We start from the raw sequence: 143313 nt of genomic DNA on the forward strand, positions 1-143313 counted from the left end.
TAGTGTTTTGATTATGGGCTGGAGATGGAGAACCTGCCACCAGAAATTCATAGAATAATAGAATCATAGAATTGGAGGAATCATAGAATTGGGAGGAAACCCCAAAGGGCATTTGGGAAGGAAGGATCAAAGCTCTGTGGTAGAGCAGCTATTTTGCATGCAGAAAGGTCTAAGTTCATCTCCAGAGAGCTGATGCCAGTCAGTGTCTATCTTATAATGAAAGTACTTTTTTGTTAAATAATTGAAGGATGGAGGGATTTTGAGGCTGATTTGAACTAGTAGCCATTTGAGTCTACTTATCCTCAGCCTACCAGGTAAATTCCCAGCCTCCCATCATTTGGGGTAATGTAAGATCATGTGTATATTTGTGTGTGTTTTACCTTTCATTGTCTAAAAGCTGATTGTTGGAAGATCCCAGAGAAGAAGAAGAAGGTCTTCATGCAGTGCATAGCTAAAACAATGAAAGGTGCTCCCACGGAAGGCAATATTGACCACCAAGCTAGATGGCTTTAAGGCAGGATTAGACAAATTCATGGAGGTGGAAACTCCCAGAGCTACAAACCACAATGGCTGTGCGATGTCTCAAAGTTTTAGGCAGTAATGGTTCTTAATACCAGTTGCTGTATCTTGCCATTGTGAGGACAGAATGCTGGACTAGACCGGCCATTGATCTGACTGAGCAAGCTCTTCTCAGAATCATAAAATCTTAGAGTTGGAAGGGAGCCAAGGGTCACCACATCCAACCCCATGTTTGTATGTTCTTAAATGACCTGGAACACAGTCATTGTCAAGGACTGAGCAGAGGAGGAATGGTGGAGGCCACCTCCCCAGGCTGACCCTTCCAGAGAAGAAGGATTGGTTTGAGGAAGGGGTTGGTTTGAGGAAGATCACTACTCAGAGGCAGATGAAGGGGAAAGTTGGGAAATAATGGGAGAGAAGGAGAAGGAAGAGGAAGCACCATGAGGGCGACAGCTGATGGACACAGTGTATTTAGAAAGCGTTCCAAAAAACCCCTCCCAGAACACAGTGGGCCTTGAAAGTAGGAGAGCAAAGAGCTCAAAGGTAAAAGGCACTTTGCAGCATCCATAGCGATGACTCATGAGGAAGTGGGAGAGATGGAGGGTGTGGAGTTTCACTCGGAGCAACACCATTACTCCAAGATGGTCCATTTCTAAGCCTCTCTCTGTGAATATTGAATAAAAAGCATTGCTAAGAACTTTCCTTTTCTTATCAGTTCCTGGCAACCTACCGTGGGGGTTTGCGTCATCTGATGCCTGACAGTCATAAGGACAGAAGAAGACCCCTTCAAATCCTGAAGTAATCACCAGCTAGTCCACTACTGAACAGTGACCTACGGTGACTCCATTCAGATGTCTTCAGGAAGCATGCAAGCAGAGATTGGAAGTGAGCAACACTGCTGCTGAATTTTTTCTAACTGGAGAGGTCAGTGGTTGAACCTTGGGCATTCTGCTTACAGAACAGTTCCTATGTATTGCTTCTATACCATATATGTGAATGGTCCAATGACATGGTTGGTCCACCTACCCCTGAATCATCTACCTACATCATCTTGGAGTAGCCCTTCAATAACTCAAGCAGCAGTGCATTTTCCCCAACCCCCCTGGATCATTCAATGCCATCGATTGGGGTGGGGTATGATGTACATCAAAAGCAGGGGCTGCTCACACACATTGAGCCTCCCCTCAACTCAATTTAAGGCAAAGATAAAACAAGACTTTAGGAGACGGTTTGCCATTTTATTAGTTGCCGTGCAAGCAGGTAGATTGTACAATAAAAGAAGAATTAGAAATGTAGACGAGAAAGAAAAGAGAAAGAGTCACACACATAGAGAGTGCCATGATGGCATCATGGGAAATGCCTTGTTAGAGATGGCTCCTAGGAGAACATCCAGGCGAGTCAAAGAGTACAGAACAAGAAGAGGAGAGGAAGACACAACTTGAGGATTAAGGACATTCCAGAGAAATATAAAGTCTGAATGTCAGGAATCAAGCAGTAGCCCTTGAAGTCAGTACTCATGGTGGTGGGATTATTCGATGGACTATAAACTGTAGATTCCCTGTAAACATTGCGAGCTTCCCTTGGGGTTCTTCAGCATTTACATTGCTTAGGATAGCAGCATTTGCAGCCACAGCAGGAGGACCCACAGCACCCGGAACCACAGCAGGGAGAACAGCAGCAGCAGGGGGAGCAGCAACACTGCTTGCAACAACAGGGCGAGCAGCAACACTGCTTGCAACAGCCACAGCTGCAGCAGGGGGAACAGCAGCACTGCTTGCAGCAGCAAGGGGAGCAGCCACACTGGCAACAGCCGGACATCTTGAGGAAGAGAAGGAAGCTTGAGCTGTAGGAAATCAAGGGATCACCAGTTAACTAAGCGCCACATTGTTTGATGTGTTAAAGACATCTTTTACTTGTCTTTTTATTAAGCACTGCATATTTCACATACCTTTTCTCCTACTCATGAGGGAGCTGAAATTATTTGCCTACATTACGCAAATATTTGCGTGTCGTATAAAACATGGGAGAAATGTCTGCCTGTTGAGTGTTGAAATGGAGCATTCTGTCCAACCAAGAATTCAATATTGTTTTTACCTTTACACTAAATCCTGGGCCATTTCCCTCTTTATCTAAGAGGAAACTCAGATGTGTGCCCCAGTATAAAAGCAAAAGGGCTTCACAAGCAGTCTTGATTCTCTCACAGATTGATATATATGACATGTTCCCTGGTTATTTCCATGTGTCACCTTTTTATGTTGTAGGTATCAGTAATTTTGATGTATACTTGAAATTTATCATGGGTGTTATGTACCTCCTCAGATGATACAAGAAGAAATTTACCATATTTTTCGCCCTATAGGACGCACTTTTTCCCCTCCAAAAATGAAGGGGAAATCTGGGTGCGTCCTATGGGGTGAATGCAGGCTTTTGCTGAAGCTTGGAACACATCCAGGCTTCAGGAACACATCCACAGGCTAGGAAGCCCTGTGGGAGGTCCCGCAAGGATGTCTAGGCTGCGGAAAGCAGCTTGCTTCCCGGAGGGCCGGGCGCGCTGGAACACCTCCGCAGCGTGGGGAGCCCTGCAGTAGTCCCCCGCAGGGCTCGCCACGCTGCGGATAGCAGCCTGCCGCCCGGCAGGCGGGGCGCCCTGAAGCAGAGCGCCCCTCGCGCCAGGCAGACATCGGCCAGCCCCACAAGCTCGGGGGACAGCAGAGAGGCGCAGCGCCGCCATCCCGCTGTTCCTCGACCTGGTTCGGTTTCCCCGACCTGCTTTTTTTTGGGGGGGGGGGAAATGAAGGATTCCCCCCCTTTATTTCCCCCCCAAAAAACTAGGTGCGTCCTATGGGACGGAGGGTCCTATGGGATGAAAAATACGGTATATCTCTAGGGAAGTCACTACTGCCATAAGGACTCCATTCAACCGCCCAGAGGCAGGGGAACTGCTCAGTCCTCAAAAATACAACTTATGAAAATGTAGCATCCATCACGCAGATATGTTGAAGAGATAATTAGATGATCCCATCAGGTAAAACCCAAAGAACCTACAAGGAGTCTGTTATTCAACCCACTTTTCATCTATGTATTAAAACATGCCAGTTGAGATGCTGAATCTGAAATGCTAACAGAATCCAAACTGTGAGACTGTTGGCTCCTCTGTGCATTTGATTCAGATGCATTTCACAAGAGATTTCACAAAATCTGAAACACTAACAAAATCCAGTTTTGAGACTGTCAAGAGATTGAATCACTGGAGTACCTGCTCTTAATTTTAATTTCCCTGCAATGAAGAAAATAAGAAGAATGTTTAAATATTTGGAAACAAGCTTACCTTTGTTGACTATAGGTATCGGTGTATGGATACTGGATCCAGAGAGTGAATGAAGAAATCCAGAACTGTGGTCCTTTTATATGGCTCTGTGAACCCTTCCACAAGCCATGAGACTCTACTCATGAATGAGAAGCTCTACATTAAACCTTGACGTTGGCCTCCATCACACATTATTAGCTGGTGCGTGATCTGTGACTGTATTCACAACCTGTGACTGTATTCACAAAGGGGCATTTATGGGATTGGTTTTAAAACAATTATGCTATGATGAACGGAAATAATGAGAGCTTCTCATTGAGATCCAGCACTTTTCTTTTTAGCCAGGAAAAATCCTCCAGATCTTCTGATTCTACATCCTGCCTCAAGCTCAAAGCACCTGACTTTTGTATTCACGGGTCCTGGAATTTTATCCTCATAACACATATTTATCAGCAGTGAGCACAACTTAATAGCACGTGCCATCTTTTATTTTTCTTTAAAAAGTAGCTGAGCAGCACAGTGAATGGTAGCAGTTGCACATGTTTTTATTTAATATGTAGCTTTAACAAATGTTCATTACGGTAAAAAATTAATTACTAGACAGATACAAAACAGAACACCTCAGCCTTATTTTCACCTGACATCTGAACCATGCAAAAGCAATTGGCTTGCATCCAGCTGAGGTCTACTTAGAGTAGGCAAACCTAAGTCAGCCATGTCTATGGACTTTAATGGGCTTGCTCGGAATAAGACTTGCAATGGCTGCTACACAGTGACCTTAAAACAACTATCATTCTAAATCATTGTTTTATTAACATCACTTTATACATGTTGCGAGGTTGTACTAAGGAAGAATGGCCTAAATGTTGTGTCCACTGCTAAACAATCTGAAAACTAAATCCCTTTGGCACCAGATATTTGAGAGAAGCCCATATGATACCTGTTCATCTTAACATATTTGATTTCAAGCAATCCCATAAGTGCCCCCTTTGGACAGAAGGGAGAATTAGTGTTATTACTGCAGAATAGCCTTAATCACCTGACTTTTAAAAGGAAGGATGTGGACACAGTCAAGGATCACGCACCAGATGATTGTGTGGCAGAGGCCCATATTAAGGTTTAATGAAGACCTTGTCATCATTGCGTGGTTCATAACTGCTTGCGGAAGGGTTCACAGAGGTGTATATAAAGGCCCCCCATTCAGGAGTTCTTCACTCATTCACTGGATCCAACATCCACACCAATTCTGTCAACTGAAAAAAGGTATGTTCACTCCAATAATCTCTTCATTCTTTCAGTTCCTGGAGAGGTATGGTCTTGAGGATGTAGTCTATCAGCTCTGGTTTTTCAATGCAACTTGCTCACTATTTATCTTACTCTTGGTGACAAATCTTGGCCTCCTGCCACATGGGGAGTTGTGCATGGACAAAAGCTTAATTTCTTAGATGCTAATTCAAATTCAGAATTTACTTCTCTCTTGGAAATGAGGGATTCAAGATCTCAAAACGGTCTCCTAGATACAAAACATGTCTTAACTCATTCACAGAGAAGCTAGGATCTTGCCTTCAGGCTTCAATTCTCTCAGCATTTTAGGACTAGAAATTTTCCTACTATCATCTTGCACAGGATCTAAAATGGGGGGCGGGACGGGGGGTTTCTGACCAAACATACATTTCCTATTGATCTACAGCTATAATGGTTGAATATAATTCATCTGTCAAACATGTGTGTTCATGAGGAGACCAGCATGGTCTGTGGTTTCCAGTGGAGAAGGAAGTGGTTCCTGAACAATCTGTTGTGCAATTCCTGAAATGGCACAGCAGACCTGACCTGAGCAAGAATCAAGGATCAATGCTCTAGATAAGCAGAAGAGTAGAGATGTATAGCCAAGACAATACTGCATCCCAGCAGAACTGTTAGAATATTGCTAACCAAAATGTACTTTAAGGATCACTCAGAGGGAAAGCTTGATGTGGAAATTATGTCTTTTCTGGTTTCCTGAATGTAGATCGTGTGTCTACAGTGTTTTTAATATGGATGATGACATTGTACTTGCTTAATGGGAAATCCCTTGAATCCTTTCAGCTCCGCCTTCCCTCTCCACTGCTAAGATGTCCTGCTGCTCCAATTGTTGCTGCTCTCCCTGCTGCTGCAAGTGCTGCTGCTGCCCCTGCTGCTGCTGCTGCACTCCTTGCTGTTGCTGCACTCCTTGCTGCTGCTGCTCTTCCCCCTGCTGCTGCAACTCTTGCGGCTGTGGTTCCTGTGGCTGTGGCTGTGGATCTTGCGGCTGTGGTTCCTGTTGCTGCTATCCTAAGCAAGGCTGCTGCTGAAGAAGTGAAGTGTTGAGAGCTGCTGCCTCCTCCATGCTGGCGGAGTCCTTGGATTCATCTGTTCCTTTGTCTTAAGTTCATTCCTGCCTCCTTCTACAACCCTGGATTCTTCTCATCTCCTTCTTACTTTGCTTTGTTTTCCTTCAAGGAGGCCTGCCAGTTGTCTTCTCTTTATCACCTTGGCTGTCCAGGGAGTCACTCTCCTTTCATCTCCTTGAATAACTCCTCTGTGAAAAGAAAACCTTTCCTGGTGGCAATTAATAAAAATTCTATAGCATGGTACATAGCCTTGTTGTGTTCATTTGCCCTGAGATGCAGAATGTGGCAAAGATCCCAAAACAGGTGATCTGCTTTGCATTCTCCAAGAATCTCCAGCTGAAAAACTCCCAGCCTAGAAAAGATCACTGGCTCAGCTCCTGGGGAGCATATCTCCATCTCACATACAATATTGGAAAGGGGGCCATATCTCATTGGGAGAGCACATGCATGGCACTCTGTCAGGGCTGGTTCAGCTGCGGTTCAGCACTGAGACTCAGTGAGGGTCAGTAAAGTTAATTCTCAATTTGAGATATGAAACACAAACAAGAGATCTCATTAAAGATATTTATTTAAAGGTTTTAAACAATAAAATCACCAAACACATAAAATACCATCACCAAAATACAACAAACAAAGAAAAACAGAAAAGAGCAAAAAGATTAACATATAATAGAAAACATACAACAAAATCAGATATCCAAAAACCATATTTCCATAACCTTTGGACTTCCTCACATCTCCCATTCCTGCGTTCCCAATTATAAAATTATAAGCAGCAATTTATCACCTAGTTTCAACTCTTATTTTGTAATTTTTAAATATTATGTCTCCGACTTTAGATATTTTTATCAAATACTTAAATACTTAATTTAGACATAATGTTATTCCAAAATTCATCTTTTTCTTAGATCTCACTTATTCTCATGTTTCCTTCAACTAAATTGCTGATGCCGTGTTGTTTACAATGTTTTTGTAAATAGTCCTTAAACTTTTTCCAGTCCTCTTCCACTGCCTCTTCTCCCAAGTCTCGAATTCTGCCAGTCATTTCTGCCAGTTCCATGTAGTCTATCAGTTGCGTCTGCCATTCTTCCAGAGTGGGCAAATCTTGGGTCTTCCAATATTTTGCGATGAGTATTCTTGCTGCTGTTGTTGCATACATAAAGAAAGTTTGGTCCTTCTTTAACACCCTCTGGCCCACAATACCCAAAAGGAAGGCCTCTGGTTTCTTAGAGAAGGTATACTTAAATACCTTTTTCAATTCATTATAGATCATTTCCCAGAAAGCCTTAACCCTAGGGCAAGTCCACCAGAGGTGAAAGAATGTTCCTTCAGTTCCCTTACATTTCCAACATTTATTGTCAGGCAAGTGGTATATTTTTGCAAGCTTGACTGGGGTCATGTACCACCTATAAATCATTTTCATAATATTTTCTTTCAAGGCATTACATGCCGTGAACTTCACACCGGTGGTCCATAACCTTTCCCAGTCAGCAAACATAATATTGTACCCAATGTCCTGTGCCCATTTTATCATAGCTGATTTAACCGTTTCATCTTGTGTATTCCATTTTAACAGCAAGTTGTACATTTTTGAAAGTACCTTAGTCTTAGGTTCTAACAGTTCTGTTTCTAGTTTCGATTTTTCCACCTGGAAACCTATCTTTTTGTCCAAATTAAAGACCTCCTTAATCTGAGCATAATGTAACCAATCTCGCACTTTATCCTTTAATTTCTCCAAACTCTGCAATCTCCAAGTATCTCCATCTTTTTCTAGTATTTCCCAATATTTCGGCCATTTGGCCTCCATATTGAGTCTTTTCCGGGCCTTAGCTTCCATTGGTGACAACCACCTTGGGGTCTTGTTTTCTAGTAAGTCTTTGTATTTTATCCAGACATTAAACACTGCTTTCCTGACAATATGGTTCTTGAAAGCCTTATGGATTTTAACCTTGTCATACCACAAATATGCATGCCATCCCAAAGCATTGTTAAATCCTTCCAAATCCAAAACATCAGTGTTCTCAAGAAGCAGCCAATCTTTCAACCAGCAGAAAGCTGCTGATTCATAATACAACCTTAAGTCTGGCAGGGCAAACCCCCCTCTTTCCTTAGCATCGGTTAAAATTTTAAACTTTATTCTGGGCTTTTTGCCCTGCCAGACAAATTTAGAGATGTCTCTCTGCCACCTCCTGAAACACTCCACCTTGTCCACAATCTGTAGGGTCTGAAACAAAAACAGAATTTTTGGCAATACATTCATCTTTATAGCAGCAATTCGGCCCAACAAGGAAAGTTTCAATCTTGATCAGCTTTCTAGACACAAACAAGAGATCTCCACTGGCAGGACTAGCCTGATGAAACAGTTGCCAGAACTGTGGATCTGAGCCTCCTATACCTCTTCCCCAGGCATCTGCCTTCCCGATAGTCACAAACGGCATGTGAGGAGGGGTTCTTTGCACCTTTCGTTCTGCTGCATGTAACGCCCTCCTCATTCTTGGAGACGGGGGAGGAGGAGAGGAGAAAATAGTGGAACTGGCAGGTTGCTGTGGATCTGTCACAGCCTCAGCCCCTCCTCCTTCTCAGCTGCCTTACTCTAACATAAAACTGTTGCATGCTCAGCCTCCAGCCTGTCTGTCCCCCTTCTTTCTCTGAACTGTCCTGTATCCCACCATCACTGTCCTGGCTCAGAGGCTTCCACCTCTGATGTTCCCCTGGTGGGGGGTCCTTCCCCACTGGCTGTAGCCTCCCACCATTCCTCCTTATCTGCCTCCCACTAGGAAGTGAACTATACTCTAAGTTCATCAACACTGGGGTGCTAAATGAATCCATACCTCAGTGGGGTATCCTAGCTTTCTTTGCAGCAATTATGAGACCCTTGGCAAAAAAGAGAGCTTTTGATAGACCTCCTTGGGACCTTAACTCACTCTGTCCATCACAGCTGTGAGTCTAGGATTGTCCGTTGATTCACTAATATCTCAATTTTTTGAATAGGTGCTGTCATAACCTTGTTGTCTAGTATGAGAAACAAGATTCAATATGGCATTCTCTGAGTGAGTGAAGAACTACCAGGTGGTAGACTTCTTATGCAGCTCTGCGACTGCTCACCCTAGTAGTGAGGCATTACTCAAGAATGCTCATGTCTCCATTAAAACACGGCATGGGCTTCCACTACAACATCATCTGGTTTATGATCCTTGGCTGTGCACACCCCCTTCATTAGAGCTGTTTCTTTGTAGTTAACCCTGTAATTCTCACTCCCTAGCCACTGATTTCTTTAGATGCCTCCAACTTTCCTTTCTTGTTGGTATTGTTTGCATTTCTGCCTTAAATATTTCAGCTTTAAGCAACTCCCATCCCTCCTGGACTATCTTCTCTTTGAGTTTTCCTGACCATGGGATCTCACTCAGCAGTTACTTAAGCTTTTTGTAATCAGCACTTAAATCCAGAGTACGTATCCAAATACATCCAGATTTCCCACGTCTCTGTATCATGAAACCCAAGAGGACATGACCACTTCCTTCCAAGGTCCCCAGTACTTCTAATTCAGTGATGAATTCCTGCCAATTGGTAAGGACCAGGTCCAACATAGATGATCCCCTTATTACTTCTTTCTCCTTCTGGGCAATGAAATGATCACTATAAAGGTACAAAGGAATATGTTGGGAATTATATTCTTGGGAGTGTGTGAGTTTCAATAGGTATCCAAAAGGCTCCTCTCATCCCAATTTAAGGGAAAGATACACCGAACTATAAGAGATGCTTTTTCCATTTTATTTGTTGCCGTGAAAGCAGGTAGATTCTACAACAGCAGAAGGTTCAGAAATGTAGCAGAGATAGCAAAGAGATAGAAAAGAGAAAGAGTCACAGACATTTCAAATGCCTTCCTTGTTAGAGATGGCTCCTGGGCGAATGACTGAGTGAATCAGGAAGATGAGTGCAAGGAGTCGACCAGCAGCCTTGAAGCCAGATCTCCTGGTGGTGGAATTATTCCTTGGGCTGTATGTTGTAGACTCCCTGTTTGCATTCAGAGCTTTCCTTGGGGTTCTTCAGCATTTGCATTGCTTAGGATAGCAGCATTTGCAGCCACAGCAGGAAGACCCACAGCACCCGGAACCACAGCAGGGGGAAGAGCAGCAGCAGGGGGAGCAGCAACACTGCTTGCAACAACAGGGGGAGCAGCAACACTGCTTGCAACAGCCACAGCCACAGCAGGGGGAACAGCAGCACTGCTTGCAGCAGCAAGGGGAGCAGCCACACTGGCAACAGCAGGACATCTTGAGGAAGAGAAGGAAGCTTGAGCTGCAGGAAATCAAGGGATCACCAGTTAACAAAGAGCTAAATCGTCAGATGTGTTAAACACAAATTTTACTGGTGCTTTGCATTAGGAAATGCCTATTTCACATTGTTTTCCTCCTACTCGCGACACAGCTGAAATAATTTCCCTATATTCAACAAAGATTTGCTTGCTGTATAAAGCATGGGAGAAACATCTGCCTGATGAATGCTGAAATGAACCAATTTGCCCAACCAAGAATTCAATAGTGATTCTGCCTTCATTGTAAATCCAGGACCATTTTGCTTTCTGTGTTAAGGGGAATTCAGAGTTTTCCTCAAGTATAAAATAAATAAGAGCCAGAGGAAATCCAGATTCTATCATAGCTGGATGCATATTACACATGGGCTGGTTATATCTATGTCTTACATTTTTTATGCTGCTGACATAAATTATTATATATATCTATGTCTCTAAAATGCATGGAATATTCTTCAGTGGATATGAGAAACAGTTGACATCTCCAGCGAAGTCATTACTTAATAGTTCCCCTGAGAACTCCGGTTAACACCCCCAAGACAGCTTAAATGGTCAGTCCTCAGAACTAAAAATTGCAAATCCATGAAACAGATATGGTGAAGAGATAATTCGATGGTACCATCTACTTTGGCCTTTGCCGTGCCAATGAACCTATAAAAGGTCCGCTATAGAAAATACTTTAGCTCTTTGAAATAAAATATGCCAGTTGAGATGCTGAAATCTGAAACACTAAAAAAAATCCAGTTTTGAGACTGATAGCTCCTGTGCAAGTTGCGTTCAGAATGATTTTTCAAGACCAGAGCCACTGGAGTACCTGCTTATAATTTTCGTTTCCCTCCAATGAAAACAACAAGAAGAATGTTTAAATATTTGGAAACAAGCTTACCTTTGTTGACTATAGGAATTGGTGTGTGGATATTGGATCCAGAGAGTGAATGAAGAACTCCAGGATTGTGATCCTTTTATATGGTTCTGTGATTTCTTCCACAATCCATGAGGCACTAATCATGAATGAGAAGCTCTACATTAAACCTTGACGTTGGCCTCCACCACACATTATTAACTGGTGCGTGATCTGTGACTGTATTCACAACCCCTATTATTTATCTATATAAATACAGAAGAAATTAAAACTGAATTCTGGAAACACTGTAATTCTCAGGCCAGATGAAGGGGCAGTTATGGGATTGGTTTTAAAACAATTATGCTATGATGAACAAAGATAATGAGAGCTTCTCATTGAGATCCTGCACTGTTTTTTTAGCCAGGAAAAATTCTCCAGATCTTCTGACTGTATTTCCTGCCTCAAGCTCAAAGCACCTGACGATTGTATTCCCACGTCTTGGAATTTGATCCTCATAACACATATTTATCAGCAATGAGCAGAAGTCAATAGCATGTGCCATTTATTATTTATTATTTTTTAAAAGTAGCTGAGCAGGACGGTGAATGATAGAATGATAGAAGTTCCACATGTTTTTATTTAATATGTAGCTTTAACAAATGTTCATTACAGTAAAAAATAATTGATAGATGAACACTTGGGCTCCACAGCCTAATTTTCACCTGACATCTGAACCATGCAAAAGCAATTGGCTTGCATCCAGCTGAGGTCTACTTAGAGTAGGCAAACCTAAGTTAGCCATTTCTATGGACTTTAATGGGCCTGCTCTGAGTGTGACTAGCAGTGGTTTCAATCCAGTGTCCTTAAAATATCTATCATCCTAAATCATTGTCTTATTAACATCACTTTATGCATGCTGCAGGTTGTACTAAGGAAGAATGGCCTAAATGTTGTGTCCACAGCTAAACAATCTGAAAACTAAAACCCTTAGGCACCAGATATTTCAGAGAAGCCCATATGATGCCTGTTCATCCGAACATATTTGATTTCAAGCAATCCCATAAGTGCCCCCTTTGGACAGAAGGGAGAATTAGAGTGTTACTATTGTAGAATAGCCTTCATCACCTGACTTCAGAAAGGAAGAATGTGGACACAGTCAAGGATCACACACCAGATGATTGTGTGGTAGAGGCCCATATTAAGGTTTAATGAAGACCTTGTCATCATTGTGTGGTTCATAATTGCTTGCGGAAGGGTTCACAGAGGTGTATATAAAGGCCCACCATTCAGGTGTTCTTCACTCATTCACTGGATCCAACATCCACACCAATTCTGACAACTGAAAAAAGGTATGTTCACTCCAATAATCTCTTCATTCTTTCAGTTCCTGGAGAGGTATGGTCTTGAGGATGTAGTCTATCAGCTCTGGTTTTTCAATGCAACTTGCTCACTATTTATCTTACTCTTGGTGACAAATCTTGGCCTCCTGCCACATGGGGAGTTGTGCATGGACAAAAGCTTAATTTCTTAGATGCTAATTCAAATTCAGAATTTACTTCTCTCTTGGAAATGAGGGATTCAAGATCTCAAAACGGTCTCCTAGATACAAAACATGTCTTTACTCATTCACAGAGAAGCTAGGATCTTGCTTTCAGGCTTCAATTCTCTCAGCATTTTAGGACTAGAAATTTTCCTACTATCATCTTGCACAGGATCTAAAATGGGGGGCGGGGCGGGGGGTTTCTGACCAAACATACATTTCATATTGATCTACAGCTATAATGGTTGAATATAATTCATCTGTCAAACATGTGTGTTCATGAGGAGACCAGCATGGCCTGCGGCTCCCGGTGGAGAAGGAAGTGGTTCCTGAACAATCTGTTGTGCAATTCCTGAAATGGCACAGCAGACCTGACCTGCGCAAGAATCAAGGATCAATGCTCTAGATAAGCAGAAGAGTAGAGATGTATAGCCAAGACAATACTGCATCCCAGCAGAACTGATAGAATATTGCTAACCAAAATGTACTTTAAGGATCACTCAGAGGGAAAGCATGATGTGGAAATTATGTCTTTTCTGGTCTCCTGAATGTAGATCGTGTGTCTACAGTGTTTTTAATATGGATGACGACATTGTACTTGCTTAATGGGAAATCCCTTGAATCCTTTCAGCTCCGCCTTCCCTCTCCACCGCTAAGATGTCCTGCTGCTCCAATTGTTGCTGCTCTCCCTGCTGCTGCAAGTGCTGCTGCTGCCCCTGCTGCTGCTGCAGTCCTTGCTGTTGCTGCACTCCTTGCTGCTGCTGCTCTTCCCCCTGCTGCTGCAACTCTTGCGGCTGTGGTTCCTGTGGCTGTGGCTGTGGATCTTGCGGCTGTGGTTCCTGTTGCTGCTATCCTAAGCAAGGCTGCTGCTGAAGAAGTTCAGTGAAGTGTTGAGAGCTGCTGCCTCCTCCATGCTGGCGGACTCCTTGGATTCATCTGTTCCTTTGTCTTAAGTTTATTCCTGCCTCCTTCTACAACCCTTGATTCTTCTCATCTCCTTCTTACTTTGCTTTGTTTTCCTTCAAGGAGGCATGCCAGTTGTCTTCCCTTTATTACCTTAGTTGTCTAGGGAGTCACTCTCCTTTCATCTCCTTGAATAACTCCTCTGTGAAAAGAAAACCTTTCCCGGTGGCAATTAATAAAAATTCTAAAGCATGGTACATAGCCTTGTTGTGTTCATTTGCCCTGAGATTCAGAATGTGGCAAAGATCCCCAAACAGGTGATCTGCTTTGCATTCTCCAAGAATCTCCAGCTGAAGAGCTCCCAGCCTAGAAAAGATCACTGGCTAAGCTCCTGGGGAGTACATCTCCGTCTCACGTACAATATTGGAAAGGGGGCCATATCTCATTGTGAGAGCACATTCATGGCACTCTGTCAGGGATGGTTCAGCTGCGGTTCAGCACTGAGACTCAGAGAGGATCAGTAAAGTTAATTCTCAATTCGAGATATGAAACACAAACAATAGATCTCCACTGGCAGGACTAGCCTGTTGAAACAGTTGCCAGAACTGAGGATCTGAGCCTCCTTTGCCTCTTCCCCAGGCATCTGCTTTCCGGACAGTCACAAACTCATTTGAGGAGGGGTTCTCTGCACCTTTCGTTCTGCTGCATGTAACACCCTCCTCATTCTTGGAGACAGGGGAGGAGGAGAGAGGAAAATAGTGGAACTGGCAGGTTGCTGTGGATCTGTCACAGGCTCAGCCTCCTCCTCCTTCTCAGCTGCCTTACTCTAACATAAAACTGTTGCTTGCTCTGCATCCAGCCTGTCTGTCCCCCTTCTTTCTCTGAACTGTCCTGTATCCCACCATCATTGTCCTGGCTCAGAAGCTTCCACCTCTGATGTTCCCCTGGTGGTGGTGGTGGTGGTGGGGTGTTTCCCACTGGCTGTAGCCTTGCACCATTCCTCCTCATCTAGCCAGGCCCTGATACACATGTAACATCCGAAGATTACAAGCCGTTATCTGTCTTTGAGCAAATGGATGTAATGAGGATGGGGAGAAGCAATTCCCTTTGTGGTGGTATTTGCATGAGGCTCTCTCCTGCAAACCTCATTGATTGGATGCTTATGAAAGGGAAGAGATTATACTCTGAAGTGCATCATTTTGAGTGCTACAGGACCGCCTCTCCTGGTATGCCCCACAGAGGACCTTAAGGTCCATGAATAATCATAGTTTAGAGGTCCCGGGCCCTAGGGAAGTCAGATTATCCTCCACCAGGGCCAGGGCCTTCTCAGTAATGGCTCTGACCTGGTGGAACGCTATGTCCCATGAGACCAGGGCTATGCAGGATTTAACCTCCTTCTGCAGGGCCTGTAAGACAGAGCTACAGTATCCAGCTGGCTTTCAATTTGAACTTAGCCTGACCTTTTATTCCCCTTCCTTCTCTCCCCTCCCTTTTTTCCACTCTGGGATCCCACAGCTAATTCTCCCCTGGTGTCCCCACTGGCCCAAATTGTTGCATCAATTAAGTGTTTTAAATTTGTTGTTATCCGCCCTGAGCCCTGTTTTCTGAATCGGGAAGGGCGGGGTATAAATTAAAATTTATTATCATTATTATTTATTACTTGTGGATCCAGGCTAATGTATTTCTATAACACTGAAGATAGCAACTGATCTGACCACCCCTCCTCCTCCAAGATCTCCTCTCTTAGCCCATGGATTTATTCACCCATATATATGAATTCTGCCTCCCACTAGGAAGTGAACTATACTCTAAGTTCATCAACACTGGGGTGCTAAATGAATCCATACCTCAGTGGGATATCCTAGCTTTCTTTGCAGCAATTATGAGACCCTTGGCAAAAAAAGAGCTTTTGATAGACCTCCTTGGGACCTTAACTCACTCTGTCCATCACAGCTGTGAGTCTAGGATTGTCCTTTGATTCACTAATATCTCAATTTTTTGCATAGGTGCTGTCATAACCCTGTTGTCTAGTATGAGAAACCAAATACTGTATGGCATTCTCTGAGTGAGTGAAGAACTACCAGGTGGTAGACTTCTTATGCAGCTCTGCGACTGCTCCCAATAGTAGTGAGCCATTACTCAAGAAAGCTCATGTCTCCATTAAAAGACGGCATTGGCTTCCAATACAACATCATCTGGTGTATGATCCTTGACTGTGCACACCCCCTTCATTAGAGCTGTTTCTTTGTAGTTAACCCTGTAATTCTCACTCCCTAGCCACTGATTTCTTTAGATGCCTCCAACTTTTCTTTCTTGTTGGTATTGTTTGCATTTGTGCCTTCAATGTTTCACCTTTAAGCAACTCCCATCCCTCCTGGACTCCCTTCTCTTTGAGTTTTCCTGACCATGGGATCTCACTCAGCAGTTACTTAAGCTTTTTGAAATCAGCACTTAAATCCACAGTACGTATCCAAATACATCCAGATTTCCCACGTCTCTGTATCATGAAACCCAAGAGGACATGACCACTTCCTTCCAAGGTCCCCAGTACTTCTAATTCAGTGATGAATTCCTGCCAATTGGTAAGGACCAGGTCCAACATAGATGATCCCCTTATTACTTCTTTCTCCTTCTGGGCAATGAAATGATCACTATGAAGGTACAAAGGAATTTGTTGGGAAGTATATTCTTGGGAGTGTGTGAGTTTCAACAGGTATCCAAAAGGCTCCTCTCATCCCAATTTAAGGGAAAGATACACCGAACTATAAGAGATGCTTTTTCCATTTTATTTGTCCCCATGAAAGCAGGTAGATTCTACAACAGCAGAAGGTTCAGAAATGTAGCAGAGATAGAAAAGAGATAGAAAAGAGAAAGAGTCACAGACATTTCAAATGCCTTCCTTGTTAGAGATGGCTCCTGGGCGAATGGCCGAGTGAATCAGGAAGATGAGTGCAAGGAGTCGACCAGCAGCCTTGAAGCCAGATCTCCTGGTGGTGGAATTATTCCTTGGGCTGTATGCTGTAGACTCCCTGTTTGCATTCAGAGCTCCCCTTGGGGTTTTTCAGCATTTGCATTGCTTGGGATAGCAGCATTTGCAACCACAGCAGGAAGACCCGCAGCACCCGGAACCACAGCAGGGGGAAGAGCAGCAGCAGGGGGAGCAGCAACACTGCTTGCAACAACAGGGGGAGCAGCAACACTGCTTGCAACAGCCGCAGCCGCAGCAGGGGGAACAGCAGCACTGCTTGCAGCAACAAGGGGAGCAGCCACACTGGCAACAGCAGGACATCTTGAGGCAGAGAAGGAAGCTTGAGCTGCAGGAAATGAAGGGATCACCAGTTAACAAAGAGCTAAATCGTCAGATGTGTTAAACACAAATTTTACTGGTGCTTTGCATTAGGAGATGCCTATTTCACATTGTTTTCATGCTACTCGCGACACAGCTGAAATAATTTCCCTACATTCAACAAAGATTTGCTTGCTGTATAAAGCATGGGAGAAACATCTGCCTGATCAATGCTGAAATGGATCAATTTGTCCAAGCAAGAATTCAATAGTGATTCTGCCTTCATTGTAAATCCAGGACCATTTTGCTTTCTGTGTTAAGGGGAATTCATCGTTTTCCTCAAGTAAAAAATAAACAAGAGCCTAGAGGAAATCCAGATTCTATCATAGCTGGATGGATATTACACATGGGATGGTTATATCTATGTTTTACATTTTTTTTGCTGCTGACATAAATTATTTTATATATCTATGTATCAAAAATGCATGGAATATTCTTCAGTTGATATGATATCTCCAGGGAAGTCACTACTTAATAGTTGCCCTGAGGACTCCAGTTAACAGCCCAAAGACAGCTTAAATGGTCAGTCCTCAGAACTGAAAATTGCAAATCCATGAAAAAATACGAAGAGATAATTCGATGGTACCATTTAATTTAAAAGGTCCGTTATAGAAAATACTTTAGCTCTTTGAAATAAAATATGCCAGTTGAGATGCTGAAATCTGAAACACTAAAAAAAACCCCAGTTTTGAGACTGATAGCTCCTGTGCACGTTCCGTTCAGAATGATTTTGCAAGACCAGAGCCACTGGATTACCTGCTCAGAATTTTCGTTTCCCTGCAATGAAGAAAACAAGAAGAATGATTAAATATTTGGAAACAAGCTTACCTTTGTTGACTATAGGAATTGGTGTGTGGATATTGGATCCAGAGAGTGAATGAAGAACTCCAGGATTGTGGTCCTTTTATATGGTTCTGTAAATTCTTCCACAATCCATGAGGCACTAATCATGAATGAGAAGCTCTACATTAAACCTTGACGTTGGCCTCCACCACACATTATTAACTGGTGCGTGATCTGTGACTGTATTCACAACCCCTATTATTTATCTATATAAATACAGAAGAAATTAAAACTGAATTCTGGAAACACTGTAATTCTCAGGCCAGATGAAGGGGCAGTTATGGGATTGGTTTTAAAACAATTATGCTATGATGAACAAAGATAATGAGAGCTTCTCATTGAGATCCTGCACTGGTTTTTTAGCCAGGAAAAATTCTCCAGATCTTCTGATTCCATTTCCTGCCTCAAGCTCAAAGCACCTGACAATTGTGTTTGTGGGTCCTGGAATTTGATCCACATAACACATATTTATAGGCAATGAGCAGAAGTCAGTAGCATGTGCCATTTATTATTTATTATTTTTTAAAAGTAGCTGAGCAGGACGGTGAATGATAGAAGTTTCACATGTTTTTATTTAATATGTAGCTTTATCAAATCTTCATTACAGTAAAAAAATAATTGATTTGCGAACACTTGGGCTCCGCAGCCTAATTTTCACCTGACATCTGAACCATGCAAAAGCAATTGGCTTGCATCCAGCTGAGGTCGACTTAGAGTAGGCAAACCTAAGTTAGCCATTTCTATGGACTTTAATGGGCCTGCTCTGAGTGTGACTAGCAGTGGTTTCAGTCCAGTGTCCTTAAAATATCTATCATCCTAAATCATTGTCTTATTAACATCACTTTATACATGCTGCAGGTTGTACTAAGGAAGAATGGCTTAAATGTTGTGTCCACAGCTAAACAATCTGAAAACTAAAACCCTTAGGGACCAGATATTTCAGATAAGCCCATATGATGCCTGTTCATGTAAACATATTTGATTTCAAGCAATCCCATAAGTGCCCCCCTTTGGACAGAAGGGAGAATTAGAGTGTTACTACTGTAGAATAGCCTTCATCACCTGACTTCAGAAAGGAAGAATGTGGACACAGTCAAGGATCACGCACCAGATGATTGTGTGGTAGAGGCCCATATTAAGGTTTAATGAAGACCTTGTCATCATTGCGTGGTTCATAATTGCTTGTGGAAGGGTTCACAGAGGTGTATATAAAGGCCCACCATTCAGGAGTTCTTCACTCATTCACTGGATCCAACATCCACACCAATTCTGACAACTGAAAAAGGTATGTTCTGTGCCACTATCTCTTCATTCTTTTGATTCCCTAGATTTCAGGAGATCTTGAGGTCTTGAGGATGTAGTCTAGCAGCTCTGGTTTTTCAATGCAACTTGCTCACTATTTATCTTACTCTTGGTGACAAATCTTGGCCTTCTGCCACGTGGGGAGTTGTGCATGGACAAAAGCGTGATTTCTTAGATTCTAATTCAAATCCAGAACTTACATCTCTCTTGGACACAAGGGATTCAAGATCTCAAAATGGTCTCCTGGATACAAAACATGTCTTTACTCATTCACAGAGAAGCTAGGATTTTGCCTTCAGTCCTCAATTCTCTCAGCATTTTAGGACTAGAAATTTGCCTACTATCGTCTTGCACAGGATCTAAAATGGGGGGGCGGGGCGGGGGGTTTCTGACCAAACATACATTTCATATTGATCTACAGCTATAATGGTTGAATATAATTCATCTGTCAAACGTGTGTTCATGAGGAGAGCAGCATGGCCTGCGGCTCCCGGTGGAGAAGGAAGTGGTTCCTGAACAATCTGTTGTGCAATTCCTGAAATGGCACAGCACACCTGACCTGCGCAAGAATCAAGGATACATGCTCTAGATAAGCAGAAGGGTAGAGATGCATAGCCAAGACAATACTGCATCCCAGCAGAACTGTTAGAATATTGCTAACCAAAAGGTACTTTAAGGATCACTCAGAGGGAAAGCATGATGTGGAAATTATGTCTTTTCTGGTTTCCTGAATGTAGATCGTGTGTCTACAGTGTTTTTAATATGGATGACGACATTGTACTTGCTTAATGGGAAATCCCTTGAATCCTTTCAGCTCCGCCTTCCCTCTCCGCCGCTAAGATGTCCTGCTGCTCCAATTGTTGCTGCTCTCCCTGCTGCTGCAAGTGCTGCTGCTGCCCCTGCTGCTGCTGCTGCAGTCCTTGCTGTTGCTGCACTCCTTGCTGCTGCTGCTCTTCCCCCTGCTGCTGCAACTCTTGCGGCTGTGGTTCCTGTGGCTGTGGCTGTGGATCTTGCGGCTGTGGTTCCTGTTGCTGCTATCCTAAGCAAGGCTGCTGCTGAAGAAGTTCAGAGAAGTGTTGAGAGATGCTGCCTCCTCCATGCTGGCGGATTCATTGGATTCATCTGTTCCATTGTCTTAAGTTTATTCCTGCCTCCTTCTCCAACATTGGATTCTTCTCATCTCCTTCTTACTTTGCTTTGTTTTCCTTCAAGGAGGCATGCTGCCAGTTGTCTTCTCTTTATCACCTTAGTTGTCTAGGGAGTCACTCTCCTTTCATCTCCTTGAATAACTCCTCTGTGAAAAGAAAACCTTTCCCGGTGGCAATTAATAAAAATTCTAAAGCATGGCACAGAGTCTTGTTCTGTTCCTTTGTCTTGAGATGCAGAATGTGGCAAAGATCCCCAATCAGGTGATCTGCTTTGCATTCTCCAAGAATTTCCAGCTGAAGAACTCCCAGCCTAGAAAGGATCACTGGCTAAGCTCCTGGGGAGCATATCTCCATCTCACATACAATATTGGAAAGGGGGCCATATCTCATTGTGAGAGCACATGCATGGCACTCTGTCAGGACTGGTTCAGCTGCGGTTCAGCACAGAGACTCAGAGAGGGTCAGTAAAGTTAATTCTCAATTCGAGATATGAAACACAAACAAGAGGTCTCCACTGGCAGCACTAGCCTGATGGAACAGTTGCCAGAACTGAGGATCTGAGCCTCCTATGCCTCTTCCCCAGGCATCTGCCTTCCCGACAGTCACAAACTCATTTGAGGAGAGGTTCTCTGCACCCTTTGTTCTGCTGCATGTAACACCCTTCTCATTCTTGGAGACAGGGGAGGAGGAGAGGGGGAAATAGTGGAACTGGCAGGTTGCTGTGGATCTGTCACAGGCTCAGCCTCCTCCTCCTCCTCAGCTGCCTTACTCTAACTTAAAACTGTGGCTAGCTCAACCTCCAGCCTGTCTGTCCCCCTTCTTTCTCTGAACTGTCCTGTATCCCACCATCATTGTCCTGGCTCAGAAGCTTCCACCTCTGATGTTCCCCTGGTGGTGGTGGTGGGGGGTGTTTCCCACTGGCTGTAGCCTTGCACCATTCCTCCTCATCTAGCCAGGCCCTGATACACATGTAACATCCGAGGATTACAAGCCGTTATCTCTCCTTGAGCAAATGGATGTAATGAGGATGGGGAGAAGCAATTCCCTTTGTGGTGGTATTTGCATGAGGCTCTCTCCTGCAAACCTCATTGATTGGATGCTTATGAAAGGGAAGAGATTATACTCTGAAGTGCATCATTTTGAGTGCTACAGGACCGCCTCTCCTGGTATGCCCCACAGAGGACCTTAAGGTCCATGAATAATCATAGTTTAGAGGTCCTGGGCCCTAGGGAAGTCAGATTATCCTCCACCAGGGCCAGGGCCTTCTCAGTAATGGCTCTGACCTGGTGGAACGCTATGTCCCATGAGACCAGGGCTATGCAGGATTTAACCTCCTTCTGCAGGGCCTGTAAGACAGAGCTACAGTATCCAGCTGGCTTTCAATTTGAACTTAGCCTGACCTTTTATTCCCCTTCCTTCCCTCCCTTTCCCTTTTTTCCACTCTGGGATCCCACAGCTAATTCTCCCCTGGTGTCCCCACTGGCCCAAATTGTTGCATCAATTAAGTGTTTTAAATTTGTTGTTATCCGCCCTGAGCCCTGTTTTCTGAATCGGGAAGGGCGGGGTATAAATTAAAATTTATGGACTTCCGGGTTGGTGCCATCGCCGAATGGCGGACTCCCTCCGAGCTCCGGAGGGAGTCTGCTCGGCAGGGGCTGGGTCCTACCGCGCCGGCGACGCGGGGACCCTCAAAAACCACGGGCACGGAGCCCGTGGACATGGGGGCTCGGCTGGTACCGTCAGCGCCCTCCCGACTCGTGAAGGAGCCTTTTTAAAGGCTACGGATTGGGTGCCGGGGAGCGGCGTGGTACTGTGAGTCTATCGCTTCCCCTGCCGAGCGCAGCCGCATGCCATTCGTCGGAGAGCGCTGGCTTCTTCCATTTGAAATTCGGACACTTAACAACAACCCGTGAGTAATTGGGTAACCGGGCATAAAAGGAGAAAAAAAAGGAATTTTTTTCGGATTCGGCACGAGCGGGGGGGATCTAAAAAGGAAGTCAGTCCCCTCCCTGATTGTAAACATGCTAAAACAAGGACTGAGAAACCAAGATCGATTCAGAAGTTTATTGCTGACAAAAAATATCAATTCCACGATGGGATACTACAAGAATTGTGCTGGACGAGAAAAGTCGAGGGTGAGAGGGAAAAGGCAACCCCCTCCTGGGAACCGGGGCGATTCGGAGAACCTGGCGGAGAGAGATGGAGAGTTTGACAGCTGTCAAAGTAGCTGTCAAATCTTGAGAATACAAAGAGGACTTTGTTACAAGTATTTTGCTGGTTAATTTTGATACAATTGGATATAAATATGGATACAAAATGTCGGGGGGAAAAAGAAACAACAACTTGACTTTTGGGTTAGAGGACACAAAGTTACTGCAACCCCCCTAGAGGGGCTTTGGGACATTACAAGTGGCGTATGTGGAAAACTACTCTGGGATGTGTACTGGTCTTAGCTCCTGGGAAAGTAGCAAAACTGAAATATTGTTTTGTCTACAGAGGTGACAACACAATAGAATCTTTCTATTGAAGTAAGGTAGGAACTGGACGTAAGTTTTTGTTCCTGAATAACAAACCTCTGTAGAGATACTAGATTTCAGAATAAGAATGGTTTTGCAGCTGAACAAGACAGAAACCTGAGAAAGTAAGAAACAAAAGAGTAAAGGACCAACTACGCCACGGAAAAAACAATGGGAGGAGCAACAATGACCAAGGGAAATTAAAGGCCTCTATTAGACTGGATTTTTGAAATTAAACATTATCAAAACAAGCAAATTTAAAGAAAACCGGCAAGATGGATTGAGAAAAATTTGGCTGTGGACTTGAGACCTCCAGGCCGACAACATACAGACTGATGGACATGGGGAATCCAAACCGGGGAAGGGAGGGGGAATTCTAGAATCCAAAGGCTATGTAACCAACTTTTGGAATCTTTTTCTATCTTCTATCTTTTATCTTTCTATATAACTTTGGTATTTTGATTTAACATGTTTTGGAAAAAAAGGGGGAATTCGTGGAAGGAAACGGGGTAGATCTTGGGGGAAAAATCTTTGTTCTATTTTGTTAAAGTTGAGGAGTGATGTTAGATTGTAATTTAAATTGGCTAATAGGTACAACATATTAGGTTTAAATTGGGAATGAGAACTTGTGGAACCAACGTAGGGAAAGGGGAATACGGTCGGGAGGGGAAGGGGGGAGTCCCAGAAAGAAGGCTATGAAAATAAGGGTTTAAAATTGGTCTTTCTTTTTCTTTCTTTTCTTTATCTTTTCTATTTTTTCTATTCTGTTATTATTGGAAATTTTAATAAATATGATTATAAAAAAAATATAAATTAAAATTTATTATCATTATTATTTATTACTTGTGGATCCAGGCTAATGTATTTCTATAACATTGAAGATAGCAACTGATCTGACCACCCCTCCTCCTCCAAGATCTCCTCTCTTAGCCCATGGATTTATTCACCCATATATATGAATTCTGCCTCCCACTAGGAAGTGAACTATACTCTAAGTTCATCAACACTGGGGTGCTAAATGAATCCATACCTCAGTGGGATATCCTAGCTTTCTTTGCAGCAATTATGAGACCCTTGGCAAAAAAAGAGCTTTTGATAGACCTCCTTGGGACCTTAACTCACTCTGTCCATCACAGCTGTGAGTCTAGGATTGTCCTTTGATTCACTAATATCTCAATTTTTTGAATAAGTGCTGTCATAACCTTGTTGTCTGGTATGAGAAACCAAATATGGCATTTTCTGAGTGAGTGAAGAACTACCAGGTGGTAGACTTCTTATGCAGCTCTGCGACTGCTCCCCCTAATAGTGAGCCATTACTCAAGAATGCTCATGTCTCCATTAAAACACGGCATTGGCTTCCACTACAACATCATCTGGTGTATGATCCTTGGCTGTGCATACCCCCTTCATTAGCGCTGTTTCTTTGTAGCTAACCCTGTAATTCTCACTCCCTAGCCACTGATTTCTTTAGATGCCTCCAACTTTTCTTTCTTGTTGGTATTGTTTGCATTTCTGCCTTCCATATTTCACCTTTAAGCAACTCCCATCCCTCCTGGACTCCCTTCTCTTTGAGTTTTTCTGACCATGGGATCTCACTCAGCAGTTACTTAAGCTTTTTGAAATCAGCACTTAAATCCAGAGTAAGTATCCAAATACATCCAGATTTCCCACGTCTCTGTATCATGAAATCCAAGAAGACATGACCACTTCCTTCCAAGGTCCCCAGTACTTCTAATTCAGTGATGAATTCCTGCCAATTGGTAAGGACCAGGTCCCCTTATTACTTCTTTCACCTTCTGGGCAATGAAATGATTAGTGTGGAAACCTAGGAATTTGTTGGGAATTATATTCTTGGGAGTGTGTGAGTTTCAACAGGTATCCAAAAGGCTCCTCTCATCCCAATTCAAGGGAAAGATACACCGAACTATAAGAGATGCTTTTTCCATTTTATTTGTCCCCATGAAAGCAGGTAGATTCTACAACAGCAGAAGCTTCAGAAATGTAGCAGAGATAGAAAAGAGAAAGAGTCACAGACATTTCAAATGCCTTCCTTGTTAGAGATGGCTCCTGGGCAAATGGCCGAGTGAAACAGGAAGATGAGTGCAAGGAGTCAACCAGCAGCCTTGAAGCCAGAGCTCCTGGTGGTGGAATTATTCCTTGGACTGTATGCTATAGACTCCCAATTTGCATTCAGAGCTTTCCTTGGGGTTCTTCAGCATTTGCATTGCTTGGGATAGCAGCATTTGCAACCACAGCAGGAAGACCCACAGCACCCGGAACCACAGCAGGGGGAAGAGCAGCAGCAGGGGGAGCAGCAACACTGCTTGCAACAACAGGGGGAGCAGCAACACTGCTTGCAACAGCCGCAGCCGCAGCAGGGGGAACAGCAGCACTGCTTGCAGCAGCAAGGGGAGCAGCCACACTGGCAACAGCAGGACATCTTGAGGAAGAGAAGGAAGCTTGAGCTGCAGGAAATCAAGGGATCACCAGTTAACAAAGAGCTAAATCGTCAGATGTGTTAAACACAAATTTTACTGGTGCTTTGCATTAGGAGATGCCTATTTTACATTGTTTTCCTCCTACTCGTGACACAGCTGAAATAATTTCCCTATATTCAACAAAGATTTGCTTGCTGTATACAGCATGTGAGAAACATCTGCCTGATGAATGCTGAAATGGACCGATTTGTCCAACCAAAAATTCAATAGTGATTCTGCCTTCATTGTAAATCCAGGAACATTTTGCTTTCTGTGTTAAGGGGAATTCAGAGTTTTCCTCAAATATAAAATAAATAAAAGCCTAGAGGAAATCCAGATTCTATCATAGCAGGATGCATATTACACATGCGCTGGTTATATCTATGTCTTATATTTTTTATGCTGCTGACATAAATTATTATATATATATCTATGTCTCTAAAATGCATGGAATATTCTTCAGTGGATATGAGAAACAGTTGACACCTCCAGGGAAGTCATTACTTGATAGTTCCCCTGAGAACTCCGGTTAACAGCCCCAAGACAGCTTAAATGGTCAGTCCTCAGAACTAAAAATTGCAAATCAATGAAACAGATATGGTGAAGAGATAATTCGATGGTACCATCTACTTTGGCCTTTGCCGTGCCAATGAACCTATAAAAAGTCCGTTATAGAAAATATTTTAGCTCTTTGAAATAAAATATGCCAGTTGAGATGCTGAAATCTGAAAAACTAAAAAAAATCCAGTTTTGAGACTGATAGCTCCTGTGCACGTTCCGTTCAGAATGATTTTGCAAGACCAGAGCCACTGGAGTACCTGCTCAGAATTTTCGTTTCCCTACAATGAAGAAAACAAGAAGAATGATTAAATATTTGGAAACAAGCTTACCTTTGTTGACTATAGGAATTGGTGTGTGGATATTGGATCCAGAGAGTGAATGAAGAACTCCAGGATTGTGGTCCTTTTATATGGTTCTGTGAATTCTTCCACAATCCATGAGGCACTAATCATGAATGAGAAGCTCTACATTAAACCTTGACATTGGCCTCCACCACACATTATTAAGTGGTGCGTGATCTGTGACTGTATTCACAACCCCTATTATTTATCTATATAAATACAGAAGAAATTAAAACTGAATTCTGGAAACACTGTAATTCTCAGGCCAGATGAAGGGGCAGTTATGGGATTGGTTTTAAAACAATTATGCTATGATGAACGGAAATAATGAGAGCTTCTCACTGAGATCCTGCACTGTTTTTTTAGCCAGGAAAAATTCTCCAGATCTTCTGACTGTATTTCCTGCCTCAAGCTCAAAGCACCTGACAATTGCATTTCCACGTCTTGGAATTTGATCCTCATAACACATATTTATCAGCAATGAGCAGAAGTCAATAGCATGTGCCATTTATTATTTATTATTTTTTAAAAGTAGTTGAGCAGGACGGTGAATGATAGAAGTTCCACGTGTTTTTATTTAATATGTAGCTTTAACAAATGTTCATTACATTAAAAAATAATTGATAGATGAACACTCGGGCTCCACAGCCTAATTTTCACCTGACATCTGAACCATGCAAAAGCAATTGGCTTGCATCCAGCTGAGGTCTACTTAGAGTAGGCAAACCTAAGTTAGCCATGTCTATGGACTTTAATGGGCCTGCTCTGAGTGTGACTAGCAGTGGTTTCAATCCAGTGTCCTTAAAATATCTATCATCCTAAATCATTGCCTTCTTAACATCACTTTATACATGCTGCAGGTTGTACTAAGGAAGAATGGCCTAAATGTTTTGTCCACAGCTAAACAATCTGAAAACTAAAACCCTTAGGCACCAGATATTTCACAGAAGCCCATATGATGCCTGTTCATCTGAACATATTTGATTTCAAGCAATCCCATAAGTGCCCCCTTTGGACAGAAGGGAGAATTAGAGTGTTACTACTGCAGCATAGCCTTCATCACCTGACTTCAGAAAGGAAGGATGTGGACACAGTCAAGGATCACGCACCAGATGATTGCATGGTAGAGGCCCATATTAAGGTTTAATGAAGACCTTGTCATCATTGCGTGGTTCATAACTGCTTGCGGAAGGATTCACAGAGGTGTATATAAAGGCCCACCATTCAGGAGTTCTTCACTCACTCACTGGATCCAACATCCACACCAATTCTGACAACTGAAAAAAGGTAAGTTCCTCCAATAATCTCTTCATTCTTTCAGTTCCTGGAGAGGTATGGTCTTGAGGATGTAGTCTATCAGCTCTGGTTTTTCAATGCAACTTGCTCACTATTTATCTTACTCTTGGTGACAATTCTTGGCCTCCTGCCATGTGGGGAGTTGTGCATGGACAAAAGCGTGATTTCCTAGATTCTAATTCAAATTCAGAACTTACATCTCCCTTGGACACAAGGGATTCAAGATCTCAAAAAGGTCTTCTGGATACAAAACATGTCTTACCTCATTCACAGAGAAGCTAGGATCTTGCCTTCAGGCTTAAATTCTCTCAGCATTTTAAGACTAGAAATTTGCCTACAATCATCTTGCACAGGATCTAAAATGGGGGGGGGGGTCGGGGGGTTTCTGACCAAACATACATTTCATATTGATCTACAGCTATAATGGTTGAATATAATTCATCTGTCAAACATGTGTGTTCATGAGGAGAGCAGCATGGCCTGCGGCTCCCGGTGGAGAAGGAAGTGGTTCCTGAACAATCTGTTGTGCAATTTCTGAAATGGCACAGCAGACCTGACCTGAGCAAGAATCAAGGATCAATGCTCTAGATAAGCAGAAGGGTAGAGATGTATAGCCAAGACAATACTGCATCCCAGCAGAACTGTTAGAATATTGCTAACCAAAATGTACTTTAAGGATCACTCAGAGGGAAAGCATGATGTGGAAATTATGTCTTTTCTGGTCTCCTGAATGTAGATAGTGTGTCTACAGTGTTTTTAATATGGATGACGACATTGTACTTGCTTAATGGGAAATCCCTTGAATCCTTTCAGCTCCGCCTTCCCTCTCCACCGCTAAGATGTCCTGCTGCTCCAATTGTTGCTGCTCTCCCTGCTGCTGCAAGTGCTGCTGCTGCCCCTGCTGCTGCTGCACTCCTTGCTGTTGCTGCTCTCCTTGCTGCTGCTGCTCTTCCCCCTGCTGCTGCAACTCTTGCGGCTGTGGTTCCTGTGGCTGTGGCTGTGGATCTTGCGGCTGTGGTTCCTGTTGCTGCTATCCTAAGCAAGGCTGCTGCTGAAGAAGTTCAGTGAAGTGTTGAGAGCTGCTGCCTCCTCCATGCTGGCGGACTCCTTGGATTCATCTGTTCCTTTGTCTTAAGTTTATTCCTGCCTCCTTCTACAACCCTTGATTCTTCTCATCTCCTTCTTACTTTGCTTTGTTTTCCTTCAAGGAGGCATGCCAGTTGTCTTCCCTTTATTACCTTAGTTGTCTAGGGAGTCACTCTCCTTTCATCTCCTTGAATAACTCCTCTGTGAAAAGAAAACCTTTCCCGGTGGCAATTAATAAAAATTCTAAAGCATGGTACATAGCCTTGTTGTGTTCATTTGCCCTGAGATTCAGAATGTGGCAAAGATCCCCAAACAGGTGATCTGCTTTGCATTCTCCAAGAATCTCCAGCTGAAGAGCTCCCAGCCTAGAAAAGATCACTGGCTAAGCTCCTGGGGAGTACATCTCCGTCTCACGTACAATATTGGAAAGGGGGCCATATCTCATTGGGAGAGCACATGCATGGCATCCTGTCAGGGCTGGTTCAGCTGCGGTTCAGCACTGAGACTCAGAGAGGGTCAGTAAAGTTAATTCTCAATTCGAGATATGAAACACAAACAAGAGGTCTCCACTGGCAGGACTAGCCTGATGAAACAGTTGCCAGAAATGAGGATCTGAGCCTCCTATGCCTCTTCCCCAGGCATCTGCCTTTCAGACAGTCACAAACTCATTTGAGGAGGGGTTCTCTGCACCTTTCGTTCTGCTGCATGTAACACCCTCCTCATTCTTGGAAACAGGGGAGGAGGAGAGGGGAAAATAGTTGAACTGGCAGGCTGCTTTGGATCTGTCACAGCCTCAGCCCCTCCTCCTCCTCAGCTGCCTTACTCTAACTTAAAACTGTGGCTAGCTCAACCTCCAGCCTGTCTGTCCCCCTTCTTTCTTTGAACTGTCCTGTATCCCACCATCATTGTCCTGGCTCAGAAGCTTCCACCTCTGATGTTCCCCTGGTGGTGGGGGTGGGGGTGTTTCCCACTGGCTGTAGCCTTGCACCATTCCTCCTCATCTAGCCAGGCCCTGATACACATGTAACATCCGAGGATTACAAGCCGTTATCTGTCATTGAGCAAATGGATGTAATGAGGATGGGGAGAAGCAATTCCCTTTGTGGTGGTATTTGCATGAGGCTCTCTCCTGCAAACCTCATTGATTGGATGCTTATGAAAGGGAAGAGATTATACTCTGAAGTGCATCATTTTGAGTGCTACAGGACCGCCTCTCCTGGTATGCCCCACACAGGACCTTAAGGTCCATGAATAATCATAGTTTAGAGGTCCCAGGCCCTAGGGAAGTCAGATTATCCTCCACCAGGGCCAGGGCCTTCTCAGTAATGGCTCTGACCTGGTGGAACGCTATGTCCCATGAGACCAGGGCTATGCAGGATTTAACCTCCTTCTGCAGGGCCTGTAAGACAGAGCTACAATATCCAGCTGGCTTTCAATTTGAACTTAGCCTGACCTTTTATTCTTGGGAGTGTGTGAGTTTCAACAGGTATCCAAAAGGCTCCTCTCATCCCAATTCAAGGGAAAGATACACCGAACTATAAGAGATGCTTTTTCCATTTTATTTGTCCCCATGAAAGCAGGTAGATTCTACAACAGCAGAAGCTTCAGAAATGTAGCAGAGATAGAAAAGAGATAGAAAAGAGAAAGAGTCACAGACATTTCAAATGCCTTCCTTGTTAGAGATGGCTCCTGAGCGAATGACTGAGTGAATCAGGAAGATGAGTGCAAGGAGTCAACCAGCAGCCTTGAAGCCAGAGCTCCTGGTGGTGGAATTATTCCTTGGACTGTATGCTGTAGACTCCCTGTTTGCATTCAGAGCTCCCCTTGGGGTTCTTCAGCATTTGCATTGCTTGGGATAGCAGCATTTGCAACCACAGCAGGAAGACCCGCAGCACCCGGAACCACAGCAGGGGGAAGAACAGCAGCAGGGGGAGCAGCAACACTGCTTGCAACAACAGGGGGAGCAGCAACACTGCTTGCAACAGCTGCAGCCGCAGCAGGGGGAACAGCAGCACTGCTTGCAGCAGCAAGGGGAGCAGCCACACTGGCAACAGCAGGACATCTTGAGGAAGAGAAGGAAGCTTGAGCTGCAGGAAATCAAGGGATCACCAGTTAACAAATAGCTAAATCGTCAGATGTGTTAAACACAAATTTTACTGGTGCTTTGCATTAGGAGATGCCTATTTCACATTGTTTTCATGCTACTCGCGACACAGCTGAAATAATTTCCCTATATTCAACAAAGATTTGACACATATTTATCAGCAATGAGCAGAAGTCAATAGCATGGGCCATTTATTATTTATTATTTTTTAAAAGTAGCTGAGCAGGACGGTGAATGATAGAAGTTCCACGTGTTTTTATTTAATATAGCTTTAACAAATGTTCATTACATTAAAAAATAATTGATAGATGAACACTTGGGCTCCACAGCCTAATTTTTACCTGACATCTGAACCATGCAAAAGCAATTGGCTTGCATCCAGCTGAGGTCTACTTAGAGTAGGCAAACCTAAGTTAGCCATTTCTATGGACTTTAATGGGCCTGCTCTGAGTGTGACTAGCAGTGGTTTCAATCCAGTGTCCTTAAAATATCTATCATCCTAAATCATTGTCTTATTAACATCACTTTATACATGCTGCAGGTTATACTAAGGAAGAATGGCCTAAATGTTGTGTCCACAGGTAAACAATCTGAAAACTAAAACCCTTAGGGACCAGATCTTTCAGAGAAGCCCATATGATGCCAGTTCATGTAAACATATTTGATTTCAAACAATCCCATAAATGCCCCCTTTGGACAGAAGGGAGCATTAGAGTGTTACTACTGTAGAATAGCCTTCATCACCTGACTTCAGAAAGGAAGAATGTGGACACAGTCAAGGATCACGCACCAGATGATTGTGTGGTAGAGGCCCATATTAAGGTTTAATGAAGACCTTGTCATCATTGCGTGGTTCATAACTGCTTGCGGAAGGGTTCACAGAGGTGTATATAAAGGCCCCCCATTCAGGAGTTCTTCACTCACTCACTGGATCCAACATCCACACCAATTCTGACAACTGAAAAAAGGTACGTTCCTCCAATTATCTCTTCACTCTTTCAGTTCCAGGAGAGGTATGGTCTTGAGAATGTAGTCTAGCAGCTCTGGTTTTTCAATGCAACTTGCTCACTGTTTATCTTACTCTTGGTGACAAATCTTGGCCTCCTGCCACATGGGGAGTTGTGCATGGACAAAAGCTTGATTTCTTAGATGCTAATTCAAATTCAGAATTTACTTCTCTCTTGGAAATGAGGGATTCAAGATCTCAAAACGGTCTCCTAGATACAAAACATGTCTTTACTCATTCACAGAGAAGCTAGGATCTCGCTTTCAAGCCTCAATTCTCTCAGCATTTTAGGACTAGAAATTTGCCTACAATCATCTTGCACAGGATCTAAAATGGGGGGTGGGACAGGGGTTTTTCTGACCAATCACACATTTCATATTGATCTACAACTATAATAGTTGAATATAATTCACCTGTCAAACATGTGTGTTCATGAGGAAAGCAGCACGGCCTGCGGCTCCCGATGGAGAAGGAGGTGGTTCCTGAACAATCTGTTGTGCAATTCCTGAAATGGCACAGCACACCTGACCTGAGCAAGAATCAAGGATAAATGCACTAGATAAGCAGAAGGGTAGAGATGCATAGCCAAGACAACAGTGCATCCCATTTTCTAACCAAAATGTACTTTTAGGATCACTCAGAGGGAAACATGATGTGAAAATTATGTCTTTTCTGGCAGAGCATCTGTCTACAGTGTTTTAACATGCCTGAGGATGTTGTTTGCTTAATGGGAAATCCCTTGAATCCTTTCAGCTCCGCCTTTCCTTTCCACCGCTAAGATGTCCTGCTGCTCCAATTGTTGCTGCTCTCCCTGCTGCTGCAAGTGCTGCTGCTGCCCCTGCTGCTGCTGCAGTCCTTGCTGCTGCTGCACTCCTTGCTGCTGCTGCTCTTCCCCCTGCTGCTGCAACTCTTGCGGCTGTGGTTCCTGTGGCTGTGGATCTTGTGGCTGTGGTTCCTGTTGCTGCTATCCTAAGCAAGGCTGCTGCTGAAGAAGTTCAGTGAAGTGTTGAGAGCTGCTGCCTCCTCCATGTTGGCAGACTCCTTGGATTCATCTGTTCCATTGTCTTAAGTTTATTCCTGCCTCCTTCTACAACCCTGGATTCTTCTCATCTCCTTCTTACTTTGCTTTGTTTTCCTTCAAGGAGGCATGCTGCCAGTTATCTTCTCTTTATCACCTTGGTTGTCCAGGGAGTCACTCTCCTTTCATCTCCTTGAATAACTCCTCTGTGAAAAGAAAACCTTTCCCGGTGGCAATTAATAAACATTCTAAAGCATGGTACAGAGCCTTGTTGTGTTCATTTGCCCTAAGATGCAGCATGTGGCATAGATGCCTGTACAGGTGATCTGCTTTGCATTCTCCAAGAATCTCCTGCTTAAGGGCTCCCAGCCTCAAAAGCATCACTAGCTCAGCTCACGTACAATATTGGAAAGGGGGCCATATCTCATTGTGAGAGCACATGCATGGCATCCTGTCAGGGCTGGTTCAGCTGCGGTTCAGCACCACTAAAGTGGCATATTCATGACTAAGTACCAATGGATATGTCTTTCAAGCACAGCACCTCTAATCATCTCCTTTGGCTATATCCACACCTTTCATTAAAATGACAAATGAGTTGGAAAGAAGTCCTCACCAGAGAAGAATAGCAACCAAGCTGATGGAATGCAGTGAGATGGCAAAGCTGACTGGAAAACCCAGAAACCAAGAGGATAAAAGCTTTATAAAAGAATGGGGAAAATGTCTAAGTTATTTAGGAGACCAATGTAAACAGATGGAAACAAAAGCAGGATTCTGGCTCACTGATAGTGTAAAAAAAATATTAAGGACAATATGGTTTGATATAAAAATGGGAGTATGGATGCAGTTGTAGACGCTCAAAACAAGACTCCATGGAGGGATGTCTTGATATTTAGAGAATCTCCTTATACAGAGATGTTCTTATTAAAGTAAAGGTAAAGGGACCCCTGTCCATTAGGTCCAGTCGTGACCAGCTCTGGGGTTGCGGCGCTTATCTCACTTTATTGGCCGAGGGAGCTGGCGTACAGCTTCCGGGTCATGTGGCCAGCATGACTAAGCCGCTTCTGGAGAACCAGAGCAGCACACGGAAACGCCGTTTACCTTCCCGCTGGAGTGGTACCTATTTTAGTACTTGCACTTTGACGTGCTTTTGAACTGCTAGGTTGGCAGGAGCAGGGACTGAGCAACGGGAGCTCACCCCGTCGTGGGGATTCAAACCGCCGACCTTCTGATCGGCAAGTCCTAGGCTCTGTGGTTAACCCACAGCGCCACCTGTGTCCCGCATGTTCTTATTAGTTTGTGTTTATTTGTACTTTGGTTTTATAAACCAATAAAAATGATTTATATAAAAAAATAAGTATAACAACATTTAAAGCAAGAGGAATATGTATAAAAAATCTGACTCAGCTTCACCCTACTAAAAGATGAGCAGAATTTTAAGGTCTAATAGTATAGGTGAGTGAAAAAAATATTTGCCTAAAAAGCAAATAGTGATGGTGACAGGGATGCCTCCTTGGGGAGAGCATTTGACATAGGGAGAGCCACCACTGGGAAGGCCTATTCGTATGTCTCCACCCTCCACAGCTAGCTCAGGGTGGGGGTACATGGAGAAGGATGTCAGGTGATGGATGCAGGGTCTGGTTTCAGTCATGTGGGCAGAGGCACTCCTTGAGATACTTGAGTCCTTTATTGCATGGTTGCCAGGAGCACATTTCTGGAGCAGGTCAGCTATAAATGGCACAGCGTAAGTAAAGTTAAACTCTTTATTGGACGAAACAAGGAAGTTGTGGTTGGTTCACAGCAGATCTTGTGATTCCTTGTAGATCTGCCACCTCTCCATATGGCAGGCATGCTGTCAGGAATGAGCCAGCTCAAAGTGAGGGTGTAGTGAGTGGGACTATCTACCCCCCCCAACCATTCCTCCAAGACAGCGGCAGGACTTGGCCAGGAAGGGGGAGAGATCACTAGTTGTTGCAAATCACAAGCCGAACAGTAAACCCGCTACCACCTCCTATCCTGGACCACCCTTGAATGGGGTTCAAGGAGTCACTTTACCATGACGCAGACAGAAATTCAACAGGTAGGTGTCCAAACGGTAAGGCACCAGTTTAGCTTCCCCTAACAAGGCACAGAGTACAAAAGACAAAAAGTCCTTTTCCAAGTTTATTGAAAAAGCCACTCAAAAAGTTGCACATTTCTTAGAAGGTTACAAACAAAAAATTTAAAACATTGTAAAATATAACTATCTAAAACCATACTCACACAGCAACAATAGTTCAAAACACAGTGAGTAGTTAAGAGCCCTTTCACTGGTCAAACACCCCCAGGCAAAGTACTAGGGCAAGATATTCTGCCCTTTGCATCTGAATTCCCAAATCCTTTATCCTTGAAAACCCATGTGGAGGATAGGTTAGGGACCAATCATTTCTTTAGGTTAATTACCAATGGCTGTATGATGAGACTATATCTCCTGATTGCCAGGAGACCAGCACAGCTGAACTTTGTTTGGACTCAGAGACATTACGATCAAAAGGCTCTTCCTCCATTCCCAGGCCTCTCTTACACATAGGTAAAGGTAAAGGGACCCCTGACCATTAGGTCTAGTCGTGGCCAACTCTGGGGTTGCGGCGCTCATCTCGCTTTATTGGCTGAGGGAGCTGGTGTACAGCTTCTGGGTCATGTGGCCAGCATGACTAAGCTGCTTCTGGCGAACCAGAGCAGCGCACGGAAACGCCGTTTACCTTCCCACCGGAGTGGTACCTATTTATCTACTTGCACTTTAACATGCTTTCGAACTGCTAGGTTGGCAGGAGCAGGGACCAAGCAATGGGAGCTCACCCCGTTGCGGGGATTCAAACCGCCAACCTTCTGATCGGCAAGTCCTAGGCTCTGTGGTTTAACCCATAGCGCCACTCCGTGTCCCCTCTTACACATACCAGCTCCTAAATTGTAAATTACTTGATAGCCTCCTGTGCCTTTTTTACAACCCATTCCACACTCAGGCCCCCAGCTGTGCCATGGTCTGGAAAATCAAATAACACTTCATCCTGCCTAGAGTCAAGTGGTAATTGACTCACATTTCTAGAGACAGGGAGCTTTACATTTAAAGAGACCAAACACCCATTCCACAGAAGGCCACTATTTTATCTCTCCCACCATGCTTCACTCCTGCGTGAACCAGCGTTTGACATACTAAGATTTCCCAACTTCACTACAGAGGGTTTGCAGCCAACTGCAGAAAGCAGCCAAGAAGAGGGAGGCTTTGATGTTAGGCAGGCAGGGGAGAGCCGGCAGCTGCAGAAATCGGCTCTTCCTGACCTTGACAGGCGAGCGGATAAGACAGTAGCTGAGAGCAGGCTAGAACACTGCCAAAGCACACTGGAAGCTCAAATTGGGGGCGAATAGACAAGGAGACAGTTTATCGGGAAAGGAAGCAGTTGGCACTAATCCATTCTCTCCAAGGAGTCGGCGAGTGGGAGGGCTTCTAGATAGGAAGCAAAACAAAAGACACAAGGGGCGTTATTTCAATATATTATTTAGATACCGGAAGGAATCTTCAGAAGGGCCATCATGAATAATGATACCAGAGGCTTTGTTAGCATCATCCAGAGCTATCTGTTGGTTTTTGCAATAAGCCATTCTTTTTTAATTACCGTATTTTTTGCACCATAACACTTACTTTTTTCCTCCTAGAAAGTAAGGGGAAATATCTGTGCATGTTATGGAGGGAATGCCTACGGGTGGCATGCCTATGGATTTTTCTCCTCTAAAAACTACGTGTGTGTTATGGTCGGGTGCGTGTTATAGAGCGAAAAACAAGGTATCTACCCTCACTGTGTTCTCAAGCTGGGAACCTGGACTCCTGACAGAATGACCCTTCTATAAGTTCTTTGCATTAGTTGGCAAAGGAAGGAGCCGATAACGGAAGAACAACAACAGCTCCCCATGGCCGCGTCGGTGGGTGCAATTGGAGGACAGAACCTGATTGCAAATCCTTATCAGGTACTTTGGCAGCAAAATCAGGAGTTGAAGCTGCCACTAACCAGGTTGGAAGGAGTGGGAGGGGGGCAGTCCAGGCAGCTGATGGAGGTATATGGAAGGCCGACGTCCAAGAGCCTCATACCCCCCGCCCCCGATTTTCAGGAAAGCCTTCAGAGATGTGGCCTTCAAAACAGCCTGCTTCTATTTCCTAAGCCTCCAAGGGGCTGAATTCCACGGTGGTAAGGACAGGGTGTCATTCCTCATTAGCCTAGTAGAAGAAGAAGAAGAGGAGTTTGGATTTGATATCCCACTTTATCACTACCCGAAGGAGTCTCAAAGCGGCTAACATTCTCCTTCCCCTTCCTCCCCACAACAAACACTCTGTGAGGTGAGTGGGGCTGAGAGACTTCAGAGAAGTGTGACTAGCCCAAGGTCACCCAGTAGCTGCATGTGGAGGAGCGGAGATGCGAACCCGGTTCACCAGATTACGAGTCTACTGCTCTTAATCACTGCACCACACTGGCTCTCAGTAGAGGCAGGGGCTCAGCACTTTGTGACTCCCTGAGGTTAAGCAATGATGGAGCACTTGCCAATTAGGATGCTTTCATAAAAATGATGGGCAGTATTTATCTAGATCCTTTACCGGAAGAGGCGCTTGCCGAGAAGCTCATGAGCCTCAGACAGGGAAACCAGACTGTGGCAGAGTAGTGGGCCGATTATCAGATGTACTTCCGGCAACTGGGATGGGAGAGAAAATCGATGCTTGCATTATACAAGGTGGGTCTGAATGAGCAGATTCGGGATGAACTGGCTGGGATGCCCCTACAGACTGCGTTGCAAGGAGATAGGAAAACCTCCTTGCAGCAAGGACTGAGATTACAGGAGCACGCCATGGTATGTCGAGGAAAGGGAAGAGGACATGATCACTTCCTTCCAAGGTCCCCAGTACTTCCAATTCAAAGATCAATTCCTGCCTATTAGTGAGGACCAGGTCCAATGTAGATGATCTCCTAGCTGCTTCCTTCACCTTCTGGGCAATGAAATGATCAGTGAAGCAACGGAGGAATTTGTTGGGAATTATAGTCTTGGGAGTGTGTGAGTTTCAACAGGGATCCAAAAGCCTCCTCTCACCCCAATTTAAGGGAAAGATACACCAAAATATAAGTGATGCTTTATCATTTTATTTGTTGCCATGCAAGCAGGTAGATTCTACAACAGCAGAAGGTTTAGAAATGTAGCAGCGAGAGAAAAGAGAAAGAGTCACACACATTGAGAGTATCATGAAGGCACCATTTCAAATGCCTTGTTGGAGATGGCTCCTAGGAGAATAGCTGGACGATGAGTGCAAGGAGTCAACCAGTAGCCCTTGAAGTCAGTACTCATGGTGGTGGGATTATTCCTTGGGCTGTATGCTGTAGACTCCCAGTTTGCATTCAGAGCTCCCCTTGGGGTTCTTCAGCATTTGCATTGCTTGGGATAGCAGCATTTGCAACCACAGCAGGAAGACCCGCAGCACCCGGAACCACAGCAGGGGGAAGAGCAGCAGCAAGGGGAGCAGCAACACTGCTTGCAACAACAGGGGGAGCAGCAACACTGCTTGCAACAGCTGCAGCAGGGGGAACAGCAGCACTGCTTGCAGCAACAAGGGGAGCAGCCACACTGGCAACAGCCGGACATCTTGAGGAAGAGAAGGAAGCTTGAGCTGCAGGAAATCAAGGGATCACCAGTTAAGCAAGTGCTACATCATCAGATGTGTTGAAGACACATTTTACTGGTGCTTTGCATTAAGAGCTGACTATTTCACATTGTTTTCCTCCTACTCGTGACACAGCTGAAATAATTTCCCTATGTATATAGCAAAGATTCGCTTGTTCTATAAAGCATTGGGGAAACATCTGCCTGCTGTATACATGAAATATATCATGGGTGAAATATTCCACCTCAGCTGATATGAGAAGAAGTTTACATCTTTAGGGAAGTCACTACAGTGGTACCTTGGTTTACAACCTTAATCCATCCCGGACGTCCGGTTGTAAACTAAAACAGGTTGTAACCCAAGGCACGCTTTTGCCAATGAGGCCTCCCCCCTCCAAAATGTGGTTGTAATAAAAAAAGGGTTGTAATCCAAAAAAGGGACACACACTTCCGGGTTTTACATGGTTGTAATCCAAAACGGTTGTAATCCAAAACGGTTGCAAACCAAGGTACCACTCTACTGCCATAAGGAGTCCATTAAACACCCCAGAGGCAGGGAAAATGGTCAGTCTGCAAAAGCACAACTTATGAAAATGTAGCGTCCATCACGCAGATATGGTGAAGAGATAATTACATGATCCCATCAGGTAAAACCCAAAGAACCTACAAGGAGTCTGTTATTCAAACCACTTTTCATCTATGTCTTAAAATATGGCAGTTGAGATGCTGAAATCTGAAACACTAACATAATCCCATTTTGAGACAGTTGACTATTCTTTGAATTTGATTCAGATGCATTTCGCAAGACCAGAGCTGGAGTACCTGCTCAGAATATTCGTTTCCCTGCAATGAAGGAAACAAGAAGAATGAATAAATATTTGGAGACAAGCTTACCTTTGTTGACTATAGGAATTGGTGTGTGGATGTTGGATCCAGAGAGTGAATGAAGAACTCCAGGATTGTGGTCCTTTTATATGGCTCTGTGAACCCTTCCGCAAGCCATAAGGCTCTACTCATGAATGAGAAGCTCTACATTAAACCTTGACGTTGGCCTCCACCACACATTATTAGCTGGTGCGTGATCTGTGACTGTATTCACAACCCCTATTATTTATCTATATATATAAACACAGAGGAAATTAAAAGTGCACTCTGGGAACACTGTAATTCTCAGCCTGGATTAAAGGGTGAATGGTAGCAGTTGCACATGTTTTTATTTAATATGTAGCTTTAACAAATGTTCATTACAGCAAAAAAATAATTGCTAGACGAATGCAAAACATTTGGGCTATATCTAATGATTGTCTTCCAGCTTTCAATCACCCAGAAAGAACATTACAGCCTAATTTGCACCAGACATCTGAGCAATTGGCTTGTATCCAGATGAGTTCTACTTAGAGAAGGCACACTGAAATTAACAAACCTATGTTAGCCATTTCTATGGACTTTAATGGACCTGCTCTGAGTGTGACTAGCAGTGGTTTCAATCCAGGGTCCTTAAAACAAGTATCATCCTGAATAACTGATTCATTAAAATAACTTTATACATGCTGCATGCTGTGCTAAGAAAGAGTGGCCTAAATGTTGTGTCCACAGGTAAACAGTCTGAATACTAAATCCCTTAGGCACCAGATCTTGGAGAGAAGCCCATATGATGCCTGTTCATCCGAACGTATTTGATTTCAAGCAATCCAATAAGTGCCCCCTTTGGACAGAAGGGAGAATTAGAGTGTTACTACTGCAGAATAGCCTTAATCACCTGACTTTAAAAAGGAAGGATGTGGACACAGTCAAGAATCATGCACCTGATGATTGTGTGGTAGAGGACTTTTAATGAAGACCTTGTCATCATTGCGTGGTTCATAATTGCTTGCGGAAGGGTTCACAGAGGTGTATATAAAGGCCCCCCATTCAGGAGTTCTTCACTCACTCACTGGATCCAACATCCACACGAATTCTCAGAACTGAAAAAGGTATGTTCTGTGCCACTATCTCTTCATTCTTTTGGTTCCCTAGATTTCCAGAGAGCTTGAGATCTTGAGGATGTAGTCTAGCAGCTCTGGTTTTGCAATGGTACTGGCTCACTATATTTCTTATTCTTGGTGGCCAATCTTTGTCTCCTGCCACATGGGGAGGTGTGCATGGAGAAAAGCGTGATTTCTTAGATGGTAATTCTAATTCAAAATTTACTTCTCTCTTGGGCATGAGGAATGCAAGATCTCAATCAGGTCTTCTGGATACACCATTTCTTATAGAACATGTCTTTATACATTCACAGAGAAGCTAGGATCTTGCCTTCAGGCCTCAGGTTTGGCAGAATTTTAGGACTAGAATGTTTGCCTACTATTGTCTTGCACAGGATCTAAAATAGGTTTGGGTTTTTTCTGACCAAGGACACATTTCAAATTGATCTACAGCTATAATGGTTAAATGTAATTCACCTGTCAGACATGTATGTTTTGAGGAAACCAGCATGGCCTGTGGCTCCTGATGGAGAAGGAGGTGGTTCCTGATCAATCTGTTGTGCAGTTCCTGAAATGGCACAGCACACCTGACCTAAGCAAGAGTCAAGGATCAATGCTCTAGATAAGCAGAAGGGTAGTGATGCATAGGTAAGACAACAGTGCATCCCATTTTGCTAACCAAAATGTAGTTTTAGGATCACTCAGAGGGAAACATGATGTGAAAATCATGTCTTTTCTGGTCTCCTGAATGCAGAGCATATGTCTACAGTGTTTTAATATGCCTGAGGACGTTGTGTTTACTTAATGGGAAATCCCTTGAATTCTTTCAGCTCTGCCTTCCTTCTCCACCGCTAAGATGTCCTGCTGCTCCAATTGTTGCTGCTCTCCCTGCTGCTGCAAGTGCTGCTGCTGCCCCTGCTGCTGCTGCTGCACTCCTTCCTGTTGCTGCACTCCTTGCTGCTGCTGCACTCCTTGCTGCTGCTCTTCCCCCTGCTGCTGCAACTCTTGCGGCTGTGGTTCCTGTTGCTGCTATCCTAAGCAAGGCTGTTGCTGAAGAACTTCAGTGAAGTGTTGAGAGCTGCTGCCTCCTCCATGCTGGTGGAGTCCTTGGATTAATCCGTTTCTGTGCCTTAAGTTTATTCCTGCCTCCTTCTACAACCCTGGATTCTTCTCATCTTCTTCTTACTTTGCTTTGTTTTCCTTCAAGGAGGCATGCCAGTTGCCTTCTCTTTATCATCATGGTGGTGCTGGGTGTCATTCTCTTTTCATCTCTTTGAATAACTCCACTGTGGAGAAAATAATCTATGTATACAGCAGTTAATAAAATTTCTAAAGCATAGTACAGAGTCTTGTGTTCCTTTGCCTTGAGATGGGGAATGTGTCATAGATCACTGCGTAAGTCATCTGCTTTGCAAGCATCTCCTGATGAAGGGCTGCTGGACTAGAAAGGATCAGAAGCTGAGCTCTTGAGGAGGACATCTCCATCTCACATACAATATTGAGAAATGGGCCATAGCTCATTGGAAGGGCCCATGTATGACACACATAACATCTCAGGTTCACTAGCTGTTATCTCTCCTTGAATAAATGGATGTAGGAAAAACCAGGAGTAGCAAGACCCATTGCCTGAGATCTGGCGTTGGATCACTAAAACCTGATTTAATTGATGTATAGTAGGGATTTCTTGATAGGCACAATCTGCAGGAGGCTCTGTCTTGCAAACCACTCTTTAGTGGTGCCTCACTTTGTGGGGAACTTCAGGTGAATTGAAGCAAGAGCCCTCTGTCACAGAGCCTTGGAAGAAAAATGCTAGATCAGACAAAAATGGGGATCCTTAGATCTAACGTATGGTAATAGTAGTGTGAGGGACATGGCTGAATTGAATGCCTGGGAAGTGTCTGACTCTGGAGATGAAGGAATGCTAGTACAGAGGGAGCCACAGTCTGACTCTTGAGATGAGGGACTGCAGTCACAGACACAGCAGGAGTGGGTTAATTCAGCCCCCCTTCACCAAGAGTTCCCAGACTCAGATAGAGCAGCAGACTTGGAAAGCTCGCAGTCAGAGGGAGGGGAGGAGATAGATGACATTGAGGAGCTTGCGATGCAATTGGGAGGTAGGCAATGTTTAGAGGGATCTTCGTTTGATAGCGGGGGGGGGGGAGTTCACCCACCTTCTCCCCAAAGCAGAGGAGCTGAAGGGTTAAAATGCAACAGAAGTACAAGAGAGGAAGGCCTGGACTTTGGCACCCTTCATTCTGAGAAAGGGGCGGAGACTCAGAGTGACCAACTCATAGCTAAGAGCAGCAGGCTCAGAGCCATGCTCTGGATGTTAGTTGTAAATAAAGGTACCTTCCAGAGACTCATTAATTCTTACTGGAGCTTGCTTGCCTGCCTGATATCATTACAAGTAGTAGCAGTAGCAGTAGCAGTAGCAGTAGCAGTAGCAGTAGCAGTAGCAGTAGCAGTAGCAGTAGCAGCAGCAGTATTAATAAATGTTTACAATGATTTTATTTATTAAGAGGGAGAGAGTCCATGGCACAGGAATCCAATGCCAGATGTTCTGAGGCAGGCTGAGGAATCAATAAGCTTTCAGTTCTAAGAGAACTGGGGATTTGAGACTGGCGATTAGGCCACCAGGATATTACAGGATTCCAACTCCCATCAGACATTGCCAGAATGGCCAGTGATAAAGGATGGTGGGAATTGTAGTCCAGAAACATCTGGAGGGGCCACACATTCCTCATCTGTGTCTAAGGTGCTGGACTGACTGAGCAACTCATGTGTTGTCTATTCATCCCTATGGATGCTATTTTGGCTAGGGGGTGAGGATTACAAGGTTAACTACAAAGAAACAGCTCTAATGAAGGGTGTGTGCACAGTCAACACCAGATGATGTTGTAGTTGTCTTCTTCTCTGGAAGGGTCAGGCTGGGGAGGCGGTCTCCACCATTCCTCCCCTGCTCAGTTGCTGACACTCTGTCACAGAATGTTGAAGGACAAAATAGATCAGACTTAGGTAGGGGGGTGGGTCTATCTAGTTCAGCAGCTGGTGTCCCACAGTGTCCAAACAGATGTTTCCTGGAAACCCCCAAAAGGAAGATTTCTGAGGGGTGTTGTTTGTGAGTGTGTAGAAGCGTGCCGTTATCCTTTTTATTGGTGCCGTGAGAAACAATCCAAATGAATATGAGTGTATTTGCAAGCTTTTATTTAGTCCACAATCATTACTTAATTTCATTTTTTATTGAAACATTGTGTTTCTATTTAAATGTACTGAAGTCATTTGCATAATTAACTGCTTTAGTTTTGGCCATAGCAGACAGATGAAGAACGAAATAACAGAAGCTGAACTGTAGAAGAACGTAAACAGTGACTGTGACTAACTATTCATGTGGCAAATATATCTGTCTCCATACATCATTAGATACAACCTAGTTGCAGCAGTAATAATACATTTTTTTTGGCAGTGATGAATATATTTATTAAGAGAAAACAAGCACATGAGCAGAGAAATCCAAAGCCAGATGTTCTGAGCAGGCTGAGGAATCAATGCTTCAGTTCTGAAAGAAATTCATAGGCTTGGGATTGGGAATTGGGCCACCAGGGTATTGTAGGATTCCAACTCCCATCAGACCTTGCCAGAATGGCCAGGAATAAAGGATGGCGAGAATTGTAGTCCAGAAACATCTGTAGGGGCCACACATTCCTCATCTGTGCCTAAGGTCCTGGACTGACCGAGCAACTCATGTTGTCTATCCATCCCTATGAGTGCCATTTTGGCTAGGGGGTGAGGATTATAAGGTTAACTACAAAGAAACAGCTCTAATGAAGGGTGTGCGCACAGTCAAGGATCATACACCAGATGATGTTGTAGTGGAAGCCAATGCCGTGTTCTAATGGAGACATGAGCATTCTTGAGTAATGGCTCACTACTAGGGGGAGCAGTCGCAGAGCTGCACAAGAAGGTCCACCACCTGGTAGTTGTTCACTGACTCAGAGAATGCCATATCGTATCTGGTTTCTCATACTAGACTACAAGGTTAGCTGTATGACAGCGTTTATGCAAATAATTGAGATATTAGTGAATCGAAGGACAATCCCAGACTCACAGCTGTGATGGACAGAGTGAGTCAAGGTCCCAAGGAGGTCTATCAAAAGCTCTTCTTTTGCCAAGGGTCACATAATTGCTGCAAAGAAAGCTAGGATATCCCCCTGAGGTATGGATTCATTTAGCACCCCAGTGTTGATGAACTTTGAGTATAGTCCAGTTCCTAGTGGGAGGCAGAATTCATATACATGGGTGAATAAATCCATGGGCTAAGAAAGGAGATCTTGGAGGAGGAGGGGTGATTAAATCAGTTGCTATCTTCAATGTTATCAAAATACATTAGCCTGGATTCACAAGTAGCACTCAAATTGATGCACTCAAAATGATGAAAAGTATAATCTCTTCCCTTTCATAGCCATTCAATCAATGAGGTTTTCAGGAGAGAGCCTCATGCAAATACCACCTATCAGGAAATCCCTACTACACACCAATTTAATCAGGTTTTTAGTGTTCTGTTTTTAAAACTCCTTCCTTCGACACACCAGACAGGTGCCTCTGATGGGGAACTGTCCTAGACTTCAGACAAAGGGAATTGCTTCTTCCCATCCTCATTACATCCATTTGCTCAAGGAGAAATAAGAATCACTATCCTGTAATATGACATATGGTATATACAGTTGTTCATGGTTTTTTATATTAATCTTGCTGTAAAAATGCGTGAGATTACGATATTGTATTTATTTGCATTACCTACAGCCTGTTCTACTAATGAAGCCTAGGATGGCGAAACAAGGCTAATATTCTGGAAATCCTTGTCCTAGACTCTGTGAAAGGATTCTGTGGAACTGTAACAACCCTTCATGTGGATTATTGGACTCTATGAACAGACAGGTGGAATAGACACTTATACATGTATGGGCCTTATGCATGAACTGACCAGAGAATGAACTGATCCACTGGGTCTTCTGCTTTTTTCGTTGAACTTTATGAGACTTTCCTTGGAATCTACAGTTTGATACAATGAATAGTATAACTTATTTATTCAAAAGTACAGCCGGTTACGTCTTGTGTGTTTATCAAGGAGAGATACTGGCTAGGGATCCTCGGATGTTACATGTGTATCAGGGCCTGGCTAGATAAGGAGGAATGGTGGGAGGCTACAGCCAGTGGGAAACACCCCCCACCACCACCAGGGGAACATCAGAGCTGGAAGCCTCTGAGCCAGGACAATGATGGTGGGATACAGGACAGTTCAGAGAAAGAAGGGGGACAGACAGGCTAGAGGCTGAACAAGCCACAGTTTTAAGTTAGAGTAAGGCAGCTGAGGAGGAGGAGGAGGAGGCTGAGCCTGTGACAGATCCACAGCAACCTGCCAGTTCCACTATTTCCCCCTCTCCTCCTCCCCTGTCTCCAAGAATGAGGAGGGTGTTACATGCAGCAGAACGAAAGGTGCAGAGAACCCCTCCTCAAATGAGTTTGTGACTATCGGGAAGGCAGATGCCTGGGGAAGAGGCATAGAAGGCTCAGATCCTCAGTTCTGGCAACTGTTTCATCAGGCTAGTCCTGCCAGTGGAGACCTCTTGTTTGTGTTTCATATCTCGAATTGAGAATTAACTTTACTGACCCTCTCTGAGTCTCTGTGCTGAACCGCAGCTGAACCAGCCCTGACAGGATGCCATGCATGTGCTCTCACAATGAGATATGGCCCCCTTTCCAATATTGTACGTGAGATGGAGATGTGCTCCCCAGGAGCTGAGCTAGTGATGCTTTTGAGGCTGGGAGCTCTTCAGCTGGAGATTCTTGGAGAATGCGAAGCAGATCACCTGTTTTGGGATCTTTGCCACATTCTGCATCTCAGGGCAAATGAACACAACAAGGCTCTGTACCATGCTTTAGAATTTTTATTAATTGCCACCGGGAAAGGTTTTCTTTTCACAGAGGAGTTATTCAAGGAGATGAAAGGAGAGTGACGCCCTAGACAACTAAGGTGATAAAGAGTAGACAACTGGCATGCCTCCTTGAAGGAAAACAAAGCAAAGTAAGAAGGAGATGAGAAGAATCCAAGGTTGGAGAAGGAGGCAGGAATAAACTTAAGACAAAGGAACAGATGAATCCAAGGGGTCCACCAGCATGGAGGAGGCAGCATCTCTCAACACTTCACTGAACTTCTTCAGCAGCAGCCTTGCTTAGGATAGCAGCAACAGGAACCACAGCCGCAAGATCCACAGCCACAGCCACAGGAACCACAGCCGCAAGAGTTGCAGCAGCAGGGGGAAGAGCAGCAGCAGCAAGGAGAGCAGCAGCAGCAAGGAGTGCAGCAGCAGCAGGGGCAGCAGCAGCACTTGCAGCAGCAGGGAGAGCAGCAACAACTGGAGCAGCAGGACATCTTAGCGGTGGAGAGAGAAGGCGGAGCTGAAAGGATTCAAGGGATTTCCCATTAAGCAAACAACGTCCTCAGGCATGTTAAAACACTGTAGACAGATGCTCTGCATTCAGGTGACCCAAAAAGACATGATTTCCACATCATGCTTTCCCTCTAAGTGATCCTAAAAGTACATTTTGGTTAGCAATATTCTAACTGTTCTGCTGGGATGCAGTATTGTCTTGGCTATACATCTCTACCCTTCTGCTTATCTAGAGCATTTATCCTTGATTCTTGCTCAGGTCAGGTCTGCTGTGCCATTTCAGGAATTGCACAACAGATTGTTCAGGAACCACCTCCTTCTCCACCGGGAGCCGCAGGCCATGCTGGTTTCCTCATGAACACACATGTTTGACAGGTGAATTATATTCAACCATTATAGTTGTAGATCAATATGAAATGTGTGACTGGTCAGAAAAACCCCTGTCCCACCCCCCATTTTAGATCCTGTGCAAGATGATTTGCACAGTAGGCAAATTTCTAGTCCTAAAATGCTCAGAGAATTGACGCTTGAAAGCAATTTCCTAGCTTCTCTGTGAATGAGTTAAGACATGTTTTGTATCCAGGAGACCGTTTTGAGATCTTGAATCCCTCATTTCCAAGAGAGAAGTAAATTCTGAATTTGAATTAGCATCTAAGAAATCAAGCTTTTGTCCATGTACAACTCCCCATGTGGCAGGAGGCCAAGATTTGTCACCAAGAGTAAGATAAATAGTGAGCAAGTGGTACTGAAAAACCAGAGCTGCTAGACTACATCCTCAAGACCATATCTTTCCTGGAACTGAAAAAATGAAGAGATAATTGGAGTGAACATACCTTTTTCAGTTGTCAGAATTGGTGTGGATGTTGGATCCAGTGAATGAGTGAAGAACACCTGAATGGTGGGCCTTTATATACACCTCTGTGAACCCTTCCGCAAGCAGTTATGAACCACGCAATGATGACAAGGTCTTCATTAAACCTTAATATGGGCCTCTACCACACAATCATCTGGTGCGTGATCCTTGACTGTGTCCACATCCTTCCTTTCTAAAGTCAGGTGATGAAGGCTATTCTACATTTAGTAACACTCTAATTCTCCCTTCTGTCCAAAGGGGGCATTTATGGGATTGCTTGAAATCAAATATGTTCAGATGAACAGGCATCATATGGGCTTCTCTGAAAGATCTGGTGCCTAAGGGTTTTAGTTTTCAGATTGTTTAAGCTGTGCACACAACATTTAGGCCATTCTTCCTTAGTACAACCTGCAGCATGTATAAAGTGATGTTAATAAGACAATGATTTAGGATGATAGATACTTTAAGGACACTGGATTGAAACCACTGCTAGTCACACTCAGAGCAGGCCCATTAAAGTCCATAGACATGGCTAACTTAGGTTTGCCTACTCTAAGTAGACCTCAGCTGGATGCAAGCCAATTGCTTTTGCATGGTTCAGATGTCAGATGAAAATTAGGCTGTGGAGCCCAAGTGTTCATCTATCAATTATTTTTTAATGTAATGAACATTTGTTAAAGATACATATTAAATAAAAACACGTGGAACTTCTATCATTCACCGTCCTGCTCCACTACTTTTAAAAAATAATAAATAATAAATGGCACATGCTATTGACTTCTGCTCATTGCTGATAAATATGTGTTATGAGGATCAAATTCCAAGACGTGGGAATACAATCGTCAGGTGCTTTGAGCTTGAGGCAGGAAATACAGTCATAAGATCTGGAGAATTTTTCCTGGCTAAAAAACCAGTGCAGGATCTCAATGAGAAGCTCTCATTATCTTTGTTCATCATAGCATAATTGTTTTAAAACAAATCCCATAACTGCCCCTTCATCTGGCCTGAGAATTACAGTGTTTCCAGAATGCAGTTTAAATTTTTTCTGTATTTATATAGATAAATAATAGGGGTTGTGAATACAGTCACAGATCACGCACCAGCTAATAATGTGTGGTGGAGGCCAACGTCAAGGTTTAATGTAGAGCTTCTCATTCATGATTAGTGCCTCATGGATTGTGGAAGAATTCACAGAACCATATAAAAGGACCACAATCCTGGAGTTCTTCATTCACTCTCTGGATCCAATATCCACACACCAATTCCTATAGTCAACAAAGGTAAGCTTGTTTCCAAATATTTAATCATTCTTCTTGTTTTTTTCATTGGAGGGAAACGAAAATTCTGAGCAGGTACTCCAGTGGCTCTGGTCTTGCAAAATCATTCTGAACGGAACGTGCACAGGAGCTATCAGTCTCAAAACTGGATTTTTTTTAGTGTTTCAGATTTCAGCATCTCAACTGGCATATTTTATTTCATAAAGCTAAAGTGTTTTCTATAACGGCCTTTTTATAGGTTCATTGGCACGGCAAAGGCCAAAGTAGATGGTACCATCGAATTATCTCTTCGAATCTGTTTCATGGATATGCAATTTTTAGTTCTGAGGACTGACCATTTAAGCCGTCTTGGGGCTGTTAACTGGAGTTCTCAGGGGAACTATTAAGTAATGACTTCCCTGCAGATGTCAACTTTTTCTCATATCAACTGAATAATATTTCATGCATTTTGATACATATATATATATATATAATTGATGTCAGCAGCATAAAAAATGTAAGACATAGATATAACCAGCCCATGTGTAATATGCATCCAGCTATGATAGAATCTGGATTTCCTCTAGGCTCTTATTTATTTTATACTTGAGGAAAACTCTGAATTCCCCTTAACACAGAAAGCAAAATGGTCCTGGATTTACAATGAAGGCAGAATCACTATTGAATTCTTGTTTGGACAAATCGGTCCATTTCAGCATTGATCCGGCAGATGTTTCTCCCATGCTTTATAGAGCAAGCAAATCTTTGTTTAATATAGGGAAATTAATTCAGCTGTGTCATGAGTAGGAGGAAAATGATGTGAAATAGGCAACTCTTAATGCAAAACACCACTAAAATGTTTCTTTAACACATCTCACGATGTGGTGCTTAGTTAACTGGTGATCCCTTGATTTCCTGCAGCTCAAGCTTCCTTCTCTTCCTCAAGATGTCCGGCTGTTGCCAGTGTGGCTGCTCCCCTTGTTGCTGCAAGCAGTGTTGCTGTTCCCCCTGCTGCGGCTGCGGCTGTTGCAAGCAGTGTTGCTGCTCCCCCTGTTGTTGCAAGCAGTGTTGCTGCTCCCCCTGCTGCTGCTGTTCCCCATGCTGTGATTCAGGGTGCTGCGGGTCTTCCTGCTGTGGTTGCAAATGCTGCTATCCCAAGCAATGCAAATGCTGAAGAACCCCAAGGGGAGCCCTGAATGCAAACAGGGAGTCTACAACATACAGTCCAAGGAATAATTCCACCACCAGGAGCTCTGGCTTCAAGGCTGCTGGTTGACTCCTTGCACTTATCGTCCAGCTATTCTCCTAGGAGCTATCTCCAACACGGCATTTGACATGGTTCCTTCATGACACTCTCAATGTGTTTGACTCTTTCTCTTTTCTCTCGCTGCTACATTTCTAAACCTTCTGCTGTTGTTGAATCTACCTGCTTGCATGGCAACAAATAAAAAGATAAAGCATCACTTATATTTTGGTGTATCTTTCCCTTAAATTGGGGTGAGAGGAGGCTGTTGGATACCTGTTGAAACTCACACACTCCCAAGAATATAATTCCCAACCAATTCCTTCGTTGCTTCACTGATCATTTCATTGCCCAGATGGTGAAGGAAGCAGCTAGGAGATCATCTACATTGAACCTGGTCCTCACTAATAGGCAGGAATTGATCTTTGAATTGGAAGTACTGGGGATCTTGGAAGGAAGTGATCATGTCCTCTTCCCTTTCCTCGGCATACCATGGCATGCTCCTGTAATCTCAGTCCTTGCTGCAAGCAGGTTTTCCTATCTCCTTTCAGCGCAGTCTGTAGGGGCATCCCAGCCAGTTCATCCAGAATCTGCTCATTCAGACCCGCTTTGTATAATGCAAGCAGGGATTTTCTCTCCCATCCCAGTTGTTGGATGTACATTTGACAATCAGCCCACTACTCTGCCACAGTCTGGTTTCCCTGTCTGAGGCTCATGAGCTTCTGGGCAAGCGCCGCTTCCGGTAAAGGATCCAGATAAATACTGCCCATCATTTTTATGAAGGCATCCAAATTGCCTAGCGCTCCATCATTGCTTAACATGAGGGAGTCACCAAGTGCCGAGCCCCTGCCTCTACTGAGAGCCAGTGTGGTGTAGTGATTAAGAGCAGTAGTCTTGTAATCTGGTGAACCGGGTTCGTGTCTCTGCTCCTCCACATGCAGCTACTGGGTGACCTTGGGCTAGTCACACTTCTTTGAGGTCTCTCAGCCCCACTCACCTCACAGACTGTTTGTTGTGGGAGAGGAAGGGAAAGGAGAATGTTAGCCGCTTTGAGACTCCTCCGGTTAGTGATAAAGCGGGATATCAAATCCAAACTCCTCTTCTTCTTCTTCAACTAAGCTAATGAGGAATGGTACCCTGTCCTTATCATCGTGGAATTCAGCCCCTCGGAGGCTTAAGAAATACAGGCAGGCTGTTTTGAAGGCCACATCTCAGAAGGCTTTCCTGAAAATTGGCTGGGGGGGGGGTTTACGAGGCTCTTGGACGTCGGCCTCCCATATACCTCCATCAGCTGCCTGGACTGCCCCCCTCCCACTCCTTCCAACCTGGTTAGCGGCAGCTTCAACTCCTGATTTTGCTGCCAAAGTACCTGATAAGGATCTGCAGGTGGGTTCTGTCTTTCAATTGCACCCACCGACACGGCCATGGGGAGCTGCTGTTGTTCTTCCATTATCAGCTCTTTCCTCTGCCAACTAAAGCAAAGAACTTAGAGAAGGGTCATTCTGTCAGAAGGCCAGGTTCCCAGCGTAGATAATGAAAGGAGGGTTTATTGCAAAAACCAACAGATAGCTCTGGATGGCTCTAACAAAGCCTCCGGTATCATTATTCATGATGGCCCTTCTGAAGATTCCTTCCGGTATCTAAATAATATATTGAAACGATGCCCCTTGTGTCTTTTTTTTTTTTTTTTTTTTTTTGCTTCCTATCTAGAAGCCCTCCCACTCGCCGACTCCTCGGAGAGATTGGATTAGTGCCAACCGCTTCCTTTTCTGATAAACTGTCTCCTTGTCTGTCCGTGCCCATTTGAGCTTCCAGCGTGCTTTGGCCATGTTCTAGCCTGCTCTCAGCTACTGTCTTATCAGCTCGCCCGTCAAGGTCAGGAAGAGCCGATTTCTGCAGCTGCCGGCTCTCCCCTGCCTGCCTAACATAAAAGCCTCCCTCTTCTTGGCTGCTTTCTGCAGTTGGCTGCAAACCCTCTGTAGTGAAGTTGGGAAATCTTAGTATGTCAAACGCTGGTTCATGCAGGAGTGAGGCATGGTGGGAGAGATAAAATTGTGGCCTTCTATGGAATGGGTGTTTTGTCTCTTTAAATGTAAAGCTCCCTGTCTCTAGAAAGGTGAGTCAATTACCACTTGACTCTAGGCAGGATGAAGTGTTATTTGATTTTCCAGACCCTGGTACAGCTGGGGGCCTGAGTGTGGATTGGGTTGTAAAAAAGGCACAGGAGGCTATCAAGTAATTTACAATTTAGGAGCTGGTATGTGTAAGAGGGGAGCTGGTATGTGTAAGAGGGGACATGGTGCTATGGGTTAAACCACAGAGACTAGGACTTGTCGATCAGAAGGTCAGCGGTTCGAATCCCCGCAATGGGGTGAACTCTCGTTGCTCAGTCCCAGCTCCTGCCAACCTAGCAGTTTGAAAGCACGTCAAAGTGCAAGTAGATAAATAGGTACCACTCCGGTGGGAAGGTAAACGGTGTTTCCGTGCGTTGCTCTGGTTCACCAGAAGTAGCTTAGTCATGCTTGCCACATGACGGGGAAGCTGTATTGGTCCCTCAGCCAATAAAGCGAGATGACTGCCGCAACCCCAGAGTCAGTAACGACTAGACCTAATGGTCAGGGGTCCCTTTACCTTTACCTATGTGTAAGAGAGGCCTGGGAACGGAGGAAAAGCCTTTTGATCTTAAGGTCTCTGAGTCTAAAAAAAGTTCAGCTGTGCTGGTCCCCTGGCAATCAGGAGATATAGTCTCATCATACAGCCATTGGTAATTAACCTGAATAAATGATTGGTTCCTAACCTGTCCTCCACATGGGTTTTCAAGGACAAAGGATTTGGGAATTCAGATGCAAAGGGCAGAACATCATGCCCTGGTACTTCGCCTGGGGGCGTTTGACCAGTGAAAGGACTCTTGACTACTGCTGTGTTTTAAAATATTGTTGCTGTGTGAGTATGGTTTAGCTAGTTATATTTTACAATGTTTTTATTTTTTTGTTTGTAACCTTCTAAGAAATGTGCAACTTTTTGAGTGGCTTTTTCAATAAACTTGGAAAAGGATTCTTCTGTCTTTTGTACTCTGTGCCTTTGCGCAGGGAAGCTAAACTGGTGCCTTACCGTTTGGACACCTACCTGTCGAATTTCTGTTTGCGTCATGGTAAAGTGACTCATTGAACCCCATTCAAGGGTGGTCCAGGATAGGAGGTGGTGGCGGGTTTACTGTTCAGCTTGTGATTTGCAACAACTAGCGATCTCTCCCCCTTCCTGGCCAAGTCCTGCCGGTGTCTTATGGAATGGTGGTGGTGGGGGGTTAGATAGTCCCACTCACTACACCCTCACTTTGAGCTGGCTCATTCCTGACAGCATGCCTGCCATATGGAGAGAATGCAAATCTACAAGGAATGACGAGATCTGCTGTGAACCAACCACAACTTCTTTGTTTCGTCCAATACAGAGTTTAACTTTACTTACGCTGTGCCATTTATAGCTGACCTGCTCCAGAAATGTGCTCCTGGCAACCATGCAATAAAGGACACAAGTATCTCAAAGAGTGCCTCTGCCCATCACATGAAGTCCTTCTCCATGTCCCCCCACCCTGAGCTAGCTGTGGAGGGTGGAGACATAAAAATAGGCCTTCCCAGTGGTGGCTCTCCCTATGTCAAATGCTCTCCCCAAGAAGGCATCCCTGTCACCATCACTATTTGCATTTAGGCAAATTTTTTTTCATTCACCTATACTATTGGGCCTTAATATTCTGCTCATCTTTTAATAGGGTGGAGCTGAGTCAGATTTTTTATACATATTCCTCTTGCTTTAAATGTTGTTTTACTTATTTTTTTATATAAATCATTTTTATTGGTTTATAAAACCAAAGTACAAATAAACACAAACTAATAAGAGCATATATGTATAAGATTCTCCAAATCTAGAGACTTCCCTCCATGGAGTCTTGTTTTGAGCGTCTACAACTGCATCCATACTTCAATTTTTATATCAAACCATATTGTCCTTCATATTTTTTTACACTACAAGTGAGTCAAAATCCTGCTCTTGGTTTCATCTGTTTGCAGTGGTGGTCTAAATAACTTATACACCTTTCCCATTCTTTTATAAAGCTTTTATCCTCTTGGCTCCTGAGTTTTCCAGTCAGCTTTGCAATCTCTGCGCATTTCATCAGCTTGGTTTGCTATTCTTCTCGGGTGGGGACTTTGTCTTCTTTCCAACTCTGGGCTTCCGTTATACTTATTTTAAATGTATACAGTCATACCTCGGAATGAATACGCTTCGTGTTAGGCAAATTCGGGTTGCACTCTGCAGCGACCCGGAAGTAATGGAGAGCGTTACTTTCGGGTTTCACCTTGCACGCATGTGCAGACCGTTCAAAATGATGTCACGCGCATGCGCAGAAGCGCTAAAACGTGGCCCACGCATGCGCAGACGCGTAGACTCGGGTTACGTTTGCTTCAGGATGAGAACGGGGTTCTGGAACAGATCCCGTTCACATCCCGAGGTACCACTGTATTTCTGTAATTTGCTTTGAGTACACTTTTTTTAAAAAACCAACAACCACAAATAAATGTCATTTTAATGAAAGGTGTGAATATACCCAAAAGCGATGTGCTGTGCTTGAAAGACATCCCCATGGCTAGTTAGTCATGAATGTGCCACTATTAGTGGTGCTGAACCGCAGCTGAACCAGCCCTGAAAGGGTGCCATACATGTGCTCTCACAATGAGATATGGCCCCCATTCCAATATTGTATGTGAGATGGAGATGTGCTCCCCAGGAGCTGAGCTAGTGATCCTTTCTAGGCTGGGAGCCCTTAAGCAGGAGATTCTTGGAGAATGCAAAGCAGATCACCTATTCAGGGATCTATGCTGCATTCTGCATCTCAAGGCAAAGGAACACAACAAGGTTCTGTACCAGGCTTTAGAATTTTTATTAATTGCCACAGGGAAAGGTTTTCTTTTCACAGAGGAGTTATTTAAGGAGATGAAAGGAGAGTGACTCCCTGGACAACCAAGGTGATAAAGAGAAGACAACTGGCAGCATGCCTCCTTGAAGGAAAACAAAGCAAAGTAAGAAGGAGATGAGAAGAATCCAGGGTTGTAGAAGGAGGCAGGAATGAACTTAAGGCACAGAAACAGATGAATCCAAGGAGTCCGCCAGCATGGAGGAGGCAGCAGCTGTCAACACTTCACTGAACTTCTTCAGCAGCAGCCTTGCTTAGGATAGCAGCAACAGGAACCACAGCCGCAAGATCCACAGCCACAGCCACAGGAACCACAGCCGCAAGAGTTGCAGCAGCAGGGGGAAGAGCAGCAGCAGCAAGGAGTGCAGCAACAGCAAGGAGTGCAGCAGCAGCAGGGGCAGCAGCAGCACTTGCAGCAGCAGGGAGAGCAGCAACAATTGGAGCAGCAGGACATCTTAGCGGTGGAGAGGGAAGGCGGAGCTGAAAGGATTCAAGGGATTTCCCATTAAGCAAACAACACCCTCAGGCATATTAAAACACTGTAGACACATGTTCTGCATTCAGGAGACCAGAAAAGACATGATTTCCACATCATGGTTTCCCTCTGAATGATCCTAAAAGTACCTTTTGGTTAGCAATATTCTAACAGTTCTTTTTTTTTTTTTATAAAATTTTTATTGGTTTTACAAAATTTTTAAGAAAAACAGACAAACACTAAAAATGACAAACATACACGTATAGTTTCAAACATATTTTCATAAACCTCTTTTCTTGGACTTCCCCATACCCCCCCTCTCTGCATCCCAATGTCCAAAATTCAACTAGCAACTTCCAATTGTTACTTTCCAATCTTTATCATCTTAGTCCTCTTTTATAGTCTAACCTTGTATCCCTGTACCCTTTTGCTTCTGAAAACCACAACATTTTAGCATTCATTAAGTTTATAGTAGTCCTTAAGATAACTTTTAAATTTTTTCCACTCTTCTTCCACCGTCTCTTTTCGTTGGTCACGGATTCTGCCTGTCATCTCGGCCAGTGTCATATAGTCCATCACTTTCATCTGCCATTCTTCCACAGTGGGTAAATCTTGTGTCTTCCAATACTTTGCGATGAGTATTCTTGCTGCTGTTGTGGCATACATGAAAAAGGCTCTATCTTTCTTTGTCACCAGTTGGCCGACAATGCCCAAGAGAAAGGCCTCTGGTTTTTTAGGGAAGGTACATTTAAGTACCTTTTTCATTTCATTATAGATCGTTTCCCAGAAGGCCTTAATCTTCGGGCATGTCCACCAAAGGTGATAAAAGGTACCTTCAGTCTCTTTACACTTCCAACATTTGTTATCGGGCAAGTGATAGATTTTTGCTAGCTTGACTGGGGTCATGTACCACCTGTATACCATTTTCATAATGTTTTCCTTTAAGGCATTACATGCCGTAAATTTTATACCGGTGTTCCATAACCATTCCCAGTCAGCTGACATAATGTTATGTCCAACATCCTGAGCCCACTTAATCATAGCCGATTTAACTGTTTCATCCTGTGTGTTCCATTTCAACAACAAGTTGTACATTCTAGATAGATTCTTAGTATTGGGTTCTAACAGTTCGGTTTCTAATTTTGATTTTTCCACCTGGAAACCGACTTTCCTGTCCTGTTTAAAAAATTCCATTATTTGGCGATATTGGAACCAATTTTCTACTTTATACTTCAATTTCTCCTGACTTTGTAGTTTGAACTTATCTCCATCCTGTTCTAAAATTTCCCAATACTTCGGCCATCCGACCTCCATATTGAGTTTCTTCACTGCTTTAGCCTCCACTGGTGACACCCATCTAGGGGTTTTGTTTTCCAATAGATCTTTATATCTTATCCAAACATTAAACAATGCTTTTCTGACAATGTGATTTTTAAAGGCACTGTTAGCTTTATCATACCAAAGATATGCATGCCAACCAAAAGCGTTATTGAAACCTTCCAGATCCAAGATGTCCGTGTTCTCGAGGAGCATCCATTCTTTGAGCCAGCAAAAAGCTGCTGCCTCATAGTACAGTTTCAGGTCCGGCAGGGCAAACCCCCCTCTTTCTTTAGCATCTGTCAATATTTTAAATTTAATTCGGGGCTTTTTGCCCTGCCAGACAAATTTCGAAATGTCTTTGTGCCACCTCTTAAAACATTCCATCTTATCAATAATCTGCAAGGTCTGAAACAAAAATAACATTCTAGGCAATACATTCATTTTGATTACTGCAATTCGGCCTAACATTGACAATTTCAAATTTGACCATATTTCTAAATCTTTTTTGATTTCTAACCAACATTTTTCATAATTGTCCTTGTACAAATTCTGATTCTTAGATGTTAAGTAAACCCCTAGGTATTTAACCTTCTTGACCACAGTCAAACCTGTTTCCTCTTGAAATTTCTCCTTTTCCATATCTGTTAGGTTTTTCCCTAAAACTTTGGTTTTTTGCTTGTTCAACTTAAATCCAGCTACCTGGCCAAACTGTTGTATTATTTCTAATACCTTTTTCGTACTAGTGTTTGGCTCTTGCAAAGTCAATACTAGGTCATCTGCGAACGCTCTTAACTTGTAATGTTTAGCTCCGACCTGCACACCTTTAACCTGCTGGTCATTTCTTATCATGTTCAGCAACACCTCCAGAACTGAAATAAAAAGTAATGGGGAAATCGGGCACCCCTGTCGTGTTCCTTTCTCTATCTTAAGTTCCTCAGTCACAACATTGTTTACAATCAGTTTAGCTTTTTGTTCAGAATATATTGCAGCCATACCATTCTCAAAACCCCGGCCTACCCCCATCCCATGAAGATTCTTCTTCATAAAACTCCAAGAAATATTGTCAAAGGCTTTCTCCGCATCCACAAAGATCAATACTGCCTTAGTGTTTATATTCACCTCTAGCTTTTCCAGAATGTCTATTACATTCCTTACATTGTCTGCCAGGTGTCTTTTAGGGAGAAAGCCTGCTTGGTCCTTATGAATCTTCTCCATCAAAACTCTTTTAAATCTTTTTGCCAAAATGTCTGCAAAAATTTTGTAATCCACATTAAGGAGTGATATTGGGCGGTAGTTCTTGAGTTGGGTCTTTTCAGTCTCTGACTTTGGTATGAGTGAAATATATGCCTCTTTCCACGATTCAGGCGCCCTTTTTCCCTCAAGGATCTCATTACAAACTTCTCTTAGTGGTTGAGTCAACCATTCCTTCAGCGATTTGTAGTATCTGGAAGTCAGTCCATCTGGTCCCGGAGATTTGCCCAGTTGCATATTCTGAATGGCAGCCTCTATCTCTTGTTCTGAGATTCTCTGGTTCAAATCCATCTTACTTTGATGAGAGATGTTTTGTAATCCATATTTTCCAAGGAATTTGTCTATATCTTCTTCATTTTGCGGGCCTTGAGTGTAGAGTTTTTTGAAATAACTTAAAAAGCAATTTCTGATTTCATTGGGCTTAGATATATTCTTTCCATCCACCTCAAGGCTTGTAACTGTATTTAGTTTCTGCCTTTTCTTCAGTTGCCATGCCAAAAGTTTACCACATTTATTTGCTGATTCAAAGGTCTTTTGCTTCATTTGCTTTATCTTCCATTCAATCTCTTGGTTCATCAATTCCATGTATTGTGTTTGATATAGCTTGATCTCTCTTAAAATGTCTTGAGACTTTGGTTTTGTTCTTAATTTCCTCTCTCCTTCCTTTATCATTTCCAAAATCTTCTCTTTTTTCTCATTTTGTTTTTTCCTCTTTATTGAATTTTGTTGAATCAAAAATCCTCTCATAACCGCTTTGCTTGCATCCCAGATCACTCTTTTCTCCACGTCGGTCCTCAAATTTATTTCAAAATAGTCTTTTAGAGTCTTTTGGGCCTTCGTGAGAATCTCCTTATCACGAAAGAGGGTGTCATTCATTCTCCATCTAAATTGACCAGTTATTGTGAGCTTCATCTCCATCTTCACGGCGTTATGGTCGGAGCAAGTTTTTGGGCAGATTTCCACTTTCTTAATCTTTGGAGCCATTCCACTAGTAACCCAGATTTGATCGATTCTGGTCCAGGTCATCATTGCTTGGGAGAAAAAGGTTCCCTCTCTTTCCAGAGGGTTCCTTGTTCTCCAAATGTCTATCAAGTCCATGTTTTCAGTCATTTCGAAAAAAGTCTTAGGGAGTCTCCCTTCTTTGGTGACTGTTAGTCTTTGTGCCTTGTCCATATTGGTGGAGACCACGCCATTCATGTCTCCCATGATTATCATATTGTAATCCAAATAATCCATCAACGTTTCATGAAGTCTCTTAAAGAAGTCGGATTTGCCTTCATTTGGTGCATAAATTCCAACAACTAGAAATTTTTCTCCTTGTACTTGTATCTCCACAGCCAGATATCTCCCTTGTTCATCTTTGAATATCATTTTTGGAGCCCATTTCTCTTTCACATATATTACCACTCCTCTCTTCTTAACTTTGTCTGATGAGATAAATTCTTGTCCTAGCCTTTTGTTTGTAAGTAATCTCCTGTGGGCTCTAGTTATATGAGTTTCTTGTAAGCATATCAAGTCCAGTTGTTCTCTATTTAATACATGAAATACTTGTCTTCTCTTCAAAGGCCCATTGAGCCCATTACAATTCCAACTAAGGAATTGCAGAGCCATCTTGCTATTTTTCTGAGGCTCCTCCAACAGCTCCCAGTTGTTGCTCTTCTTCTGATGTTGGTGATTTTTGTCCAAACGAGAGATTCAGGATGTCCAACGCTCTCCTCTGTTCTGCAAGTGCGTCCACAGTCCCCTTCTGTAGATCCTCCTGGTATCTTGCCAAAAATTTGTCTTTATCTTGAATTGTCTTTATTTTCACCTTGTTTGCCTTGTAGTCAAATGACAGCCCTTGTGGGAATTCCCACCTGAAGCGGATAGAGTTTTTCTTTAGTAAAAGGGCTAAATCCTTATAAAAGTTTCTTAAGTCCAGAATGTATTTTGGGATGTCTTTGAAGATCTGTACAGCTGAGTTTCCAATTTGCAAGGCCTTTTCAAAGTGTAGTCCCAATATTTTGTCTCTTTCCTCCTTGGATCTGAGTGTGATCAAACAGTCTCTCGGGGTCTTTCTGTTTTGCTTTTTGCCCAATCTAAAGGCAGTCGTGATTTTGAGTTCGTCTTCCTGGAGGTCCCAACAGTCCACAAACTCCCTTGTCAAGTATTCCACAAGGTTGTCTCCTTCATTCTCCGGAATCAGTCTTATTTTTAAATTCCTCTCTTTCCTCTGTAACTCCCACAAGGCCAAAGTTGCATCATGCTCATAGACCTTCTTGGCGATCGGCTCTAACTTCTCCTGTGTCTCTCCCGCAGTAGCTTTGGCGTCTTCGGCAATTTGGCGCGTAGTGGCGTTTTCCTCCACCAATTTATTTATGGATTCTGTATTCTGGTTTAGTCTTGCTGAAATTTCTGTTAGTTTTAGTGTATTCTCTGAAGTCTGTTTTGTCAGAGACTCCAGAGTTTGATTTATCTTGAGCAAAGCATCTGTCACAGCTTCCATGGAGACGGCTGCTCCTTTGTCTTGTCCTGTTGTTCCTGTTGATCCAACTGTTGCGCCTGAGATTGAGCCTCTTTTCTTTACCTGTAGCTGCTGCAGCTGTTGTTGTTGTTGCTTGGTTTTGGCTCTTGTGACTATCTCCTCTTGTGCGCCACTCATGTCAAGGTCAGTTCCCACGGGATTTATTCTCCCTTGGAAAATACCACTGTCTTAGGCCGTGCCGGGCCTCACTTTGTCCTCTAGAGGGAGCAAATCAAAATGGCCATAGAACAAAGTTTCCAAGTATAAAAACAAAGGAGACTGTCCAGAATGTAAAAAGGGAGGTTAACACAGTCAAAGTCAGTATTACTAAAAACTTGTTACTTTAGATTGCCACAGTTGCCCAATTTATGCTACTTCTTCTTGTATTGTACAGTAGCCAGGCACTGTGGAAACTTTGTATCAAGGTATCACTTCACAGGGAAAAGTCAGTTCAGTATGGTACAAAGGCAGACCGTTTCATTTTCAGATGGATGAGACAGCAGAGGTTTTTTTACTTCTAACAAATCATGCAGTTGTTGTTCAAATTCACCTCCCCTCTGCCCTGCTAGCTAGAGGGGAGATCAAAGGGTCTAAATGTCCGGTTAAGCTAATCAAGTAGCAGGTTTAAACGGATGCAGGTTTAAAGCTCCGTTGCTTTCACTTTCATGCAGTCGGGGGGAGGCAGACTTCCTTTGTTTAGATCTCCCCCGTTTTTAGCCCAATTTTTGAAATTTAAAAGGTCCCGGTTATATTTCAGCTCTTACTCACGGGGATTCAGTCCGAATTTTCTTTTCAGGAAGGAATCGGCGCTCTCCGCTTATGGCGACGCGGCTTCACTTCGCAGGCTGGGTAGCGACTCTCAGCACCGCGCTCACTCCCGATGTCGATCCGTAGCCTTTAAAAAGGCTCTTTCACGGTACCGGGGGGCGCAAAGGTGCCCACCGAGTCTCCTTGTTCTCAGGCTTCAGCGCCTGGGATTTTAGGGGTCCCCCGCTTGCCGTAGCGGGTAAGACCCGAACTTGCGAAGCAGTCCTTCTCCGGAGCTCGGAGCTAGGACCGCCATTAAGCGCTGGCACCGACCGGAAGTCCGCAATATTCTAACAGTTCTGCTGGGATGCAGTATTGTCTTGGCTATGCATCTCTACCCTTCTGCTTATCTAGTGCATTGATCCTTGATTCTTGCTCAGGTCAGGTGTGCTGTGCCATTTCAGGAATTGCACAACAGATTGTTCAGGAACCACCTCCTTCTCCACTGGGAGCCACAGGCCGTGCTGGTTTCCTCATGAACACACATGTTTGACACATGAATTATATTCAACCGTTATAGCTGTTGATCAATATGAAATGTATGCTTGGTCAGGAAAAACAACACTATTTTAGATTTTATGTAAGAGGATAGCAGGTAAATTTCTAGTCCTAAAATGCTGAGAGAATTGAGGACTGAAGGCAAAATCCTAGCTTCTCTGTGAATGAGTTAAGACATGTTTTGTATCCAGAAGACCTTTTTGAGATCTTGAATCCCTTGTGTCCAAGGGAGATGTAAGTTCTGAATTTGAATTAGATTCTAAGAAATCACGCTTTTGTCCATGCACAACTCCCCATGTGGCAGGAGGCTAAGAATTGTCACCAAGAGTAAGATAAATAGTGAGCAAGTTGCATTGAAAAACCAGAGCTGCTAGACTACATCCTAAAGAACTCAAGATATCCTGAAATCTAGGAAATCAAAAGAATGAAGCGATAGTGGCACAGAACATACCTTTTTCAGTTGTTAGAATTCGTGTGGATGTTGGATCCAGTGAATGAGTGAAGAACTCCTGAATGGGGGGCCTTTATATACACCTCTGTGAATCCTTCCGCAAGCAATTATGAACCACACAATGATGACAAGGTCTTCATTAAACCTTAATATGGGCCTCTACCACACAATCATCTGGTGCGTGATCCTTGACTGTGTCCACATCCTTCCTTTCTAAAGTCAGCTGATTAAGGCTATTCTGCAGTTGTAACACTCTAATTCTCCCTCTGTCCAAAGGGGGCACTTATGGGATTGGTTGAAATAAAATATGTTTAGATGAACAGGCATCATATGGGCTTCTATGAAATATCTGGTGCCTAAGGGATTTAGTATTCAGATTGTTTACCTGTGGACACAACATTTACACCACTCTTTCTCAGTACAGCATGCAACAGGTATAAAGTGATTTTAATATAACAATGATTTAGGATGATAGTTGTTTTAAGGTCACTGGGTAGCAGCCACTGCAAGTTCCGAGCAAGCCCATTAAAGTCCATAGACATGGCTGACTTAGGTTTGCCTACTCTAAGTAGACCTCAGCTGGATGCTTTTGCATGGTTCAGATGTCAGGTCATAATTAGGCTGAGGTGTTCTGCTTTGTATTCGTCTAGTAATTAATTTTTTAGTTTAATGAACATTTGTTAAAGCTACATTATTAAATAAAAACATGTGCAACTGCTACCATTCACTGTGCTGCTCAGCTACTTTTTTAAGAAAAAGAAAAGATGGCACATGCTATTCAGTTGTGCTCATTGCTGATAAATATGTGTTATGAGGATAAAATTCCAGGACCCGTGAATACAAACGTCAGGTGCTTTGAGCTTGAGGCAGGATGTAGAATCAGAAGATCTGGAGGATTTTTCCTGGCTAAAAAGAAAAGTGCTGGATCTCAATGAGAAGCTCTCATTATTTCCGTTCATCATAGCATAATTGTTTTAAAACCAATCCCATAAATGCCCCTTTGTGAATACAGTCACAGGTTGTGAATACAGTCACAGATCACGCACCAGCTAATAATGTGTGGTGGAGGCCGACGTCAAGGTTTAATGTAGAGCTTCTCATTCATGAGTAGAGTCTCATGGCTTGCGGAAGGGTTCACAGAGACATATAAAAGGACCACAATCCTGCATTTCTTCAATCACTCTCTGGATCCAATATCCATACACCAATACCTATAGTCAACAAAGGTAAGCTTGTTTCCAAATATTTAAACATTCTTCTTATTTTCTTCATTGCAGGGAAATTAAAATTAAGAGCAGGTACTCAGTGACTCAGTCTCTTAACAGTCTCAAAACTGGATTTTGTTAGTGTTTCAGATTTTGTGAAATATCTTGTGAAATGCGTCTGAATCAAATGCACAGAGGAGCCAACAGTCTCACAGTTTGGATTCTGTTAGCATTTCAGATTCAGCATCTCAACCGGCATATTTTAATACATAGATGAGAAGTGGGTTGAATAACAGGCTCCTTGTAGGTTCTTTGGGTTTTACCTGATGGGATCATCTAATTATCTCTTCAACATATCTGCGTGATGGACGCTACATTTTCATAATTTGTAGTTTTGAGGACTGATCATTTCCTCTGCCTCTGGGCTGGTGAATGGAGTCATTATTACACTAGTGACTTCCCTAGAGATGTAAATTTCTTCTCTTATCAACTGAGGAGGAATATTTCACCCATAATATATTTCAAGTATACATCAAAATTACTGATACCTACAACATAAAAAGGTGACACATGGAAATAACCAGGGAACATGTCATATGTATCAATCTGTGAGAGAATCAAGACTGCTTGTAAAGCCCTTTTGCTTTTATACTGGGGGAGACATCTGAGTTTCCTCTTAGATAAAGGGGGAAATGGCCCAGGATTTAGTGTGAAGGTAAAACCAATATTGAATTCTTGGTTGGACAGAATGCTCCATTTCAACAGCTAACAGACAGACATTTCTCCCATATTTTATACGACATGAAAATCTTTGTGTAATGTAGGCAAATAATTTCAGCTCCCTCATGAGTAGGAGAAAAGGTATGTGAAATATGTAGTGCTTAATGCAAAGCACCAGTAAAAGATGTCTTTAACACATCTAACAATTTAATGCTTAGTTAACTGGTGATCCCTTGATTTCCTGCAGCTCAAGCTTCCTTCTCTTCCTCAAGATGTCCTGCTGTTGCCAGTGTGGCTGCTCCCCTTGCTGCTGCAAGCAGTGCTGCTGTTCCCCCTGCTGTGGCTGCGGCTGCGGCTGTGGCTGTTGCAAGCAGTGTTGCTGCTCCCCCTGTTGTTGCAAGCAGTGTTGCTGCTCCCCCTGCTGCTGCTCTTCCCCCTGCTGTGGTTCCGGGTGTTGTGGATCTTCCTGCTGTGGCTGCAAATGCTGCTATCCTAAGCAATGCAAATGCTGAAGAACCCCAAGGGAAGCTCTGAATGTTTACAGGGAATCTACAGTTTATAGTCCATCGTATAATCCCACCACCATGAGTGCTGGCTACTCCTTAATTCCTGACATTCAGACTTTATATCTCTCTGGAATGTGCTTAATCCTCAAGTTGTGTCTTCCTCTCCTCTTCTTGTTCTTTCCTCTTTGACTCGCCTGGATGTTCTCCTAGGAACCATCTCTAACAAGGCATTTCCCATGATGCCATCATGGCACTCTCTATGTGTGTGACTCTTTCTCTTTTCTTTCTCGTCTACATTTCTAATTCTTCTTTTATTGTACAATCTACCTGCTTGCACGGCAACTAATAAAATGGCAAACCGTCTCCTAAAGTCTTGTTTTATCTTTACCTTAAATTGAGTTGAGAGGAAGCTCAATGTGTGTGAGCAGCCCCTGCTTTGGATGTACATCATACCCCACCCCAATCGATGGCATTGAATGATCCAGGGGGGTTGGGGAAAATGCACTGCCACTTGAGTTATTGAAGGGCTACTCCAAGATGATATAGGTAGATGATTCAGGGGTAGGTGGACCAACCATGTCATTGGACCATTCACATATATGGTATAGAAGCAATTTCATAGGAACTGTTCTGTAAGCAGAATGCCCAAGGTTCAACCACTGACATCTCCAGTTAGAAAATCTTCAGCAGCAGTGTTGCTCACTTCCAATCTCTGCTTGCATGCTTCCTGAAGACATCTGAATGGAGTCACCGTAGGTCACTGTTCAGTAGTGGACTAGCTGGTGATTACTTCAGGATTTGAAGGGGTCTTCTTCTGTCCTTATGACTGTCAGGCATCAGATGACGCATACCCCCACGGTAGGTTGCCAGGAACCGATAAGAAAAGGAAAGTTCTTAGCAATGCTTTTTATTCAATATTCACAGAGAGAGGCTTAGAAATGGAGCATCTTGGAGTAATGGTGTTGCTCCGAGTGAAACTCCACACCCTCCATCTCTCCCACTTCCTCATGAGTCATCGCTATGGATGCTGCAAAGTGCCTTTTACCTTTGAGCTCTTTGCTCTCCTACTTTCAAGGCCCGCTGTGTTCTGGGAGGGGTTTTTTGGAACACTTTCTAAATACACTGTTTCCATCAGCTGTCACCCTCATGGTGTTTCCTCTTCCTTCTCCTTCTCTCCCATTATTTCCGAACTTTCCCCTTCATCTGCCTCTGAGTAGTGATCTTCCTCAAACCAACCCCTTCCTCAAACCAATCCTTCTTCTCTGGAAGGGTCAGCCTGGGGAGGTGGCCTCCACCATTCCTCCTCTGCTCAGTCCTTGACAATGACTGTGTTCCAGGTCATTTAAGAACATACAAACATGGGGTTGGATGTGGTGACCCTTGGCTCCCTTCCAACTCTAAGATTTTATGATTCTGAGAAGAGCTTGCTCAGTCAGCTCAATGGCCGGTCTAGTCCAGCATCCTGTCCTCACAATGGCAAGACAGATTGCCCATAGTGCACAACCAGGACACAAACACAAGAACACTGTGGTTTCCATCAACTGGTATTAAGAACCATTACGGCCTAAAATTTGGAGACACAGCACAGCCATTGTGGTTTGTAGCTCTGGGAGTTTCCACCTCCATGAATTTGTCTAATCCTGCTTTAAAGCCATCTAGTTTGCTTGTCAGCGCTGCCTCTCAAGTGAGCACCTTTCATTGTTTTAGCTATGCACTGCATGAAGACCTTCTTCTTCTTCTCTGGGATCTTCCAGCAATCAGCTTTTAGACAATGAAAGGTAAAACACACACAAATATACACATGATCTTACACTACCCCAAATGATGGGAGGCTGGGAATTTTCCTGGTAGGCTGAGGATCAGTAGACTCAAATGGCTACTAGTTCAAATCAGCCTCAAAATCCCTCCATCCTTCAATTATTTAACAAAAAAGTACTTTAATTATAAGATAGACACTGACTGGCATCAGCTCTCTGGAGATGAACTTAGACCTTTCTGCATGCAAAATAGCTGCTCTACTACGGAGCTACGATCCTTCCTTCCTAAATGCCCTTTGGGGTTTCCTCCCAATTCTATGATTCCTCCAATCCTATGATTCTATTATTCTGTGAATTTCTGGTGGCAGGTTCTCCATCTCCAGCCCATCATCAAAACACCACAACTGCCATGGGGGACTTTCTCCAAAGCCTTAGTTAAATCAAGGTACAATATTTCCTCAGCAGCCCCGTCATCCACCAAGCTCGTAAATCTATCCAAAAAAGAATTGAGATTCACCTGGCATGAACAATTTTTTGAAAAATCCATGTTGAGTCTTAGTAATCACAGCATCCTTTTCTATGTGCTCATAGGACAACTGTTTAATTATCTGTGCTATAATCTTTCCTGGTATCGATGTCAAGTTGCCCAGTCTGTAGCTACGTGAGTCTTCTCCCCACATACAAACTGTTTGAAGATGGGAACAGCATCTGCCCTTCTCCAGTCTGCAGGGACCACACGTTTCCTCCATGGATTCTCAAAAATTATGGACGGAGGCTCCGTGGTGATATCTGCAAGCTCCTTTAGTATCCTTGGGCACAGCTCATAAGGCCTTGCCAATTTGAATCCATTTAAAGTAGCTAGGTGTTCCTTTGCCACCTCTTTTTCTACCTGAGGCTGCAGTTCCTTCCTTGCACCTTTTATTCTGTTGTCACCAGGTTGAGTTCTGCTTTTATTTTAAGTGACAGGAGGGACAATGTAGGGGTTGAGCAGTTTCACCTCCTTCACCCAATAGCAATTCTTTGTCCTCTCCACCCAGAGGACATATGGCTTTCTTGTTCTTCAAACATAGCTGATGAAACCACTTTTGTTATTTCATTCTGAAATAACCAAGACCAAGATCCTTCTGAGCTTTTGCTTGCCTGGCCTTCATCTTGCAACTGTTAGCCACTGGTGCATACCCATCCTTCATGTTTCTCATTTCCTCAATTTAGCAGATATGCCCTTCTGAAATCTCATCTCTTCTATAAGCTACTTATGCAGCCCCACTGGTTTCTTTAGATGACTCCAACTTTTCTTTCTTTTTGGTATTGTCTGCATTTGTTCCTTCAATATTTCAACTTTAAGAAACTCCCATCTTTTTGAAATCAGCCCTCTTAAATCCAGAGTACATATCCAAAATACATCCAGATTTCCCTTGTCTGTGTATCATGAAACCTAAGAGGACATGATCACTTCCTTTCAAGGTCCCCAGTACTTCCTATTCAAAGATCAATTCCTGCCTATTGGTGATGACTAGGTCTAGATGATTCCCTGGTTGCTTCCTCCACCTTCTGGGCAATGAAATGATCAGTGAAGAAACGGAGGAATTTGAGAAGAGATCTCAAAGGAGATGGGGTGGTCGAAACAGTTGCTTTCATCAACATTATCAAAATATATTAGGCTGGATCCACATGTAGCACTCAATATGATGCAGATTAAATTCTCACCTCTTCCCTTTTATAGCCATCCAATCAGTGTGATTTGCAGGAGAAAGATCAGGGATGCCAACTTGAATAAAATATTGTGGAGACCTAGATATGCCCCAACCCACATGAATGCACACACACCATTTGAATGGCAATGCCCCTCAACTTGGGGGAGCCCAGCCCCCAAAAATATTTTCTTGTGGGGGGCCTCGTAGGAGTTGGCTCCTATGAGACAGTGACTCCTGCAGATAGCACCTATCAGGAAATCCCTACCACACATTGATTTAATCAGGTTTTGTGTGAGGCAGCAACTATTTTTAGAATTCTCTGTTGTTACATACCAGACAGGTGCCTTTGATGGGCATCTGTCCGAGATCTCAGACAAAGGACCTTGCTCCTCCTTGTGTTCACTACACCCATTAATTCAAGGAGAGATAATAGCTAGTGAACCTGGGGTGTTATGTGTGTCATGCATGTGCCCTTCCAATGAGATATGCCCCCCTATCCAATATTGCATGTGAGATGGAGATGTGCTGCCCAAGAACTCAGCTTCTGATCCTTTCTAGGCGAACAGCCCTTTAGCTGGAGATGCTTGCTAAGCAGATGACTTATGCAGGATCTATGACACATTTTCCATCTCAAGGCAAAGGAACACAAGAACACTCTACTGTGCTTTAGAATCTTTATTAACTGCCATATGAACATATTTCTCCCCCATAGAGGAGTTATTCAAAGAGATGAAAAGAGAATGACCCCCAGGACCACCATGATGATAAAGAGAAGACAACTGGCATGCTTCCTTGAAGGAAAACAAAGCAAAGTAAGAAGGAGATGAGAAGAATCCAGGGTTGTAGAAGGAGGCAGGAATAAATTTAAGGCACAGAAACAGATGAATCCAAGGAGTCCACCAGCATGGAGGAGGCAGCAGCTCTCAACACTTCACTGAACTTCTTCAGCAGCAGCCTTGCTTAGGATAGCAGCAACAGGAACCACAGCCGCAAGAGTTGCAGCAGCAGGGGGAAGAGCAGCAGCAGGAAGGAGAGCAGCAACAGCAAGGAGTGCAGCAACAGGAAGGACTGCAGCAGCAGGGGCAGCAGCAGCACTTGCAGCAGCAGGGAGAGCAGCAACAATTGGAGCAGCAGGACATCTTAGCGGTGGAGAGGGAAGGTATTGCTGAAAGGATTCAAGGGATTTCTCATTAAGCAAACACAACACAATATTAAGGACACCTTAGATATCCAAATATTACAGCTTAAGACCAATATGAAATGTATGTTTAAAGTTTGCTACACATTGCATCAAGGAAAGGAATGCATAAAGTGGCCTCTTCTGAGTCTCCCTTGGGAACTCACTGGAAGTCAGGCTAACATATCTGAGAGGATGCTCTCTGAGCCCCCAACATCCTTCTAGGCAACTGATGACATGCTTGGCAGAAAAAAGACTATCTTAGATCCTGTACAACACAATATTAGGCAAACATTTTAGTCCTACAATGCTGAAAGAATTCAGGCCTAAAGGCAAGATCCCAACTTCTCTTTGAATGAATAAAGACATGTGTTGTAAGAAATGGCATTTGCAAGAGACCTGGGTGAGATTTTCAATCCCTTGCACCCAAGAGATAAGAAGGTTTTGAATTAGAATTAGCATCTAATTAGTACGCTTTTCTCCATGCACAACTCCCATGAGGCAGGAGAACAAGATTGGCCACCAAAAATAAGAAATATAGTGAGCACGTTTCATTGCAAAACCAGAGCTGTTAGACTACATCCTGAAGACCTGAAGATCTCCTGAAATCTAGGGAACCGAAAGAATGAAGACAGAACATACCTTTTTCAGTGATAAAATTCGTGTGGATGTTGGATCCAGTGAGTGAGTGAAGAACTCCTGAAAGGTAGGCCTTTATATACCCCTCTGTGAATCCTTCCGCAAGCAATCATGCACCACCCAATGATGACGAGGTCTTCATTAAAAGTCCTCTACTCCACAATCATCTGGTGCGTGATTCTTGACTCTGTCCAAATCCTTCATTTTTAAAGGCAGGCTATTAAAGCTATTTAGCAGTTGCAACACAGTAATTCCCTCTTCTGTCCAAAGGGGGCACTTATGGAATTGCTTTAAATCAATTATGTTGAGATGAACAGGAACCATATGTCTTTCTCTCTGAGATCTGGTGCCATAGGGTATTAGCTTTTAGATTGCTGGCCCGTGGAAATTCTTTCTGAGTACAGCATGCAACATGTACTCAAGGCCGGCCCATTAAAATTCATAGTCATGGCTAACTAAGGTTTGTTCAATGCTTCTACTCTAAGCAGAACTTCTGGATACAAGCCAATTACCTTTGCATGGCTCAGATGTCTGGTGCAAATTAGGCTGTGATATTCTTTCTGTGTGACAGAATCCTGGAAGACAGTCATCGGAGGCAGCCCAAATGTTTCACAGTAGTCTAGCACTTAATTTTTGCTGTAGTAAACATTTGTGAATGCCACATATCAAATCAAAAAAATATGGGACTGCAATTGTTCACCCTCCTGGTCAGCTAACCAAACAACCACAATATGGTGGCAAATGCTATTCATGTTTGCTCATTGCTGATAAATATGTGTTATGATCATGGTCTGCATTAAACCTTTATGCTGCCCCACACCGTCATCTGCGGCATGACATCTGACTGTACACACACACACACACACACACACAACCCTTTTAAAGAATATGATTAAAACTGCATTCTGGAAACACTGTAATTCTCAGCCCTGATTAAAGGGGCAGTTATGGTACTGTTTTTAAAAATAATTATGCTGAGATGAATGGGTGCCATGGGAATTTCTCATTGTGATCCAACACCTTCTTTTACCAGGAAATACCATCGGATCTTCTGACTCTACCTCCTGCCCCAAGCTCTAAGGATCTGACGTTTGGATCCATGGGACGTTATTTGATCCTCATAACACATATTTATCAGGAATGAGCAAACGTGAATAGCATTTGCCACCATATTGTGGCTGTTTGGTTAGATAAACAGGAGGGTGAACAATAGCAGTCCCATATTTTTTTTATTTAATATGTGGCTTTCACAAATGTTTACTACAACAAAAATTAAGTGCTAGACTACTGCAATACATTTCGGCTACCTCTGATGCCTGTCTTCCAGGATTCTGTCACACAGAAAGAATATCACAGCCTAACTTGAACCAGACATCTGAGCCATGCAAAGGTAATTGGCTTGCATCCAAAAGTTCTGCTTAGAGTAGAAGCACTCAAATGAATATACCAAAGTCAGCCATGTCTATGACCTTTAATGGGCCTAACCTGAGTACATGTTGCATGATGTACTAAGAAACAATCGCCTAAAAGTTTTGTCCACAGGTCTACAATCTAAAAGCTAATACCCTGTGGCACCAGATCTCAGAGAGAAACATATATGGTTCCTGTTCATCTCAACATAATTGATTTAAAGCAATTCCATAAGTGCCCCCTTTGGACAGAAGAGGGAATTACAGTGTTGCAACTGCTAAATAGCTTCAATAGCCTGCTTTTAAAAATGGACGGATGTGGACAGAGTCAAGAATCACACACCTGATGATTGTGTGGTAGAGGACTTTTAATGAAGACCTCGTCATCATTGGGTGGTGTATAATTGCTTGCGGAGGGATACACAGAGGTGTATATAAAGGCCCATCATTCAGGAGTTCTTCACTCACTCACTGGATCCAACATCCACACAAATTTTATCACTGAAAAAGGTATGTTCCTTCTTCACTCTTTTGGTTCCTTAGATTTTAAGAGAGCTTCAGGTCTTGAGGATGTAGTCTAACAGCTCTGGTTTTGCAATGAAACTGGTTCAATATATATTTTTTATTCTTGGTGACCAATCCTGGCCTCCTGCCACATGAGGAGGTGTGCATAGAGAAAAGCGTAATTTCTTAGATGCTAATTCTAATTCAAAACCTGCTTTTCTCTTGGAAACCCCATTTCTTACAACACATGTCTTTATTCATTCAAAGAGAAGTTGGGATCTTGCCTTTAGGCCTGAATTCTTTCAGCATTGTGGGACTAAAATGTTTGCCTAATATTGTGTTGTACAGGATCTAAAATAGTCTTTTTTTCCTGCCAAGCATGTCATCAGTTGCCTAATAGGATGTTGGGGGCTCAGAGAGCATCCTCTCAGATATGTTAGCCTGACTTCTGGTGACTTCCCAAGGGAGACTCAGAAGAGGCCACTTTATGCATTCCATTCCTTGATGCAATGTGTAGCAAACTTTAAACATACATTTCATGTTGGTCTCAAGCTGTAATATTTGGATATCTAAGGTGTCCTTAATATTGTGTTGTGTTTGCTTAATGAGAAATCCCTTGAATCCTTTCAGCAATACCTTCCCTCTCCACCGCTAAGATGTCCTGCTGCTCCAATTGTTGCTGCTCTCCCTGCTGCTGCAAGTGCTGCTGCTGCCCCTGCTGCTGCTGCAGTCCTTCCTGTTGCTGCACTCCTTGCTGTTGCTGCTCTCCTTGCTGCTGCTGCTCTTCCCCCTGCTGCTGCAACTCTTGCGGCTGTGGTTCCTGTTGCTGCTATCCTAAGCAAGGCTGCTGCTGAAGAAGTTCAGTGAAGTGTTGAGAGCTGCTGCCTCCTCCATGCTGTGGACTCCTTGGATTCATCTGTTTCTGTGCCTTAAATTTATTCCTGCCTCCTTCTACAACCCTGGATTCTTCTCATCTCCTTCTTACTTTGCTTTGTTTTCCTTCAAGGAAGCATGCCAGTTGTCTTCTCTTTATCATCATGGTGGTCCTGGGGGTCATTCTCTTTTCATCTCTTTGAATAACTCCTCTATGGGGGGCGGATAATATGTTCATATGGCATTTAATAAAGATTCTAAAGCACAGTAGAGTGTTATTGTGTTCCTTTGCCTTGAGATGGGGACTGTCTCATAGACCCTGCACAAGTCATCTGCTTGGCACGCATCTCCAGCTGAAGGGCTGCTGGGCCAGTAAGGATCAGAAGCTGAGTTCTTGAGGAGCACATCTCCATCTCACATACAGTATTTGGAAGGGGGCCATATCTCATTGGAAGGGCACATGCATGAGGCACATAACATCCCAGGTTCACTGGCTATTATCTCTCCTTGAATTAATGGGTGTAGCAAACACAAGGAAGAGCAAGGTCCTTTGTCTGAGGTCTGGGACACATGCCCTTCAGAAGCACCTGTCTGGCATGTAACGGCAGAGAGTTCTAAAAATAGGTGCTGCCACACATAAAACCTGATTTAATCAGTGTGTTGTAGGGATTTCCTGATAGGTGTTATGTGCAGGAGTCACTGTCTCATAGGAGCCAACTCCTACGAACCCCCCACACGAAAATATTTTAGGGGGCTGGGCTCCCCCAAGTTGAGGGGCATTGCCATTCAAATGGTGTGTGTGCATTCATGTGGGGTTGGGCATATCTAGGCCTCCACAATATTTTATTCAAGTTGGGATCCCTGATCTTTCTCCTGCAAACCACATTGATTGGATGGCTAAAAAAGGGAAGACGTGATTATTTAAACTACATCATATTGAGTGCTACTTGTGGATCCAGCCTAATATATTTTGATAATGTTTCAACCACCCCAACTCCTTTGAGATCTCTTCTCAAATTCCTCTGTTGCTTTGCTGATCATTTCATTGTCCAGAAGGTGAGGGAATCAACCAGGGAATCATCTATATTAGGCCTGGTCATCACCAATAGGCAGGAATTGATCTTTGAATTGAAAGTACTGGGGACCTTGGGAGAAACTGATCATGTCCTCTTGGGTTTCATGATACACAGATATAGGAAATCTGGATGTATTTGGACATGTACTTTGGCTTTAAGAGGGCTGATTTCAAAAAGCTAAAGTAACTGCTGGCTGAGATCCCATGGTCAGAAAAACTCAAAGAGAAGGGAGTCCAGGAGGGATGGGAGTTTCTTAAAGCTGAAATACTGAAGGAACAAATGCAGACAATACCAACAAGAAAGAAAAGTTGGAGGCATCTAAAGAAACCTGTGTGGATGTCTAAGTGTAAACAGATGAGCTGAGATTCTAGAAGGGCATGTGTGCTAAATGGAAGAAAGGGGGAATCATAACGGAAGGGAATACACAAGTAGTGAACAGTTGCAGGATAACGGTCAGGCAGGCTGAAGCTCAGAAAGGATCAGAAGCTGAGTTTTGAGGAGCACATCTCCATCTCACATGCAATATTGGATAGGGGGCCATAGCTCATTGGAAGGGAACATGTATGACACACATAACGTCCAAGATTCACTAGCTGTTATCTCTCCTTGACTTAATGGGTGTAGCGAACACAAGGAAGAGCAAGGTCCTTTGTCTGAGATCTGGGACAGATGCCCTTCAGAAGCACCTGTCTGGTTTGTAATGTGAGAGAGTTCCAAAAATAGGTGCTGCCACACATAAAAGCTGATTAAATAAGTGTGTTGTAGGGATTTCCTGATAGGTGCTATCTGCAGGAGGCTCTGTCTCATAGGAGCCAACTCCTAGGGGCTATGGGGGCTTCAGCTCCCACTATAAAATATTTTAGGGGGCTGGGCTCCCCCAAGTTAAGGGGCATTGCCATTCAAATGGTGTGTGCGCATTCATGTGGGGTGGGGCATATCTAGGCCTCCACAATATTTTATTCAGGTTGGTATCCCTGATCTTCCTTCTTCAAACCACATTGATTGGATGGCTATAAAAGGGAAGACGTGATTATTTAAACTACATCACATTGAGTGCTACTTGTGGATCCAGCCTAATATATTTTGATAATGTTTCAACCACCCCAACTCCTTTGAGATCTCTTCTCAAATTCCTCTGTTGCTTTGCTGATCATTTCATTGTCCAGAAGGTGAGGGAATCAACCAGGGAATCATCTATATTAGGCCTGGTCATCACCAATAGGCAGGAATTGATCTTTGAATTGAAAGTACTGGGAACCTTGGAAGGAACTGGTCATGTCCTTTTGGGTTTCATGATACAGACAAGGGAAATCTGGATGTATTTGGACATGTACTTTGGCTTTAAGAGGGCTGATTTCAAAAAGCTTAAGTAACTGCAGGGTGAGATCCCGTGGTCAGAAAAACTCAAAGAGAAGGGAGTCCAGGAGGGATTGGATTTTCTTAAAGGTGAAATATTGAAGGCCGAAATGCAGAGAATACCAACAAGAAAGAAAAGTTGGAGGCATCTAAAGAAACCTGTGTGGATGTCTAAGTGTAAATAGATGAGCTAGGATTCTAGAAGGGTATGTGTGCTAAATGGAAGAAAGGGGGAATTATAACAGAAGGGTATACACAAGTAGTGAACAGTTGCAGGATAAAGGTCAGGCACAGTCAATGATCACAGTCTTCTTAGAGAGGTTAAGAATGATAAAAGAGGCTTTTTTGGCTGTGTTTGAAGAAGAGGAAGGACAAGCAAGTAGTAGTTCCTGTGCATGGATAAGATGAAGAAAAGCTATGGAAAGCAGAACTGCTCAACACCTACGTTGCTCTCCTCCTCACCTAAAATTAAAGCTGTACTCAACCTGAAAACATGATAAATGGTGCAAAGAGGGAGCTGCAGCCTCAGGCAGGAAAAGTGGTGGCAAGGAATGACTACTTTAAATGGATTCAGAATGGCAAGGCCTGATGAGCTGTGCCCAAGGTACTGAAGGAGCTTGCAGATATAACTGCTAAGCCTCTGTCCATCATTTTTGAGAATTCTTGGAGAAAATGTGAGGTCCCTGCACATGAGATGTGCAAATGCTGTTCCCAACTTCAGTTTGTGTGTGTGTCGGGGAGAAGACTCACGTAGCTACAGACGGGTCAGCTTGATGTTGATGCCAGGAAAGATTCTAGCACAGATAATTAAACAGTTGGCCTATGAGCACATAGAAAACGATGTTGCGATTACTAAGACTCAACATGGATTTCTCAAAATATTGTTCATGCCAGATGAATCTCAATTCTTTTTTTGATAGATTTATTAGCTTGGTGGATCACAGGGCTGCTGCAGAAATAGTGTAAATTGATTTAACTAAGGCTTTGAAGAAAGTCCCCCATGGCAGTTGTAGTGTTTTGATGATGGAGAACCTGCCACCAGAAATTCATAGAATAATAGAATCATAGAATTGGGAGGAAACCCCAAAGGGCAGTTAGGAAGGAAGGATCAAAATTCTGCAGTAGAGCAGCTATTTTGCATGCAGTAAGGTCTAAGTTCATTTCCGGAGAGCTGATGCCAGTCAGTGTCCATCTTATAATGAAATGCCTCCATGTAAAATAGGTAGAATATTGGAATTTTGAGAGTACTTTTTTTGTTAAATAATTGAAGGATGGAGGGATATTCAGGCTGATTTGAACTAGTAGCCATTTTAATCTACTTATCCTCAGCCTACCAGGTAAATTTCCAGCCTCCCATCATTTGGGGTAGTGTAAGATCATGTGTATATTTGTGTGTGTTTTACTTTCATTGTCTAAAAGCTGACTGCTGCAAGATCCCAGAGAAGAAGAAGGTCTTCATGCAGTGCATAGCTAAAGCATTGAAATGTGCTCCCACGGGAGACCGTGTTGACCACCAACCTAGATGGCTTTAAAGCAGGATTAGACAAATTCATGGAGGTGGAAACTCCCAGAGCTACTAATCACAATGGCTGTGCTGTGTCTCCAAGTTATAGGCAGTAATGGTTCTTAATACCAGTTGATGGAAACCACAGTGCTCTGGTGTTTGTGTCCTGATTGTGTGCTATAGGACAGGGGTGGCCAACTCCCAAGAGGAGACTGCAATCTACTCACAGAGTTAAAAACTGGCAGTGATCTACCCCCTTTTGGGGGGTTTAGGTCAAAGTTGTTGAGTTTTTTTAAGAAGGAGGAAGGCCCATGGGGGGGGGGTTGAGTCAAAGTTGTTGAGTTTTTTCAGGGAGGAGGTAAAATGTTGACCTTTTTTTAGGGGAGCCACAGTTGTTCAGCTTCTTTTGGGGGAACCAATGATCTACCAATGATCACCATCCACCTGTTGGACATGCCTGCTATAGACATTTGGCGCGCCATTGTGAGGACAGGATGCTGGACTAGACAGGTCATTAATTTGATTGAGCAAGCAATTCTTAGAATCATAGAATCTTAGAGTTGGAAGGGAGCCGAGGGTCATCTAGTCCAACCACATGTTTGTATGGTCTTAAATGACCTGGAACACAGTGTTTGTGTTCTGGTTGTGCACTATGGGCAATCTGTCTTGCCATTGTGAGGACAGGATGCTGGACTAGACCGGCCATTGAGCTGACTGAGCAAGCTCTTCTCAGAATCATAAAATCTTAGAGTTGGAAGGGAGCCGAGGGTCATCTAGTCCAACCACATGTTTGTATGGTCTTAAATGACCTGGAACACAGTCATAAGGACAGAAGTAGACTCATCCAAATGACCAACTAGTCCACTGCTGAACAGTGTCCTACAGTGACTCCATTCAGATGTCTTCAGGAAGCATGCAAGCAAAGATTGGAAGTGAGCAACACTGCTGCTGAAGATTTTCTAACTGGAGATGTCAGTGGTTGAACCTTGGGCATTCTGTTTACAGAACTGTTCCTATGCTATTGCTTCTATACCATATATGTGAATGGTCCAATGACATGGTTGGTCCACCTACCCCTGAATCATCTACCTACATCATCTTGGAGTAGCCCTTCAATAACTCAAGTGGCAGTGCATTTTCCCCAACCCCCCTGGATCATTCAATGCCATCGATTGGGGTGGGGTATGATGTACATCCAAAGCAGGGGCTGCTCACACACATTGAGCCTCCCCTCAACTCAATTTAAGGTAAAGATAAAACAAGACTTTAGGAGACGGTTTGCCATTTTATTAGTTGCCGTGCAAGCAGGTAGATTGTACAATAAAAGAAGAATTAGAAATGTAGACGAGAAAGAAAAGAGAAAGAGTCACACACATAGAGAGTGCCATGATGGCATCATGGGAAATGCCTTGTTAGAGATGGTTCCTAGGAGAACATCCAGGCGAGTCAAAGAGGAAAGAACAAGAAGAGGAGAGGAAGACACAACTTGAGGATTAAGCACATTCCAGAGAGATATAAAGTCTGAATGTCAGGAATTAAGAAGTAGCCAGCACTCATGGTGGTGGGATTATTCGATGGACTATAAAGTGTAGATTCCCTGTAAACATTCAGAGCTTCCCTTGGGGTTCTTCAGCATTTGCACTGCTTGGGATAGCAGCATTTGCAGCCACAGCAGGAAGATCCACAACACCCGGAACCACAGCAGGGGGAAGAGCAGCAGCAGGGGGAGCAGCAACACTGCTTGCAACAACAGGGGGAGCAGCAACACTGCTTGCAACAGCCACAGCCGCAGCAGGGGGAACAGCAGCACTGCTTGCAGCAGCAAGGGGAGCAGCCACACTGGCAACAGCTGGACATCTTGAGGAAGAGAAGGAAGCTTGAGCTGCAGGAAATCAAGGGATCACCAGTTAACTAAGCATTAAATTGTTAGATGTGTTAAAGACATCTTTTACTTGTCTTTTTATTAAGCACTACATATTTCACATACCTTTTCTCCTACTCATGAGGGAGCTGAAATTATTTGCCTACATTACACGAAGATTTTCATGTCATATAAAATATGGGAGAAATGTCTGTCTGTTAAGTGTTGAAATGGAGCATTCTGTCCAACCAAGAATTCAATATTGGTTTTACCTTCACACTAAATCCTGGGCCATTTCCCTCTTTATCTAAGAGGAAACTCAGTGTGTCCCCCAGTATAAAAGCAAAAGGGCTTTACAAGCAGTCTTGATTCTCTCACAGATTGATATGTATGACATGTTCCCTTGTTATTTCCACATGTTACCTTTTTGTTGTAGATATCAGTAATTTTATATGTATGCTTGAAATATATCATGGGTGAAATATTCTACCTCAGTTGATGTGAGAAGTTTATATCTCTAGGAAAGTCACCACTGTAATAAGGACTCCATTCAACAGCCCAGAGGCAGGGGAAATGGTCAGTGCTCAAAAACACAAATTATGAAAATGTAGCATCCATCACACAGATATGTTGAAGAGATAATTACATGATCCCATCAGGTAAAACCCAAAGAACCTACAAGGAGTCTGTTATTTAAACCACTTCTCATCTATGTATTAAAATATGCCGGTTGAGATGCTGAAATCTGAAATGCTAACAGAATCCAAATTGTGAGACTGTTGGCGCCTCTGTGCATTTGATTCAGATGCATTTCACAAGACCAGAGTCACTGGCCTCCCTCAGACCTTCAGCTCCCCTGCAATGAAAAGGAAGAATGCATAAATATTGGAATGAGCTTACCTTTGTTCAGTATAGGAGGTGCTGTGTGGATCTTGGATCCAGTGTGTTGATGAAGTATTCCAAGAAGGTGGACCTTTTTATATACCTCTGTCAACCCTTTCACAATCCATGAAGCACAACTGAAGAATTAAATGGTCTGCATTAAACCTTGATGCTTCCCCCACACCATCATCTGGGGCATGACTTCTGACTGTACACACACACACACACACACACACACACACACACAACCCTTTTAAAGAATATGATTAAAACTGCATTCTGGAAACACTGTAATTCTCAGCCCTGATTAAAGGGGCAGTTATGGGACTGTTTTGAAAAATAATTACGCTGAGATGAATGGGTGCCATGGGAGTTTCTCATTGTGATCCAACACCTTCTTTTACCAGGAAATACCATCGGATCTTCTGACTCTACCTCCCGCCCCAAGCTCAAAGGATCTGACGTTTGGATCCATGGGACTTGTTATCTGATCATCATAACACATATTTATCAGCAATGAGCAAACGTGAATAGCATTTGCCACCATATTGTGGCTGTTTGGTTAGCTGACCAGGAGGGTGAACAACAGCAGTCCCATTTTTTTTAATTTATTATGTGGCTTTCACAAATGTTTACTACAGCAAAAATTAAGTGCTAGACTACTGTAAAACATTTGGGCTGCCTCTGATGACTGTCTTCCAGGATTCTGTCACACAGAAAGAATATCACAGCCTAATTTGCACCAGACATCTGAGCCATGCAAAAGTAATTGGCTTGTATCCAGAAGTTCTACTTAGAGTAGTAGCACTCAAATGAATAAACCAAAGTCAGCCATGTTTATGAACTTTAATGGGCCTGCCCTGAGTACATGTTGCATGATGTACTAAGAAAGAATGGCCTAAAGGTTGTGTCCATGGGTCAACAATCTAAAAACTAATACCCTATGGCATCAGATCTCAGAGAGAAACACATATGATGCCTGTTCATCTGAACATAATTGATTTAAAGCAATTCCATAAGTGCCCCCTTTGGACAGAACTGGGAATTACAGTGTTGCAACTGCCAAATAGTTTTAATAGCCTGCCTTTAAAAATGGACGGATGTGGACAGAGTCAAGAATCACGCACCAGATGATTGTGTGGTAGAGGACTTTTAATGAAGACCTCGTCATCATTGGGTGGTGTATAATTGCTTGCGGAAGGATACACAGAGGTGTATATAAAGGCCCATCATTCAGGAGTTCTTCACTCACTCACTGGATCCAACATCCACACAAATTTTATCACTGAAAAAGGTATGTTCTGTCTTCATTCTTTTGGTTCCTTAGATTTCAAGAGAGCTTCAGGTCTTGAGGATGTAGTCTAACAGCTCTGGTTTTGCAATGAAACTGGTTCACTATATTTCTTATTCTTGGTGACCAATCCTGGCCTCCTGCCACATGGGGAGGTGTGCATAGAGAAAAGCATAATTTCTTAGATGCTAATTCTAATTCAAAACCTACTTTTCTCTTGGAAACACCATTTCTTACAACACATGTCTTTACTGATTCAAAGAGAAGTTGGGATCTTGCCTTTAGGCCTGTATTCTTGCAGCATTGTAGGACTAAAATGTTTGCCTAGTATTGTGTTGCACAGGATCTAAGATAGCCTTTTTTCTGCCAAGCATGTCATCAGTTGCCTAATAGGATGTTGGGGGCTCAGAGAGCCTCCTCTCAGATATGTTAGCTTGACTTCCAGTGAGTTCCCAAGGGAGACTCAGAAGAGGCCAGTTTATGCATTCCTTTCCTTGATGCAATGTGTAGCAAACTTTAAACATACGTTTCACGTTGGTCTTAAGCTGTAATGTTTGGATATCTAAGGTGTCCTTAATATTGTGTTGTGTTTGCTTAATGAGAAATCCCTTGAATCCTTTCAGCAATACCTTCCCTCTCCACCGCTAAGATGTCCTGCTGCTCCAATTGTTGCTGCTCTCCCTGCTGCTGCAAGTGCTGCTGCTGCCCCTGCTGCTGCTGCAGTCCTTCCTGTTGCTGCACTCCTTGCTGTTGCTGCTCTCCTTCCTGCTGCTGCTCTTCCCCCTGCTGCTGCAACTCTTGCGGCTGTGGTTCCTGTTGCTGCTATCCTAAGCAAGGCTGCTGCTGCTGAAGTTCAGTGAAGCGTTGAAAGTTGCTGCCTCCTCCATGCTGGTGGACTCCTTGGATTCCTCTGTTTCTGTGCCTTAAGTTTATTCCTTCCTCCTTCTACAACCCTGGATTCTTCTCATCTCCTTCTTACTTTGCTTTGTTTTCCTTCAAGGAAGCATGCCAGTTGTCTTCTCTTTATCATCATGGTGGTCCTGGGGGTCATTCTCTTTTCATCTCTTTGAATAACTCCTCTATGGGGGGCAGATAATATGTTCATATGGCATTTAATAAAGATTCTAAAGCACAGTAGAGTGTTCTTGTGTTCCTTTGCCTTGAAATGGGGACTGTGTCATAGATTCTGCATAAGTCATCTGCTTGGCAAGTATCTCCAGCTGAAGGGCTGCTGGGCCAGTAAGGATCAGAAGCTGAGTTCTTGAGGAGCACATCTGCATCTCACATACAGTATTTGGAAGGGGGCCATAGCTCATTGGAAGGGCACATGCATGACACACATAACATCCCAGGTTTACTAGCTGTTATCTCTCCTTGAATTAATGGGTGTAGTGAACACAAGGAAGAACAAGGTCCTTTGTCTGAGATCTGGGACACATGCCCTTCAGAAGCACCTGTCTGGCATGTAACAGCAGAGAGTTCTAAAAATAGGTGCTGCCACACATAAAACCGGATTTAATCAGTGTGTTGTAGGCATTTCCTGATAGGTGTTATGTGCAGGAGTCACTGTCTCATAGGAGCCAACTCCTACGAAGCTCCCACAAGAAAATATTTTAGGGGGCTGGGCTCCCCCAAGTTGAGGGGCATTGCCATTCAAATGGTGTGTGTGCATTCATGTGGGGTGGGGCATATCTAGGCCTCCACAACATTTTATTCAGCTTGGCATCCCTGATCTTACTCCTGCAAACCACATTGATTGGATGGCTATAAAAGGGAAGAGGTGATAATTTAAACTGCATCATATTGAGTGCTACATGTGGATCCAGCCTAATATATTTTGATAATGTTGATGAAAGCAACTGTTTCGACCACCCCATCTCCTTTGAGATCTCTTCTCAAATTCCTCCATTGCTTTGCTGATTGTTTCATTGCCCAGAAGGTGAAGGAAGCAACCAGGGAATCATCTAGACCTAGTCATCACCAATAGGCAGGAATTGATCTTTGAATAGGAAGTACAGGGGACCTTGCAAGAAACTGATCATGTCCTCTTGGGTTTCATGATACACAGATATAAGAAATCTGGATGTATTTGGACATGTACTTTGGCTTTAAGAGGGCTGATTTCAAAAATCTTAAGTAACTGCTGGGTGACATCCCATGGTCAGAAAAACTCAAAGAGAAGGGAGTCCAGGAGGGATGAGAGTTTCTTAAAGCTGAAATATTGAAGGAACAAATGCAGACAATACCAACAAGAAAGAAAAGTTGGAGGCATCTAAAGAAACCAGTGTGGCTGCATAAGTAGCTTATAGAAGAGATGAGATTTCAGAAGGGCATATCTGCTAAATGGAGGAAATGAGAAACATGAAGGATGGGTATGCACCAGTGGCTAACAGTTGCAAGATGAAGGCCAGGCAAGCAAAAGCTCAGAAGGATCTCTGTCTTGCAAGACAGAATGAAATAACAAAAGTGGTTTCATCAGCTATGTTTGAAGAACAAGCAAGCAGTATGTCCTCTGGGTGAAGAGGAGAAAGAAATGCTATTGGGTGAAGGAGGTGAAACTGCTCAACCCCTACACTGTCCCTCCTGTCACTTAAAATTAAAACAGAACTCAACCTGGTGACAACAGAATAAAAGGTGCAAGGAAGGAACTGCAGCCTCAGATAGGAAAATAGGTGACAAAGGAACACCTAGCTACTTTAAATGGATTCAAATTGGCAAGGCCTGATGAGCTGTGCCCAGGGGTACTAAAGGAGCCTGCAGATATAACCACAGAGCCTCGTCCATAATTTTTGAGAATCCATGGAGGAAATGTGAGATCCCTGCAGACTGGACAAGGGCAGATGCTGTTCCCATCTTCAAATAGTTTGTATGTGGGGAGAAGACTCACGTAGCTACAGACTGGACAACGTGACGTCGATACCAGGAAAGATTATAGCACATATAATTAAACAGTTGACCTATGAGCACATAGAAAAGGCTGCTGCGATTATTAACACTCAACATGGATTTCTCAAAAAAAATAAAAAATGTTCATGCTAGGTGAATCTCAATTCTTTTTTGGATAGATTTACGAGCTTGGTGGATGACGAGGCTGCTGTGGAAATAGTGTACCTTGATTTAACTAAGGCTTTGGAGAAAGTCCCCCATGGCAGTTGTAGTGATGATGGGCTGGAGATGGAGAACCTGCCATCAGAAATTGATAGAATAATAGAATCATAGAATTGGGAGGAAACCCCAAAGGGCATTTAGGAAGGAAGGATCAAAGCTCTGTGGTAGAGCAGCTATTTTGCATGCAGAAAGGTCTAAGTTCATCTCCAGAGAGCTGATGCCAGTCAGTGTCCATCTTATAATGAAATGCCTCCATGCAAAATAGGTAGAATATTGGAATTTTGGGAGTACTATTTTGTTAAATAATTGAAGGATAGAGGGATATTGAGGCTGATTTGAACTAGTAGCCATTTGAATGTACTTATCCTCAGCCTACCAGGTAAATTTCCAGCCTCTCATCATGTGGGGCAATGTAAGATAATGTTTGCGTTTTCCTGTGTTTTACCTTTCATTGTCTAAAAGCTGACTGCTGGAAGATCCCAGAGAAGAAGAAGGTCTTCATGCAGTGCATAGCTAAAGCAATGAAATGTGTTCCCACGGGAGGCAGTGTTGACTAGTAACCTAGATGGCTTTAAAGCTGGATTAGACAAATTCATGGAGGTGGAAGCTCCCAGAGTTACCAAACACAATGGCTGTGCCGTGTCTCCAAATTTTAGGCAGTAATGGTTCTTAATACCAGTTGATGGAAACCACAGTGCTCTGGTGTTTGCATCCTGATTGTGCACTATAGGCCAGGGGTGGCCAACTCCCAATAGACTGAGATCTACTCACAGAGTTAAAAACTGGCAGTGATCTATCCCCTTTTGGGGGGTTTAGGTCAAATTTGTTGAGTTTTTTTAAGAAGGAGGAAGGCTCATGGGGGGGGGGTTGAGTCAAAGTTGTTGAGTTTTTTCAGGGAGGAGGTAAAATGTTGACCTTTTTTTAGGGGAGCCACAGTTGTTCAGCTTCTTTTGGGGGAACCAATGATCTACCAATGATCACCATCCACCTGTTGGACATGCCTGCTATAGACATTTGGCTCGCCATTGTGAGGACAGGATGCTGGACTAGACAGGTCATTAATTTGATTGAGTAAGCACTTCTTAGAATCATAGAATCTTAGAGTTGGAAGGGAGCCAAGAGTCATCTAGTCCAACCACATGTTTGTATGTTCTTAAATGACCTAGAACGCAGTCATAAGGACAGAAGTAGACCCCTCCAAATGACCAACTAGCCCACTACTGTACAGTGTCCTACAGCGACTCCATTGAGATGTCTTCAGGAAGAATGTAAGCAGAGATTGAAAGTGGGCAACACTGCTGCTTGAGATTTTTCTAACTGGAGATGTCAGTGGCTGAACCTTGGGCATTCTGTTTACAGAACAGTTGCTCTGTTATTGCTTCTATACCATATATGTGAATGGTCCAATGACATGGTTGGTCCACCTACCCCAGAATCATCTACCTACATCATCTTGGAGTAGCCCTTTAATAACTCAAGCAGCAGTGCATTTTCCCCAACCCCCCCCCCCCTGGATCATTCAGTGCCATCGATTGGGGTGGGGTATGATGTACATCCAAAGCAGGGGCAGCTCACACACATTGAGCCTCCCCTCTACTCAATTTAAGGCAAAGATAAAACAAGACTTTAGGAGACGGTTTGCCATTTATTAGTAGCTGTGCAAGCAGGTAGATTGTACAATAAAAGAAGAATTAGAAATGTAGAAGAGAGAGAAAGAGAAATAGTCACACACATTGAGAGAGTCATGATGGCACCATGGGAAATGCCTTGTTAGAGATGGCTCCTAGGAGAACATCCAGGCGAGTCAAAGAGGAAAGAACAAGAAGAGGAGAGGAAGACACCACTTGATGATTAAGGACATTCCAGACAGATATAAAGTCTGAATGTAAGGAATTAAGAAGTAGCCCTTGAAGCCAGCACTCATGGTGGTGGGATTATTCGATGGACTATAAACTGTAGATTCCCTGTAAACATTCAGAGCTTCCCTTGGGGTTCTTCAGCATTTGCATTGCTTAGGATAGCAGCATTTGCAGCCACAGCAGGAAGACCCACAGCACCCGGAACCACAGCAGGGGGAACAGCAGCAGCAGGGGGAGCAGCAACACTGCTTGCAACAACAGGGGGAGCAGCAACACTGCTTGCAACAGCCACAGCCGCAGCAGGGGGAACAGCAGCACTGCTTGCAGCAGCAAGGGGAGCAGCCACACTGGCAACAGCAGGACATCTTGAGGAAGAGAATGAAGCTTGAGCTGCAGGAAATCAAAGGATCATTTTCATGTGTCACCTTTTAATGTTCTAGATATCAGTAATTTTAGATGTATATTTGAAATATATCATGGGTGAAATATTCCTCCTCAGTTGATAAGAGAAGAATTTTACATCTCTAGGGAAGTCACTAGTGTAATAATGACTCCATTCACCAGCCCAGAGGCAGAGGAAATGATCAGTCCTCAAAACTACAAGTTATGAAAATGTAGCGTCCATCACGCAGATATGTTGAAGAGATAATTAGATGATCCCATCAGGTAAAACCCAAAGAACCTACAAGGAGCCTGTTATTTAAACCACTTTTCATCTATGTATTAAAATATGCCGGTTGAGATGCTGAAATCTGAAATGCTAACAGAATCCAAATTGTGAGACTGTTGGCTCCTGTGCGTTTGATTCAGATGCATTTCACAAGACCAGAGTCACTGACCTCCCTCAGACCTTTAGTTCCCCTGCAATAAATAGGAAGAATGCATAAACATTGGAACGAGCTTACCTTTGTTCAGTTTAGGAGGTGCTGTGAGGATATTGGATCCAGTGTGTTGATGAAGTATTCCAACAAGGTGGACCTTTTTATATACCTCTGTCAACCCTTTCACAATCCATGATGCGCAACGGAAGAATTAAATGGTCTGCATTAAACCTTGATGCTTCCCCCACACCATCATCTGGGGCATGACTTCTGACTGTACACACACACACACACACACACACACACACAACCCTTTTAAAGAATATGATTAAAACTGCATTCTGGAAACACTGTAATTCTCAGCCCTGATTAAAGGGGCAGTTATGGGACTGTTTTTAAAAATAATTACGCTGAGATGAATGGGTGCCGTGGAATTTCTCATTGTGATCCAACACCTTCTTTTACCAGGAAATACCATCGGATCTTCTGACTCTACCTCCTAGCCCAAACTCTAAGGATCTGACGTTTGGATCCATGGGACTTGTTATCTGATCATCATAACACATATTTATCAGCAATGAGCAAACGTGAATAGCATTTGACACCATATTGTGGCTGTTTGGTTAGCTGACCAGGAGGGTGAACAACAGCAGTCCCATTTTTTTGATTTAATATGTGGCTTTCACAAATCTTTACTACGGCAAAAATTAAGTGCTAGACTACTGTAAAACATTTGGGCTGCCTCTGATGCCTGTCTTCCAGGATTCTGTCACACGGAAAGAATATCACAGCCTAATTTGCACCAGACATCTGAGCCATGCAAAAGTAATTGGCTTGTATCCAGAAGTTCTACTTAGAGTAGTAGCACTGAAATGAATAAACCAAAGTCAGCCATGTTTATGAACTTTAATGGGCCTGCCCTGAGTACATGTTGCATGATGTACTAAGAAAGAATGGCCTAAAGGTTGTGTCCATGGGTCAACAATCTAAAAACTAATACCCTATGGCATCAGATCTCAGAGAGAAACACATATGATGCCTGTTCATCTCAACATAATTGATTTAAAACAATTCCATAAGTGCCCCCTTTGGACAGAACTGGGAATTACAGTGTTGCAGCTGCCAAGTAGCTTTAATAGCCTGCCTTTAAAAATGGACGGATGTGGACAAAGTCAAAAATCACGCACCAGATGATTGTGTGGTAGAGGACTTTTAATGAAGACCTCGTCATCATTGGGTGGTGTATAATTGCTTGCGGAAGGATACACAGAGGTGTATATAAAGGCCCATCATTCAGGAGTTCTTCACTCACTTACTGGATCCAACATCCACACAAATTTTATCACTGAAAAAGGTATGTTCTGTCTTCATTCTTTTGGTTCCTTAGATTTCAAGAGAGCTTCAGGTCTGGAGGATGTAGTCTAAGAGCTCTGGTTTTGCAATGAAACTGGTTCACTATATTTCTTATTCTTGGTGACCAATCCTGGCCTCCTGCCGCATGAGGAGGTGTGCATGGAGAAAAGCGTAATTTCTTAGATGCTAATACGAATTCAAAACCTACTTTTCTCTTGGAAACCCCATTTCTTACAACACATGTCTTTATTGATTCAAAGAGAAGTTGGGATCTTGCCTTTAGGCCTGTATTCTTGCAGCATTGTAGGACTAAAATGTTTGCCTAGTATTGTGTTGCACAGGATCTAAGATAGTCTTTTTTCTGCCAAGCATGTCATCTGTTGCCTAATAGGATGTTGGGGGCTCAGAGAGCCTCCTCCCAGATGTGTTTACCTGACTTCCAGTGAGTTCCCAAGGGAGACTCAGAAGAGGCCACTTATGCATTTAAAGCAAACTTTAAACATACATTTCATGTTGGTCTCAAGGTGTAATGTTTGGATATCTAAGGTGTCCTTAATAGTGTGTTGTGTTTGCTTAATGAGAAATCCCTTGAATCCTTTCAGCAATACCTTCCCTCTCCACCGCTAAGATGTCCTGCTGCTCCAATTGTTGCTGCTCTCCCTGCTGCTGCAAGTGCTGCTGCTGCCCCTGCTGCTGCTGCTGCAGTCCTTCCTGTTGCTGCACTCCTTGCTGTTGCTGCTCTCCTTCCTGCTGCTGCTGTTCCCCCTGCTGCTGCAACTCTTGCGGCTGTGGTTCCTGTTGCTGCTATCCTAAGCAAGGCTGCTGCTGAAGAAGTTCAGTGAAGTGTTGAGAGCTGCTGCCTCCTCCATGCTGGTGGACTCCTTGGATTCATCTGTTTCTGTGCCTTAAATTTATTCCTGCCTCCTTCTACAACCCTGGATTCTTCTCATCTCCTTCTTACTTTGCTTTGTTTTCCTTCAAGGAGGCATGCCAGTTGTCTTCTCTTTATCATCATGGTGGTCCTGGGGGTCATTCTCTTTTCATCTCTTTGAATAACTCCTCTATGAGGGAGAAATATGTTCATATGGCATTTAATAAAGATTCTAAAGCACAGTAGAGTGTTCTTGTGTTCCTTTTCCTAGAGATGGGGAATGTGTCATAGATCCTGCATAAGTCATCTGCTTGGCACGCATCTCCAGCTGAAGGGCTGCTGGGCCAGTAAGGATCAGAAGCTGAGTTCTTGAGGAGCACATCTCCATCCCACATACAGTATTTGGAAGGGGGCCATAGCTCATTGGAAGGGCACATGCATGACACACATAACATTCCAGGTTCACTAGCTATTATCTCTCCTTGAATTAATGGGTGTAGCAAACACAAGGAAGAGCAAGGTCCTTTGTCTGAGATCTGGGACACATTCCCTTCAGAAGCACCTGTCTGGCATGTAACGGCAGAGAGTTCTAAAAATAGGTGCTGCCACACATGAAACCTGATTTAATCAGTGTGTTGTAGGGATTTCCTGATAGGTGTTATGTGCAGGATTCACTGTCTCATAGGAGCCAACTCCTATGAAGCCCCCACAAGAAAATATTTTAGGGGGCTGGGCTCCCCCAAGTTGAGGGGCATTGCCATTCAAATGGTGTGTGTGCATTCATGTGGGGTGGGGCATATCTAGGCCTCCACAATATTTTATTCAAGTTGGGATCCCTGATCTTTCTCCTGCAAATCACACTGATTGGATGGCTATAAAAGGGAAGACATGATTATTTAAACTACATCACATTGAGTGCTACTCATGGATCCAGCCTAATATATTTTGATAATGTTGATGAAAGCAACTGTTTCGACCACCCCATCTCCTTTGAGATTTCTTCTCAAATTTCTCCATTGCTTCGCTGAACGTTTCATTGCCCAGAAGGTGGAGGAAGCAACCAGGAAATCATCTATATTGGACCTGGTCGTCACCAATAGGCAGGAATTGATCTTTGAATTGGAATTACTGGAGACCTTGGAAGGAACTGGTCATGTCCTTTTGGGTTTTATGATACACAGACAAGGGAAATCTGGATGTATTTGGACATGTACTTTGGCTTTAAGAGGGCTGATTTCAAAAAGCTAAAGTAACTGCTGGCTGAGATCCCATGGTCAGGAAAACTCAAAGAGAAGGGAGTCCAGGAGGGATGGGAGTTTTTTAAAGCTGAAATATTGAAGGTACAAATGCAGACAATACCAAAAAGAAAGAAAAGTTGGAGGCATCTAAAGAAACCAGTGTGGATGTCTAAGTGTAAACAGATGATCTAGGATTCCAGAAGGGCATGTGTACTAAATGGAAGAAAGGGGGAATCATATCGGAAGGGAATACACAAGTAGTGAACAGTTGCAGGATAAAGGTCAGGCAGGCTGAAGCTCAGAATGAGCCCAGTCTTCTTAGAGAGGTTAAGAATTATAAAAGAGGCTTCTTTGGCTGTGTTTGAAGAAGAGGAAGGACACGGAAGTAGTAGTTCCTGTGCATGGATAAGATGAAGAATAGCTATTGGGTGGCAGAGGCAAAACAGGACTGCTCAACACCTATGTTGCTCTCTCCCTCACCTAAAATGAAAGCTGTACTCAACCTGCAAACATGATAAATGGTGCAAAGAGGGAGCTGCAGCCTCAGGTAGGAAAAGTGGTGGCAAGGGAACACTACTATAAATGGATTAAAAATGGCAAGGCCTGATGAGCTGTGCTGAAGGAGCTTGCAGATATAACCACAAAGCCTCTGTCCATAATTTTTGAGAATTCTTGGAGAAAACATGAGGTCCCTGCAGACTAGAGAAGGCCAGATGGCGTTCCCATCTTCAAAAGGGGGGTGGGAGAGGACAGAAGAAGACCCAGGTAACTGCTGACTGGTCAGCTTGAGAGCAGTATCAGGAAAAGTCCTAGAAACGTCCTATTTAACATATAATTAAATGGTTGGTCTGTGAACACTTAGAAAAGCATTCTATGATTAATCGAGTCCTCCTCACAGAGGGCACGTGTTGTGGTGAGATCATCAGGACTTACCTCACTGTTTGTGTGGGTGGGAGTGATTGAATAGCCACAACAACCCAATTGGTGGTCCCTCGTTGCTAGGCAGATCTAGCCAATGGGAAATTTTGTGTATTAACCGAGGGACCTTTATATACCACTGCATGTTGCATAGAGATTTCTCTTTCACTTTGTGCACCAGATCACCCACCCACCCTCTCTACAAACCACTCACTATCTGTAATCAATAAAGTTGTGGCCAAAATTATGCCAATAACCTAAAACTAAATTCCATGTCAATTGTGTCTTTATTTATTGGGAAGCTCCTGGGGATCTTAATATGCAACTAAGATATCTCAAAAACAATTCATGCCAGATGAATCTCATTTCATTTTTTATTAGATTTACAGTGGTACCTCAGGTTAAGAACTTAATTCATTCCAGAGGTCCGTTCTTAACCTGAAACTATTCTTAACCTGAAACACCACTTTAGCTAATGGGGCCTCCCACTGCTGCTGCATCACTGCTGCCTGATTTCTGTTCTCATCCTGAAGCAAAGTTCTTAACCTGAGGTACTATTTCTGGGTTAGCGGAGTCTGTAACCTGAAGTGTATGTAACCTGAAGTGTATGTAACCCGAGGTACCACTGTATAAGCTTGGTGGATCAGGGGAATGCTGTGGTCATAGTGTGTCTTGATTTCAGTTAGGCTTTTGACAAAGTCCCTCGTGGCAGTTATATTGCTTTAAGGACAGGCTGGAGAATCTGTGGCCAGCTATTCATAGAATTTAGTCCCCAAGGGAAGGCATGTAGCTTAGTGGTAGGAAAGCTCTTTTGCAAACAGAAGTTCTCAGATGACAAAGCCCTCCATTATATTTTGATGGAGAAGCTGATAAAATGTGGGCTGGACCAAGTTACTTTATAATGGATTCGTAGCTAGTTGACTGATCATATCTAAAGAGTCTCGCTAATGTTTCCAGAACATCCTGCAGGGGAAAAAAATGCAAGTGGAGTTCTGCAGAGTTCTGTCCTGGGCCTGTTGTTGTTCAACATCTTTACAAATGCCTTGGGTGAAGAAAGTGAGGGGATGCTCATTCAAACTGGGAGGGGTAGCTAATGCCACAGAAGTCAGAATCAGGACTCAAAATGCCCCTAACAGATTGGAGAACTGGTCCCAAACTAACACAATTAATTTCCTGAAGCCAAACTTTGTTGATTTCTCTAACAAAGTCAAAACTTGGGATGAGCATAAATTGTTCTTGAAAGTAATCACATGGTCAACACTGCCCAGATCAAAAGATGTGTCTACATTGGAACTGTTTGAGGGGGAGGAACCCCATGGCAGTGTCACATTTATCACCCCTTCAATTCATCCTTAGAACCAACTTCCCCTTGGCATGTCATTGCCACATCCTTCCTTCATACTGGGACCCATAAAGTTAAAGGTAAAGGGACCCCTGACCATTATGTCCAGTCATGGCCAACTCTGGGCGTGCGGCGCTCATCTCGCTTTACAGGCCGAGGGAGCCGGCGTTTGTCTGCAGACAGCTTCCGGGTCATGTGGCGAGCATGACTAAGCCGCTTCTGGTGAACCAGAGCAGCGCACGGAAATGCTGTTTACCTTCCCGCTGGAGCGGTACCTATTTATCTACTTGCACTTTGACATGCTTTCGAACTGCTAGGTTGGCAGGAGCAGGGACCGAGCAATGGGAGCTCACCCCGTCGCAGGGATTCAAACCACTGACCTTCCGATCGGCAAGTCCTAGGCTCTGTGGTTTAACCCACAGCGCCACCCGTGTCCCGCTGGGACCCATAGATTGCAGCAAAATATGGGGCAAGATTTTGTCCAGAGTCTTGCCCATGCGATGGGCTCATGGGAAAGAGGGTAAAGCCTATGTGAGGCTGCTTCGGATACAGCTCAGCTCCTTTTTGCCTCAAGAGCTTCCTGCCTGCCCATCCTCAGGTTAGAACTTTCACTGAGCAATTTTGGGTCACTGGTTGGCAGGGGCAGAAATGATCCCCCCCTCAACTAGATTGGCACTTGGTTGATTCCCCCCACCCCCGTCCACCTTTTTCTCAGTGAAATTATGACCTCCTTTTGTTAGGTGGGAAAACGTTGTTTGCCTGGTTGGAATCTGCACCCTGGTCACTCAGTGATACCTTGCTTGCTTGACTTGCACCACAGCAAGGTTCAACACTGGCTGACTCCCATGGAATGGGTTTGGGGTGGTCCAAACCCAGTGAGCCCATTTCATCAACATGGGGTTTTTGTGGAATGATGAACAGATCCTGGCGCAAACAACATCCCAACTCTTGCCCTGCCTGCTGCTGTCAATAAAGATCTGGCCTGATTTTATTCCATCACTGTTGCACAAGTCTGGTTATTTGCTACTCTCATGTGTGATATAATGCACCTGCCTACAGAATTGAATTGATCTTGGAGGCCAAAGGAAGCCGACCTAGAAATGTGAACATGGGCAGAAGTCAGTCTCTTGGTTGCACCTCAGCGAAGAAACCGTTGGAGACTTTCTTCATGAAGGGAAGCCCAGTATAGAACATGTTAAAGTTGTCCAAATTTAAGTTCCTCTAAACATGTGCTTTCTTAAAACTTTTTTATTTTATTTTGACAAAGTAATAATCATAAATAAATAAGAATAAATGAGGGTGAAAGAGGAGAGCACAAAACATGGCCTGAAGCTCAACATCAAAAAACCCAAGATCATGGCCACTGGGCCCATCACCTCCTGGCAAATAGAAGGGGAAGAAATGGAGGCAGTAAGAGATTTTACTTTCCTGGGCTCCATGTTCACTGCAGATGGTGACAGCAGTCACAAAATTAAAAGACGCCTGCTTCTTGGGAGAAAAGCAATGACAAACCTAGACAGCATCTTAAAAAGCAGAGATATCACCTTGCTGACAAAGGTCTGTATAGTTAAAGCTATGGTTTCCCCAGTAGTGATGTATGGAAGTGAGAGCTGGACCATAAAGAAGGCTGATCACTGAAGAATGGATGCTTTTGAATTCTGGTGCTGGAGGAGACTCTTGAGAGTCCCATGGACTGCAAGAAGATCAAACCTATCCTTTCTGAAGGAAATCAGCCCTGAGTGCTCACTGGAAGGCCAGATCCTGAAGCTGAGGCTCCAATACTTTGGCCACCTCATGAGAAGAGAAGACTCCCTGGAAAAGGCCCTGATGCTGGGAAAGATGGAGGGCACAAGGAGAAGGGGACGACGGAGGATGAGATGGTTGGACAGTGTTCTTGAAGCTACCAGCATGAGTTTGACCAAACTGCCGGAGGCAGTGGAAGACAGGAGTGCCTGGCATGCTCTGGTCCATGGGGTCACGAAGAGTCAGACACGACTAAATGACTAAACAACAACAACAACCCCACCACTGAGACAATTCCATTTTAACTATCCAACATCTCAAATTTCAATACCACTTACGATGGTCTGACCCCTTTCCATTTTAACAATACAAATTCAACAAACACCCTCCATATCAAGTTAATTTATCATTAATAGCTATATCCCAGACCTCTTTATACCTTTCTTCTATTTTTTATTCTGCTTGCCCCTTCCACTTCCTAGCTATAATATTTTGTGCAGCTGTCAGTAAATTTGTGAGCAATTCCTTCATAGCCTGCGAACCTTCCACCCCATTGTAAATTGATAATAATGCTACCTTTGGACTTTTGGTCAGCTTTAACCCAGTGATTTCTGTTATCTCCTTAAACACCCTTTGCCAAAACAATTGTACATATTTACACCCCCACCACATGTGAACATAATTCCCTGTTTCCTGGCATCCCCTCCAACATAACACTGAATATTACTTGTTTATTTGATTTAATCATGTGCTTTTAAAAGCCACGTACTGGATCGCAAAATCCCATCCTAATTGCTCAACCCATGTCCAGTCTTACAATGGTTACGTTCTCTCTCTCTTATTTGTTTTAAGTGAGACATGCCATTCATGTGTGTTCAGCCGTTCATTAAATTTATTACGGTGAAACAGATGACCCCAGGAGACAACTGGTAAGAAGTCAGGAGGTTTTTCATTAATAAAACCCTTAGGCCCTTGACCATTGTGAGGAACACGTGTGATGTTCCTACATTCATCCATCTCATCACAAATATTTGTAAAGCTGTTAGATACATGCTACAACTGCAAAGTAGAAGAATAGTGATCTGGGTCCACCATACTTTATGACATACGAAAAACACTTTATTAGTTTGTTTGTTGCATGTATGTTGTTGTTGTTGTTGTTGTTGTTTAGTTGTTTAGTCGTGTCTGACTCTTCGTGACCCCATGGACCAGAGCACACCAGGCACTCCTGTCTTTCACTGCCTCCCGCAGTTTGGTCAAACTCATGCTGGTAGCTTCGAGAACAGTCCCACCATCTTGTCCTCTGTTGTCCCCTTCTCCTTGCGCCCTCCATCTTTCCCCACACCAGGGTCTTTTCCAGGGAGTCGTCTCTTCTCATGAGGTGGCCAAAGTCTTGGAGCCCCAGCTTCAGGATCTGTCCTTCCAGTGAGCACTCAGGGCTGATTTCCTTCAGAATGGAGAGGTTTGATCTTCTTGCAGTCCATGGGACTCTCAAGAGTCTCCTCCAGCACCAGAATTCAAAAGCATCAATTCTTCGACGATCAGCCTTCTTTATGGTCCAGCTCTCACTTCCATACATCACTACTGGGAAAACCATAGCTTTAACTATATGGACCTTTGTCGGCAAGGTGATGTCTCTGCTTTTTAAGAGGCTGTCTAGGTTGCATGTATATCCCACCCTTGGTTCTCTCATTCCTCAGTTAGTTCAGGCTGAGAGGCAGTGACTGGCCCAATGTCACAGCCGGCAATCTTCATAACCAAGTGGGGAACTGAACCCTGGTTTATCAGGTCGTGGTCTGATATTCAGTATCCACAGGTGCCTTATATGTGCCATGTGTAATACAAAGAAAGAAAAATATAGATAACTAGCGTGATAAAAAGATTTCCGTGCTCCCCAGCAGCAAGTCTAAAAATCCTTAGGCACTATATCACGGGAAGAAATTCACATGATCTCCATTCATGTCAATGTAATTCCTACTGAAGGGTAGGAATTAAGGATTTGCTACTGGGAAATAGTTTTAATTACACACAGTTTAAAATGAAGGATGTGAACACAGTCAAAGATGACAACACACTGGATGTCGGTGTGACAGAGGCCAACTGCTGAACTTTAATGAAAGCCTAGTCATTCTTAAGTAGAGCCTCACTCATTGAGGAAGGATGCACCGAGATGTATAAAAAGTCCCACCATCCAGGAGAGATTCATTCTCTCACTGGATCAAACATCCGTACCAACACCTGCTGAAGAAGGTGAGTCTTATTGCAAGGTTTGTTTAGTATTGAGGTTTCCTTGATTGCAGGAGAACTAAGATCTTGAGCAGCACTCCGATAATCCTGGTTTTCTCAAAGGCTTACACTATTAGTTTTACGATTGTTATTGACCCTGGTTCTCTTCCCACATAATGTGGGAAATAGCCCAGGGTATAACCAGGCAAAAATCCAGATTCTGTGCTTCCACACTGGTTCTCAAGAAGAAGGCTTTACCTCAGTGTTTCCTGTCCTTGGGTCTCCAACTACTTTTGGACTACAAATCCCAACATCCCTAGCTAGCAAGCCCAGTGGTCAGGGATGATGGGAATTGTTGTCCAAAAACAGCTGGGGACCCAAGGCTGGGAAACACTGCTCTAGATGGATAGCCATGGAGACATCAGATCAAAACCTTGGACAATGGCAGCCGACAATGTCCAATCCCTTAACCAACATAGACAGGGCGCTTCATAATATAGTCTCAAATCCGGCAGAGAGAAACCACCTCTTTCTTTCAACATATGAGGAATTTGATGTGTCTGACTGGTTCATTTCTTTCAGTTGCACCTCCCTTCCCCATTGCAAAGATGTCGTGCTGCTCCCCCTGCTGCTGCCACCAGTGCTGCTGCTCCCCCTGCTGTTGCCACCAGTGCTGCTGCTGCCCCTGCTGCTGCCACCACTGCTGCTGCTCCCCTTGCTGTTGCCAGCAACACTGCTGCTCCCCCTGCTGCTGCCAGCATTGCTGCTGCCACCAGTGCTGCTGTCCCCATTGCGGCTCCCCCTGCTGCTGCCACCAGTGCTGCTGCTCCCCTTGTTGTTGCCAGCAGCACTGCTGCTGCCCCTGCTGCTGCCAGCATTGCTGCTGCCACCAGTGCTGCTGCCCCTGTTGTGGCTCCCCTTGCTGCTGCTGCTGCCCTTGCTGCTGCCACCAGTGCTGTTGCCACCCTTGCTGTTGCGGGCACTGTTGCTTCTACACCTGCTACCCCTCCCCTGCTGCTGTGGACACTGATGCTGCGCCTGATGCTGCTGCAGGCAGCGCTGCCACCCCTCCTGCTGAAGCTGCTGCTGATACCCAAGATGCTGAGACCAGTATGCCTGGTGCCACTGCTCTTGCAGTCAGTGCCTCTGCTCCCCCTGCTCCCCCTGCCCGTCCTGCTGCGATTCCACGTGCTCCTCTGGATTCCTTCCGTGAGAACTCAAGCCGCTCCCCGATGGAATGCAAGTGCTGAATAAACCCAGTGCAAGGCATCGCCGCCGCCACTACCACAAGCAATGGATTCTCGGACCACTCCCTGCGCTCACCTTGCTGAGCTCAGTGCTGCAACCTATGTACCTTCCTCCTTTATTGTTGTTTACCCCTCTTGTTGTTCACCCCTCTTGTTGTCTCTTTGACTATCAGGCATTTCCAGTGGTGTCACTGGGGGCTGTCTCATTTCCCCCTCTTCTGTTCTTTTCCTAACTCCTCTATTGCTGTAGAATCTCCTTGCCTGCATGGCAAATAATAAAGCAACAAATCACTAACGCAGGATCTTCACTTACTACTTTTTACTTAAAGAGAGCAAGAACGAGAGAGTGCAAATGTGTGTGTTCATGTGCATGAGGGAGAGAAAGAGAAAGAGAAAGAGAAAGAGAAAGAGAAAGAGAAAGAGAAAGAGAAAGAGAAAGAGAAAGAGAAAGAGAAAGAGCCAAGCTCCATAATCAGGTTGGAGTGACTCCATCTAGCAAGGTCACTATTCATTTATTTCTCTCACAAGGAATTATATACTGCTCAAACACAATAGGCAGCTTAACAAAAATGCAACACCAAAAAATAATCAATTTTTAAAATATCCTTTATTTAATTTTAAAAATACATACAGCTGATTTGTTGTTTTTAAGAAATCACAGTACTTTACAATGACAGTACTTAAAAAAGTATACAGTAAAAACCATACAAAAAAGTTAAAATCGGAAATGAGGTAACTATTGTTGTAAGATGTACAGTGGTACCTCGGGATACAGACGCTTCAGGTAACAGACGTTTCAGGTTACAGACTCCGCTAGCCCAAAAATAGTACCTTGGGTTCAGAACTTTGCTTCAGGATGAGAACAGAAATCATGTGGCGGCAGCAGGAGGCCCCATTAGCTAAAGTGGTACCTCAAGTTAAGAACAGTTTCAGGTTAAGAACAGACCTCCAGAACGAATTAAGTTCTTAACCTGAGGTACCACTGTATTCTTAACTGCCTGCATAGAATAGAAAAGTTTTCCAGCAAGCATTTAAAAGTTGACACAGAAGGCACCCGCTGAATCTATACTGGCAGAGTGCTCCACAGACCTGGGGCAATGACACTGAAGGCACAGTTTCTTATTGTTGTCGAATGAGCGTCACCAACTCAGGTGAAATCAAACTTAGGTGAAAATATCTGCTAGGGGCATGTGTGCACTGAACAGCCCAAAGGAACATATATCACCCCACCAATTCTTTGCAACTGATGTCAACAGATTAACCTGAACTTTAAATCTTTCTAAATATATATTTGATTTTGCAAATGAAAGCAGCAAACAACATCCTCCAGAACTGTGAGTCCTCTCTTTTTGGCTTGCTATTTTGTCGGGACAAAATGGCCAACCAGAGAGGAAAATCTGGACTAGGAAATATAGCTCCTGAAACAGCGAAGATGCAAGCAGTTAATGTCAAAGTACAAAATCTTTTTGCCTGCTTACTTGTAGAAAGGCAAAAAGCCTTTGACATTATTAAAGATCAATAATAATAATAAAAATAACCCAGAAGACACAAGCAATAGAAATAACTGCAAATGAAGCTATGGAATTGTGTGAAAATTTCATTAAAAATCCAAACCCTTCTATGATATTATAAAAAGCTACCTGGCCACGTGCAATAAGTATTTCTCAGGAGACTATCAGAAAGGGACAACACTAAAAAATTAGGGGTGGCCAACGAGGGACACTGTTGAATTGATACATTAAGAGAGGTTGACACCAGCACCGCCAGCCCCCCACTAGGCCTTCCATACTTTACAGTTTTAAGAGCTGGTTGAGTGTAACTTGTAAAACCCTGTAATTCAACCATAGTGCCCTCTTTTGCCCAGGTTTCTTGAAGAAAGATTAACATTAGTGACCATGTGATGATTTTAGCTTATGGATTTTATTGTTTAATGTTTTTATTTGTACATTGGGTTACTTTTATAGCTTTGTTTAGAGTATGTAATGTTTTAATAATATAAATGTTTTAAGTCTTTTTTTACCAATTCAGTATATTTTCTTTTAATTGTCAAATAATTCTGTGTACATTGCGGCAGCCTTTGGCTATGTGCAATAAAACTGACTGAGACTGAGACCTGGCCATGTGGTTGATCAGGAAAATTGGGAACTTAAAATTTAGATCAATTCCAGAGGATGCAGAACAAGGAGATATTAAAATATTCGTAATAAGATGGTGGCATACCCTCCAACGTTCATCCGATGAAGATGGGATCATTTTTCACTCGCCCTCCCACTTTTGTATCCCACCCTCCGCAGAATATTTCCTTTCAGAAGAAGCATGAGTGATACCCACATCTGCTGCACCATCCAGAGAAAACTCCATGGGATTGGAAGTCAGTTCCTTCCGATAAAAGTAGGCTTTGCTTTGGAAAAACTGGAGAAGAGCCCAGAGACATCAGACCCCGCTATGGTCAAACTCCTTCTCCACAAGTCATTAGCCACGCCTGTTTTCCCATATCTCACTGTTAAGGAAATTAAGGACATGCATTTTAATGACCGCTCCCCATATCAAATGGGGGGCGCCTTTTGCGTGGTCATGCACAGCCCCCCGGATCCCAGTGCAGCTCCCGGTAGTGTGGGCAGGCTTTGCCCTCCTCAGGCTGGATACCTGGAAGTCTCAGCCAATCGCCCAATCCTGCCTGGGGAGGCGTTGCCAGGATATCGGCCAGGTAGGGGTACCTTCTGCCCACACAACAGAAGGTGAATCTTACCTGTGAAGCATCAGTTGGCTCCAGAGCTTCTCCCACCCTGTCCTCCCTCAGTTAAGTCTTCTCTTGCAGGTTAACCTCTTCTCCACAGGTACGCGGGTGCTGCTACGTCAGGGTCGCTGTCGAAGCGACAGGGTTGCCTTTCCTGTAGCAAAACATCACAACTTTGGAGGTTTCAGGCCTTGGGCGGAATCCTTTAGTCTATCTTCCTAAAAGGGGGGGGGCATGAAGCAGTGACCTACACCCCCTTGCAGCGGTGATCCCAGGGTTCCCTGTTATAGGGGTCTTGAGGGGAGGCATTGGCCATAGGCCAAGAGGTTGTCATTGCTCTCCCCTCCAATGGTGGCAAAACGGGGGGTGGGCTCTCTGCTTGAACATATGTTCTCCAGAGCCAGCCCAATCCCCACACATTCTGGATAACCCTGATGTCCCCCAGATCCCCGGCGAGGGACTGGGAAGGATAAAAGCCCAATGCCTGAGCCAAGGTCTCCCTACATCTGAAACTCAATAAAGTTGTAGCCAATTTTAATCCCATAGCACGTTGTCTTGAGTCATTATTCCGCTTGGGGGGTCGCCTGGAGGTTGGGGAGACTCTGCCTGTCCATGCAATGTGAGAGAAGCCCTTTGGCAAAAGGCATTTGCAACATTACTCAGCTAAACAAAGGAGCGCAATTTCAAAAGACTTCCGGTCGGTGCCAGCGCTTAATGGCGGTCCTAGCTCCGAGCTCCGGAGAAGGACTGCTTCGCAAGTTCGGGTCTTACCCGCTACGGCAAGCGGGGGACCCCTAAAATCCCAGGCGCTGAAGCCTGAGAACAAGGAGACTCGGTGGGCACCTTTGCGCCCCCCGGTACCGTGAAAGAGCCTTTTTAAAGGCTACGGATCGACATCGGGAGTGAGCGCGGTGCTGAGAGTCGCTACCCAGCCTGCGAAGTGAAGCCGCGTCGCCATAAGCGGAGAGCGCCGATTCCTTCCTGAAAAGAAAATCTGGACTGAATCCCCGTGAGTAAGAGCTGAAAAATAATCGGGACCCTTTAAACTTTAAAAATTGGGCTAAAAACGGGGGAGATTTAAACAAAGGAAGTCTGCCTCCCCCCGACTGCATGAAAGCGAAAGCAACGGAGCTCTAAACCTGCATCCGTTTAAACCTGCTCTTTGATCAGCTAAACCGGACATTTAGACCTTTGATCTCCCCTCTAGCTAGCAGGGCAGAGGGGAGGTGAATTTGATTAATAACTGCATGATCTATTGGAAGTAAAAAACCTCTGCTGTCTCACCCATTTGAAAGCATGAAACGGTCTGCCTTCTTAGCACACTGAACTGACTTTTCCCTGTGAAGTGACACTTTGATACAAAGTTTCCACAGTGCCTGGCTACTGTATAATACAAGAAGAAATAGTATAAATTGGGCAACTGTGGCAATTTGAAGTTACAAGTTCTTAGCAACATTGACTTTGACTGTGTTAATCTCCTTTTTTACATTTTGGACAGTCTCCTTTGTTTTCGTACTTGGAAATTTTGCACTATGGCCATTTTGATTTGCTCCCTCTAGAGGACAAAGTGAAGTCCGGCACGGCCTAAGACAGTGGAATTTTCCAAGGGAGAATAAATCCCGTGGGAATTGACCTTGACATGAGTGGCGCACAAGAAGAGATAGTCACAAGAGCCAAGACCAAGCAACAACAACAACAGCTGCAGCAGCAACAGGTAAAGAAAAGAGGCTCAATCTCAGGCGCAACAGCCGGATCAGCAGGAACAACAGGACAAGACAAAGGAGCAGCCGTCTCTATGGAAGCTGTGACAGATGCCCTGCTCAAGATAAACCAAACTCTGGAGTCTTTGACAAAACAGACTTCAGAGAATACACTAAAATTAACAGAAATTTCAGCAAGATTAAACCAGAATACAGAATCTATAAATAAATTGGTGGAGGAAAATGCCACTACGCGCCAAATTGCGGAAGATGCCAAAGCCTCTGCGGGAGAGACACAGGAGAAATTAGAGCCGATTGCCAAGAAGGTCTATGAGCATGATGCAACCTTGGCCTTGTGGGAGTTACAGAGGAAAGAGAGAAACTTAAAAATAAGACTGATTCCGGAGAATGAAAGAGACAACCTTGCGGAATACTTGACACGGGAGTTTGTGGATTGCTGGGACCTTGAGGAAGACGAATTCAAAATTACGACTGCCTTTAGATTGGGCAAAAAGCAACACAGAAAGACCCCGAGAGACTGTTTGATCACACTTAGATCCAAGGAGGAAAGAGACAAAATACTAGGACTACACTTTGAAAAGGCCTTGCAAATCGGAAATTCAGCTGTACAGATCTTCAAAGACATCCCAAAATACATTCTGGACTTAAGAAACTTCTACAAGGACTTAGCTCTTTTACTAAAGAAAAATTCTATCCGCTTCAGGTGGGAATTCCCACAAGGACTGTCATTTGACTACAAGGCAAACAAGGTGAAAATAAAGACAATTCAAGATAAAGACAAATTTTTGGCAAGATACCAGGAGGACCTACAGAAGGGGACTGTGGACGTACTTGCAGAACAGAGGAGAGCACTGGATATCCTGAATCTCTCGATTGGACAAAAACCACCACCATCAGAAGAAGAGCAACAACTGGGAGCTGTTGGAGGGGCCTCAGAAAAATAGCAAGATGGCTCTGCAATTCCTTAGTTGGAATTGTAATGGGCTCAATGGGCCTTTGAAGAGAAGACAAGTATTTCATATATTGAATAGAGAACAACTGGACTTGATATGCCTACAAGAAACTCACATAACTAGAGCCCACAGGAGATTACTTATAAATAAAAGGCTAGGACAAGAATTTATTTCATCAGACAAAGTTAAGAAGAGAGGAGTTGTAATATATGTGAAGGAGAAATGGGCTCCAAAAATGATATTCAAGGACGAACAAGGGAGATATTTGGCAGTGGAGATACAAATACAAGGAGAAAAACTTCTAGTGGTTGGAATTTATGCACCAAATGAAGGCAAATCTGACTTCTTTAAGAGACTCCATGAAACCCTCATTGACTATCTGGACTACAATATGATAATCATGGGAGACATGAATGGCGTGGTCTCCACTAATATGGACAAGGCACAAAGACTAACAGTTAGCAAGGAAGGGAGACTCCCTAAGACTTTTTTCGAAATGACAGAAAATATGGACTTGATAGACATATGGAGAACAAGGAACCCTCTGGAGAGAGAGGGAACTTTCTTCTCCCAAGCAATGATGACCTGGACCAGAATCGATCAAATCTGGGTTACTAGTGGAATGGCTCCAAAGATCAAGAAAGTGGAAATCTGCCCAAAAACTTGCTCCGACCATAACGCCGTGAAGATGGAGATGAAACTCACAATAACTGGTCAATTTAGATGGAAAATGAATGACACCCTCTTTCGAGATAAGGAGATTCTCACGAAGGCCCAAAAGACCCTAAAAGACTATTTTGAAATAAATTTGAGGACCGACGTGGAGAAAAGAGTGATCTGGGACGCAAGTAAAGCGGTTATGAGAGGATTCTTGATTCAACAAAATTCAATAAAGAGGAAAAAACAAAATGAGAAAAAAGAGAGGATTTTGGAAATGATAAAGGAAGGAGAGAGAAAATTAAGAACAAAACCAAAATCTCAGGACATTTTAAGAGAGATCAAGTTATATCAAACACAATATATGGAATTGATGAACCAAGAGATTGAATGGAAGATAAAGCAAATGAAGCAAAAGACTTTTGAATCAGCAAATAAATGTAGCAAACTTTTGGCATGGCAACTGAAGAAAAGGCAGAAACTAAATACAGTTACAAGCCTAGAGGTGGATGGAAAGAATATATCTAAACCTAATGAAATTAGAAATTGCTTTTTAAGTTATTTTAAAAAACTCTACACTCAAGGCCCGCAAAATGAAGAAGATATAGCCAAATTCCTTGGAAAATATGGATTACAAAACATCTCTCATCAAAGTAAGATGGACTTGAACCAGAGAATCTCAGAACAAGAGATAGAGGCTGCCATTCAGAATATGCAACTGGGCAAATCTCCGGGACCAGATGGACTGACTTCCAGATACTACAAATCGCTGAAGGAATGGTTGACTCAACCACTAAGAGAAGTTTGTAATGAGATCCTTGAGGGAAAAAGGGCACCTGAATCGTGGAAAGAGGCATATATTTCACTCATACCAAAGTCAGAGACTGAAAAGACCCAACTCAAGAACTACAGCCCAATATCACTCCTTAATGTGGATTACAAAATTTTTGCAGACATTTTGGCAAAAAGATTTAAAAGAGTCTTGATGGAGAAGATTCATAAGGACCAAGCAGGTTTTCTCCCTAAAAGACACCTGGCAGACAATGTAAGGAATGTAATAGACATTCTGGAAAAGCTAGAGGTGAATATAAACACTAAAGCAGTATTGATTTTTGTGGACGCGGAGAAAGCCTTTGACAATATTTCTTGGAGTTTTATGAGGAAGAATCTTCATGGGATGGGGGTAGGCCAGGGTTTTGAGAATGGTATGGCTGCAATATATTCTGAACAAAAAGCTAAACTGATTGTAAACAATGTTGTGACTGAGGAACTTAAGATAGAAAAAGGAACACGACAGGGGTGCCCGATTTCCCCATTACTTTTTATTTCAGTTCTGGAGGTGTTGCTGAATATGATAAGAAATGACCAGCAGGTCAAAGGTGTGCAGGTCGGAGCTAAACATTATAAGTTGAGAGCGTTTGCAGATGACCTAGTATTGACTTTGCAAGAGCCAAACACTAGTACGAAAAAGGTTTTAGAAATAATACAACAGTTTGGCCAGGTAGCTGGATTTAAGTTGAACAAGCAAAAAACCAAAGTTTTAGGGAAAAACTTAACAGATATGGAAAAGGAGAAATTTCATGAGGAAACAGGTTTGACTGTGGTAAAGAAGGTGAAATATCTAGGGGTTTACTTAACATCTAAGAATGTGAATTTGTATAAGGACAACTATGAAAAATGTTGGTCAGAAATTAAAAAAGATCTAGAAATATGGTCAAATTTGAAATTGTCAATGTTAGGCCGAATTGCAGTAATCAAAATGAATGTATTGCCTAGAATGTTATTTTTGTTTCAGACCTTGCAGATCCTTGACAAGATGGAATGTTTTAAGAGGTGGCACAAAGACATTTCGAAATTTGTCTGGCAGGGCAAAAAGCCCCGAATTAAATTTAAGATATTGACAGATGCTAAAGAAAGAGGGGGTTTTGCCCTGCCGGACCTAAAATTGTATTATGAGGCAGCAGCTTTTTGCTGGCTGAAAGAATGGATGCTCCTCGAGAACACGGACATCTTGGATCTGGAAGGTTTTAATAACGCTTTTGGTTGGCATGCATATCTTTGGTATGATAAAGTTAACAGTGCCTTTAAAAATCACATTGTTAGAAAAGCATTGTTTAATGTTTGGATAAGATATAAAGATCTATTGGAAAACAAAACCCCTAGATGGGTCTCACCAGTGGAGGCTAAAGCAGTGAAGAAACTCAATATGGAGGTCGGATGGCCGAAGTATTGGGAAATTTTAGAACAGGATGGAGATAAGTTCAAACTACAAAGTCAGGAGAAATTGAAGCATAAAGTAGAAAATTGGTTCCAATATCGTCAAATAATGGAATTTTTTAAACAGGACAGGAAAATCGGTTTCCAGGTGGAAAAATCAAAATTAGAAACTGAACTGTTAGAACCCAATACTAAGAATTTATCTAGAATGTACAACTTGCTGTTGAAATGGAACACACAGGATGAAACAGTTAATTCGGCTATGATTAAGTGGGCTCAGGATGTTGGACATAACATTATGTCAGCTGACTGGGAATGGTTATGGAACACCGGTATTAAATTTACGGCATGCAATGCCTTAAAGGAAAACATTATGAAAATGGTATACAGGTGGTACATGACCCCAGTCAAGCTGGCAAAAATCTATCATTTGCCCGATAATAAATGTTGGAAGTGTAAAGTGACTGAAGGTACCTTTTATCACCTTTGGTGGACATGCCCGAAGATTAAGGCCTTCTGGGAAATGATCTACAATGAAATGAAAAAGGTACTTAAATGTACCTTTCCTAAAAAACCAGAGGCCTTTCTCTTGGGCATTGTCGGCCAATTGGTGACAAAGAAAGATAGAACTTTTTTTATGTATGCCACAACAGCAGCAAGAATACTCATCGCAAAGTATTGGAAGACACAAGATTTACCCACTGTGGAAGAATGGCAGATGAAAGTGATGGACTATATGACATTGGCCGAGATGACAGGCAGAATCCGTGACCAACGAAAAGAGACGGTGGAAGAGGAGTGGAAAAAATTTAAAAGCTACCTTAAGGACTACTATAAACTTAATGAATGCTAAAATGTTGTGGTTTTCAGAAGCAAAAGGGTACAGGGATATAAGGTTAGATTATAAAAGAGGACTAAGATGACAGAGATTGGAAAGTAACAATTGGGAGTTGCTAGTTGAACTATGGACATTGGGATGCAGAGAGGGGGGGGGTAAGGGGAAGTCCAAGAAAAGAGGTTTATGAAAATATGTTTGAAATTATACGTGTATGTTTGTCCTTTTTTTTTAGTGTTTGTTTGTTTTTTTAAAAAATGTTGTAAAACCAATAAAAATTTTATAAAAAAAAAAAAAAATTAAAACGGCTACACACCATCTACCCCTAACCCAAGCAAAAGTGAAGTTAAATGGTCTATCGGAAAAAATAAAGAATAAATCAAAACAGGAATTTGTCTCAAAACGGGAGGTTTTCAAAGAATATTTGAAATATAAATATAGTAGTTTAAACCCTGTTGCAGCATTCAAGGAACTTCAGTAATAGTTGCAAGTTAGAAATAAGAATTCATATATATTAAGAAAAAGTTAAATGATGATAAAAGTGTGTATTGGCAATAAGTAATATGAAATTGAAATAAGGAATAGACGGGAGGTCGGGTCTATAGTGTTAAGACCAACTTATGTTTTATTGTTTGCTATGAAAATTTTGTGTTTATTGTTATTCCTGTGTGTAATTCTGTTGTTTTCTCTCTCTTTTTTCCTTTTCTTGCTGTATCAATAATAAAAAAGACATTAAAAAAATAAATACCAACAACGGCTACACACGTTGCTCTGGGACCTCACCTCCTTGCAAGTGGGAGAAGAGCTCTGTTGAACCGAAAAATGAAGATCTTCCTTGCTTTCAATTGGTTCCTGCCTCCACTTTATCTTTTCTGACTGATAGTGAATCTAGAGAGAATTGGGCTGTAAGAGCCAAACCCCATTTATTCCTTAGCTTCATTAATCTTCAAAAAGCCTGTTTTGGCAGGGAAGAAGTCCCTCCTTCTGTTTGTGACCCTTTAACTTAGGAGTGGCTAGCCTGTGTTCCTCCAGGCACAGTTAGACTACAGCTCCCGTCTTCCCTGACCACAGGCCATTCTAGTTGCTAGGGCTGATGGGAGTTGTAGTTCAATAGCAGGCTAGCCAACCTGGCTTTAACTGGAGACACCAAGGATTGAAGGTTGGACTGTCTTCACTCAGGGCATAAGAACATTCACTGCCCTAGCAGAAGAGACTGTGGGTGATTTTCTATCATCAGTGGCCAAGTAGATGCCTTTGAGAAACACCTTGCCCACCTGTGATTCCCAACAACTTAACTTCAGAGGTTTAATAGCTCTGACAGTCGAGGTAGAATGTAAGCAGGACGGTTTCAAACTATGGGTCCATTAAGACCAGAAAGGTCAACTTTGAATAAAAGCCATTCTCCCAGATCAAAAACAGAGGCAGGAACTTACTCCCTGTCCAAACAAGCTTCTTGAAGGCATTCATTTAGAGATTATTACTGAGTGAACCAGTGTTTGAAACTGCAAAAGAAATGCTATACTCATTTAACTTAAGCATTTCACACCCAACCCAACTTTAAACCCAAGAAATGCAACAAGAATAACACCCTGGGGTGGGTTTTTTATTTATTTGCCATGGTTACAGTGAGATTCTGTGTCCACAGAGGTGGTATTCAAAGTCCTGGCTGGGAAAAGAAATTGTATCATTCACCAATATGATAATGAGAACGATGTTTCAGGTTGATGGCACTCATACATCCTTCAAGTACATCAAAGAGGAACAAAAGGAGGGGGCTGTAGCGATGAACAAAGGAGGCAGGTGCCATGCCAAAGGCATTTGGCAAATTAATAGGTGTGAGGAGCCGACCGACATGGATGGTGATGTGGTGTGGTGTTTCTTGCCTCTGAAGACAGCCTGAGGTATTGAGGTCAGCAATGTGAGTGCAAGGAATCAACCAGCATCCCAGTGCCGACAGAGGTGGGATTATTCCTTGAACCCTGTAGACCCCCTGTTTGCCTTCAAAGCTTCCCTTAGGGTTCTTTAGCACTTGCATTGCTTAGGATAGCATTTGGAACCACAGCAGGAAAACCCACAGCAGTGGCGGAGGAAGAGGAGTGTGGGGGGAGCGCACCGCCCCCGGCAGCGCCATCCCGGTGGGGTGCCATTGGAGCTTCCCCTGCCTGTGCTGGGTGCCATGCCCCCACAGGCGGCGTGTCCCGCCCCCAGGCAGTGTGCCACGACCCAAGGACACCCACCATGCCCCTGTGGGTGGCGCACCACGCCACTGGGATGCGCGCCAGCCCTGTCCCTGCCTGCTCTCCACCCCCCAGAAGCACCAGCAGCAAGGGCGCTATAAATCAGTTTCTGCATTTTAGAGGAAAGGAATACAAGAAGACCATGCATGATATTTTGGGAGGTTTTATTAACTGCTATACATCCAGTTGGATTTTGTGACTACAGAGGAGGTATTTCAACAGATGAAAGAAAGGAGAGAGCACCTAATCCACCAAGATGAGAAAGACCATGCAACAGATATGAGATATCTCATTTCTTGCCATATGGGTAGATTTGACAGGTCAACGTTCATGCCTGTCTTATTGGGGGGCCTTGCATGATTGCTAAGAAAGCAAAGTAAACCGATGAGGAAAATGCAGGGGTGAACAAGGAGGCAGGTGCAAATTTAAGAGACAGGCACTGATGAATCTCAGGGGTCAGCCAGCATTGATGGAGTAGCAGCTCTCAACACTTCACTGAACATCTTCAGCAGCAGCCTTGCTTAGGATAGCAGCAACCGGAACCACAGCCGCAGGAGCCACAGCAACCGGAACCACAGCCACAACAAGGACCACAGCATCCGGAACCGCAGCCACAAGAGCCGCAGCCACCGCAGCCGCAGCCGCAAGAGCCGCAGCCACCGCAGCCACAGCCGCAGGAGCCACAGCAACCAGAACCACAACCGCAAGATCTGCAGCAGCAGGGGGAACAGCAACAGCAGGGAGAGCAGCAAGGAGAGCAGCAAGGAGAGCAGCAATTGGAACAGTACGACATCTTAGCAATGGGGAGGGAAGACGAAGCTGAAAGAAATCAAAGGGACTTCCCATTAACCAACCGTGATGTCCTCAGACACATTAATGACACTTATTAAACATGCTCTGCAGACCAGACCAGACTTGATTCTGGTCATAATGTTTCTCCACTCGGCTGCTCTGTACGGACATTCTGGGCTGCTCTTGTGCCCAAAGGTTTCTGCATGACATTGCATTGGCTATAAATCTCCATCCTTCAATTTGATTCACACCAGGTAATTCAGCATACTGTGCCTTGAATTTTGCTTAGCTTGGATGTCCAGGGACACTGTGCAAATTGGACAACCTCACAGACGCGTTTTGTCCCCAATTCCTCAACCAGGAGTCACAGGCAAGGATGTTTCTATAATGCACCCGCCTATATAAAGGGTGAATTAATATTAAAGTATTATAAGTTGTATGCATTGGTCATATTAGATACACAGCCTCTCAGTCTCCTTAGGCAACTCAGTGGCTTTCAAACTAAAGTGTCTCCAAAGATTGCCTGAGGACAGAGTTAAATAATTGCATGTCCCCTGAGACCATCCCATCCCATTATGCAACCTAAGAGAAGATGGGAGATGCGGAGACAGTTCTTTGGATCATCCTGGATGCTCTCATAGTAAAGCAGGGCATGTTATAGTCAACTAGTTAAATAATCTTATATAAACCTCCTTAGGACCATAAAGGCACCAAGGAAGAGAGAGAAGTTTGATCCAGTTCCTACTGCAACTGAAACTGATCCATACTTCTCAAAGCGGTAGGCAAACTGACATGGAGCCGCTGTATGGAATTTGCACTTCTCCAAATTTTACAATATAGTTCTCTAACCAAGTAATGCATATCAAAATCATATATGTTGCCTTAAAATGTACATAAAAATGCCCCTATTAATGGAAATAATAGGCAAAAAGTACTAATTAGGCAAAATTGCATGTAAATTAAGAAAAGAATGCTGCGGAAGAATTTTCACAAGGAATTTACAAAGCAAATTGGAAACCTTAAAAACTGAATTTAGGATTATGCTTAGAGCAGACCCATTGAAATCAATGGACCTAAATCACGACCATTAATTGCAATGTGTCTTCTCTGAGTAGAACATATTTTTACACCACCCTCAGGTTTGTCAGCAAGAATAAAATCAAGAGTGTGAGCTCTGTTCTCCTGCAATCAAGAAAAAAAGAACAGATACGTAACTGGGACAGAACTTACAGGTTCAGAAGTAGGAGTTGGTGTGTGGGTATTGGATCCAATGAGTGAGTGAAGAACTCCTGGATGGTGGGCCTTTTTATACAGCTGGCCACATCCTTCCCCCCCAAAATGAGGCACTACTCAAGAATGATGATGTCTTCACTAATCCTCAGTGGTTGGCTTCTACCACACCATTATCCTGTGCCTAATGCTTGACTGTGTTCCAATCCTTCATTTTAAAATGCATGTGATATATTTTCTAGTAGTAACACTGTAATTCTTACCCTGTCCAAATAGGGCACTTATAGGATTGCTTCCAAATCCAATGATGTTGAGATGAATCGTCATCATATGAATTTATTCCTGTGATATAATGCCTAAGGATTTTAGTTTTTCAACTATGGACTTGGAGGCATGGAAATCTTCCTTCCTTCCTTCCTTCCTTCCTTCCTTCCTTCCTTCCTTCCTTCCTTCCTTCCTTCCTTCCTTCCATAGCACATGTAACTGTATTTTACATGCTGAGACCGTATCTGTCCACGGACTATCTCACCAAAGTAGTGCAATGTGCTCTACGTTGGGGCTACATTTGAATGCGGCAGCCAGACTGGTGACTGGGAGTGGCTGCTGAGACCACATAACACTGGTCCTGAAAGACCTACACTGGCTCCCAGTATGTTTCCGAGCACAATTCAAAGTGTTGGTGCTGACCTTGAAAGCCCTAAACAGCCTCGGCCCAGTATACCTGAAGGAGCGTCTCCACCCCCATCATTCTGCTGCTAAGGTCCAGCTCCAAGGGCCTTCTGGCAGTTCCCTCCCTGTGAGAAGTGAGGTTACAGGGATCCAGGCAGAGGGCCTTCTCTGTGGTGGCGCCCGCCCTGTGGAACGCCCTCCCAGCAGATGTCAAGGAAATAAACAATTATCTGACTTTTAGAAGACATCTGAAGGCAACCCTGTTTAGGGAAGTGTTTAATGTTCAATGTTTTATCATGTTTTTAATATTCTTTGTTGAGCTGCCCGGAGTGGCTGGGGAAACCCAGCCAGATGGGCAGGGTATAAAAAATAAATTATTATTATTTTGAACATCATAAAGTATGATAGAACTGGAGCATGTGTTTACATTGTTGAATCTACAGTCTAGGATCTCTCACAGGCTCCCCACATGGTAAGGCCCCCTCTAAGCCACTAGGCCAGAATGGCCTTTAAAACACCTACAAAAGAAAGATGAGGCAGTCCTGCCCATCTAATATGCATGTCATTAAACTTTGCTTTAAATTGCAGCTTTTTAAAGGATTTCCTTATATTTCTCCTGAAACATTCCCCTGAGACATGAGGGAAACCCAACACAGAGCGTTTTACAGTAGTCTTGCACTTGACATTTCAGAACCACATATTACATCAAAAAGATGATACTTTAATTATTCAGCAACAAACTGGCCCCATCTTTTCTTTTTACTGAGATAGGAAATTGACATGTGTTCAATGCGTTAATTATATTTATGATGGGAGCTTGGAATAAAATGAACCCTGAAAACAAATGTCAGGTTTTTTTTTTTAAAAAAAAATCATTTATGATTTTCAATTTTATTCATTTCAATAATTTTACAATCATTTTAACATTTTGAAACTTCCTTCCCCCTCTTTCTGCGGTTCCATACATTTATTTTTAATATTTTCTGCATATTCCAAATTAACTCAACTTAATCATTCGTTCATCTACTTTAAATGTATACTCTTATAAAACTGCAGGTTATTACAATAATCCTGCAAATGTTACAGTTCGTTTGTCAATATTCCATAAGCCATTTCCATTTTTGTATAAAATGTTTGCTATCTTGATTTCTTTTCTTTTTTTCTAGTAAGTTTTGCCATTTCTGGGTATTCCATAAGTTTTTGTACCCATTCTCCTTTTGTCGGGACTTCTTCTTTCCATGTTTGGGCAAAAAAACCATTCTTGCTGCTGTAGTCACATACACGAATAAATTTCTATACCGTTTTGCTTGTTCTGTCCCTAAACAAATGTCAGGTATGTTGAGCCTGGGGAAATGTGAGGAGGCCAGAGGATGTCAGGGGCCGTGGTCTCAGGTGCAGATTTTTGATGGGGGCGTGAAGCACATGGCCCCAGCAAGAACCTCCATTGCAGTGTGGCCCAGCGCTTGTCTCGTGGCATCAGAAGAACCAACACTTGAGGAGAGGAACACGGGGCCATGTCATAATGGGGCCACCAGTGTGGGGTGCCTGGTTCATGTCTACCAAGAGCTATGTTGTCTGGCCGGGTATGTTGGGATATTCCGTTCCACCTTAAGAACAGACGTGTGGATTGTTGCATGCCACATGCCTGTTTACACTCCAGCACAGCTTGCTGGGAACTTCCATTTTGTGTATAGCTTTTGCTGCCTTGCTTTTGGACACGAAAGGGATCAGACATGTTTTCCTTATGTCCTGATGTACGCTGAATAAACTGCTTGCATGGCAAGTTCCCACCTCCCACCAGTAGGAATAAAGACACAAGATACCATTATTAAGGTTAATGGGCTAAAATTGGCCACAACTTTATTGGTTACAGGTGATGAGCGGTATTGGCTTAGGCATTGGTCCTAATCGACTATCCAGCTTCAGCCTGCCTGCCTGAAGGCCGGGAAGGGTTAACACCAGCAGGGGGAGCCCTGCTGATGCACATCAATTAGGCACACCCCGGGGGTCACCACTCGGGGGTGTGCCTTGGGCCCTGGCCTCCATAGGCTTTGGATGGGGCCACGCCCCCAGGAATCCTTTACCAGACTACCCTTCAGTAACTGGTGGAGGTGATGGCGCTCCACCCATTCATCTACATAACAATACCCCGACCAATGCCTAACCGCCAAACCGGGGAAGTTGTGACGATTTGCTAGGAGGTAGGCGAAAAAAACCAAATGGCTGGTGCCAGTTTGCCAAGTGGAAAAATTCCTACCAGGCCCCTCAACGGTGACCAACCGAAGTCCATAGCAAGGTCAAAGGAGAAACCTTGAAGGGTGAGTGGGTGGGAAATTGCCCAGCTGATCGGTGGCAAAAGAGGACGCTCCTCTGCCGCGCTTGCCTTAAATGCGGCAAGCCACACCCCCTGAGCCAGCCGATTGGCTGGCCAGGGGGATGATGCGGCAGAGGATTCCCCTGATTGCGCGGGGCTGGGAGCCAACCTCCGCGCGAGTGTTGGGGGCGTGAAGCCCACACTACCACCTCCTCCTGAGGCCGGAAGTGGCTTTGTAAATATGCTCACACAGCCTCTCCTGCTACTTCTGTTGCGTAGCGTTATCTCTGCTGATTAGATCATGCCCTAGCTTTTGAACTTCGGGTCGCTGATTCATGCTGCACCAAGGACTGGAGTTCGTCCGGTACACCAGCTGGTGGGATGTAGCCATCTGAGGGCCTGCCAATTGCCCCTGCTTCCTTGGTTGTATGCCAACAGAGCTCCCCTCGTGTGGTACTACATGGCCCCACTTGGCTTTGGTGTGGGGCAGGGGCACTACGTGGCTACAGGAGCTCCCTCCCCCCAGTAATAAAAGGCCTTGCATCAAAACAAGATAATCCCATTCAACTCAGCCTAATTGTTTATAAAGCAATCCCATAAGTGCCCCTTTAATAATAGCCGGGAATTACAGTGTTTCCAAAACATAGTTTTAATCATATCCCTTTTCAAAATGAAGGTTACGAAGACAGTCAGGGATCACACGCAGGATGTTTGGGGCATGGCAGAGGTCAGCGTCATGGGTTAATGAAAACCTTGCCATTTTTGAGCAGTGTCTCATTGCTTGTGGAATGGCACCCACTGATATATAAAAGGTCCACCACCTGAAACTCTCCACTCACTCACTGCACCCAATACCACCGAGCAAGGTAAGTTCAGTTCTAATGTTTGTTTGCATTTACTGTGTTCTCAACTGCAAGGGAGGTAATGTCTTGAGCAGGTACTGTAGTTCAGCTAGCAGCACCCCAAACTGGCCTGGATTCTTTCAGAGTTTAAGCTCTGATCACCTTGCCTGGCATATTCTCACTCAGAGGAACTGCGATGGTCGAATGTTAAAGATTTTATGGTGGACTTGTAAAAGGGTAAAAGAGTATTGGGAAATGATCCATAATGAATTAGAAAAAAAAGTTTAAAAGTACTCCCCCCTCCCCAAACCAGAGTCCTTTCTGTTGGGGATAATTCAGACTAAAATTCCCAGGTGTCAAAAAGGGTTATTTACGTATGCTACTACTGTGGCTGGTGTTTTGTTAGCCCAAAAATGGAAAACGAGCGAGGTCCCAACCAAAGAAGATAATATGCACAACTTGCAGACTTAACATATAGAATAAGAGAACAAGAAGAACATATGCTTAAAGAAGGTTGGAAAACGTTTATTGAATATATGGGAAATAATTGTGTACAGCTGAAAACGTTGGCACCATTAAGAGAAATTCAACAGTGTAAATAAGTTATGATGGATGCAATAATGGAATACTGAATGGTGCAGTTTTTGTAAAATGTGCAGGGATTTATGATATGCAAAATGAACCATGGAAAGAGAAGAATGAAAGTCACTGATATCTTAAGGATGTAAAATGAGTAATTTAAATTGTAAAGCAGAAAACTTAATGAGAGAGAGAGAGAGACAGAGACAAAGACAAAGAGATAAAGTTAAAGATTTTTAAAAAGCTGGGAAGCATTTTTGTTCTGTTAGTCATTAAAACAGATGGCAGGGGAACTAAGGTCTTGATCAGGGAGCCCAGCAATTCCTGCACACAAAATGAGAAGTGTTCCAATATTTTATAGTGAAACAGGAATCCAGATTCGAGTCCAGTCAGGTCATTTGATTAATACTGTCGAGAAGTTGGCTTTTTGCTGAGATATTGCATGTGAATCTTCACATAATGTAGTGGAAAGGCATATGTAGGCTCACCAAATGGAGAAACATGATCTACACGGGTTCCATTAGTGCAGAACGTAAGGCGTATTTAAGAGTTCTGACTATGCAGTGCTCAGTTAACAGTGAATCCCTTAATTTCCCGAAGCTCCAACACACCTCTCCACCTCCACCTCAAAGATGTCGTGCTGTTCCAAGTGTGGCTGCTCCCCCTGCTGTTGCAAGCAGTGTTGCTGTTCCCCCTGCTGCGGTTGTGGATGTTGCAAGCAGTGTTGCTGCTCCCCCTGCTGCAGCTGCGGCTGTTGCAAGCAGTGTTGCTGCTCCCCCTGCTGTTGCAAGCAGTGCTGCTGTTCCCCCTGTTGCAGTTCTGGTTGTTGCGGCTCTTCCTGCTGTGGTTGCTATCCTAAGCAGTGCAAGTGTTGAATAACCTCAATGGAAGCCTTCCATGAAAACAGGAGTCTACAACTGATGGTCCAAGGAATCATCTTACCACACATGAGCTCCGGGTTCAAGGGCTGCTGGTTGACTCCTTGCACTCAACTTGCTGAATTCTCAAATTCTCTTTCTATAACTTCCTTATTACATCCTAACTTCTGTCTTCCTCTCATCTTCTCTGTTTGATTCACTTGCATGTTCTCTCATGACCCATCTCTAACAAGGTATTTCAAATAATGCCATCTTGACGATCTCGATGTGACTCTCTATTTACTCTCTCTGCTTCGCTTCTAATTCTTCTGTTGTTGTAGAATGTAACTGCCTGCATGACGACCAATAAAATAGTGAACTATAGACTTGGTTTATTTCTTCCCTTAATATGGGGCCAACAGAAGGAAATTGCTACAACTCAATGTGTACAGCCAACATATGTTTGCTTTGCATGTAGTCCATACCTACATGCTAGCCTATTGTGTGCCATGGATGTGCTCACCCACGGAACTATGTCCTTTCCCCAATATTTTATGCGCAGATGGAGGTAAGTGGTATTCCATAAATGACTCAAGCAGGGTACATGTCCTTCAGCTGGAGATATCAGGGCTTGAGATCTGTTAGCACTTGTAGTAAACTTGATACTGTTTAGAAATCATTCCTTGGTCAAGTAAAAGAGTGTGGCCTTGTGGGTATTTCATCAGCCACAAGGACCCTGGGAAAGGGAGTTGTGTTTCTTTAAACTCTAGACAATCTGACTCCTTGGCATGAGAGGTTTATGGGAATAAAGGAATCTTTGATTTAATAAAAGGCCTGACACCTGGGTTTCAGGGTGTGAACCTCCCCCCCCCCCCTCAATGATGTTATCTGTCCTTGAAGTGCTTGGGAATGGGGATCTGGTTAATTTCCACGAAAGGGAGGAAATTCTTTGATTTGGGTTCGGACCCTAAATTGACCCAGCTGCAAAAGGGTAAATTGGTTAATTAGGACTTATGATTGGCTGGAAAGTTACGACGCCAAGGGCGAATTGGAAATAAAAGATCAAGGAATTGGTAGAAAAGTTGCTCTTTGCCATCGCTGATGCAATCCGCAAAGATGCCCGGCTGTGATGTCCACCTAATAGCCGTCGTTTCGTCTTTTGAAATGGAAATCTTCAAACACCTTCAATACGCGGATGCTTGAAAGGACTTTGACTATCCTAGCTGTGTTTGTCTTTGTGAGTATGTAAAGTTAGTTAGACTATGCAACATTTTTATTTTATTTGCTTGTATGTTCCATAAGAAGTGCCTGTTGTTTCAACATGTTTTCTGTTATTCTTTTAAAATAAATTTTTAAAGAGGAACCTGTTTGGTATCTGTGCCTTTTCCAGGGGAATAGCTAAATCCTAGCTTTACGCTTGGTTACGCTCTACCGTAAGAATTTCTGTCTGCAAGTCTGTGGATTCAGCTTGTAGAGGGGGGAATTGCCAGTCTAACGGGACACACCCTTCTCCCTGGGTTGTGGCTCTGGGTTCCCCGGAACAAAGGGAGTGGTGGCAGCCCTACCGGTGTTATTTCGGCCTGTGTTTCTGAAAAAGTAACCTCGCCAGCCAGTGTGCTCAAGAAACCTGTTCTGGCCGGAGAGCAAAGACAGGTGAGGGAGGGGCAGCTGGGGGCGAAGGTTTACCACAGCACTGGTGAACAGCAAACCATGGCTGGATAATGTCAGACCATCTAGGCCAGCGGTTCTCAACCTGTGGGTCCCCAGATGTTGTTGGGCTACGACTCCCATCATCCCTGAGCTCTGACCTTGCTAGGTGGGGTGATGGGAGTTGTAGTTCAACAACATCTGGGGACCCACAGGTTGAGAAAGGCTGATCTAGACCTCTCTAGTTGGACACCAGGAGTCTCTCCTCACAGTTCCTCCACTCAAACATCCTCTTTCCCCAGGAGACACCCCTTTCAACCCACGATTGATGTTTTCACATGGGTGGAATGTTTTCTTGAACTCTGATCATACCTCAATGGAGGATAGAAAAAGGGTGTGTGGATATGTATAGAGGTGGTTGTTGTTGTTGTTGTTGTTGTTGCTGTTGTTGTTGTTGTTGCTGCTGCTGCTGCTGCTGCTGCTCTTGTTCTTGCTCTTATTAGTTCTATACAGTACAGCCCTTCATCTGAGGATCATGGAGTGATTTACAATAGAAAAACACAAGGATATGCAACATGGTAGCCAAAAGAACCAACCAACCAAGCAAGCAAGCAACCAACCGACCCCTACTACAGTTTAAAAGACCATATATTGTTCAAGTTACAGATAGGTAGCCGTGTTGGTCTGCCATAGTCAAAATAAAAAAATTCCTTCCAGTAGCACCTTAAAGACCAACTAAGTTAGTTCTTGGTATGAGCTTTTGTGTGCATGCACACTTCTTCAGATACACTGAAACAGAAGTTGCCAGATCCTTCTATATAGTGAGAAGGTGGGGAGGGGTATTACTCAGAAGGGTGGTGGGAATGGGAGATTGGCAGGTAGCTGAGATGAGCCTGTTGACGACTCTTAACGACTGTAATAGGTCTTACAGGAAAAGGCAAGGGGTGAGAAGGTGAGAAATGGCTTAGTCATGTATAATGAGATAAGAATCCAATGTCTCTGTTCAGACCAGGTCTCTCCATGGTTTTGAGTTTGGTAATGAGTTGCAATTCAGCAGCTTCTCTTTCCAGTCTATTTCTGAAATTCCTTTGTAGTAAAACAGCTACTTTGAGATCTTGTATAGAATGTCCTGGGAGATTGAAGTGTTCTCCTACTGGTTTCTCTGTTTTGTGATTCTTTAAGGTGCTACTGGAAGGAATTTTTTTATTTCATATATTGTTTAATTAGCCAAAGGCCTGGGAGAAGAGGATTTCCACACACACCCTGGTGTCTAAAGATATGTAATGAAGGCACCAGGTGAGCATTCCATTGAATTGAATTAAGTGCCCACTACTGGCACAGGACCTCGGGAATTTTGCCCAGAAGAGAAGGAAGCCACCAAGGTTCCAAACGTCTGCTTTAACTGATGGGGCTACTGCAATCTCCCACATACTGAGGTGATAGAGGGCAAGAAGACGATGTATATGCTTTTGATTTTTTTTATTAGCTTCCATGTATACATTTAGATTTTGTATCCACGGCTATTCGGAGAGAGGAAAGGAAAGAAAGGATATCATCCCATCCACCAAATATGAGAATGATTACGCAAAAGGCATGCCTCCTGGAAGGACGACGGAGTGAAATAAAGAGGATGTGAGAATAAACCAGGGCTGATCAGTGGAGGCAGGTGCGAACGCTAAGGCACAAAGATGAAGGTGAATCGAAGGTGTCAGCCAGCACCGAGGAGATAGCAGCTCTCAACACTTCAGAGGTTCCTCAGCACCAGCATTGCTTGGGATAGCAGCAACTGGAACCGGAGCCACCAGAGCCCTGGGAACTGCAAGAACGGCAAGATCCACAAGAGCCGCCACAAGAGCCGCTGGAACCACTGGAACCACTGGAACCAGAACCACAGGAGGGGGAGCAGCAACAGCATGGGCAGCTGCAGCACTTGCAGCAGCAAGGACAGCAGCAGCACTTGCAGGAGCAGGGACAGCAGCAGCAATTGGAGGAGCAGGACATCTTGGCAACGAAGAGGGAAGGCGGAGCTGAAAGAAATCAAGGGGTTTCCCATTTAACCAACCGCAACATCCTCGGGCGTATTAAAAAGCATATGAGATGCATGCCCTGATTTAGGAAGACCAGCAGAGACTTGCCTTTGACATGTTTTCATTCCCGGTGAGCCTACAAGTGCATTTTGACTGCTCATGTTGCAATTCTGCTTAGCTGTGATATTGCCCTGTGCACCTCTGCCCTTTTATTTGATTGCCTGTGAAAATCCAGAGTGCCGGGCGTCAATCTCTGCCCAGAGCCATTTCAGCAATAGCACAGCAGGTCTTTCGTGAACTCTACTGTCTGCCGAGAGGCACAGACCATGCTGGTTCTCTCATGAATGTAAGTGTTTAAAGGGTGAGTAATATTCCAGTATTATCACTTTAGACTGATCTGAGATGTATCTTCACTACACATTGCATCAAGTGATGTAACGCTTAAAGAGAACTCATCAGAACTTCTTTTGACACTTCATTAGATCTCAGCGTAGTGTATCTGAGAGGATCGTCTCTGAGCCCATAAAGTCCTATAACACATCAAATGGCATGCTTGGTCGGGGAAAAAAAAAGATCTACTTTCGACTCTTCGCAAGACAATATTCAGCATTTTTTCCAGTCCTAATAGCTGAAAGAATCCAAGCCTTAAGGCGAGTTCAATTTGTGTGTCTAAATGCACATTTTGGATAAAACGATGTGTGTCCAAAAGACCTATTTGAGACATTAGATCCTTTGCATGCAAGAGAGAACAGAATTTGCATCTATACAATTAGGCTTTCCTCCAGCCACATCTCCTCAGCTATCCCTGTGTAAGATAATATTGGTAATATTTGGTAATATTTCTTACCAAAGAGATAAACAGAAAGGCAGTGCAAATGCAAAGCCAGAGTTGCAAGAGTACCTCCTCGAGACCTTCGCTTCCCTACAAACAAGGACAGACCCAGAAGGAATAAGCACTGGAACAGAGCTCACCTTATTCAGTAGCAGAGTTTGTTGTGGATGTTGGATCCAATGAGTGAGTGAAGGACTCCTGGATTGTGGGTCTTTTTATAGAGATCTGTGCATCCTTTCCCAAGTGATGAGGCACGACACAAGAATGACGAGGTCTTCATGTGCTGTCCTCCACAACACCATCATCCGGTGCGTAATTCTTGATTGTGTTCATATCCTTCATTTCGGAATGTATGTTATTAAAGTTATTGTGCAGTAGTAGCACTGTAATTCTCCATCCTGTCCCAAAGGGGGGGCTTTATTATTTATTATTTAAATTTGCAGACAACTCTTCATCTGTAGATCCCAGTGCAGTTCACAGCATCAAGAAACATGGTAAAACACAAACATTTATAGTGTTTTATTTTTATTTTTTTTAAAAAAACCCAATTATGTTGAGGATAACAGACGCCATGTGCATTTCTCCCTTAGAGACAGAGCCTAAGGGTTTTGTTTTATAAGATTATTACCTTTTTTTTTGCTTTATTGCCCTGTGTGAGATATATAAAAAGTACTTTTTATAATGATTTAAAGCCAATCTTGTAAAAGCCTTTAGTGTTTTCCTTATGATTTGTGGAGATGGAGCAAAAAGAGAGGTCTCTGAAATTGGGGTCATCTCCTGGCTTTTTTGGGTTTGTGTGTGTGTTGTTGTGTTTTTTTAAAAAAGTGATGCATAGGAAGCTGATTACTCATTGTAACAGCAACATTTTTCTCTGTAATTCCAGAGTGGAGAACCACAGGGCTGTGGGCCTAATTAGATCGACTATGGATTCCAATTCAGCTCGAGGGGCCTTTCTCTTCAATCACACATATGTGTCGCACACATGACACCAGAGTCAGGTCAAAATGCACCTGCCAAAGCACAATCAGAAGCCTTAGGGGAGTTCCAGTTGTTGTTGTTTTTTTAATAAAATTTTTATTAGTTTTTCACAATTTTTATACAAACAAACATTACACAACACAAACAAACACACACATAAACAAACACGTATAATTACAAATCCTTTTTTCTTGAGCCTTATTTCAGCGACTTCCCCTTACCTCCCCTTTCTGCATCCCAATTTTCAAATTAATTTCAGCAAATCCTACTAGGGGAGTTCCAGTTGACCCTGGGCAAGAGAGCCTTGAAGTCATCTCAGATCAGCAGATTACTGATGGCAACAAGCCTACGGTGCAGTGGACTAGATTCTGATCAAGAGATAGGAAGATACGTCAATTTCAATTTCTCTCCCTTTGCATATATCCATTTGCACATACAGTATTGAGTAAGGGCTGTAGCCCAGTGGCAGAGCACATGCATTGCACACGTAACTCATACCCCTCAGATGTCCATCCAATTTGGGGCAGCTGTGCTCTTGCACAGGTCATGTGGCTTATCTTCTCCTGGATGGGCTACCTTCCCAGGTTGGAGAACCCCATCTGCCCAACACTTCTCTCTAGAGGACATACAAAAACTGCCTTCTTGTCCATTGGGCCCACTATTAGCCTTGTCCACTCAATGTGGCAGAGTCTGTTTCTGCATGCAGGAGAAGTCCCTAACTCACTGAGGGTTTGAGCCTCATTGGATACACTCAACTGGTTTAGCTGACCAATCTTCGCCATTCATGGAGTGTGGCTGCTGTCGCACACTGACAGCTTCTAGGAGACATAAATGGGAGCTGAGTGCGGGGTGGGGACCAAAGGTGAATAAACTATCCCAGAAGGATCAAGATGATAGAGAGACAAGACCTGTGGAGTGTTAATGCTGTGTGCCCCGCAATCCCATGCTGAGGTAGTAGTAGTTGTTGTTTAGTTGTCTTAGTCATGTTCAACTCTCTGTGACCCCATGAACCACAGCATGTCTTGGAAACTCTCACTTTCTTCTCAAAGCTTCTCCTTTTTTATGTCCATGGAGTTTTCTTGGCAAAATACTGGAGTGGTTTGCCAGTTCCTTCTCCAGGTGGATCACATTTAGTCTAAACTCTCGGCTATGACCTGTCCATCTTGGGTGGCCCTGCACAGCATAGCTCATAGCTTCTCTGAGTTATTCAAGCCCCTTTGCCATGACAAGGCAGTGATCCATGAAGGGGCTGAGGTAGTATATATGTGTAAATAAAGCCATATGTTCTAAAGACACCCTAGTCTCCAATTCAATTCAATTAACAGTCTTCAGCTGAGGAAACTGAATGTTGGGTAAGCAGTAGAACCCATGGAGTTTCTCACAGCTCTCCAAGATATCAGATGGAGGGACTTCTTCCCTGCTAACATGTCTTCCATGCAATCATGGAATCATCCAAGTAGAGTTTCTGGAGAATGAACCTGGAACATCATGTGCTCTGCCACTCACCTAGAACACTTTCTTATTATTTTATGCACAATGAAAGGTCACTAGCCAAGGATTTGGCTGTTGGCCTTTCCCAGCCTGACAGCCCTTTGGAAGCCAGTACTTGATGGTGTTAATTTCCACATGAAAATAATATTATTCATTCATTGATTTATATCACCTACCTCCATCTTACAGCAGAGGAATACCACAAAACTGAGCACTGTTGTTTGGAGATTATATATATACTTTTAGTAAACAAGAGAGGTACTCAAACACATGAAAGGGAAGAGAGAGTGTCGCATCTTCCAAAATGATGAGCCTTTCAGATGTACGACAAGCAATTCTCCTTCTCAAGCACATCAAAGGGAACTAAGGAGAAGGTGAGAAGAAATTGCTGTTCATCAAAGGAGGCAGGTGCAATGCTTAAGGCACTGAATTTGGGAAATTAATGAGTGTCAGAAGTCAGCAAGCACTGGTGGTGGAGGTGGTGGTGTGGGGTAATTTGTCAAGCTGCCAGCTCCCTGTTTGCACTAAGAGCTTCCCTCGGGGTTCTTCAGCACTTGCATTGCTCTAGATAGCAGCATTTGGAGCAGCCACAATAACCAGAACCACAGTGTGTGTGTGTGTGTGGGGGGGTATAACAGCTTGCAGCAGCCACCACAGCAACAGGGAGAGCAGCCACACCTGCAACAGCATGGCATCTTTGTGATGGGGAGGATAGGCAGAGCTGAAGGAAAGCAAGATCTTGCCTGTGAACCAGCCACAGAGCACTCAGACATAGATATCATACATAAATGTTTAGCCACATGGGGAGCAGCATATATGATCGTTTTTATCTAATGTTTTTCCAGTCATAAATAAATACATAATAGGATAAGCTAGATCCGTGGTCAGGCAAAGAATCATGGACATAGAGAGACAACAGGACTGTTCAAGGGTCCCTGATTATAAAATCATAGAAAACAGGAGACACGTAGCCGCTCCAGCAGCATATCTCTATTTCCTCACATCCAGAAACGCAAGAAGGGCTTTCACTCTTGCTAGAAGCTCGGCCTTGCCCTCACCGGTTCTGGAAGGCTCCTATAGAAGAGTCCTGTAGGCACAGAGACTTTGCGCCTGCCCATTAGGGGAAATAAAGGTAAAGGTAAAGGTACCCCTGACCATTAGGTCCAGTCGTGACCGACTGGGGGTTGTGCGCTCATCTCACTCCGCAGACAGCTCCACAGTCATGTGGCCAGCATGACAAAGCTGCTTCTGGCGAACCAGAGCAGCGCACGGAAACGCCGTTTACTTTCCCGCCGGAGTACCTATTTATCTACTTGCACTTTGATGTGCTTTCGAACTGTAGGGGAAATAGGAAGCCCCAAACATATATTTTTTAGATGTCCTTTTTATGCTGAGATCTGTAGAGACACCACTGATCCTTTGCTGAAGAGGCTCACCGGTCTTTCAGAGAAGTCTAAACTTAATTCTCTCCTCTTAGGCAAAGATCACAAGACGACCTGGCTGGTAGCCAGATTCTGCACCCAGATTTGTAGGCACAGATCATCCTCTAGAATAAAATAGCTTACTAGGGAAATGCTGAAGTCTCCCTTTGGGGTGCCTCAGGGTCCTTTTTTTTTACGGTAGCCCAAATCTCAGTTGTACAGGTGTATGTATATATCTCAATTTTAACTCATGAGCTATTGCTGCAATCTGCTCCGATTGTATATTTTATCTTTATGAACGCTGTTTTTATTGTGTTATGTTATGTGAGCTGGTCTTTGACCGTAATAAATTATCTATCTAATACATAATAGGATAGAGAGAGTGTGGGCAATGGGGGAGAAATTTAATTCCGTTCACATTTAAAGGAAAAGCTATCAAATTGCTTCCCTTCCAGAAGTATTTTGTGAATTGAAACACAGCCGCTCTTCAAAATCTGTGCCTCTTTGAATGTTGCAGTGCAGTGCTCCAGTAAATAAACATGTACGAAAAATGCACATACAAGGCTAAAGTTTTCATTAAAATGTGCCTAACAGTAAAAATAACATGCAAAAATAGTATTAGTGAGGGATTCTTCCCCAAAATGTGTATATTAGGATAAATTTGATGATGAGTTCACCAAGAACTTAAATAAAAGAAAAAAGAAACTTATGTAGGAATGCAGAGAACTGGAAATAAGATTGGGGAAAAAATGAACTGGGGAGAATTTGAAGTTGACAGTCAGCCATCCTTGGTTCAGAGTCTAATGTATCTCAGGCTTGCTGTCTTTGCTTATCATAAGATTAGAAAAATAGAGAAATAGAGGGCATTCCAACTGATCTATCCTTCCATCCTTGAATCCATAGGAGCCAACTCCTAGAGGTCTTCAGCCCCCCAATAAAACATTTGAGGGGCCCCCAAAAGTTGATGTGCTTTGCCATTCAAATAGTGTCCATGCACTATGTCATGTGATTGATTATGCAGGGCAGGGCTTACCCCCCCCCCCCAATATTTTATTCAAGTTGGGATCCCTGCATGAATCATCAATCAGCTTATGTACCACAGGCTTGCTGTCATCACTCATCAGATGAACCAAGATTATCTCAAGCAACTCTGGGCTAAGAACCATTGTAAACCCAAAGGCTTCTGATTTTGTTTTGACAACTGTGCTTCCTCTTGATTTTGAGGTCATGTGTGGGGCAGGTGGGTGCAGTTGTGGGGGGAAGGCCCCATGGGCTGAATTGGAACACATACTTAACCTAATTAGCCCCACAGTCCTGTGGTTCCCTGCTCTTGAATCACTGAGAAAAATTGCGCTGCCACCATACGCCATCAACCTCCTCTGCGTCACTTTAAAAAAGAATCTCCCCTCACATCAGAACTCACACTGAACTTCGGAGACCCCTCCTTTTGCTCTACCTCCACAAATTATGAAGAAAAAAAGAGGTAAACCTTAAACAAGATTGGCCTGGAGTCATCATCCCAAGTGCTTTATTATCATAGAATCCTAGAGTTGGAAGAGACCACAAGGGCCATCGAGTCCAACCCCCTGCCAAGCAGGAAACACCATCAGAGCACTCCTGACATATGGTTGTCAAGCCTCTGCTTAAAGACCTCCAAAGAAGGAGACTCCACCACACTCCTTGGCAGCAAATTCCACTGCCGAACAGCTCTTACTGTCAGGAAGTTCTTCCTAATGTTTAGTTGGAATCTTCTTTCTTGTAGTTTGGATCCATTGCTCCGTGTCCGCTTCTCTGGAGCAGCAGAAATTATGCTTCGGAGGATAGTAAAAAAATAAGGTCGTGATCTTAAACAAAACAAAACAAAATCCTTAGGCTCTGGATCTCAGGGACAAGACAAATGCATACAAACTCCATTCATCTCGACATAATTGTTCTTTAAGGCAGCCCTATAAATGCCCCCTTTGGACAGGATGGAGAATCACAGTGTTAGTTACTGCAAAATAGCTTTAATCACATACACTCAAAAAGGTAGGGTAGGAACACAGTCCAGGATTACGCACCGGATGATGGTGTTGTGGAGGACAATATTTGGAGACCTCGTCATTCTTGTGCGGTGCCTCATCACTTGGGAAAGGATGCACAGATCTCTATAAAAGATCCACAATCCAGGAGTTATTCACTCACTCGTTGGATCCGATAATCGCAACAAACTCTACTACAGGTGAGCCCCATTCCAGTTTTGTTCATTTCTGCTATGTCCTTATTTGAGGGGAAACAAAAGTTATTGAAGTAGTATTCTTGCAACTCTGCTTTTGCACAGCCTGACTATTATCAGTGTCCTTCTTGATATTTTGATATCTTGATATTTTGCCCTTTGAGGAGATGTTGCTAGAGGGAAGCATAATTGTACAGATTCCAATTCTAACCCAAGACTTACATCAGGTTCCTCACTGGAGCAAGGTGGTTTGAGTATATTACATCAATCCTGGCCAAACTGCACTGACTACCAGTTAGTTTCTGGGTCCAGTTCAAAGTGCTGGCTTTAAACCTTTAAATGTCTCAGGACTGCAGCACCTCAGAGACCACCTCAGGGCCAGATTTAGGTTTGATGAGGCCCTAAGCTACTGCAGGTAATGGGGCCCTTTATATGTCCAGCTGTCTGCCGCTGTTTTTTGTGTTGAATATATGCTATATGGTAATCTATGGACCTAATAGGAATCTAAAGCCATTTGCATGTGTTGCCATGCAACCAGTCCATGCAGAATATAGGCACCCTATATATATAGAAAGGAGCAAACCAGTGATATTTTAGGAAGCAGGTTAGCAGACAAGGCCCATGACTTACATCACAGGAGCCTACACAACACAAAACACTGTTGCTGTATGTAGATTTTATTTTTTATTTTTTATCTTATATTTTGGAAATGTACCCCCAGTTGTTTGTTCCTTTAAATTTTTTTGGGGGTGCTCAAAAGAGCGGGGCCCTAAGCAATAGCTTGTTTAACTTATACGTAAATCTGGCACTGGACCACCAGCCCCAATTTAAACTAACTCAGAGCCTGCAATCATGATCTGAGGTCCTTCTTTGTGTTCCCCCTCCAAGAGACCTCTGGAGGATGACAACACAAGAATGGTCCTTTTCTGAGTTGGTTCCCCATTTGTGGGATGCTGTCTGTTGAGAGACTTGCCTGATGCCTTCACTACATATCTTAAGGGACCAGGCGAAAACATTTCTCTGTCGCCAGGCCTTTGGCTGATTAAACGTTTTATGGCCTCTTAAATGGGTTTGTTGTATAGGGGTTATTTGACTGTTTCTGTTTTGTTATGTATCCCCCCCCCCGCCATTTTGTATTTTTATGCTGTGAACCACCCTGTCGTCTTCAGATGAAGGGGGTATACAAATTTAATGAATAAAAATTGAACAAATAAAGCTACAATGCTCTAGATTGCCTGCGAACAATCAAGTAGAAAGGTAGAGGTAACGTAGCCAGGACAATATTGAAGCCAAGCAAAAGTGAAGTTAGATAGTTTATCAGAAAAAAATAAAGAACCAATCAAAACAGGAATTTATCTCAAAATGGGAAGTCTTCAAAGTTTATTTGAAAAACAGCTACAGTAGCTGAAACTCTGTCGCAGTGTTTGAATAACTTTAGTAGTAGATTTAAGAAAGATCTGAAATCTAAGATAAATCAATAATTAGTTAATGTAAGATAAAAACGTGTATTGGCAACAAATAATAGATAATTGAAATAAGGAATGGACGGGAGGTGGGGGTCTATATTCCAAGGACCACTTTTTGCTTTATTGATTTGTAACTAAGATTGCCTTTATCACTGTTTTGTTTGTATTTTTTTGTCTTGTCTTTTTCTTTTTTGGTGTATCAATAATTTATTTATTTTTTTAAAAAGAACCCAAGCAAAAGTGTAACAACAAAAAACGCACTTTTAGGATCGCTGAGATGGGAGGACAATATTTGAAAATCATTTCTCTATTGGACTTCCTAATGCAGAACGTGTATCTAATGTGTTTCCAATATGCCTGAGGACGTTGTGTGTGCTTAATGGGGAATCCCTTGATTTCTTTCAGCTCCGCCTTCCTTCTCCGTTGCTAAGATGTCGTGCTGCTCCTGTTGTGGTTGCTCCCCCTGCTGCTGCAGCTATTGTCCTTGCTGCTGCTGCTGCTGCCCCTGTTGCTGCTGCCCCTGCTGTGGTTCTGGTAGTAGTGGCTCCAGCAGTGGTGGTTCCTCTTGCTGCTGCCCTAGGCAAGGAGGCTCCAGCAGTGGTGGTTCCTCTTGCTGCTGCCCTAGGCAAGGCAGCTCCAGCAGTGGCAGTTCCTCTTGCTGCTACCCTAGCCAAGGTGGCTCCAGCAGTGGTGGTTCCTCTTGCTGCTGCCCTGGGCAAGGTGGCTCCAGCAGTGGCAGTTCCTCTTGCTGCTGCCCTAGGCAAGGCGGCTCCAGCAGTGGTGGTTCCTCTTGCTGCTGCCCTAGGCAAGGCGGCTCCAGCAGTGGTGGTTCCTCTTGCTGCTACCCTAGGCAAGGAGGCTGGTGCTGAAGAAATTCAGTCTTGAGACCTGCTGCCTCATCAGCGCTGCCTGATGCCTCGAATCCACCAGTGCCTAAGTGTTACATTTGCACCTGCCTCCTTGTTGAACCCTAAATTCTTCTCATCTTCTCTTTACTTTGTTGTCCTTTAATGAGGCATGCCACACAAGTTCTCTTTATCATAGGATTATCTCTCTTTCCTTTCTTCTCTTTGAATCACTCCTCTGTGGATACAAAATCTAACCGAATTCACAGCAAGTAATAAAAATCCCAAAGCATCTATGTCATCTTCTTGCCTTCTTTCACCTTGATATGTGGGAAATTGCAGTAGCTCCATGAAATAATGCAGAGGGTTGCGACCAAGGGGTCTTCCTTCTCTTTTGAGCAAAATCTCCGAGGTTACCTGGACAGCCTCAGAGGCAAAAGTGAGCAGAACAATGGATGCAAATGTTATCTATATTCAGGAGGCTGGTTTCTACACATATCCACACAAACACTGATCTCAGGCAGGCAAGCAAGCTCCGATAAGAATTAATGAGTCTCTGGCAGTTTTATGTACGTTTATTTACAATTTACATCCAGAGAGCAGCTCCGGGCCTGCCGCCATTAGCTAAGACTTGGTCACTCTGATTCTCCGCCCTTGTAGCAACACGTAGGGAGCCAAAGTCCAGTCCTTCCTCTTTTGTACTTCCTTCGCATCTTAACCCTTTCAGCTCTTCTGGTTCGAGGAGAAGGTGGGTGAACTCCCCCACCACGCTATCAAACGACAATTCCTCCAAACACTGTCTCCCTCCTGGTTGCATAGCAACCCCCTCAATGTCTTCTATCTCCTCCCCTCCTTCTGCCTGTGAGCTCTCCGAGTCTGGGAACTCTTGATAAAGGGGGGCCAAACTAACCCACTCCTGCTACAATCTCTCGCTTCCAGTCAGACTCTGGCTCCCTTTGTACTGTCAGTCCTTCATCTCCAGAGTCTGACTCTTCCCAGGTGTTCTATTCAGCCACATCCCCGACACATCTCTATCCTCAACTGAAGCAAAGAAGAAGCATTTTAGAGTTCTGAGAAATGTTCCCTCTAGATAAAAACAACATCAGTGGAGGCTTGTGAGTAGGGCTGGTTATGGTTGGATTCCATTTGGAAAGAGAACGTTTTTATGGAGGAATTGTGGCCTGCCAACTAGAGGTAACAGATCTCAAACATGTCAGGAGTGCAGCCTACACTCGAGTAGGACCCTGGCAGAGACACAGGCCCAACTGGCATGTTCTCTCCTGCCTGGTCAATCGTTCGGGAGCTTCAAAAGCTTTCTTCAGCCCGAACATCACAGCGACCGATGCCAACTGACACTGGCACACTTAGGGATCTGCAGAGTTGCACATCATGCGTGACAGACCTCAGCAACTCAGCATTTTGGCTAATCTACTTTATTTACATATAAACACACACGGAGCACTGCAACATGGCTCCCTCTCTCTCTGTAGCATCCGTCAGCAAAGAGCAAAAGAACAAAGGACAATAGTCCTACTTCACGGAACACAGTAACACAAACATCCTTTCTCCATCACTCCCCACTCTGTGGAGTCAAAACATATACCATAGACAAACAATCCTATGATTAAAATAAAAAAAATCCTTCCAGTAGCACCTTAAAGACCAACTAAGTTAGTTCTTGGTATGAGCTTTCGTGTGCATGCATGGAATTTTTTTTATTTTGACTATGGCAAACCAACACGGCTACCTATCTGTAACTGAATCCTATGATTGCAACCATAGATCAGGAATTCTAACAAAACATTGGTATGTTCAGTTGAAGGGCCCTAATCGGAGAAAGCCCAGCCATCCAACATGACACTTGGTGGGCATAAAGTCAGCATCCTCAGCATAGCCCGGCCTGGTTCTCTCCATGAGCATTGGTTCCTCAGACATCAAGAAAGGAGAACCGGGCCATACTGGGAGAGCAGCTGTGTGAGGTTACCTGCTTCACGCCCTCTCAAAAATCCACACCTAGGGCCACAGCCCCTCTGGCACCACCACCCCACGCTACATGTCAGGGATGTTCCCATTCTGGCAGACAGAGAGGAATCCGAAGAGGAGGGAAGAGAGCCACAGAGGAGTAGAAACCTGATTCCTTCACACAGTGAAAGCGAGATAAGCCTATCTCACTCAGGAATGCAGCCTGTCAGTTCTGAAAGTAACACAGAGCTGAATGAACAGGATGCAGGAGAAAAAAAGGGGGTTAGGCTTGACTCCAGAGGAGGAGACTGAGTCCTTTAGAAACCAGAAAGAGGTGGGGGAAGAGGTGGAGACTGGCTTGCTTCAGCTGGAAAAAGAATCTATTCAAGTCAACTGACTCCGACAATGACGGATGAGTTAAGGAAGCTCTGACTGCTAAACCCTGTACAGTCAATATATATAATATGTGTGAAAGAGCATACAAAGCTCCTTCGCAGCACATTCACATTGTTTGTCCATTTAGCCCAGCATCATTTATGTCAGCTTGGAGCAGCTCTTCAAGAACTCAGGTCCTGGATCCCTCAAGTTGAATATGCAATACATTGGAATTGGTATGGCCTGCATCCAAAGCATGCACTCCTTATGCACATTGAACTGTTGGAAGGTCTCCCCACCCTTAATTTTTACCACCAAAATCCTACCCAATAAAGAGAATTTCATCCTCCCCCATGTATCCATACCTTGTCCAATCTTACTCCACACAACCACTTAATTGTTCTGGATCAGATTAGCTTTCTTATTTGTTATCCAAATACAGTGGTACCTTGGTTTAAGAACAGTCTAGTTTATGAACAACTTGGATTAAGAATGCTGCAAACCTGGAAGTAGGTGTTTTGGTTTGTGAACTTTGCCTTGGAAGCAGAACATGTTCCTCTTCCTGTTGAGTGTGTTCCATTTGTAAATTGAGTCCCCCGCTGCTATGGGAAAGCATGCCTTGGTTTAAGAACGCTTTGGTTTAAGAATGGACTTCTGGAACGGATTAAGTTCGTAAACCAAGGTACCACTGTATTTCACTTTCTTCTCCACCTTAATACTCGATATTTTTTGCACCTGGGTTCACAGCAGCACTCTTGGAGATGTGTATGCATGCAACAAATTAAAATAAGACTATGTATGATAGTTTACCATTTTATTCATCGTCATGCGGGCAACTACATGCTACAACAATAGAGGAGTTAGGAAGGAGAAGAGAAGAGACAGAAAGGTGAGCATCCCACTCATTGAGGTGGTCATGGGGACACTGTTAGAAATACCTTGGGGAATTTCATTGTGAAGGGTAAAGAAAGAAGAGAGGAATCTACAATGTGTGGGGGTGGGGAGGAAAGGAAGGTACAGAGTTGAGACACTGAGCTCAGCAAGGAGTCAACCATAGGTCACTGAAACCAGTGCTATCATGCTGATAGTGTTGGTAATGGTGGTGGCTCTGGACCACAAGCCATAGACACCTGCTTGCCTTCAGAGCATCCCTTGGCATCCTTCAGCACCTGCATTGCTTGGGAAAGCAGCATGTGGAACCGCAGCAGGAAGACCCACAGCACCCGGAACCACAGCAGGGGGAACAGCAGCAGGAGGACTGTCCTCCACAGCAGCCGCTGCAGCAAGACTGACCACAGCAGCAGGGGGAGCAGCAGCAGCAGGGGGAACAGCAGGACGGCTTGCAGCAGCAGCCAGAGCAGCCACACTGGGAACAGCACGACATATTTGCAGTGGGGAAGGAAGGCAGAGCTGAAAGGGAAGAAGACATTGCCCTTGAACCAACCACATCATCCTCAGACACATTAAACTATCTACATGTCAGTGCCCTGCATTGTAAGGTAAAGGTAAAGGTATCCCTGCCGGTACGGGCCAGTCTTGCCAGACTCTAGGGTTGTGCGCTCATCTCACTCTATAGGCCAGGAGCCAGCGCTGTCCGCAGACACTTCCGGGTCACGTGGCCAGCGTGACAAGCTGCATCTAGTGAGCCAGCGCAGCGCACAGAATGCCGTTTACCTTCCCGCTGGTAAGCGGTCCCTATTTATCTACTTGCACCCAAGGGTGCTTTCGAACTGCTAGGTTGGCAGGCGCTGGGACCGAATGGCGGGAGCGCACCCTGCCGCAGGGATTCGAACTGCCGACCATGCAATCGGCAAGTCCTAGACGCTGAGGTTTTACCCACAGCGCCACCCGCATCCCTGCCCTGCATTGCGGAGACTGGCAAAAGTGGGATTTGGAATTAATGTTTCTATGCTCAGCAGTGCTCTTAGTGCACCTAGAAACTCCATTGGCTGCTACCCTTCAAAGTTTAGATCTGAAGTCTCTGTGGCTTTACATCTACAAGGTTTTACTTGAGAAATAATACGGGATAGACAGAGTCTGGAATGTTGCTTTGTTATAAACCCTTGGAAGTGGGTGTCTATTTATTTATTTATTTATTTATTTATTTATTTATTTATTTATTTATTTATACATACCCCACCCTCCCCAGCCAAGGCCGGGCTCAGGGCGGCTAACAAGCAATAATAAAAACAAGTTGAATGAATACAACTTAAAAACAAGATTAAAATACAACATTAAAATATTGAAACATTAAAATATTAAAATACAGCCTAATCACAGGAGGAGAAAGGAAAAAGAAAGAAGAAAGAGGGGGAGGGGGAGGCGAGGGAATCAAATTGGCTCCAAGCCAAAGGCCAGGTGGAACAACTCTGTCTTACAGGCCCTGCGGAAAGAAATCAGATCCTGCAGGGCCCTGGTCTCATGAGGCAGAGCGTTCCACCAGGCTGGAGCCAGTGTTGAAAAGGCCCTGGCTCTGGTTGAAGCTAAACTAACTTCCTTAGGGCCCGGGACCACTAGAGTGTTGCTATTTATGGACCTTGAGGCTCTCTGTGGGGCATACCGGGAGAGGCGGTCCCGTAGGTACAAGGGTCCGAGGCTATGAAGAGCTTTAAAGGTCAAAAGCAGCACCTTAAATCTGACCCTGTACTCCACTGGGAGCCAGTACAGCTGGAAAAGCACTGGGTGAATATGCCCCCATGGCAGAGACCCCGTGAGGAGCCTCGCTGCAGCATTCTGCACCCGCTGGAGTTTCTGGGACAGCTCCAAGGGCAGCCCCGCGTAGAGCAAATTACAGTAGTCAAGCCTGGAAGTGACCGTCGCATGGATCACTGTGGCCAGGTCAGGGCGGGAAAGGTAAGGGACTGAGCCTCTTGGGCTTGCCAATCAGAAGGTCAGCAGTTTGAATCTCCATGATGCAGTGAGCTCCCATTGCTCTGTCCCAGCTCCTGTCAACCTAGCAGTTCAAAGGCATGCCAGTCCAAGTAGATAAAAAGGTACCGCTGCGGCGGGAAGGTAAATGGCATTTCTGTGTGCTCTGGTTTCCATCACAGTTTTCTGTTGCACCAGAAGTGGTTTAGTCCTGCTGGTCACATGACCAAAAAACCTGTCTGTGGGCAAACGCCGGCTCCCTCGGCCTGAAAGCGAGATGAGTGCCACAACCCCATAGTGGCCTTTGACTGGACTTAACCATCCAGGTTAAGTCCATCCATTTCTTAAGGAAATCAGCCCTGAGTGCTCACTGGAAGGACAGATCCTGAAGCTGAGGTGCCAATATTTTGGAGAAGAGAAGACTCCCTGGAAAAGACCCTGATTGAGGGCAGAAGGAGAAGGGGAGGACAGAGGACGAGATGGTTGGACAGTGTTCTCAAAGCTACCAGCATGAGTTTGACCAAACTGCAGGAGGCAGTGGATAACAGGAGGGCCTGGCGTGCTATGGTCCATGGGGTCACGAAAAGTCGGACACAACTAAACGACTAAACAACAACCATCCGGGGGTCCTTTACCTTTTTACCTTACCTAAACCCAGGGATAGTCTGCCCATAATGTGGCAAGAGGCCCAGAATGGTTCCCAAGCATAAAATCAATGGTGCGAGCTAGTGCCTTTGCAAGATCAGAGACGTTGGGAGACCTTAGCTCCCCTGTGGTCAAGAAAGCAACAACAATGAGCAAACTCTGCTCATTGACTTACCTTGTTCAGCAGGAGGAGTTGGCGTGAGTTTAGGATCCAGTGATTGTGTGAAGAACTGCTGGGGGTGGGGCTTTTTATACGGCTCTGTAGAACCTTCCCCCAGCAGTGAGGCATGACTCAAGAATGCTGACATCTCCCTTAATCCTCAATGGTTGGCCTCTACCGCACCGTCATCCAGCATGCATGCTTGACTGTGTGGACATCCTTCATTTTTAAATGTATGTAATTAAATATATTCAACAGTAGTTAACCCTGTCATTCTCCCTCCTGTCCAAAGGAGTCATTTATAGGATTGCTTTGAAAAGGATTATGTTGAGAAGAACAAATGAATGGGCGTCAGATGAGCTTCTAACCTCCATCCAGAGCCTGAGGATTTTATTTCTAGAAAAAAACTTTTGACTCCCTACCAATTATTTCCAGTGGTCATAGGTTTCCCATAAGAAATATAATATACACTAAACACACACCAATTTCAAGTCTGACTTTAAAATAATCATAGACTTGGAAGACACAAGATCTACCCACTTTGGAAGAATGGCAGATGAAGGTGATGGACTATATGGAATTGGCAGAAATGACTGGCAGAATCCGAGACCTGGGAGAAGAGTCGGTGGAAGAAGACTGGAAGAAATTTAAAGACTATCTACAGAAATATTGTAAAATTAATGAATGATAGAATGATGTTGGATAGCAACTAAGGGGTTTCCAGCTGTAATGATTTAAGAGAATATGAAAAAAGGGTTATAAATGGGTTAAAATCTAATGGTAAGGATTTGCTGAACCAATAAATTGAAGTGGAATACAAAAAAGGGAGGTATGAGGAGGTCCGGGAAATAAGCTAAAAGAAAATAAGTAAAAGAAAAAATGTATGTTTTTAACTGTTTTTGTTTTGTATTTTTCTTTTTTCTTTTTCATTTTTACTGTTATATTTCAAAAAAATTTAATAAATATTTTATAAAATAAAATAAAATAAAATAATCATAGAATTGTAGAGTTGGAAGGGACCCACTGTAATGACCGCTCTGCCATCAACCGGAGGGCACCCTTTGCGTGGCTGCGAGCAGCACCCCGTTTCCTGAGACAACAGCAGAAATTCCTGGTCCATGTCCCCAAGTTACAGCCCTTTGAGGTTCCCACCAAACTCAGTTCTAATGAACCTATCTGTGGCAGGGGGAGGCGGAGCTCTTTGCGTAGTTAAAAGGGGCGGAGTGAGAGTGGAATGCTCTCTGTTGGGAGTGTCTGAGAGTGTTCAGTCAGCTGAGTCGGAGGGGAGTCACTGGCCATATGCTGAAAGGTTGTCAGTGGTCTCCCCAGTATTGCAATAAAATGGGGGTGGGCACTCTGCATAAACAAACGTCTCCCAGAGCCGCCCACTTCCCAGACAGACCTGATTACCCTGATATGCCCCAGATCCCCGGCAGGGACTGGAAGAGATACACGCCCAATGCCTAAACCAAGGTCTTCCTATATCTGAATTTTTAAATAAAGCTGTGGCCAATTTAATCCCATAACACATTGGCATGAACCATTCATTTCTTTCAGGTGGCTCTTGGAGTCGGGGGTCTCTGCCTGGGCATGCAATAAAAAGCTGTAACTATTTTGTGGCCAAATGTGCGTTTAACCAGTGAGATGTGCTTTGTGATATAGCCAAATGCTCAAGAATCATTATTTTTTGTCAATGTTTCCAACCTCTGGAAGGCCACAGTTTCCTCATCATCTGAGTAAACAGTACTTATGGAGGCAGTGGTCCAGGAAAGTGACTTTAGATTCTGAATGGTCTTATGGAAGGACAGAGTTCTTTGTTTTAGGGGTGGGGAACCTGTGTCCCTTCATATATAGTTGAACTGCAGATACCATCAACACCAGTCAGCAAGGCCAATGGTGAAGTTTGATAAGAATTGGGAGTCCAACAATGTCTAGAAGGACACAGGTTCCCCATCTTTAGGGTGGACGGTACTGATGGATGCAATGGTGCAGAGAAGTAATTTCAGACTCCTGACCCAATGGTCTTATGGGTCACTTAGATCAGAAGCAGGGAACAGCCAGCATGGCCAATGGTGTCCAAAACTCTAGAGGGCAGCAGGTATCCCAGATCTAAGATCTAATTAGGTCAATGAGTGAATGAAGACGTCTCCATTGCAAGCTCTTTTTCTCAAGTTCCATTTGGCCCTCCCTGGACAATGAGGCACCACTTAAGAATGACAGGTGTTGAGTAGCTACTGAGGCAGATGTTCATCCTCTATGTTGTCTGTTGCTGTGTTCCTTGCCAGCACTCACATCATTTCATTAAAAGGGCGCGTGCTGTGGCATATGATTAAAGCCAACATCTGCTAATAGCAACCCTATGGTTCCCACCTTTGACCAGAAGTCATTCCAGGATACAAGGTGAACCTGCTGTCTGATCCTAATGGAGCAGATTTGGTGAGTGTGGAAGCAGAGTTTCATTGCACAATTGCAATGACTTTGATGAATCCACCACATATGTTTTAGCTTAAGATGCATATAAAAATGCATCTTTTTGAGGGAAAGTGTGTTGAAAATAATGCAATTTGGGTGCATGTGGTTTTAAACAACAACAAAAATCAGAACAATGCTGGAAGTTACTTACAGACACAAATGAAATCGACACAAATTAGAAACAGAATTATCTACACAACCCTGATTTGAACATACTAAAATATACATTGAAATGCCTATCATGAATGAAAACAGAAACTTAGATGATTTTCTTAAATAAATTTGAAATTAATGTAAAGGTATAATAACAATGTGTGTGTGTGCGCGCGGACGCCAACTGAAAAACATTTCTTTCTTTCTTTCTTTCTTTCTTTCTTTCTTTCTTTCTTTCTTTCTTTCTTTCTTAAAACTAATTAGAATTAATGTCACATGAATTCCATGTTAGAATGGAATGAAGGGGCTTATGGTATGAATCAAACAGAAGTCACTGAGCTAAACCAATGGGAATGTATCCAACTAAGACCAAATCAGAGCAGACCTATTAAAATAATTGATCCAAGTGAGTCATGTCCATTCATTTCAGTGGATGTACCCTGAGTATGGCCAACATCGCATGCACCCCATACAGGCGGAAATTTGGTGATGGTAATGCTTTGGGAAGCTGTATCTGGTCCTTGAGTGACCATTCCCTGCTTCAAACCATTCTTGGGATCCATCGTCATAAGATCAGGGTTATTATTTTAAGGTCGCCAGTGCCACTGAAGCCTCACTGGTATCTTAGGTAGCCCACCTGACTTTGCTGGGTGCCAAATGTCTTCCTCAGTAAGCGTACTTAGTATTATATGTCACATGGATTCTGTGATTTGATGGGAGGCCAACAGCAACATTAAACCAGTATGTCTCCATTGGGATAAGCATACGGTGAGACCTTCCGGCTCGTGAATCAGGGTCTGTCGTCATCAGATCCCGGAAGACAGCTTAGTAAAATGTCCAGCATCCTTGATATTCTCCCATTTAAATTAATACTCTGAGTGCCTCTTGGACACGTGAGCAAATTACAGTGTTATTAGACGAAACTAAGTTTAATAATAGACCACAAATAGACTTTGTTCATCACAAATACAGTGAGGACCAAGAAGGATCACGGACCGGATGTTGGCACACGGGATGTAAATGCATTTTGATGGCCAGAGGAACTGGGCATGCTTTGAAGCTGTCTCACTTCCTTCGGAAAGGGCTCCCAGAGCTATATAAAAGGACTCCAGCTCCTCAGCCCTTCATTCACTTGACTTCATTGTCCTTCCACTGACCACTCCCAGTAAGGTAAGAGAAGTTCTATCGATTCTTATGACTTGGAAAAAGAGAGGGTAGGAATAACCTTTGACAGAATGGAAGCTATTCCTTCATATTATGAGACTGTTGTGTAAGTGGGTGCTAAAGTTAATGACCAGCCTGTTCTCTGCTGGAGAAGTACAGTAGTAGAAGAAGAAGAGTTTGGATTTGATATCCCACTTTATCACTACCCGAAGGAGTCTCAAAGTGGCTAACAATCTTCTTTCCCTTCCTCCTCTACAACAAACACTCTGTGAGGTGAGTGGGGCCGAGAGACTTCAGAGAAGTGTAACTAGCCCAAGGTCACCCAGCAGCTGCATGTGGAGGAGCGGGGAATCGAACCCGGTTCACCAGATTACGGGTCTACCGCTCTTAACCACTATACCAAGCTGGCTCTTGCAACTCGCAGGTAGAGCCTCTGCTTTGTATGCAGAAGGTCCCAGGTTCCGTATATTCAAGTGGGACTGGGAATAGTCCCCAGTTATGAAACCCTGGAGAGCCACAGCCACTCAATGTAGGGAATACAAGGGCCAATGGTCAGACTCAATATAAGGCACCTTCCAGTGTTCCTGTCCTCCATTGGTTATGAACTAACGACCTTCTGTAGGATGCAAACTCTCACTTAAAATTAAGTTTCTTTTTTAAATGATATTTAAAAAGTTTGCTGCTTTTGTTCATTGCTGACATCTAACAAGAATGGAATCAGTTGGGAGATTTCCTATTTCTCTTGCAGAAATCCATTAAGGGATTTCATTAATTTAATTGTATCTCAGTTTGCTTTTGTCCTCAATTTAGATATACCAACCCTATATTTTTAACTCTGTTCATGTTGAAAATGGTGAGCTTTGGGTCTTGTAATTGGTTTTTGATGCACCTGTGGCCAACTGATAAAGTGTGTTGTTGTTCACGATACCACATTGGTTGTGAATTGATAACCATTGATAGAACGTAAGATTGTTGGTAGAAAGTGAGAAAAGACTTGAGACTTTTGCATCATTACATCGCAGGGAGAAGAACATCAGTGAGGGTGTTGGGGTTCCCTCCCCGGCACTTTTCATGTGAAAACCTACTTTTTGTGGCTGAATCAGAGCAAATGGCAATCTGCAGAAAACCCAAATTCCCATTTGTTCCGATTCAGCATTAAAATAGTGGGCTTTCCTGGGAAAGGTGGGAGGGGGCAAAACAAAGGTTTTTGGACACAGACAAGGAAAGCGTGGAATGGTACCTTGAAAGCGCAGAGCAAAAATTAAGTGTGGGATGGGTCCTCCAACTTTACCCTCCCATTTTGAGAACTGTTCATTCCTATTTTCTTGTTTTTCTTACAAAAGTGTCTCCGGTACAAAGTCCTTCTGAATGAAAGTGAATTTCTGAACTTCTCCATGTAGTTTCTGAATGGTGAAATACCCAGTGTGTGTTTCAGCCCTATTCAGAGAAGACCTATTTAAATAAATGTCCTTAAGTTAGATGTGGTCATTTATTTTCGTGGGTCTATTCTGAGCAAAGCCAGTGTTGGATTCCTACAACCCATTCTGTGCATGTGTGGAATTCTCAGCCACTGAAAATCCACCGTTAGTTTGTTGTGATGGATGAGGGAACCAGGGGGCTAAGACCCAGAGACCAAAACAGGAAGGGGCCAAGCCTATTGCTTCTGCTAAGAATGGTAAAAATGACCATCAGAAGCTGAGAAAAGTGTGGAATGAAGAAGTAACGAGTGAGAATAGGTATAAAAAAAACCCCACAAGCAAATCTGGATGAATTCAAGATGATTGTACATTGTTGTATAACCAACTGCAAACAAAACAGACTGGACACAAAATCTTTATTGATTTTTTAAAATGGTAAATTACAACATTAAACTGCAGATCCACGTTTTGAGCACATTTGAAACACAATTTAAAACACATGACTTCCCCCAAATAATACAGGAAACTTTGATTTCCCCCTCACAGTGCTACAACTCTCAGCACCCTTGGTGAACTATAGTTCCCAGGATTCCTTGAAGGAAGCCATGTGCTCTGAATGTGTTTATGGTGTGGATCTGCCCTAGATGAGCAGTGGGTCCAAAAGTGCACCCCAAATCCCCCACCCTAGCAAAAGTGGGGAGGCCACATCACCATATATTCTCCAGAAAAGGACTCAGATACTCCTACGGTTCAGGAGAAGATTGAAAAAGAATTTACAAAATGGTCAGCAAACTTCCTTTCTGAGACTACTTCAGATGAGCCATAGTTAAATGCATCAAATTGGTAGGACCTTTGCTTGGTAGCAAAGGAGATCTACAATGGTGGGGAATTTGACCATAGAAGGCAACTTCCCATGACCAAACAACCCCTATGTGAATTTTGGGCACATCCATTTTGTTAACAATATTGAGTAGTCTCATTATAACAGGAGGGGGGTTGGAAAAATGAAAGCACCAAACATCACTTCAGACAAGATTGTTCAGGATCCTGGTAGGATACAGCTGATCACCAAAAACATACATTTATTATACTATGATGCGGGTGATGCTGTGGTCTAAGCCACCGAGCCTCTTGGGCTTGCCAATCAGAAGGTTGGTGGTTTGAATCCCCGCGACGGGGTGAACTCCTGTTGCTCTCTCCCAGCTCCTGCCAACCTAGCAGTTCGAAAGCATGCCAGTGCAAGTAGATAAATAGGTACCGCTGCGGCAGGAAGGTAAATGGCATTTCCATGTGCTCAGGTTTCCGTGATGGGTGTCCCATTGTGCCAGAAGCAGTATAGTCTTCCTGGCCACATGACCCAGAAAGCTGTCTGTGGACACATGCTGGCTCCCGAGGCCTGAAAGCGAGATGAGCGCCACAACCCCATAGTTGCCTTTGACTGGACTTAACCGTCCAGGGGTCTTTATCTTTACCTTTTATTTATTTTACTACCAATAGAACAGAATTTTAAAAATTATTATAGCAATATGTTTTGGTTTCCACTTTCATCAATTGCTCTAAAAAAAAAATTAGGTGGCAGTTATAGAGCACTGAGGATGGGGTGAAGAATCTGTAGCCAGATATTGGGGAACTACAACTCCCATCAGCCCCAGCCAGCATGACGAGTGGCCAGGATTATGGGAGTTGTGGTCTGACAATATCTGGAAGCCACTGGCTCCCCACCCTTGCCCTAAATTATAAATGCCACCAGTAGAGTGGTTATGTTGGTTGGGAAAAAATATTGCTAGCAATTTACTGTGCATTCCACTTCACTAGGGGGGTATACCTTATACTTACTTAATGATAAAACGCTCGTCTTTGAGTATGCCAACAATACCATGGTAGTCTGAGTATGCCTTGCAAACCAGTCCTGCAAAGCTACTGAAACATGACTGCTCGTGACACATCAAAGGTTTCAAATATGTAGCCTACCCACTAGAAAAAGATTGCTACTGCAGGTGAAGAAAGATGCAGGTGAAGCTTGCTTGTTTTTTGCAAGCTTGAGCTGGAATGCGAAGCATGTTTTAATGAAAAGAATGGGGGGGGGGAACCCTGCTAAACTCTCCCTTTCAGTTTCACAATAACTTGGGGACCTGAAAAATGTGGCAAAAAACCTAATTGTTCTTCTTTGGCTTTTCTTCAAAATGAAAAGGTTTGTATTGCCATTGTGTTGCCCATATGATCCCTGATTGACCGGACTGTGTGTAAGTCAATAAGAATCTCCATTCCATTTCTTTAAGATGTAAATAAATGCCAAAGATGGAGCAGTAAGAGGAACGGGGAAAAAAAAGCAAATTGTGTTGGGTATGTGTGGGGGTCTTGGAGAGTATTTGCAACACCCTGGGAAAACCATGCAAGAAATGGTTATCCATCAAAAAAACCAGGGAGCTTGCCCCTAATATATGCAATGCCTTTTTTATTCCATTTCAGCTTCACCTCCACTCCGTAAAACATGGGCTGTAATGATTGCTGCGCTGTGCCCTGCTGTGGCCAGTCCTGCTGTGGCCAGTCCTGCTGCTCCCCCTGCTGTTGCCAGACCTGTTGCTCCCCCTGCTGTTGCGTCCCTTGCTGCTCTCAATCCTGCTGCACGCCTTGCTGCAGTCAGTCCTGCTGTGGCCAGTCCTGCTGTGGCAGTTCCAAGGGCTGCTGCCAGTCCTGCTGTGGCAGTTCCAAGGGCTGTGGTCAGTCTTGCTGTGGCAGTTCCAAGGGCTGCGGCCAGTCCTGCTGTGGCAGTTCCAAGGGCTGCAGCCAGTCCTGCTGCGGCAGTT

General features: G+C 43.7%; 1 protein-coding gene and 18 long non-coding RNA genes across 20 annotated transcripts in view; 10 read left to right on the plus strand and 9 right to left on the minus strand.

The window, feature by feature from the left end:
• Positions 1-5046: 5046 nt before the first annotated feature.
• Positions 5047-6438, plus strand: LOC310694377. Its single transcript, XR_014519637.1, has 2 exons — positions 5047-5089; positions 5912-6438. It is a non-coding gene; the product is annotated as an uncharacterized lncRNA (long non-coding RNA).
• A 3518-nt stretch (positions 6439-9956) lies between these two features.
• Positions 9957-11439, minus strand: LOC310693830. The gene is made up of 2 exons (XR_014519396.1): positions 11394-11439; positions 9957-10494 (listed from the first exon to the last, which is right to left on the minus strand). It is a non-coding gene; the product is annotated as an uncharacterized lncRNA (long non-coding RNA).
• A 1154-nt stretch (positions 11440-12593) lies between these two features.
• Positions 12594-14051, plus strand: LOC310694722. The gene is made up of 2 exons (XR_014519802.1): positions 12594-12700; positions 13523-14051. It is a non-coding gene; the product is annotated as an uncharacterized lncRNA (long non-coding RNA).
• A 2519-nt stretch (positions 14052-16570) lies between these two features.
• On the minus strand, positions 16571-18014 carry LOC310695066. The gene is made up of 2 exons (XR_014519908.1): positions 17969-18014; positions 16571-17108 (listed from the first exon to the last, which is right to left on the minus strand). It is a non-coding gene; the product is annotated as an uncharacterized lncRNA (long non-coding RNA).
• A 1213-nt stretch (positions 18015-19227) lies between these two features.
• Positions 19228-20632, plus strand: LOC310694395. The gene is made up of 2 exons (XR_014519656.1): positions 19228-19268; positions 20100-20632. It is a non-coding gene; the product is annotated as an uncharacterized lncRNA (long non-coding RNA).
• Positions 20633-27508: 6876 nt separating this feature from the next.
• On the plus strand, positions 27509-28966 carry LOC310694374. Its single transcript, XR_014519634.1, has 2 exons — positions 27509-27615; positions 28438-28966. It is a non-coding gene; the product is annotated as an uncharacterized lncRNA (long non-coding RNA).
• A 2774-nt stretch (positions 28967-31740) lies between these two features.
• LOC310694383 lies at positions 31741-41814 on the plus strand. The gene is made up of 2 exons (XR_014519643.1): positions 31741-31782; positions 41306-41814. It is a non-coding gene; the product is annotated as an uncharacterized lncRNA (long non-coding RNA).
• On the minus strand, positions 37978-39557 carry LOC310694427. Its single transcript, XR_014519691.1, has 2 exons — positions 39406-39557; positions 37978-38518 (listed from the first exon to the last, which is right to left on the minus strand). It is a non-coding gene; the product is annotated as an uncharacterized lncRNA (long non-coding RNA).
• A 4588-nt stretch (positions 41815-46402) lies between the features above and the next one.
• LOC310694432 lies at positions 46403-47797 on the minus strand. The gene is made up of 2 exons (XR_014519696.1): positions 47758-47797; positions 46403-46931 (listed from the first exon to the last, which is right to left on the minus strand). It is a non-coding gene; the product is annotated as an uncharacterized lncRNA (long non-coding RNA).
• Positions 47798-48852: 1055 nt separating this feature from the next.
• LOC310694108 lies at positions 48853-65341 on the plus strand. 2 transcript variants are annotated; one of them, XR_014519543.1, is made up of 2 exons: positions 48853-49057; positions 64720-65341. It is a non-coding gene; the product is annotated as an uncharacterized lncRNA (long non-coding RNA). The 2 variants fall into 2 exon arrangements; XR_014519544.1 differs by lacking the exon at positions 48853-49057 and adding an exon at positions 63734-63773.
• Positions 55194-70307, minus strand: LOC310694107. The gene is made up of 2 exons (XR_014519542.1): positions 70249-70307; positions 55194-55722 (listed from the first exon to the last, which is right to left on the minus strand). It is a non-coding gene; the product is annotated as an uncharacterized lncRNA (long non-coding RNA).
• Positions 70308-78239: 7932 nt separating this feature from the next.
• On the minus strand, positions 78240-79771 carry LOC310694381. Its single transcript, XR_014519641.1, has 2 exons — positions 79729-79771; positions 78240-78849 (listed from the first exon to the last, which is right to left on the minus strand). It is a non-coding gene; the product is annotated as an uncharacterized lncRNA (long non-coding RNA).
• A 5963-nt stretch (positions 79772-85734) lies between these two features.
• LOC310694447 lies at positions 85735-86916 on the minus strand. Its single transcript, XR_014519712.1, has 2 exons — positions 86874-86916; positions 85735-86358 (listed from the first exon to the last, which is right to left on the minus strand). It is a non-coding gene; the product is annotated as an uncharacterized lncRNA (long non-coding RNA).
• A 1186-nt stretch (positions 86917-88102) lies between these two features.
• LOC310695129 lies at positions 88103-89255 on the plus strand. Its single transcript, XR_014519941.1, has 2 exons — positions 88103-88143; positions 88745-89255. It is a non-coding gene; the product is annotated as an uncharacterized lncRNA (long non-coding RNA).
• A 5857-nt stretch (positions 89256-95112) lies between these two features.
• On the plus strand, positions 95113-98022 carry LOC310693844 (uncharacterized protein; the record flags this gene model as incomplete). Its single annotated transcript, XM_083476230.1, has 3 exons — positions 95113-95183; positions 96450-96504; positions 97063-98022. The coding sequence occupies 3 exons, from the start codon at positions 95113-95115 to the stop codon at positions 97732-97734; spliced, it is 798 nt and encodes a 265-aa protein (XP_083332356.1). The 3' UTR covers positions 97735-98022.
• A 21460-nt stretch (positions 98023-119482) lies between these two features.
• LOC310694373 lies at positions 119483-121127 on the minus strand. Its single transcript, XR_014519633.1, has 2 exons — positions 121014-121127; positions 119483-120041 (listed from the first exon to the last, which is right to left on the minus strand). It is a non-coding gene; the product is annotated as an uncharacterized lncRNA (long non-coding RNA).
• Positions 121128-126899: 5772 nt separating this feature from the next.
• LOC310694385 lies at positions 126900-129583 on the plus strand. The gene is made up of 2 exons (XR_014519645.1): positions 126900-126984; positions 128850-129583. It is a non-coding gene; the product is annotated as an uncharacterized lncRNA (long non-coding RNA).
• Positions 129584-132425: 2842 nt separating this feature from the next.
• On the minus strand, positions 132426-135358 carry LOC310695130. Its single transcript, XR_014519942.1, has 2 exons — positions 135315-135358; positions 132426-133036 (listed from the first exon to the last, which is right to left on the minus strand). It is a non-coding gene; the product is annotated as an uncharacterized lncRNA (long non-coding RNA).
• Positions 135359-138980: 3622 nt separating this feature from the next.
• Positions 138981-143313, plus strand: part of LOC310694068 — a 4659-nt gene continuing 326 nt past the window's right edge. Inside the window, exons 1-3 of the long non-coding RNA XR_014519517.1 lie at positions 138981-139094; positions 142976-143164; positions 143213-143313. The exon at positions 143213-143313 is cut by the window's right edge and continues 326 nt beyond it. This is a non-coding gene — a long non-coding RNA (uncharacterized lncRNA). The remainder of the gene's footprint in view (positions 139095-142975; positions 143165-143212) is intronic.

The sequence above is a fragment of the Podarcis liolepis genome, assembly GCF_965112155.1.
Source record: "Podarcis liolepis genome assembly, chromosome: 15".
Taxonomy (NCBI): domain Eukaryota; kingdom Metazoa; phylum Chordata; class Lepidosauria; order Squamata; family Lacertidae; genus Podarcis; species Podarcis liolepis.